Raw genomic sequence first — 135,546 nt, forward strand, 5'->3', positions numbered from 1 at the left:
AAACAAACAAACAAACAAACAAACACAACAACAAAACTAAACACATGAAAATCCCTGCCAAAATTGGAGTCTAGGGGTAGGGTAGGGGGGGAATCAGTTATTCTCACTATTATATAGCCCATTAATTACTCATACTAGGATGGATTTGGTCTCACATTAAGCTGAACAGGAAAATCCTAAAGAATTCATAACCCACTTGAATCTAATGTATGAAATATGATATGTCAAGAGCTTTGTAATGTTTTGAACAACCAATAAAAAAAAAGAAAATCCTAAAGAATGCTAAAATTATAGGCTTAAAAAAGTCCTAAAGGCAATAGAGAGAAGATTCTTCAGCAGGAAAATCTCACAATGAAGATATTTTAAAAATAATAAAATGGCAATGGTACATATGATGCCAACCATAAGGAGGATAGATTGGGTAGAAAGGAGACTACTTGTGGTTAATATAAAATAGTAAATCTAAAGAAATAAAATTCTAGATTATGGTGGAGGCCAACAAAACAAAAGAATACTTTTAGTGAATTATGAGGAGGGAAAGCTGGGTGTGGTGATTCACACCTATAAATCCCAGCGACTCAAGAGGCTGAGACAGGAGGATCACAAATTTGAGGCCAGCCTCAAGATGTGGCTCAATAGCAGAGTTCTAGCCTAGCATGTGTAATACCCTGGGTTCAATCCCTAGCACCACCAAAAAGAAAAATGAGAAAGAAAAAAAAAATTAGAAGAGCTAGATTTGAAAACTGATTGTGAATTTTATTAGCTGTGTGACACTTCCCTGGTCCACATCTTAAATTTCCCTGCATAAATAAAGATATTAGAATACCAGCACCCTTGAATGCACTTTTTTTTTTTTAGCAGCCCTCCTTCTTGAAGGAAATCTAATTTTTAAAACAAATAAAAGCAAGATTGTTCTGGTTAAAGCATAGGTAAAGGGCCCAGAGATTTTCACTTCACCATTCTCAACCACTTCTGAGACCATGAATATCCTGAAGGCTAAGGAACAAAGTTTGAGAACTCTCTAAAGACCTTTATACAACTCTAATGTTGAATGACTCAGGGGGTAAACTTGGCAGAAATGCCTAAAAAAATAGTAATAACTTGAACAGTTGCCACAGAATCATATAATAAAAAAAAAAAAGATGAATTGATTTTGGCTAAATTTGCCTGTTTCTCCTTACAGGTTAAACCTAATTTAATGACCAAAACCTTATCCAAACTTGTGCAAATGGTAATCTAACCTCTACATAAGGAATGTATGGAGGTCACAAATAATTCACTCCCTAATAATTTATCTCATTCCAATTTGGGGTCCTAAAATTATTCAAAAGTTCATCCTTATCAAGCCAAAATGTGTCCACTATTACTGTCATCTAAATAAAAGTTTTCACGGCTGGGGATGTTGCTCAAGCGGTAGCGCGCTCGCCTGGCATGCGTGCGGCCCGGGTTCGATCCTCAGCACCACATACCAACAAGGATGTTGTGTCCGCCGAGAACTAAAAAATAAATACTAAAAATTCTCTCTCTCTCTCTCTCTCTCTAAAAAAAATAAAAATAAAAGTTTTCATTCCACCTTCTGGAGTTAAACCAAGTAAATGTGATCCCTCCCCCACGTGACAGTCCTTCCACTGTTTGAAAAGAATTAGCAATTCTGCCTTACTTTAAGGGACCTTTTCGGTCCCTTACTTTAATCTGTCTTGAATGTTCCATGGAGGTGGTCAATTTAACATTTTCAAGCATCTAAGTAGCTTTTCATTTATTCATGACTTTAACAGGACTTAACCAAGCCAGATGATTTTCCTTAAACAAATGATTAGCTTTGATAATGAAGTGTAAATTAAATCTAAATTCATTATTTAGCAACTATTCTTTTCTGGCTAAACCTTACCTGTTCCCAGTGTATTAGAAGTGTATTGCTGAGCTGGGTGTGGTGGCACACACATAAAATCCCAGTGGCTTGAGAGACTGAAGAAGTTCAAATTGCAAGTTCAAAAGCAGCCTCAGCAACTTAGCAAGGCCCTAAGCAACTTAAGGACACTCTATCTTGAAATAAAAAATAAAAATGGCTGAGAATGTGGCTCAGTGGTTAAGTGTCCCTGGGTTCAATTCTTAATAACAAAAATTTAAAAAATTGTTTTAAAAAGAAGTACATTACTAAGTTGGGGTTGTGGCTCATTGGTAGAGTGCTTGCCTGGCATGCATGAGGGCCTAGGTTGGATCCCTAGCACCACAACCAAAAAAACAAAACAAAACAAAAAGAGTACCATTCTAAATCTTCTAGCCCAAAACAAATTATGAACATCTAGTGAGGAGGATGAAAAACATCCAATACTCAAGGTCCAATGAAATAGGTATTAATAATATAAATAAATGGAAACATCCTGACTTCAAAGCTTGTAATCTAACTAGCTCTTGGGGAAATGTAATTCTTACCATAAAAAATTCACCATTTAGTTATCACCAAGGTGACATGGAATATCAATGTTAGAACAAAAGCTTCCCTCACCATTCCTTTTGTGTCTTGTTTGTTTTCTTGGGATCAAACCCTGACTTCATGCCAAGCATGTGCTGAGCCACATCCCTAGCCCCTGCCTATTCCATATTCCATTACCAGGTCTGTGAAGTCAGGGTCTGTGGTATGGACCTGGGTATCTTCCAGTCTGGGTACTTTGAGGCTAGGAAGTAAGAAGGCTGACTGAGTCCCTAAGGAGAAAGCAAGCCAGGATAGCCATCATCCGTGATGCCTGTGGGAGCACTGAGTCTTTATGGTTTCCTGTGCTCCAGTTGTCCTGGTTACCTGAGGCCTCCCTATTTGTGTTGGCATCACAAGTCCAAGAACGGAAGCAAAGCTGAAGCACTAGGAAGACTTGTAGGAAAAAATGTGGGTAATGCAGCAGTTATGCCACAGGAGGGTCAAACCTAGGGCATAGAATTACCTGATTAAGGGCAGGGGGACTGTTACATAAAAATCCCATCTCTGGATTCTACCTCCAGTGTTTCTGATTCAGTAGATCTAGGATAAGCTCAGGAACCCAATTTGAGAGGCAATCTCCTATCAAGTAAGTTCAAAGACCACACTTTTACAGGCCAGGTTAAGCAAAATCGGCACCTGGGGAGAAAAAGTACAACTAATAAAATTCAGAAGGCAATTATTCTAGTACAATAGTTCTCAACACTGGAATGGGGGAATTATTGCCTACCTGGAACAAGCAACGTCTGGAAACATTTTTGGTTGTCATAAATGAGAGGATACCAATGGCATCTAGTGAATAGCTGCTAAATATCCTGCAATGTACAGGAGAGTACCCCTTTCCCAACAAAGGATAATCCAGCCCCAAATGGTAACAGTGCCAAGGTTGGGAAACTCTGCATGAGAGGATATTCTGCTCCCAAAACCCCATCAGTTCCAATCCACAGGGAAATCAATGCTACGTATACAAAATTAGGTCCCAGTACAAAGACTTATGTAAGATCCCTCAAAATACTTTTGAGACCCCCAAAATTATCTATCTTTAATAGTGAATTTTGCCCAGCAAAGTGGCACATGCCTGAAAACCCAGTGACTCAGGAGACTGAGGCAGGAAGATCACATGTTAGAGCCAGCCTCAGCAACTTAGCAAGACTTTGTCTCAAAACAGAAAAGTAAAAAGGGTTAGGGATATAGCTCAGTGATAAAGTGTCCCTGGATTCAATCTCCAGTACCCACACACCCCCAAAATAAAAAAGTGAATTTTATTCAGAAATGGATTGGAAGAGACGAGAACAACAGACAATAAAGGGAAGTAAGTATGGACAACAATGATGAGTCAAAAAGTTAATCAAAGGAGGATGAGATATTGAGTGACAAGCAGCAGAAAAATAAATGCTGCTCCCTCAGTGGATGTGGCATATTTATGTCTGGACCAGTAAAAATGATAAACCTATTAAAAATAACATAGAAGGAAAAGTTAAGAGCAAAAACGAAAGAAAAATAGACAAAGGAACTATCTGTAAAAGTAGCTTTAGGATATATTTAACTGTAGATATAGAATGACAAAATGACATTAGCTGGCATTATGGTACACACCTATAATTTCAGCAGCTCAGGAGGCTGAGGCAGGAGGATCACAAGTTCAAAGCCAGCCTCAGCAACTTGGCAAGGCCCTGAGTAATTTAGTAAAGAGAAAGCCCTGTCTCAAAAATTTAATATGTAATTTAAAAAAAATTAGCTGGGGAGGTGGCTCAGTGGTTAAATGCCCCTAGGTTTAATCCCTGATACCCACACACCCCACCACCAAAAAAAAAAAAAAAAAAAAAAAAAAAAAGACAATAAAGATTCTTCTGTAAAACAATGCTTAAGAATGTCCAGCAAAGATGAGAGGACTACTGGAAGGAATTCAGGAATTATGTATAAGAGGAAAAAATATATATGTACTTATTGCCTTCTTCCCCTAGTTACCCACCCCCCAAGAAAGTGGGTCCAGAAAATGCCTGTTGGTTTTCCAGCAGACAGGATAGAAAAGCAAAAGCACAGCCGAGGGCTGGGGTAGAGCTCTGTGGTAGAGTGTCTGCCTTACGTGCATGAGGCTTTGGGTTCAATCCCCAGTAACCACCCCCAAAATTTAAAAAGCACACCTAAAAACTCTCCTCAGAAGGGAAGAGGGCAAATGGTGGTGCTTAAAGAAAATGGACAGGCAAAGCTCAATGAGAAGAAGAATTTCTTTTGATAAAGAAGAGAAGGAGAGAAGAGAGAGGTGATTTGGTAGCCAGTATAGGAGCCACTAGGGAATGGGACTCTAGGAAAAGACAGATATTAAATGAAGACATTTTTAAGTTCTTCTTTTGGGGTATGGGATGTGAGCTACACCCTCACTTTCTTGCCCTTCTAAGAAAACTTTGGTAAATTTGACATTATTCATCAGGGCTTTGGGAGTTTAGTTTGAGCTATTTCTCAGTTGCATACTGTGAGATGGCCTCAGAAGACAGTGACTTCAAGAGCAAGTTACACATTTTTACCATGCTTTATAAGATTTATGAAGTGGCCAAGAAGAGAACTGTGTGACAAATACTAACTCCCAGAGAGTCAGAGCTATACTAACACAGAAGCCACTGGTCTCATCGGGCTAGCTAAATTAAAATTAAATAAAATTTTAAAATTCAGTTCCTCAGTCTCACTAGGCACATTACAAATGTTTAAGAGTCACATGTGGCTAATGGCTACAGAATAGAAAGTTCAGGGAGAGAGCATTTCCACCTTGGCAGAAAGTTCCATTGGACAATGTTGAAGTAAAGAGAAAGCTTAGACAAATAGCTAACAAAAAGAAACCCCAAACTTTTCAAATCTTTAAAAAGCTGCCATATTGAAAACTGATGTCTCCCATATTGTTCCAAAGAATAGAATTAAGAGGGGAAAAGGAGTAGATAAGCAAGATATGTTTCAGCTTCACTACTCTCTAGTTACTAAACTTGATAATGGTAGAACAGGCAGCTCTACCTCAGGAAGAAGCAATCCATTCAATAGAGACAGCTGGGCAAAGAGCTTATTAAAGATAAGTAGAACTGTAAATTCTGTTTTGGGTAAAAAAAAAAACACACAAACAAAAAAAATTAAAAAAATAAAAAACTAGAATCCTTCAAAGTATCAAGTTTTAAATCTATTATTTTAAGAAATCAGTAATTTACAAATGAGATAAAGGCAAGAGTCACAAGTGGAATTTTAAGCCACTACTACCATAAGTAGATTGTGGAGCAGGCAGGAAAAATCAAAGCATATAGGTAGATAGGTAATTTGGTGAAAATTAATAGTAGTTAACTAGGGGTTAATTGGTGGAGCGGGGGGCTATCATGAATATAGGAATTTGTAAGTAGAAAAAATAATAAAGAAAATTTTGGTTAAGAATGACTCCAGGGAGGGCTGGGATTGTGGCTCAGTGGTAGAGCGCTGGCCTAGCTGTGTGAGGCCCTGGGTTTGATCCTCAGCACCACTTAAAAATAAAGAAAGAAAGATGTTGTGTCCATCTACAACTAAAAAATAATAATAATAAATTAAAAAAAAATGACTCCAGGGGCTGGGATTGTGGCTCAGCGGTAGAGCACTCACCTAGCACATGTGAGGCCCTGGGTTCAATCCTCAGCACCACATAAATGAATAAAATAAAGATATTGTGTCCAACTACAACTGAAAAAATAAATAAATATATTTTTTTTAAAAAGAATGACTCCAATGGTATAGAGATAGGCAAATTTCAAAATAGATTATTAGTAGAAAGTTAACTATGGTTGCAATCAGTATCACAGTGAGAAAATCTTTTATATTCTCTGTCAGAATACTGGGCTGTCTGGGAATAGCAACCTTGTGTTCTTGGAACTCTGGCCCTCCACCCATCCTCCTTCCATTCACCACAGCCTTTAAGTCATCCTTCCCAATTGCTGAAACTCAGCTTCTTTTATGAAGATACCATCTTCACAGGGATAACTCTTTCCTCTCACCCTTCTCTAGTCTGAAAACAAAATATTAAAGGTTGGTTTTTTGTTTCTATCCTAACTGCTTACCTACCCTCATCTTCCACCCCAAAATGTAATTGGCTTGATTGTAATGTAAGTGTATGTGCCTGTGTGTGCATTGTTTATTTGTTGGCTTTTGGTTCTGTTGTGTGAGTGTGCAACATTCATGCACATGTGTGATAGCATTTTTTGTTTGTAAGCATTTAGGAATCTGGTACCAGGATTATGAAATTCACTACACAGTGCTTAGCACAACAACAATCTTAAATCTATTATTTTAAGAAATCTTAAATTTTCACTCAATGAACTTTACAATAATGGACCTGTCACATCTCTGGATGCAAAACGTTGGGAGAAGAGACTGAAGGAGATGTGAATTGAGAACTATTTTTATACAAAAAAATATAGTTTTTACTGAATTCAGAGGAATAATTTTAATCATAAAAGAAAAGTGTAAGGCTTTAGGTGAAAATAAGCATAATGGAGTTTCAAAACAGTCCAGAATAAGAAAAAAGGTGATAGAAGAGGAAGGAAGGCAGAAGTGGATCATGCAGAATAAATAACCAAAGCCTAGCCTTTAAAAACACCCCAGTTCTCATCAAAAAAAAAAAAAGGGGGGAGAGGGGGAGGATTTCAACAAGAGTGTTAAAGATGGAAAAGAGCCAGGAAGGGCTGTGGGCTTAAAAAAAAAAAAAAAGTAGGGAAGAAGTTGTGGTGTATGTTGGCAAAGACAAGTGTAGAGATGAAGGGAGGGAGCAAATTTATAGTAGAGGAAGTTGGTGTGAAGTTTTCCTCTAAAGATGCCCAGCAGAGCACAGAAGGAATGAAGGTAAAGGCCACTGGGAATAGGGCAGGCTAGGGCTGAAATAGCATGGGAGGAAAGCAACAGGATCCAAAGTAAGAAAAAAAAAATTTTTTTTTCACTAGCTGACCCAGATTTTCTTGTTTGGGACCAAAAGCAAATGAAGAATTAAGGATCTTTAAAATGACTTGAGGAGGGGAGCAGGGGCAAAAGGCACCTCAACTCTAGTCCAGGCAATTTAGCAAGATCCTGACTCAAAAAGCAAAAAAGGTCTGGGGATGTAGCTCAGTGGTATAGCACCGATGCATTCAATCCCCAGTACCAAAAGGAGGAAGCACCTTGAGAAATACTACCAGTGAATGAAACAGCTTTAGCTTTCTCTTTATCAGCCACAGGGTAAACATAGAAACTTTGTAGTTACATAACTGCCCACAGAAGATAGTAAGTAACCTAATGTCCATGACAGAATTGTTACTTGTCTTTGTAGACTGGAGTTCAATGACCCATGCCCCCGCCCTAAGAAATGATTTACTTGGTTCAGGATACATAAGGGCAGGTTAAAGAGTTAAGCAGGAAAAAAAGTCAAGTAAACATAGCTGGACAGGGGCTACAGATTTAGCTCAGTTGGTAGAGTGCTCGCCTCATATGGGCAAGCCCCTGGGTTCAAGCCCCAGCACAACCAAATAGGTGGACAAACTGGGCAGGCACAGTGATGCAGGCCTGTAAACCCAAAGATTCAGGAGGCTGCGGGAGGAGGATTGCAAATTCAGGAGGCTCAGCAACTTAGCCACACCCTGTCTCAAAAAAAAAAAAAAAAAAAAAAAAAGGTAGGGGAGGGCAGGGGATGCAGTTCAATGGTAAAGCACCTCTGGGTTCAATCCCCAGTACGAAGGAAAGAAAGAAAGAAAAGATAAAGTTGGCATAGCTTGGGAGTCTGAGGCAGGAAGATCACAAGTTTGAGGCCAGCCTGGGCAATTTATTCAGACCAATAAAAATTTTAAAAGAGCTGGGGATGTAGCTCAGTGGTAGAACTCTTGCTACCAAGTGCAAGGCCCTGCCCCTTCCCCCCAAAAAAAGGATAAGATGAAGGCGAGGGAAAGGAGCAGATGTGCTATGCTACAGATGAGGATGAAATGAGGCACTGACTGACAGAATTCAGTCCTCTCACTGAGATAAAATTGTCACAAAAAGCAACAAAGGAAAGGCCCAACACCATATAACTAATTGTAAGAACCTGCCTTTAGGTTTTAAATCAAATATTGAATCATTTTTCAACTTTTTGATTTTATTTAAAATTTTATAAATTCAAAAAATTTACTTAATCATGATAGATATACTCATGCACATTTCAAATGACTATAAAAATGAGATTAATGCTTAATTTCTTTGGCAAAAACTGAATGGCAGGCAATAATGCTGGACACATAATTTTGCATTTCAGCCACCTCTTTCTGACACAGACCAATGATGGTTTTTTCTATCTGGGAGGCCAAATCGGCTTTCTTCATCCTGGTACTAAAAGCCTTCAATGACCAAATCACAATTGTTGCCTATCCTCCCCTGTCCACACAGGGTCTCTGGAGGGGACTGGCCAGTTCCACCTTTCATCTGATGAGGATCTTTCCTTGCACTGAGTCTCTCAGTTTTCCAAGGCCCAACCTGGAGTTTCTTCTTGGTACTCCAGTCCTAGGGCTCCTCTTCCCTTTCTGAGTACCTCCTCAAGACTCTAGGTTTTCCCCAGAGCCCTTTTCTCTGTGTGAGTTTTCTAGGGCCTCTCCCAGTATAGGAAGTTCTCCCAGAGACTTGCATCCCAAGAAACTCCATTCAGTCACAAGCTACATACTCAGCGTGCTTTGCGGTTTGCCCTTGTACCAACAGGACACTGTCCGCACAGATACCCCTCCCCCATAGTTTCTGGGCTTTTCCATGATCCTTCTGGGGTCCAGGCCCCCAAATCTCCAGGTGCCACCATCCCCAAAGGCAGCTGTTCTCTCCCTCCTGGCCGGGGAGTTGGTGGCTCCTATCCGGCTGCAGGCCAGCGGGGGTCGGCAGTGACTCACTGAAAGGCGGGTGGCCGAGAAGGAGCCGGAATGTGCTCACTTCCTCATCCCGCGCACCTGCCGGCTCTGCTGGAGCGCTGCCCGGTTGGGCCTCCGGCGGATGTTTTCCTTGTTCCTGCGCTGGCAGTGCGTGCCAACTGCTGTGCCCCCCACCACTAGTGCCCCAAATGGCCATTTCCCTGGGACTCAGAGGGCTGGACCCCAAGCACTGACACTCCCTACACATGGACACACTAATAGGAACGCATACTTGGATCAACCAACACCTCCACACCCACCCCTCTAACTTCTGGGAGAGGAATCCTGGCTCACCAAACCTCTTTCCCAAAAGCCCCCTATTCCTGCCCCTATATACTGACTGCATGTCCATTGCAGGCGAAAACCCTCACTTTTCCTGTATCCATAACCTCACACACCAATGAATAGTAGGCCCCTTCACCTTCCAGCATCACCACCGCCACCTCCATGCGCTCTTGCTCTCCACTCATGCCTGCCCCCTATGGAGTCGGCCCCAGGTTGTAGTCTATGGCTCAGCTTCCTAGACATTGGCTGGACCCCACCAAAGATAGCCGCAGAGATACTGACAATTGACAAGACTCCTGGGCCTTTGTGCCAGATAGGGCTTCTAATTCCGGGGCTCCAACCAAATGAGCAGTCGAAGGCCATGGTATTCCACACACCAGCCTACCTCAGGGCACCCTGCTGCAATTGTGAGTTTTCCTTTCTTTTCTTGGCACTCCTCTGAAAGAATATTTTGGAAGAGGATTGCTAGGGAGTTTGAAGTGCACTGAAAGTCATTTTTGAATGGAGAGGATATTGACAGACAGGGTGGTCCTCTGAAAAAGTTTGCCAGAAGTAGTTGTACCTACAGGTGACAGAGTAAGTCTTGAAGTAAATGGAAGCAGACATTTAGGAGGAAAAATGGCAACAATGGCAGTGATCAGCCCCATGAGTAGGAGGGGAAGAGCTGGAGCATGGGCCTTCAAAGTGTGGAAAAGTCAAAGAAATCCAGTTTGACCAGGGCCTTTAGTGACAAAAAGAAAGCTAACATTAGAGTGATCAGAACATAGAACTTGAGCGGCCACATCAGTAGAGATGGAAAGAAATGGATCAGAATCCTAATGAAAAAAAGTAGAAGCTCTAAAGTTAGCCAGAAAGAAATGAGAAAGAACACCTCTTCCCAGGCAAGATATGAGGGCACTGATATGAGGAAAAAGCAGGTTGATCAACAACATTGTTTTTCAAACCAGACACTTGGAATTCAACATTAGGACCCAAATCAAAATATTCCTGGATGCATGTTTGAAGGAGGTGGTAGGGATAACACAGAGCATATACATGAAAGGGAAGAAGTTGGCTGTGAGAGAGCAGTCCTCAACAGATGACCTCAGCTGTGCAGAGCTACTCAGTGCCATTCAAAGTAAAGAATGTCACCCATTTTGTCTGTGAGCTTTAGCACCAATACAGTAGCTATGTGCCAGACGGTGCTAAGAATATTCCCTATGCTATTGCATAACAACTCTATGATGTGGCGGTACTATCCCTGACTTATAGATGAGGAAATAGGCTGAGAGAGATGAAGTAACTTGCCCAGAGTCACATGGCTAATAAGTCAGGATCTGAATCCCAGTAGCCTATCTCTTTGGCCTATGTTCTCAACTACCCATCTGAGTCCTTCAGAACCTGAAGGAAACTCAAAGGAGAATGCCAAAAGATAAATTCCTGAAGCCTCATTCCACCCTGAATAAAGAAGGGGCCCCTCTGTAAAACAGGTGATTCAAGCAGGTGGTTAGGGTGCCTAGAGAATATGCTCCTCTTTGAAAGGGGAACAGAAGTATCCCCAGACATGAGGCAGTCTTACAGCAGCTGCTTTATGTTTGCGGGTGATAAATTATGGATAGCTCATCTCTGGGATGCCTGAGGAAAACACCCCTCACTCCCAACATCTCTGAAGGTCAGTCCCGTTTCTTGAATGCATCAAAAAAAACCTGCTCCAGGATCTGAAAGAAACAGACTCTCCACTCCAGGTGCCTGTTCGCTCTCCTGGAGCCTCTGGCTGTTGCACCCTGCTGCAGCTCCTTGGTTTGGCGAGGGCACAGAATTAGCCATCCCCAGGAAATACCTCCCTCCGGTTCAGGCAGGGATCCCAGCACACACACTCCTGGTGGTGGTAGTGGAGGGTGGGGTGGGGGAAGGTGGAATGTTTCCTCTCTTCAGTTCAGGGAGATCTGGGACCACCTGGAGCTCTCCTCCCTCCCACCTCCTTGCTTGGGGAACTGCCCAGTCCAGTGCCCCTTCCACAGCCACCTCCCTCCTTCTAGCCGTGCTGGGGCATGAATCAGCTCTCACAGCTTGTTAAAGCTGGACCTCTTGTTTTCATGCCCTCACCTCAGGAAACAGAGTTACAGCGGTTCCAGCTCTACTCAGCAGGAGGCCATGGTCCTCACTTTATAAACATCCCAGCCTGTGAGAGCAGAGGGCAAGGAGATGGTGTGAGATAGGAGGCCAGGGAAAAAGAGCAAAACTAAAGACTCAAGGAGCAAAGCAAAGAAGAGCCAAAAGGACAAGATCCGAGTATCCTGAACAGAAGCTAAGAAGGGTCCAAGAGGGCAGTGCTGCAAGTATGTCCCTGAGGATGCTCTGGGCTGGACAGACCAAAGGGATCCTAGGAGGCTGGGGGATCATCTGCTTGGTGATGTCTTTACTCTTGCAGTACCCAGGAGTCCACAGCAAGTGTTACTTCCAAGCTCAAGGTAAACTGGGTTGAGACTTGAGTAAAGCAAAGAATAAGGAATGGGCTTGGGGGTGATGATGAGGGCTTTACAGATGATGCTAATCAAATTACTCAGATTCCTTTTAGCTGTGAAACAGGACAGAAAGATTAAATATAGGGATAGTATGAACAGACTCTCTCCAACCTCAGACCAGAAGAGACTGTCTGCTGTCACCCCTCCCATGCCTACTAACATTTTTCATTCTTCCCTAGCCCCCTGTCACTATGAGGGGAAATATTTCACTTTGGGTGAGTCTTGGCTCCGCAAGGACTGTTTCCATTGCACCTGTCTGCATCCTGTTGGTGTGGGCTGCTGTGACACGTGAGTAACCAAGAATGGCCAGAGGGAATGCCTCTGATGTGAGGGAAGGCTAGGGAGTGACTAGATTGCTATGAGGTAAGAATGAATAGAAGGGCAGTATGAGACTGGCCAGACCTGAAGGTACATACAAGAATCAGAAAGATAAAGCTTCAAGCCACAAAGTCAGGGAGGTGGAAGCAGATCTAGAAGGAAAATACTCCTGCTACATAGCCAAAAAGTTCTTGTATAGTAGGTGAAGAGGATATAGGAAGACAGCAGCAGTGAGAAAGAATGGGGTTACCATAAAGGTGGGCTTTCACTGTGAGCTCTTTCCCCATCCTTGGTTCCCTAGGTCTCAGCACCCCATCGACTTCCCTGCTGAGTGTGAGATACGTCAAGAGGCAGGAACCTGCCAGTTCTCCCTGGTGCAAAAATCAGACCCTCGGCTGCCCTGCAAAGGGGGAGGACTCGACCTAGAGTGGGGCTCAGCTAACACCCCTGTTCCTGGGGTTCCTGCTCCTCACTCCGGCTAAACTCAACTGATCATCTGTCTGCAGACTGCTCACTGCTGTTGCCACTTCCAGGGAAACCACTAGCAGCTGCCAATTTATTCTGAATAAATAAATTAATGCTATAGCTGAAGCCTGCCTCTCTCTCTCTCTCTCTTTATATATATATATATATATATATATATATATATACTCCCCCCCCCCCCGTGCTGGGATTGAACCCAAGGCCTTGCACATGCTAGACAAATGCTCTACCACTGAGCTATACTCCCAGCCCAGACTGCCTCTCAATTGTCTGTGCTATTAGGTCCTAGGTGGAAAAAGTGGATTCCAGCTAGAGTCCACATGCTCAGAATCTTGAAGAAGCTAGTGTCATGGTAGGTAGATGGGCCAGTTTCAGATGGTTATGGTGCTGGTGCTGGGGCCTGGAGCAGCATATGAGGCCAGGGTGGGGCTTGTAGGCAGCACCTTGATGGGAAGATCCCAGCTGAAGGTGTCTACAGGCACTTGCTCAGGACCTGTCCAGGTAGCAGGTTCAGGTTGTTCCACAGGGGGCAAGAGTACCAATCCTGGTTCTCGGGATGTTACAAATTCAAAATGCAGTCGCCACTTCAGGGACACTATGGGAAAAAAGAGAGAGAGAGGCATTAGAAGCCAGCAGGAGTAAAAGCCAACAGCAGGATGTGGTTAGTGAATGAGAAACAATACAAAACAAAATTTGTATTCAGGAAAAGGAAAGTCACAAGGAGTTCTGATCAAGGGCATTTTTTGAAGAAATCTGTTAAGGAGAGCAGTATCAACTACCTAATAACCCAAGAGTGGGACAGTCAGGACTACATAGATTGAAGTAAATGTTCTGAAGAATTAGAGATCAGTGCATCACAGAGGCCCAGTAGGTTGGAGTGGGGAAGGATTCTACAAAGCTGCTGAAGAGTTTAGGGTTCTATGCATCCAAAAACAGAGGTAGAGGTTAAAGCTCTGAGAAAACATTAAGGGTCACAGGATGAACTTAGGTATATGGGGAAATGTGTTAACAATCAAGACCCATTACACTCTACCTAACACAGAATTTTATTCTCCCTTCTCCAATATTGGTCAGTGTCTTACCAATGGCAGTGCAGAAGCCTGGGGTAGAGCTGAGAGGGATGGGGAGAGAGAAGCTGGTTCTGGTAGTATGTAAGCAGGACTCCTGGTGCCGGGCATGAGTCACATGGGACACAGAGGGAGCACCCCCTGTCCCCCGGCGCCGCTGGTATTCAGGCTGTACCCGTTCCTCGGTCTGTAAGCTTACTGAAAACTAGGAGCAAGAAGAGAGTTACATGCAAGCAGGCATTTATGAATGTAGACATAAGTGACAGAGTAGCCCAATCTCAAAATGTTTTACCAAAGGCACCCTGGGTGACCCCACTGTCCACTTCTACATACCACCCCTCTCTCTGTAGGGCCTCCTTCTACCACAGCCCTTCAAGCCCAGCACCCCAGTCTCCCTTCTTACCTGCAAACAAGCTACAGTTCCTTCCCCTAAGTTTAAGGTTCCCACCACGTCCTCGCCAAGTCTGTACACAGATTTGAAGATGCCAAATGTCCCAACTTTCCCTCGACCATCACTGATATTGTACAGATCTGGGGAGAATGAAACACTATAAGCCTGGAGTCTACACTGGGGGATGTCTAGCACTGTGTTCCAGAGGCCAACAGGTGGGACTTATCTTTATAATCCGGGTGAGATAATCAGATCATCCACAAAAACATGTGGTGGTTAGGAGACTGTCTTTGATATGGGAATAATTTGCAAGGAGGAATGGGGTGGAACAATTCTGAAAGGATTCTCACGGAGGCTACGGCAGGATGTGGCAGCCATGAGACGCTCCCCAGCCAACTCAGCAAGCCATGAGTCCTTCTTGCCACCCTCATCCTCCTCTAAGAATGGACTAGATGGGGCTACAGCCTCATCCTGGGGAAACCGGATATCTTGAAGGCCTAGAGAAAGAAAAAGTGAAGAGGTAATGCTAGGAGGGAACAGATAAAAATAGAGATTTGAGTTTAGACTCCAACATGAGAGAAGTGCAAGTAAGGAAAGCCTTGGATGAGGTCAACATCTTGACATAATCTCCAGAACGCTCCCTCCTTCCCCAATTCCCTAGCACCATCCCTAAGAAAGCTTCCCTGCAGCCCCGCTTGCAAGCCCTCTTAGATTATTTCTGCTTTGGCAATGCTCTACTCCAGCCCTTCCCTCCAGGCACCCTTACTTACCAGTCAGTACAAGAACCCTCAAAGGGACCCTAAGTAAAGTGATGGGTGAGTTGACACGCTGGCAGCCAATAGTCAGTTTGTAGACGTACTTGACCGACTGACCCCGAAAGGAGGGTGGTCCCTCAATGGGCAGCACTTCACTGTAGGAGTCTGGTTGGGAAGCAGTAGTCAGGGCAGCTAGAGGCAGCCAGAGGAGTCCTCCCTCCAGGAGACTTAGAAGGCAATCCAGGGCTAGGGACAGTCACTCACATGATTTGGACTCTCCAGGGTCTAGCCTCAGGTCACAAAATAGAATTTTTGGTGGAGTAGAAAGGATACACTGACCTCTCTCACCTATAAAAGTCAGGAAAGACTGCAATTTAATGACTCCACTGTCCAATGTCAGACAAGGCTAGTAGAGCAAGTGGAGGCAGTGAAAGACTGCCACCTCTTTTCCTGTTGTGATATGGGACAGAATTTTACACCACAAAGCACCAGCTACCTTCCTCTACATCCCCAGTGTGACACGGACTGTAACACACGAGAACAACTTAAAATCACACTGGGTGACAATGACTCCAATGCCCCCCTGAACCCCAGGCAAATGCCCCATCTCTAACCTCGGTGTGGCAGAAACACAGTCTGGCTGTCAGGCTGGACATCTGGCTGACTAGAATCAGGGGGAGGCAGTGCTACTCGACTCTCACTGGCATGGAACTGGCAGTGGATCTGGGCACTGGCCCAAGCCAGAGCCTCACTGTGGAAAGAGGAAAAGGAGACTTCAGAGGGTAATTCCTGACCTCACAATGCTTTCCCAAACTCCCTACCACATTGTCTGATGAGACCAACAAGGTTAGAAGGCTATTCTAGTGATCAGGAAATTTGGAACCCCCAAAGAGAAACCATTACATTAAAGTATACTGTGAGTACAAAGGGAAATGGGGAGGGCTAGGGAAGGGAGGAGGAGAGTGGAGGGCTATGTCATCCACCCCTTCTGTTAAATAGCCCTTTCCTACAATGAGAACACAATGAGCAAGAAGTTGGTGGTATAGCTACTGGACAACCTGATCTCTGGCATAGCACCAGAGACACCAAGCTTCCTCCCAGAAGGGCCACCATCTTCAGCAGGAGCATCCTCACCTAGATGCAGAAGTGGCTGTAGGGGGTAAGGGGTTGGTGACGGTTACCACACACTCCAGTGCCTCCCCCGCCAGAAATACAGGACCTCGGCTCAACTCAGCTACCACTTCAATCATGGCAGCTCTGGATTCAGATCTAGAAGGAAAAATGGGAGATCAGAGGTCAGTAACATGACAGGGAGGGAGCCTGAACCTAGGGGTATGTCTAGAACTGAGTCCCAGAGACCAATATATGGGGTTTTTCTTACAAGTGTCAGAGGACTGGTGGTCAACACCTCGGTACCAGAGGAAAATGCCAGGATTTGGGTAGCTGGCAGGACAGGAGGGTCATGGGGCTGCTGACCCTGTACTGCCTAGGGGGAAGGCGTCGTTCTGGTCCTCAGACCCCGGCTCCCCTTAGCACCGGCTTAGTCCCCCCATCACAGGCTGGCCTCCACACCCCACTTCCCTCAAGACTTCACGTCCCAGCCCAAGACCACCGCCGCCTGTCACCTCGCACGGTCCAAAACCAGGGTCTCAGGACACCAAGGTCCTCACCTGCCCGGGCCCCTCCGGGACCCGGCCAGGTACGCGGCGGCGTCCGCGGCGTAGGTGGCACGGCAGAGGCGGGACTTCCTTTCAGATCCCCCCCGCCCCGCTCAGGGAGCCCCTTCCGGCCGGAAGCACCCGGCTGTCCGGACCGGAAGAAGCTCGGGTCCTCCAGGCGCCCGGGGTCACCATCCCACGGGCTGGCACCTGGGTGCGGGCGCTGTCCCGGACCCCCGCGGGCCGGACCCGGCGGTCAACCCTGGGGGGCCTTGTGCCGTGGCCCCGGGGCGGGGCCGAGGCCGCCGTGAGCTCCCAGGCCGGCTCCGGGGGCGGGACTGTACGGGCTGGTCCCGGGGCGGTGCCTTGCGGGCCGGTCCCACGGCTCCGCCCCTCTCCGCGGGCCCAGTCGGCCTTTGGCCAGACGAGCTAATCACCACGGCCCAATGAAGGCGAGGCCCGACCCTTCCCGCCCAGGACCTAGAGACACTACCGAAAGGGAGTCCGAGGCAGCATTATTGCTGTCGTCGCCACCGCTGCAACAAGAACTCCCCGCTTCTACGAAGCCACCAGCTCACCCCAGTTTTCCCCAGCGTCCAGCCCTCCCGGAAGGCACCTAACTACTACCGGCGCCCGCGGCTGCACTTGGCTTGGCGATATACTTTGTGTCAGAGGTCTCGGGACCCGGGGCCATACATTGTGTCAGAGGTTGTGGGCACCCAGGATCCAGGGAACATGGAAACCGGCGTCCCAGCCTTGGTGCAGATTAGCAGCGCCAAAGGGGATTCCCAGCTCTATCGCCCAGAAGCTGTTGGGAGCTCGGAGTCTGTGCAGGTTACAGGTTTCCAGAACCCTGAGGACAGTCGACGTCAAAATGAACCAGGCTACTGCAATCCGGAGGACTCTGGGCAGCTGATGGCGTCCTATGAGGGAAAAGCTAGGGGGTACCAGGTGCCTCCTTTTGGCTGGCGCATCTGCCTGGCACACGAGTTTGCAGAGAAGAGGAAACCCTTTCAAGCTAACAACATCTCCCTAAGCAACCTGGTAAAGCATTTGGGCATGGGCTTGAGGTGAGTAGATCCTATTGTCTAGAATGCCTTACTTTGTTCCATTTCAAGACTTCCATCAGAAGTGGGAAAGGGTGGAAAAGCAAATGAGCTCCTGATCCCATTCAAGTGGCCCTTGTTCCAGAATATCTTAGGCTTGTGATTTTGGAGGGTGAGACCAAGTCATATCTCTTTGCAACCATCTTCCTCCCTTGTCTTTTTAGCAGGAAAAGATAGGAACTTTTGGTCCTGTTCCCTCTCATTTACTCCCTCTTTCCCAAAGACTTCCCTTTGGGATTAGCTAGACTTTGTGTCAAGGTAGGAGAGAATGGTAGGACTGCTGTTGCACTGACACAATGTTTTATTTGGAAGGGGGAAGTTTTCAACCCCAGATTACTCTGAGCAGCAGGAGCATTCTCTGTACCATCTTTAAGCAGACAGTATTACACTTTCAACACTTGTCTGGGTCTGGTTTCTTTTCCTCAAAGTTTAGCTCCAGTGAGTAGGTGAGAGCCTGCCTGTTGTCATCCCCAAGGAGAGGGTAATGAGAACTTCACTCTATTCTCTATTATATCAGACAGCTTACATAAAAAGCGAAGACAGGAAGCTGGGCACACTGGTATGCACTTGTAATCCCAGCTACTTGGGAGGTGGAAGCAGGAGGACTGCTTGAGCCCAGGAGTTCAGAGCCAGCCTGGGCAACATACTGAAACCTGTGTCAAAAGTGGGGGTGGGGGGAGTAGTAGGCTGGGGATACAACTCAGTGGTAGATTGCATGCAAGTGCTCTGCCACTGAACTTCGCCCCTAGCTCCGCAAAGATGCCTTTTGATCAGAGAGGTGCTGCTGTGGATGTCCCCAGAGGTCTTAGTAATAGTCTTCCAGAGGGTGCCCTGGCTTCTCCCCTACCTCAAGATTACAGACACCCACAGAGCTTATTTGGGCTGTAGAAACCCTCTGGGTTCCCACTGAGTTCAAAGACTATGATGAGAAACCATACTTGTTAACAGGAACAGGTGGATGTGAGGCCAGAAAGCATCACCCTGAGGTCATCCTGAGTCAGTCCCACACAGTAAACACAGAGCTGGGGAGGGAGGTATATATGTTGAGAAACTGAGTCCTGATAACTTCTAAAGCAGGGGATCCTTCACTTCCCCAGTGTTGAGGGTTGTGGTGGGGAGGTCACTTACTTAAGCCCAATCCTGGACTATGGGAAGGACCTGGTGCTGCCTAGACATCTGACTCCTCTGTTAGTGCCTGCAGTGTCCTGTACCACAGAAGAATCATCCCTCCAGGCTGCTTCTGAAACTGATCCAGTCCAAATTTGACCTTAAAAACCTTTGGGTCAAAATGGGATCTAGGGTACTGAGACAAGAACAGTGGGTTGCATGTGTTGGGGACCATGAGGTAAAAAACATCTGGGCATTCTAGCCCCCCCCCCCTTATCCCTAAATATGAGCTGAATCAGAGACCTGAAGTTTTGCTCAGTCCTCTGGACCCTGGCTCTCCATCCCAGGATAGGATAGGAGCCATTAACACAGAACTCCTAGAATGAGAGAATTGTCTTCATTGAAAAGAAAGCAGGAGTGAGACAAAGAAAAATTTGGGATGACAATTTTTGAGTTAGGGCAGAAATTATGGAGAAGGCCAGCCGCTAAATTAGGGGAATGCGAAAGCTAAGAGGGAGCCCAACTGGAGGAACTCTCATTAGGAGCTACAGCAAGATGGAGTTCTCTGGGCCTGGGCTTGGTGGGAGCTCAATTTTGATGACTCCCTTCAACCAGAATCCATTCATGCAATAAATATTTATCAAGTGATTGTTCTGTGCCAAATAGTCCTTTGTTCTGCTTATCTTCATATCTTTCATTTCTTTTCCATGGCTGTCCTAATCACAGCTGCACCCACCTTCCTTCCACCAATCCCTTCTGGCCTCTAGTGCCAAACTCTAGTTTCCTCTAAGCTAACAAAGAAGACCTCTGCCTCCCCACATCTCATCCTTCATCCTCAGAGCTGTTCTCCCTGCCTCCATAATGTACTGCCCCCTGTTCCTTAATCACATTTCTCCTCCCCTAGCTCAAGTCTATTGTGTCCCATTGTTTGTACATTCATTTGTAAGCAACCATTTATGGATTGCAGACCATGTGCCCTGCCCTGTACTTAGAGCTGAGAGTAAACACTGAATTAGTCTTTGTCACTATCCCTTTCCCCAAGAAACTTAAAAATTTGTCAGGCTCACATGGAGAACATTGAAATAACAATAAGCATACCTGTCACAGGTATTCCACTTTATGGCTTTCTTATCTGTCATGTCATTTGATATTTCATTTACTCTCTGAGATAGCTAGGGCAGGAGGTATTCCCATTTTATAGATGGAGGGAACAGGCTTTAGGGTATACTTACCTAATTACTTGGTTAGAAGTGGTGTCACTGGACATCAGGTATAAAATCATTGGGCCAGAGAAGAGAGTAGAAGTGGAAAAGAGTCTGGCAGGGCAGGGCATGCTTAGTGCAGATCCATCCTGAATAAGAATTTGTAGGAAATAAGATAAAAGGCAGGCTGGGGCTTTCTTCGCCTTGAAATGGAATGATTTACTTATTAGAGATAGCCTTAGTCATTTGTCTATTGGCTATAAAGTGGGAACAAGACCAGGAAATTGTTGGGATTTTTAGAAAACTTTACTGGAATATTATAAAAGAGCAAAATCTGAAAGCTTATAGTTTAAATGCTGAACTTAAAAAGGAAGACTTACAAGGAAATGGCTGGATACAAAAATATTGGTTCTCTTTGGGTGAGATATTTTTCTCTTTCTCTCTAGTGTATTTCCAGATTTTCATTTTTCATAATCAAAAATAAAAATAATCGTTTTTAAAAGAAGAAAGTTATCTTGGCAGCCTGTACCTGTTTGGGAGGTAGGGAGTGGGTGGTAGAGTGGGTGGACAGGGAAGTATAACTGACCCTTTCAACACCTCACACAAAAGCTCCTAAGGTTTGAACTAAAACAATAGTAGTAGAATTGGAGAGGAAAGGAAAGATCAGAAAGCCCCTTTTGCAGAGAATAAAGAGGAGAAACAAAGGCTATCCTACACTAATGGCTGGGGCAACTGGGAAAATGAAGGGGCCTTGAACTGTAGAATAATCAAGACAAGGAAAGGCTTGGAAGCCAAGGTGATGATGATGCCTTGGTACATTTAATGGGAGGTCACTGCTGGATGTTAAAGGCAAGTGATTGCAGCCTGTGAAGAACTGCCTATCCACCCCTGTACTCACTACCTCTTGCTCCTCAGGTACTTAAAGTGGTGGTACCGGAAGACCCAGGTAGAGAAGAAGACACCTTTTATCGACATGTTCAATTGTGTACCCCTGAGGCAGATCTATGGTGAGCCTCACCCCACTTCTGCCCTGCTCAGAAAGGTTGTAGCATTCAGGTCCACTATAGAGTTAGGCAAAGAGGCTTCCAGTTTATGCAAATTGCACTGCCCCATTCCCTAGCTTTTTAGAGGAAGTGGTTTTTAAAGTCCACAAAGTGAGAAAGGCACTGTTTTCTTCTCCCCTTACCCCACTAACCATCATGTTTCTCTCTCTAGGTTGTCCCTTGGGTGGCATCGGGGGAGGCACTATCACCCGTGGCTGGAGAGGCCAGTTCTGTCGTTGGCAGCTTAACCCTGGAATGTACCAGCACCAGACAGTCATTGCTGACCAAGTAAGAGCCAAGAGGCAGAGGAAAGTCTCAAAGAAGGGCCTCTTGGCTAGGGTGGGACAGTTAAATGTAGATAGGATTCAGTCCAAGAAAGACTTTTAGGATGCCTTTTGTGTGCCCACTCCTTTCTAGGATATACAATGGGAATAAGACACGCATGGCACACATTTCTTGAACAAGGAAACAGCCCTGGCATTTCTATATTAAATGCCTCCTATCTACCTTGCGGCCCCAATTCTACTAGCTGAGCCAGAACCCACTACAAGGAGTACAGAGAGTTCCCAGCTCACTGAACCTGGCTGAAAGAACATTTGGTAGGATTAGAAAGGAAAATTAAGGGGCTAGGAATATAGCTCAGTTGGGTGAGTGCTTGCGTAGCATGCACAGGGCCCTGGGTTCAATCCCCAGCACCACCAAAAAAAAAAAAAAAAAGAGGAAAATGAAAACTAAGTCTCCAAAGTCAAGGAGAAAAAAAGATCATAGTTCAGCCTTCAGCTGGAGGTCAACTTCTTTGTGTGAATCACAGGTCTCTGTGGCTAGGGCCCCCACAACTTTCTCTAGCCTTTTTTCCTTTTCTGAAACTTCTTGTCCCCTTCTGCTTCTACATTGCCTTTGGGTCTTAAGTTGCCAGAGATATATGGCCTGCCTTTCATCATATCTTTCTAATGGCCTACCTTTTTATTATTTATCTACCAAGTTCCTCTGTTCCTCTTCCCTGTTTGAGGAATGCCTCCCGCTTTCAGCTCATCTTCAAAGGAGAAATGACTGACAGATCTTAGTCCCATTGATGACAGTGCCCTTCTTAATTCAAGTTTATTAGCCCCACCCAATGCCCCAAGATCCCCCTCTGCCTCATCCCTTAGGTATCCTAAGTGAATGCCTTCTGGAATCATGACTCTACAGTTAAAGTAATTATTGCATGCTTAATATGTTTAGTCCCTGTGCTAGACTTCTTGTATATTTAATATTAAAAACAATCCTATGCTCATTTTATAGATGGGGATACTAAGAGCCAGAGAGGGCTGTATTACATCCAAGGTCACATGAGTGGTAAAAGGAAAGATTGGGATTTAGAACCAGTTCTTTCTATGATAAAGTACCTGTGGTTTTAACCATTATGTACTGTTCCAAGAACATGAAAAATTATTTTCTGTACAGTAAAAATACCAGGTATAGTTTGAACCAAGAGAAGAGCTATTAATCTCTCATAACTCCTACTCTCCAGGAGGTGTGTGTGTGTGTGTGTGTGTGAGAGAGAGAGAGAGAGAGAGAGAGAGAGAATGTATATGTTTGTGTGTGTGGTGGGCCTTACACATAGGCAAGCACTATATCACTGAGCTATATCCCCAGCCCTAGCAGCTTGAATTTTTGTTGGGGAAATAGAACTTAGAGAAAATGGGAGACTGTGAGTGGCAAGGTGAGGATAGATAGTATACTAAGAAAAGGGACTTTGTATGCTACAGACTTGCTCATTCGCTTTACACACATGCCAGCTATGCAGAGGGCCACATTAGTGAACTAGAAGAGTCTCAAAAGAACCAATAGAGCAATCAGGGAAATAGAATGGCAATTAAATACATTTTGACATAATACACAAATGCTACAACAGAGGGACACATGGAATGACTCACTACTGGAGGAAGAAGAGATAGCATCTGACCTGGCCCTTGAAGGTTCAGGAGGAGTTACTAGATGGAGAATGAACAGGAGCAGATCCATGGAGGAGGAAATGTAGTGTGCCCAAGGAACAGGAAGTATTTTATGTAACCAGAATATAAGTGTTTAAAGAGGTAGAGACCAGATTAAGAAGGGCTTTGGAAGCCAGGTAAGAGAATTTAGACTTCAGCCAGGTGCAGTGGTGCACAGCTGTAATCCCAGCTACATGGGAGGCTGAGGCAGGAAGATCACAAGTTCTAGGCCAGCCTGGGCAACTTAGTGAGGCACTATCATAAAATTAAAAAATAAAAGTCCCAGAGCATCCCTAGATCAATTCCAGTACTAACAAAGGGCAAAAAGAATTTAGACTTTAGCATTACACCATAGGAGTCAATGAAACATTAGAAGCAGAGACTAACATTATTGATGACTCTGCTACCCAGATAAGAAGTGGCAAAGACTGTAGACTTAGATTAGGGTGTGGAGACCATAGTAGTAGAAAGGAAAGAGGAAACCTGGGAGCTAGATAATGGGGGAGGCAGCAGGACTTGGTGGCTTACTGAGCTTAGGGGAAGGCCTGGGGGATGAACTGAGGCTGGTGGTACAGCTGTGAGGATCCAGGCTCTGGGAGGGGAGGAACTGCTCCAAGGGGAGGAAGACTAGTGTGTGGTACCTGTGGGTTGCCCTGTTCCAGCCTATCTGCCCTCTTGATCAAGTTCACAGTGTGCTTGCGTCGGGAGGGGCAGACTGTATACCAGCAAGTTCTGTCCCTGGAGCGCCCAAGTGTCCTGCGCAGCTGGAACTGGGGATTGTGTGGGTACTTTGCTTTCTACCACGCCCTCTATCCCCGAGCCTGGACTGTCTATCAGCTTCCTGGCCAGAATGTCACCCTCACCTGCCGTCAGATCACACCCATCTTGCCCCATGACTACCAGGTGAGGCTCTCTTTCTGTTTCCTCCATTGCCCTCCCTCCCCCAGATCCACCTCTGCTGAAAATTCCATGACCTGTGAAAGGGAGGGGTTGGAGCCATGAACATCACACACCTTGTCTTCTATGTACTCTGGTAGGCAGCCTGCCTGGGAATATGGGGAGATGCAAGTGGAAGAGTACATTGGGGATATATGAGACAGGTCCTTCTTGCCCAGGAATAATCCTGGGGACTGAGACCAGAAAGGGCTACAGTGAGACCGTGTGAGTCCAATTTTTTTGTCCCCAGGACAGCAGCCTACCTGTAGGAGTCTTTGTATGGGATGTGGAAAATGAAGGGGATGAAGCTATGGATGTGTCCATCATGTTCTCCATGCGGAATGGACTAGGGGGTGAAGACGATGCCCCAGGGGGTTTGTGGAATGAGCCCTTCTGTCTGGAGCAAGATGGGAAGACTGTACAGGGACTACTGCTGCATCACCCAACCCTTCCAAATCCTTACACCATGGCTGTGGCTGCACGACTCACGGTAATGGAAGAGCCTGCCCTTTACCTTAGCCCCTACCCTTAACCTAACTCTAGACCCACCCCGAGTACATCATGCTCTCTTTATTTCTTCAACCCCTAAGTCCCACCTTCATCAGAATCCTTCAGCCTCTGGAACTTGGAGGCGATAGTATGTAAGAGGAGCTGGACAGCTAGTCAGAATCCAGCATACTTGTGGAGCTTGTCCTCACAGAGTTTTTGGCCCCTTAACAGGCAGATACCACGGTAACCCATATCACAGCCTTCGACCCTGACAGTACTGGGCAGCAGGTGTGGCAGGACCTACTTCAGGATGGACAACTGGACTCCCCTGCTGGTGATGGGGTTCTGACTGGGAGGGTTGGGAAGAAAGACTGTACCTGTCTTAAGGACCAGGGGTGGGAGACCTTGTTCTCATGTTAGGGACCCCAGCCCTGGTGTTGGAGGGGGTGCCTTTGCTTATTTGTCTTGTGATTCTCAGGCCAAAGCACCCCCTCACAGAAAGGAGAAGGCGTTGCTGGGGCTGTATGTGTTTCGGGCAAGCTGCCACCTCGAGGCCAGTGCCGCCTGGAGTTTTCACTGGCTTGGGACATGCCCAGGATCATGTTTGGAGCTAAAGGCCAAGTCCACTACAGGTGTGGGGACCAAGAACCTTTAATGATCCAAGACTCTAGAACTCTGACCTGGAACAGGTGTTCTCATCCCTTCCGTTTCTTTCTATCACAGGCGGTATACAAGATTCTTTGGCCTAGATGGTGATGCAGCACCTGCTCTTAGCCACTATGCACTATGCCGATATGCAGACTGGGAAGACAGGATCTCAGCTTGGCAGAGCCCGGTATTAGATGACAGGTGCCAGAGGAGCCTTCTCTTACCTCTTTTCTGGGCATGCCCTTCCAAATGGGACTCTGATTCATTGGCTACCCACCAAATTTCCACTATGTTGAACACCAGAATCCTTTCTATCCTTGGTAGTCCACACTCATGAAACCATTGCCTCCTTCTGACTTCCCAGATCCTTGCCTGCCTGGTACAAATCTGCACTGTTCAATGAACTATACTTCCTTGCTGATGGAGGCACAGTATGGCTGGAAGTTCCTGAGGACTCCCTACCAGAAGAGCTGGGAGGAAGCATGTGTTGGCTCCGCCCCATTCTGCGGGACTATGGTCGATTTGGCTATCTTGAGGGTATGGACTACTTGTGGGATTTGGCAGGTCATACCCCTCAGGTCAGTTAGCGACCTATCACAAAGCCAGATGATGGTTTTTACCATCCAGGGTATTGATGGGATGAGGGGGTCAGTGGTGACCATGAACTGATCCCAGGCAATGCTCTGCCTCCAGCTTTGGAAGATGTGGGGAGGGAGCTATGAAGGAATAGCAGGAGTTCTGGCAACAATGTATCTTTCCTCATTCCTCTAGGCCAGGAGTATCGCATGTACAACACATATGATGTACATTTTTATGCCTCCTTTGCCCTCGTTATGCTCTGGCCCAAACTCGAGCTAAGCCTACAGTATGACATGGGTGAGGGTAACTTTTGTGTTGTTTTGTGTCTTTCCCCTTAGCTTCCTATATTCCTGAACGTTTATGGTCCCTCAGATTATCTCTTCTTCCACTTTTCTCCAAACATATCTGTATCCTGTTCATTTCCCCTCTGGGGTGGCATACATAGCTCTGTGCCCCATCCCAAGCCTGCCCATTCCATGCTTTTCCCCTCCCACTTGTATGTCTGCTTCTCCAGCTCTGGCAACTCTCAGGGAGGACCTGACACGGCGACGATATCTGATGAGTGGAGTAATGGCACCTGTGAAAAGGAAGAATGTCATCCCCCATGATATTGGGGACCCAGGTAAAGATCCCTCCACCCCAAGGTCAAATGCTCTCCTTCAACTTTTTATACCCTTCACTTTGTCCACCAATGCAAATGAATCAGGTCCTCTTCCTTCTCGCAGATGATGAGCCATGGCTCCGAGTCAATGCATATTTGATCCATGATACTGCTGACTGGAAGGACCTGAACCTGAAGTTTGTGCTGCAGGTTTATCGAGACTATTACCTGACGGGTGACCAAGGCTTCTTGAAGGACATGTGGCCTGTGTGTTTGGTAAGGGATGCATGTGCAGTAGCCAGTATGTCAGGCATGACTAGCTCTGGAGAGAGCCCAGCTATTATCTTTTCTTAGCACCTAGGTCTTCCATTTCTTCGTCTTTCTCTAGGCTGTGATGGAGTCTGAAATGAAGTTTGACAAGGACCATGATGGACTCATTGAAAATGGAGGCTATGCAGACCAGACTTACGATGGATGGGTCACCACAGGCCCCAGGTTAGAGGCAGGGAGCGGGCAGGAGTTTCCAGGAGGCTAGAGATGGGGAATTGGGCACCAAGAGATGGGGAAGGCTTAAGAAAGGACGACTGTTAGATTACATGAGGGTAGCTTGAATTGCCAGTCTGACCCCCCAAACTCCTGTCCCTGATCAGTGCTTACTGTGGAGGGCTATGGCTGGCAGCTGTGGCTGTGATGGTCCAGATGGCTCTTCTATGTGGGGCACAAGAGGTCCAGGATAAGTTTTCCTCCATCCTCAGCCGGGGCCAAGAAGCCTATGAGAGACTGCTATGGAATGGTGAGTTGGGACAACCTGAGGAGTCTTAAGGCAGCTGCAGGGGCCCAGGATGCTTATTTTACCTTTCCTCTACTCCAGGCCGCTATTACAACTATGATAGCAGCTCTCAGCCTCAGTCTCGTAGTATCATGTCTGATCAGTGTGCTGGACAGTGGTTCCTGAGGGCCTGTGGCCTAGGAGAAGGCGACACTGAGGTGAGAGACACTAAAAGGAAGAACCAGAGAAAAAGGTGGATTGTCCCCAATATACGGGAAGTAAATATAACAAACCATGTCCCTGCCTTTGCCCTTGACCCTCCAGGTATTTCCTACCCCGCATGTGGTTCGTGCTCTCCAAACCATCTTTGAGCTCAACGTCCAGGCTTTTGCAGGAGGGGCCATGGGGGCTGTGAATGGGATGCAGCCCCATGGTGTCCCCGATAGATCCAGTGTGCAGTCTGATGAAGTCTGGGTGGGTGTAGTCTATGGGCTGGCAGCCACCATGATCCAAGAGGTAATGTAATGTACTCCTTCTCCTCTCTACCATCTGTACTGTGGCCCAGAAAACTTGATAATCTACCAGACATCAAGGCATAACCCAGTGCCACATCATGGGTCCATAAAGCCTCCCCCTTTTCTTTGGCATGTGTTCCACCCGCTGCCTTTAGGTTTTTGCCTGTGGGTTAAGTTTTATCTCCCTGATAGCTGGGTGTTCCCTAAGGGCAGAGACCTTACTTCTCTATCTGTCCCCAAAAGTGGTAACACTGGGAGTGCTAAGTTATATGTGTAACTTCCATCTCTCCCCACAGGGCCTGACTTGGGAGGGCTTCCAGACAGCTGAAGGCTGCTACCGTACTGTGTGGGAACGCCTGGGCCTGGCTTTCCAGACCCCGGAAGCATATTGCCAGCAGCGGGTATTCCGCTCACTGGCCTACATGCGGCCACTAAGCATCTGGGCCATGCAGCTGGCCCTACAGCAGCAGCAGCATAAAAAGGCTTCCAGGCCAGTAGTTGAACAGGGCACAGGACCAAGAACAGGGCCTAAATGTGGACCAAAGGAAGCCTTGGCAAATCTAAACCCAGAGTGAGCCCTCTGAACTGTGGGAGCCAGCCTCCAGCCTGGTTGATGTTCCTTACCCCAAACCTCCTGCATCCCTGAGCCACCAGGACAATCATGCCTTCCCCTTTTCCCCACCCTGCTGTGCCAGTAAAGAGGGGCTGAGGGTGAACCATGCATCAGAATCACTTATTTATTTCCTTACCCTTTCCCTCACTGCATGAAATATTTGAGGTGGTCAGTTGATTTCCCCAGATCCATTCATGGGATAATAGACACACATGGGTACAAATAAAAGACCCACAAAGCCAGTAAGTGTTGTGTGTTTGAGCCTGTAGGCATCCTAGCAGGGCACAGGAGTGAAAGCCAACCCTCTCCTATTTTTTTATTTGGACAGACAGCAGGGTGGGGTGGGCTTTTGCTGAAACACCTATATTCTCACATTTAACCTGAGTATCTGTCCTGCAAGATGACAGGTGATGGGCTGTGGGTAGGGAGGCATCCCCCCTTTCCTGTGAGATTTGCCTGCAGGGGAAGAGTGGGACCCGGGCAGAGGGGCTCTGAGAAGAGATTGGGGAGTGGCCACTGCAGAGAAGACTCTTCCTGAGAAGCCTGAGGCATGTGATACTGCAGGCAGGAAAAGTTGCCAGGGGCCTGGAGTGTATGTTCTGAGCTGTCCAGTAACTGGTTCGTGTTGTCCTTTTGTACGTCTGACTGCTGCGCAGGTAGCTCCAGCTGGTGCAGGTCCCTACTGGGGAGGGCACGAAGCTGGCGGAACACTGAGAAGACAAGAACTATTAGGAAACAACACAGAAGGAGTCTAAGCCTCTAGTCAGTGCCTGAAAGATATCCTTAATCCTCTTACCAACATGCTCAGCCGGCAGGCTCCCCCTTGTGTCTGAGGAGTACATAGCAGGCACAAGGAGAAGGCAGAAGGAGAATAGTAGGACCTGGAGCATAGAAAAAAGGGGATAAAGGGATCTGAATTGTACTCCTGTCTCCACCCCTGAGGAATCCCTCCTCCCAACACCATCCTCACCAGGACACAGGTGCTGCTGCTGCTGGTTTTGTTTGATATCTCGATCACCATGGCCTGGAGTTTCCTCAACTGATCTAGAAGGGACCTAGAAGAGGGTACTGTATTGAATACTCCTTGCCAGCATCATAAGCCACAATGAAAACCTCTGTTATGCCCACCTCCTCCCTCTGCCCTGAATCCTCTTATTATTTTGTCCTATTTTTGCAAATGACTTCTCTGAACAAAATACTGAGTCCCTCATTAAAACAAAACACTTCCCTGACTGAAATTAATACCTTCAATAGTTCGTCAGTGCCTGGTCAGCAGTGCACATAATTCTCACCAGGTACTCTGTGTTCTCTACCTTCTAACCCAATGTGCCTTCTAGCCAAACCTGACTGTTGTGTTCTCTCTGCCTAGAATGCTTTCTCTACCCATCCCTCCCCACAGTCCTAACTGCATTCAGCTACTACTGCCCTATGAGGTCTTTAACTTACTTCCACTTTCCAGGTACTTAACTTATCCTTAGATACTTGTAAATTTATTCCCATCATTGGGAACTTCTTGTAATCATAGAGTAAAGGCCAATGACCAGACCCTGCATTTGAGGAGCTGCCCCTACAAATCAAGTGTAGGATAATAGGGAAGAGACGACATTAAGTGGCGGGTTTGGGAGAAATTATCTGGAAGGTTGCTCACAAATTCTGTTCCTCCAGAAGTTGTACTTTGTTCTGTAGCTCCAGATTCTGGGCTGTGTATTTCAAGACCCTGGAGGATAAAAGGAATATGGGAATATGGCTGTATCCTCCCTTTTTAAAACCTTAACACAACTATTCTATTCCTTCTCCCTTTCATACCTGTTCTCTAAACCCCCCACATACACCTTCTTCTTCCTACGGCTCTCTTGAGCAGACCTCTTGTTTCGAATCTTCCTCCTCACTCGCTTCAGAACTTGTTCTTCCATCTGAGAGAAGATGGGAGAGAGTATCAAAGGAGTATTGGATCAAAGAAGGCAACCAAGTTCAATATTCCCAGTGTAGGAATCCCTTCTACAGCTACCCTGACCAATAGTCATTCTACTTCTGTCTGGATGCTAAGGACCAGTGTTAACCCTCTGACAAGCCAGGACATTTTAAACAAGCTTATTTTTTAAAAACTTTATTCTGAACAAACATCAGTCTTCTTACAATTTTTCTTTCTTTTTTTTTTTTTTTTTTTTTTGGTGGGGGGCATGGTGGGCAGTATTGGGGATAGAACCCAGGAGCACTTTACCACTGAGCTACATACATCCCCAGTTTTTGAGATAGGATCTTACTGAATTGCCAAGGCTGGCCTCAAAATTGTGAACTTCCTGCCTCAGCCTCTCAAGTCACTTGGATTAGAGGAGTGCACCACCGTGCCCAGCTTCTCATTGTAATTTCTGTCCATCAGACTTACCTAGTCTCTGGGGCCAAATAGAACAAACCCTAATTAACTATTTTAGGACACTTTTAACATTGCCTAAATTTTAAAAGGAAAAAACCTCAACAAATTTTTAAATCATTGATGAACTCTAAAATGTGCTTTAACTAGTATAAAGGAGAGCAAATTAGTCACTGCCCTTGTAGCACCTCTATCAATAGCTTCCAAATCCCATGTACTTTTTGCTAGCTACACCATACTGCTGACCTTAACCTTTCTGCCAATGAACATTGATTTCCTCATAGTATCATAATACTATGCCTATGAAGTTGCCATTCACTGCTTGCAACCTAAAACAGGATTTTATCCTTATTCTTATTATATTGCTTAGTCCCAATTGTTGAACTCAAGACACTTTACAACTGAGTAAGAAGTAGATTACCATGAAGTCAATAGAATGCCCTTCACTTGGACAGATCTTTCCAAGGCTGTATACTAATGTTGCACTGATAATTTTGAATTTATTTTTTCTTAAAAAGAACACCAAAGTCAGGAACTGCCCCAGTTTCCTACTAGCAACAGATTTGCTAACTTTGTCACAGAATTTGCCTACTTGGGAATTTGCATCCAGCCTTTGCTTCACCAATGGAAGCCTTCCTTACCTTAGTGAGAGGAAGTGTCCTGGGCAGAGTAAGCCCCTCCTTCTCCAATAGCCTTTTCTCCTCTTCTGTCAGTATCAGCCTAGCAATCTCCTGGGGGGTATGGGAAATGGGCAGCAGAGTTGCAGGCCGATGTCAGAAAGGAATGGGGAACTCTGCCCCACCCGTGCAATGTGGGAATAATCCTCTTGAAAACCAAGTCAAGTACCTGCTCAATGGGCTCCTCCATATGCAGTGGAGTCATCTGGACCTCCTTTCCACAGCTCCCACTATCTACAAAAAGGGATAGTAGGAATAATCAGACCCATGAACCCTCTCCTCCCCCAAAACTGCTTATTTCAGACTCACCTAGATCGACGGTGACATACTCCTGTGGGAGGGAGTAGGTGTGATCGTGGTGGACAAGGCTAGAGTCCGAGGATCCAAGAACATCCAAGGACTGTGGGGGACTCAGCAGAAAGCTCAGTAAATCCTCTGCCTCCCAGTCGCTCAGTAATTGCACGGAGTCCTAACAAATTAGCAGGCTTTGATTGATCTCCACCCCCCACTCCCGAGCTGACAGATATCCCGAGCTTCCCCCCTCAGAACCTCTATTCACCTCGGAGGGCGACAGCTTCCCGTCCAGCTGAGCCTCCACGACTTCGTCCCGCACAGCCCCCAAATCTTCGCTCTCCTCTAGCAGAAAGCCCAGCAGGTCCTGGTCACCAGGGTCCAAGGCCAGCTCCATGTGGGACATCTACGGAAAAGATAGGCAGAAACTAAAGGTACACCCCTCCACGCGGCTCCACCCCGGATTCTAGGCCGGACCCCAGGCCATCTCCCCTACCTCGCTGTTCCGTCCGCTGGGTTGCCCCGCTGGGGGCTAGCCGTCGCTATCAAGCCTGAGCCGACTCCCAGCTCCAGGGCTCCTCAGCCTCCAACACAACATAAATGACGCATCCAACCCCATGGCATATTGGGACTTGGAGTTCTCTCCAACTCGGAAGTGGCCTCCGGGTCGCGCCACGTCCCGGGGGCTATGCAAATGATGGGGACGTCCCCGCGGCTACCACCCACCCTGGGGCGGGGATTCGGGGATCCGGCCACGCCTTCACCCCAAGCTAGAAAAAGGAAGAGTTAAGAGTCTAAAAGGGAACTCGGGCGTAGTTCGGGTGTTTTCTCCGGTAGCGCCGCACCCTTGCTTCCTGCCGGGGAGGGGCTGCCGGTCTTCGGCGGGCTCCCGAGCATCGAGAGCTGGGGCCAGAGCAGCTTCCTGCAGTCCCCGCAACCATAGAGCGCGGGCCCAGGGCGCCGCCCGCGGGTGGGGGACGTTCCCGGGACGGAAGTGGCGGAGAGTGTCGAAGGGAGGGCGAGGCCGAAGCCCGACAACGACCCGGACTACGAGCGGCTAGCGGGCCGGCGGGTGGGGCACAGAGCCCGGCAGCACAGGTAGGCTGGACCGGGCGAACTGGAACCTCGGGGTGGGGCCGCGGGGCCCGGCCCGGAAGGCGGGCGGACGGGCGGGGCCCCCGACTGTCCTGCGTGTGGTGTTTCGGGTTCAGTGGGAGAGGTCAACGTCCAGTGTGTCTCAGCTAGGTATCGGAGTTAAGTAGGCCGGCTTGCGGGAGGCAGGTCCTTCCTGGGAACCGTCCCCTGCCTGGTCTAGGTTTTGGGGAGGGTGAGGAATGGGTGGCAGTGAGGCGCAGGGCGGCGATGTGCTTTGGTGTTAGCTGATAGCGGGTATGTGGTAGGAAAGCTTTGGGTGAGTTTGGGACTAGTTGGGGTTGGCTTAGAAGTTATAAAACGGGGCTAAAATTTCAGTTATTCCTATGAGTCAGGTCCGTTTTGTGTAGGTGAGGTTTAGATTAAGGTCATTATTTTGTTTTATGAAATGGCCACTGTAAGTCAGAGTGCAAGGTCGGGTTAAGGGTCAACAACAGGAATTAGATTAGTAGTCCGTTTTAGGGATTAAAGACCGTGTCATGGTCAGTATTAAGGACAAACTGAAAATGAGATTTAGCAATCAAATTACAAATGAGTTTTAGGTTTAGGGCTCAACCTTTAAGGTTATAGCCAGGAGAGCTGGTGCTAAAGGTAAAAATTAGACCAGTATGGGTGTCTGCTAGGAAAGAGAAGAATGTCAAAGCTAGTACTGGGAATCAGGAAACAAATTAGGGTCAGGGTTAATGTTAGCATTTAGAGGCAACTTTGGGATTGTGGCTGAAGCCAGGGTCCTTGACCTTGAGCAGGTAAAATTTAAGAAGTTTGTAGTAAGTAGATGCCTTTGTTTTGTGCAGAGGTCCCTTATTCCTGTGTAGTCACAGAAGCTTCTTTCACCCAACCCAGAGAGATGATAAACTAATTTCAGACCAGGATTCTGGGATTCAGCTAAAATCAGAGGTATCCGGGATTCCAGCTTTTTTATTCCACTCTCTATGCCCAAGGCTCTTAGTGTGGTTACCACAGTTGGAGGACAGGGATTCCTGACTATCTGTTTATAAGAAGGGATGTAGAAAATAAACAGGGACCCAGGAGATGTTACAAAGCCTAGTGGTAAGTGGGGGACTGCTTAGGGAAGAGGAGACAGGTGACTAAGGGGGATGCAGACCAAGGAAACACTATTGCCAGGGGAGAAGGGGATGACTAAATCCCGATAGTTTAGCTACACTGCCTTCCCTTTAACTCTTTCCCTAGATATTAAGTGTCCCTCTCCAACTCTCATCCCTATCTCTGATTACATACCCTTTTGTTATACCTCCTTATAGAATACTTTCTTTGCCTTTGACTTTCCTATGTTGTTCCAGCCATTCCCATCCTCTCTGCTGCCTCAACCCCACCTCTTAATCCACATATGCTACTTTAATTTACCCTCACCCAAACCTGAGCTTTCCTGCATACCACCTGGTCATCTGCTGAATACCTGTCCACCCATCAGCCCCTGCCATGTACATCCACTAGTTCTGAGTCTTTTAATTTCTTGATCCAGTTATAGATCCCCTTCCCCCACTCCCCAACAGAAAAGAGGAAATGAGACCCAAAGAGGAAACTGGGTCTTGCTGATCTCACGCCTAGCCAGGCCACTGACCACACCCCCATTTCACTCCCAGCTTGACCCTGCCACTGACTACAGTACTATACCCTACCCATCCTGATTCAGCTACTGTCTATACCCTAGACTGCCCTGCCCCCCACCACAGCTCCAGTTTTAGACACTGCCAATATCTCTTTACTTCCCCACCCTACTCAGCCTAATTTAGCTACTTACTGTATCCCCCATCTGTTCTCAAACCCCTATAGCCTGACTTGGCCTCTGACCTCACTCCATCTTCCTCTGACTTAGCCATCATCCATGTAGTCACTCCTCCCTTTCCCCCAGCCTGATCCAGTGACTGATAGTATATGTATTTTTCCTACCTGATTATTAATCACATCCCATCTTCTTTTCCCTCATCCTTGCCCCAGTTGGGAAAGTCCCAATTCCTTACCTAAATTCAGCTGCTCTATCCACTGATGATCGGAAGCTAAGGGATCCCAGCCTGACTTTGGGCTGTGGTCCAAGAGATTGACAGAACAGACTGTCATCAGGTATTGTCAATTCTACCTCTTAAAAATCTCTCCTGAGCCAGGTGCGGTGGTGCACACCTGTAAGCCCAGTGGCTCAGGAGACTCAGGCAGGAGGATCACAAGTTCAAAGCCAAACTCAATAAAAGTGAGGTGCTAAGCAACTCAGTGAGAACCTGTCTCTAAATAAAATATGAAATAAGGCTGGGGATGTAGCTCAGTGGTCGTGTACCCCTGAGTTCAAATCCCCGGTACCCTCCGCCAAAAAGTCTCTCCTGAATGGCGGTTTCCTCTTTACCATTCTAACTCTGGTTTCCTTACTTCTTACTTGTACTAAACAGTGTCTTTGTAAACAATCTCTGAGTTATTTTCCTAAATTGCAGTTCTGGTTATGTTCCTTCTCTGCTTCAAAGCTTCCTTTTGTCTCCTGTCCCCCACCAGTAGGTAAAATTCTCATACTCTTCTGTAGGCCACCCCTGCCTTTCCATCCTAACCCTGACTTCCTCACCACTGCTCCCTTGCAGGTACCCTGTGCTTCAGCCAGTCTGCCTACTCACTTCCCTGACTGCTCCTCCACGATTTCCTGCTTCTCCACCTTTGCTTAAGCTATTCTCCCTGCCTGGAATGCTACTTTTGACTCATCTCCGGCTGGCGTAATGGAGAGAGCTTGGGCTTTGGAGTCAGAGAGACATGGGTTCGGATCCTGACTTCACCAACTTAGTATTTGGACAAGTACTTTGAACAAGTATTTAACTTTCTTGAGCCTCAGTTTCCAAATCTGTAAAAATGGAAATAATGACACCTACCTTGCAGGGTTGTTGTAAGGATAACTGAAATTATGTATACAGTGCAATGGATATATAGTCAATAAATGTTAGATCACTATTACTTCTTATTATATTTATTTATTTTTTTAAATCTTAACTTCAAATGATACCTTTCATGGACATTTTTTCATCCCACTCCCTAATCTTCCTACTTCTCCCGCCCCTTGGAAGTAGATCTGTCTTCTGAACACACACTTTTTGGCTTTTATCACATCACATTATTGTAATACTTTATTTAGCTTACCCACCTACCTGGAAGATTGGGAGCCCATTGAAGGCAAAGGCTAGGTCTTACTCATCTTGGTTCCTAGCCACTGAAAGTTTGGCCCATTCCTCAAGGAATTCTGGCTGGGTGAATGAAGGAGAATGTGTAATAGGAGGAGAGATGCTGGGGACCAGAGCACTGGAGCATGGCATGCTTGTGATTTGTGGGGAAGCTATGTGTGTGGGATGGGGACCCTATAAGAAGATCAGTGTAGAGGCTGTGTGGTTGAGATAAGATGTATATAGAGACAATGTAGGTGGCTTTGTGGGAAAGAGGTCTGTGCACATGCTGGGGTGCGTTAGGGGAGAATGAGTGTGCATGTGTAAATGTGGAGGGGCTGTGTTGGAGGAAGTTAGGTCCAAAGCCCAGCTCAGCTGCCCAGTCCAGCCCTAAATGAGCCTCCAGCAGCCCGAGGCCGGATATGTCAGTCTCACCCACAAACCCTCCCCCCCTCCCCGAGGTTGAGGACTCAGAGGCCAAATTTGGTAACAGACTGAGTGTTACTCCCCCAACCCTCTTACATTCTGACTCCATCTTCAGCTTTCTTGCTCTCTTTGTCCCTCTCTATAACTCCTTATCTTTCCGTAGTTCTGTTTGTGGGTATCTGCTCTATGTTCTCCACGTACCCTAAAATTCCTTAGCCCCAATACACTTACATTCCATTCCTTGCTGGGATTTGACCTCCTGTCCTCTGTCCTACCTCCCCCCTCCAATTGCCCAACTCCTCTGGAATGCATCTCAGGAATGTATTGAGGGAGGAGGAGTTCCCTGGGAGGGGGACACGGAGGGGGTGTTGTTGCTATTCCATAAAACATGATGGAAAAGGGAGCAAAGTTCTTAGGCCAGGGCAGGAATCAGTTAGCTTCTATTTAAACTTCCAGGGGCCTTGTTCTTTGCCACCACTACCCCCAGTGCACTAATTCCCTCCCCATCCTTGACCCTCCCCATCCTTCACCCAATTTTGTAGATGTCCACTCAGGACCAGCCTGGGAGTTAGGGTAGGCATGACTCAACTGCCTTATCGGGGTCTTACCAGAGGCCTCTGAGGAAGAAGTGGGTGTCCATATGTCCGGAGGAAATGGGGGGAGACATGCAATTTCAGTTTAGGGTGAAGGGTCCTTTCAGTCCTGCTTTAGCTCCTCGGACTTCTGGCTTCTCTGACCCTCCAGCCCTCACTTTTGTGGTAAGCAGTCCATGGCCAGGTCTGTCCCATTTTGGGAGAAGTGCCCCAGGAGAACAGGTGGAGAGAGGGGAGATTGGGAGGGTTCTTTCTTTTTTTGGAGAAAAGAGAGTGAATGAGCCATCATTTTTCTCTTTTGAGATTCTTGACTATTTATATGGTCAGAAATGGTCTAGTAGTCACTGATCCAGACCTTTCCCACATCTGCGTCCTGTTTCTACCTAGACTTTGAACTCTCTCCACTCATCTCTCCTGACCTCTTTACCGTCCACCCCTTCCCAACTTCCCTGGTTCTCAAATGCCTTCTGTATTCGGACACCCCACCTCTGCTTTCCAGTCCTGCTTTCCCCACTTGGAGCTAGCAGTTTGCCAGGAAGGGAATGGGGACCTCATTCTCTTAATTAAGAAGCACCCAATCCCTGTACCACACTGGGTCCCATCATCAGCTGCTGGGCAGACTTGTCCTCTTGCAGCCTGTGCGCCACCTGCTGCCCACAGTGGCTCCTTTAGCTCTCTGAGATGTGGTGCCTGGAGGGCAGAAAAGCCGGGTAAGACCCCTGTATGCTGAGCTGCACTGATACTGTAAGAGGAGGTAACAGGTGGAGGGCAGAGAAGGACTTGCTGAAGCAGAGAGTGCATAGGAGTTGCAGCAAGACCTGAGTATCAACTTGGTGACTTGGAAGGAGCAAGGACTGAGTTAGAAGGACTGGGCTCTTTCTCTCACATGCCTTGAAACTTTGTCCTCTCTTCCCAGGGTCTGCTTCCCCTTTTGCAAAATTCAAGAGTTAGCTAGATAATTTCTGAGATCCCTTTGGACTAGAGAATCATAATTTTAGATTGACTGGCAGGGAAACCAGATATGTGGCTCTGCTCCTTGAGGAGCCACCCACCCCCCAACCTCTCAGGTTGAAGAAAGGCTGGGGCAGGAGTGGGCCTGGATGGCCAGAAGAGCCTGCACTCGATCTCCCTGCCAAGCTAGCTAGAGTCTGTTTGCAGGCTTTAGAACCCTTGGGAATTATCTCATGTAACGTCTTCATTTTGCAGAAAAGGCTAAAGCTAAGAGAAGAGGTCACATGATGTGTTAGGGCAGAGCTCTGAAAAGCACAGACAGGGAAAAGCCAGAGGACACAGTGGAAGACAGAGAGAAAAATACAGGCCGGGTAGGACTTGAAAAGGAAGTGAGCAGGGACAAGTGGCAAGAGAGGCACTTAGAAGAAAGAAGGGAGACAAATTTCAGTGGTGGGTCAGGGCAGTGCCCACAGTAACATAGTATTTCAGATCCACTATTGTACCCTGCAGACTAGCCTCTCCCCTGGATGTCTTAAATGATCAGAACTGGCCCTTTTAATGTAACGAATCTTTAATTTTTTAAAATTACTAAATTAAAAAAAAAAAACTGCTTTAATCTGTTTTGGTGAGTCCCTTTCAAAAAAATCTTCTCTCTAGAACTTCACTGACTGGTAAGCCTCTTTTCCAATTGAGAGTGTATTCTAATGCCCCAATGTCGCAGGACAGGTATAGCCAGGCTGGAGAGCCGAAACTGCCATCATGGTTGCACTTTCGCTGAAGATCAGCATTGGGAATGTGGTGAAGACGATGCAGTTTGAGCCATCTACCATGGTGTACGATGCCTGCCGCATTATTCGTGAGCGTATCCCTGAGGCCCTAGCTGGCCCTCGTAAGTCTAACTACCCAGGTGGCTGGGGCAGGGGTCCTCTGTCTATTTTCCTTTCCATGCTCTTGAACTTAAGGGATGACTTCATTGTTCCCTAAGACTACTCACTCCTCATGGTTATGCTCCATTGTTCCCTTCTTCCTCTTTAGGCCCAAGGTCATGGGAGAAATGGTAAGGGGCAGTGATGCAGCCAGCCACAGTGGGGTCTTTATAAGTCTAAGGTGATCCATCTTCTCTTTTAGCCAGCGACTTCGGGCTGTTTCTGTCAGATGATGACCCCAAAAAAGGTATATGGCTGGAGGCTGGGAAAGCTTTGGATTACTATATGCTCCGAAATGGGGTGAGTATCATTCCATCAAGGATCACTAACATCCTCTTCTATCAGCAATCACTGTCCCACCTCCTATTTTCAGCACCCACATCTAGTGTCTCTGATCCCTCCCCCTCTTGCTTTATTTGTTATTTTTTTTTAATGGTTCTGAGGATTAAACCCAGGGCTTTATGTAAATGCTCAACCCATGTTGCTTTCTCTTATAAAATAAATAATACCCAGCCCCACTCCCATATTGCTTTCTGTTACAGTCAGTCATAATACCCTACTTTTGAATGAATCATGATAGTTTTCCTTTTGGTAAATTAGTTTCCTCCCCTCAGGCCATGTGAAATAGAACTAATGCCTTTAGCCTAAAGTAGGCCTGACCTCCTTCTCCTACCCCGATAGGACACTATGGAGTACAGGAAGAAACAGAGACCTCTGAAGATCCGGATGCTAGATGGAACTGTGAAGACAATCATGGTGGATGACTCCAAGACTGTTACTGACATGCTCATGACCATCTGTGCTCGCATTGGTAAGGGGTCTTGGTGGAGCTGAGGGCCCAGGCCCGGAAGCTCTAACTCTGCCATAAGATCTAGATGTGGTGCCTGGAAAGTTATCAAACTGTCCCCCTTCCCTAGGTATTACCAACCATGACGAATATTCACTGGTTCGAGAGCTGATGGAAGAGAAAAAGGATGAGGGAACAGGCACTTTGCGAAAGGACAAGACACTGCTACGAGATGAAAAGAAGATGGAGAAACTAAAGCAAAAATTGCACACAGATGATGAGTGTAAGCAACTGGAAAAAAGAGGACTTTTGTGGGGGCTGGGGTTGTGGCTCAGTGGTAATATGCCGCCTAGCATGCATGAGGCACTGGGTTCGACCTTAGCACCACGTAAAAATAAAATATGTCCACCTAAAGCTAAAAAACAAACAAACAAACAAACAAACAAAGAGGGTTTTGGGAGAGGGCCAGGAAGGGCAGTCAGTTATTCCTTATTTATTCTGCATCAGCTTGTAAAAGGCACTGTTTTACACACTGGGGATGCATCTATAATAAAAAAAAACAAGTCCTACACTCACGGAACTTACATTTTAGTGAGGGAAAGTAAGAAATGAAGAAATAAACAAAAACCCAGACAGCAGATAGCTCAAGAGCAATGGGGGTTTGACACTGAGGGAACTCTCTATGTCCCAGTGAACTGGTTGGACCATGGCCGGACACTGAGGGAACAGGGAGTAGAGGAGCATGAGACACTACTGCTGCGGAGGAAATTCTTCTACTCAGACCAGAATGTGGATTCCCGAGACCCTGTACAGCTGAACCTCCTTTACGTGCAGGTATGAAAAGGACTTGTCTGGTGCAGGACAGGTAGAGGGAGCGGAGCACATTGTGGGGTATCACTACACCCACACAACATTTGCTCCTCCTGTGCTCTCCAGGCACGAGATGATATCCTGAATGGCTCCCACCCTGTCTCCTTTGACAAAGCCTGTGAATTTGCTGGCTTTCAATGCCAGATCCAGTTTGGACCCCACAACGAACAGAAGCACAAGGCTGGCTTCCTCGAGTGAGTAACCCACATCCCATACTCTGTCATGGCCCAGGACTCCCTACCATTGTCACCCCAAAAAGCCTGTCTCCATCCCAGACCTTGTCCCCCTGTCTTTTCTTCCAAGGAACCAGGATTTGACCCACACAGTCATCATTCTTTTTTTCCTTATTGGTCCCATTGGAGTATGACTGTAGTGCTGTATCTCTGCCCCTGTTCCCTTTCCCAGAAGTATGTAACTCTTGTCTATTTAGATTCCCTGAAGAATTTTGCTGCAGTAGCCAGAGGAAAATAGGATAACATTTTCCTTGAAGGGGAATTAGATTAAAAAGTTTCTAAAATAGCCAGGTATAATGGCACTCACCTATAATCCCAGTGACTCAGGAGGCTAAGGCAGAAGGATTGCAAGTTTGAGGCCAGCCTCAGCAGCTTAGTGAGACCTTGTCAAAAAAGTAGTAGTAGTAGTAGTAGTAGTACTGGGAGTAGGGGAATGTGGCTTGATGGTAAAGCACCCCTTGGTTCAATCCCTAGCATACGGCTCTCCCCCCCAAAAAAATCTCCCAAGTTTCATCTACTAGTATTTCTAGGAATGCATAATTCATTATGACTTTCTAGCTTCCTAAGTGCATGGTCATCCTTCTAGGGAGTTCTTCCACTTCTTGGTTCCCTGAAATGGTGCTCTAGACCCTTTCTCTTTCAGAGACTGAACTTCCGATTTAATGAGCCCCTTTCCCCACAGAGGGAGACACAGGTTGCATTCAAGAATTCATGTTAAATTATCTCCATTTCAGAAGATAATCCAGACCCAGTTCCCTTAGAGTCCTCCTTCTCCCTAGAGGTAGCACTGTCCTAGACATTTCCTCATACCCCTAGGCCCAAAATTGATGGCTCACATGTCCCCCAATGCTGTCCACTACGTGCTGACCCTCCCTTTTCTGGTGTAGCCTGAAGGACTTCCTGCCCAAGGAGTATGTGAAGCAGAAGGGAGAGCGTAAGATCTTCCAGGTGAATGGGGTAGGGGAGAGTGTCTGGGATGATCTGGGAGCTTTGCTGCTTGATCCTACTGACTAAGTGGACCCCTGCTCACTGCCCATCTCTGCTTACCCTGCTTCTACCCTTCTACCCTTACCTTCTTCTACATCTCTTGTGTCAAACAAGCAGAAGACTTGGGCTTTGATCTCAGCCCCATCACCAATTTTGCCATGGAATTCAGTTCAATATTTTCTTTACCTCTAATGTGGGATAAAAGTGCCTACACCCCATGTATGATTGATGGGAGCATCAAATGGGCTACTATGCCTGAAATTATTGTGAAAGTATAATCCTTGTCCAAGGGTGAGGTATTATCTCCGTTATTTGAATACTCATCCCACAAGGCCTTCTCTTTGAACTTTTAATTCCTAACTATATATTTCACTATAGAATATCTGTAAGTTCTTTATCCTTATCTGTAAGTTCTTTATCCATATCTCATGAGTCATCGCTTCTGCATATCCCTAGCCAGACCCCATTCCATCATTTCACATCTCTTGCGCTCCTGAACCTTTCTGTGTCCCCATAATATTTTCTTGATACAGTTAACATATCACCTTGACTTCTTAGCTGTAGCTTTATTCCCATATTTTTGCTGAATCTTTCTCCATTTCATATTTGAAGGCACACAAGAATTGTGGGCAGATGAGTGAGATTGAGGCCAAGGTACGCTATGTGAAGCTAGCCCGTTCCCTCAAGACTTATGGTGTCTCCTTCTTCCTGGTCAAGGTGGGTTCTGGTCCCTCTCATTATCCTCCTATTTCTCACTCTTGTCCTTTCCTATCTCTCTGAAAGTCTCTGACTCTTCCCTCAATCACATTTCCCAATATTTCCCCAAAAGTCCCATTCTCTGCTTTTCTGATCTTGTGAAACTTGCCTGGAACACCTGCCTGTTGTCAGTCCTCCACCGCTACTTCCCTCTCTACCTAGCGTTTTCCCTTGTCCCAGGCCCATTCATGGACACCCTTGTGTAGCCCTCCTAACAACCTTAGCATCCCTTGTGATCTAAAGCTAAACTGACAGTTTGCCTCTCATTCAACCTCTGACCTGAAATACCAACACCAATCTGCTTTATAGGAAAAGATGAAAGGGAAGAACAAGCTAGTGCCCAGGCTTCTGGGCATCACTAAAGAGTGTGTGATGCGTGTGGATGAGAAGACCAAGGAAGTGATCCAGGAGTGGAGCCTCACCAACATCAAACGCTGGGCTGCCTCTCCCAAAAGCTTCACCCTGGTGGGTCTGGGGACTCCAATAAGGAAGGGCTTTGGGATTTTCTGAGAAGGGACAGCTATAGAGGTCTTTCCCCCTTCCTTGGGATAGGTGCACTGAATGTGACTCCAGAAAAGCTGTTACTTCGACTTTCCATTCTAGTTAGACTTTAACTTTTCTTCTGAGTCCCACCTTGTTACCCTAGGACTTTGGGGATTATCAGGATGGCTACTATTCAGTCCAGACAACTGAGGGGGAGCAGATTGCACAGCTTATTGCCGGCTACATCGACATCATCCTTAAGAAGGTGAGCACTGTCGACTCACCTTCACCTCCTCTCCCCAACACCTTTCCCAAGCCAGTCCTTTAGAAATGGGGTCCCAGGTTCTGTGAAACAGCTGACTATGGAAAGAAGAGACTCCCTTTCCCAGCTTCCTCTTCTTTAACTACCCCCAATTCTTCCTTTTTCCTTCCTACAGAAAAAAAGCAAGGACCACTTTGGGCTGGAGGGAGATGAGGAGTCTACTATGCTGGAGGACTCAGTGTCTCCCAAAAAGTAGGAAGAGATTTGGGCTGATCCCATCCATTGGGTAGGGAAAGCAAGGCTTGACTTCAATGACTGTTGGGGGACAGGGATCCCTAGGATGGTTTTTTCACTAGGCATAGGCTGTAATGATCCTTCATAAACCCCCAGATCCCAGGACTTGCTGTGGCGGTGTTCCTGGAGGGTGGCAGGGAGATGAGGAGTCCTCTGTCCTCCACCTTGTCTCCAGGTCAACAGTCCTTCAGCAGCAGTATAATCGGGTGGGGAAAGTGGAGCATGGTTCTGTGGCCCTTCCTGCCATCATGCGCTCTGGAGCCTCTGGGCCTGAGAACTTCCAGGTGGGCAGCATGCCACCTGCCCAGCAGCAGATTACCAGTGGTCAGATGCACCGAGGACACATGCCTCCATTGGTAAGTGTGGCCCATCTTCCACCCCAGTGCCTGGGCCCTTCTCCTACCCTCTGCCAGGCCTACCCAGGAGTCAGCAGTGCCCAGGCTTTTGTGTTCCTATTTGAATTCCCTTTAACTTCTCTTTCTTCTAAACTTTCCGTTCCAGCCTCTGTTATTCCTCCTTCCCTTGTTTTTTAGACTTCAGCACAGCAAGCCCTCACCGGAACCATTAACTCCAGCATGCAGGCTGTGCAGGCTGCCCAGGCCACTCTGGATGATTTTGACACTCTTCCCCCTCTTGGCCAGGATGCTGTGAGTATGGAATGGAGGAGAGACCAGTAGTCCTAAAGCTGGAGCTCCCAAGGGATAGAGAGGGACTAACCAAACCAGAAACAGATCCTGAGGGGGATTTTTTTTTTTTTTTTTTTGCTTCCTTCTTTCAGGCCTCCAAGGCCTGGCGTAAGAACAAGATGGATGAATCAAAGCATGAGATCCACTCCCAGGTAGATGCCATCACAGCTGGTACTGCCTCTGTGGTGAACCTGACAGCAGGTAGGCTGGATACCAACATGTGTGCGTGTGCCAGGGAGGGGAGGACAAGTGTGTACAAGTTTGCGTGTGACTGGCTCCATGTGTGACTATACCTTGACTCATTATGGAATGTTCTATGTGTGTACATCTCTTTTAGGACTTGTATGTGACTAACTGGGTGTGACAATGCTCCTTCCCTAGCCTGTTGTCTAGCCTGCCCTGTCTCATGCTTTTCCTCTGCCCTCAGGAGACCCTGCAGAGACAGACTATACTGCAGTAGGCTGTGCAGTCACTACAATCTCCTCCAACCTGACGGAGATGTCCCGTGGGGTGAAACTGCTGGCTGCCCTGCTGGAGGATGAAGGCGGCAGTGGCCGGCCCCTGCTACAGGCAGCAAAGGGTCTTGCAGGAGCAGTGTCAGAACTGCTGCGCAGTGCCCAACCAGCCAGTGCTGAGGTCAGGGGCCAGGGGGCTGCAGTGAGGGTGGACACAGGGTTCCAGTCCAAGGAGAAAGGGCAGTCCAAGTTGTAAGATGGAAGTGTGGCCCAGGGGACTAGGAGACCCTTTGGTACGTGGGCAGATATTGGGCAGCTTCTGACAGGTGTTCACTCTCCACAGCCCCGTCAGAACCTGCTGCAAGCAGCTGGGAACGTGGGCCAGGCCAGTGGGGAGCTGTTGCAGCAAATTGGGGAAAGTGACACTGACCCCCATTTCCAGGTTGGTGACTTACCTGGTCCCTAGAACCCCTGCTTCTAGGAGGTAACCTCTGATCCTGAATCCATATCCCAGTCCCTGCTTCTATGCACTGACCCCTCCAAACCAACCTGGGTCTGTTTCCAGGAATGACACTGGGAACTTACAGGGTTTTTGTTTTTTGTTTTTTTGGGGTTTTTTTTTTTGGAGTGGGGGGGGGCAGTAAGAATTGAGAATCCCTGAATCCAAACAACCTACTAATTTACTCTTGGCCCTCAACGATGATATTCTTAGCCCTGTCATCCCTATATAGCCCTTGCCCAAGCTTGAGGCTGTCTTGAATCTCTAATCACATTACCCTGAGAACATTGGTCCTCTGGCTATTCCCCTTCCCCACCTCATGCCAGTTGCCACAGCTGACTTTTTCTCCTGGATTTCCCATGCAGATATGTGCACCCAGAGGGGCCGGGGCTCCATCTCCCCCCAATTCCCCTACGGTAACGGCCTCTGGCCTGGGCCTTCCCAGCTTGGTCCTCTCTGAGCCGCATACACTCGCTTCTGTACCTCTCCCCCAGCCTCCTAGAGGAGCAGAACACAATGGGAGATGAGGAGGCTTGGCCCAGGCAAGGCTGGGGAACTGGGATCAGGTAGAGTAGTTCAGGGACTTGTTCCCAAGATGCCAGGACAACTGCTTACTTGCAAACCAAGATTGAGAAGAAAGGAAAAAGAGAAACTGGAGGTAGGAAGGACCCCAAAGGTCCCTCCTCTCCCCATCCTACTGTACTAGTGCCATCCCTCCCTCACCATTCGAGTGTATCCGCCTCATACATTTTTCTCTTTGGTGTAGGCTCTATTTCTTTGGTGTAGGTTTGTTCCTTGGTGGGGTTTCTGTCCTGCTGGGTTGCTCAAGGCAGGGACTAGGAATAGGTTCTGGTTGCTTCTGCATACACTGTCCTCTGATTGGAGTCATTGGGAATAATGAAGCAGCTTATGCTTTGGAGAAATGTCTATGGATCCCAAGCTCAATCTCAGGTCATACTAACTGCTATTTTCTCATAGGATGTACTAATGCAACTAGCTAAGGCAGTGGCAAGTGCTGCAGCTGCCCTGGTCCTCAAGGCCAAGAGTGTGGCCCAGCGAACAGAGGACTCAGGCCTTCAGACCCAAGTTATTGCTGCAGCCACACAGTGTGCCTTGTCTACCTCCCAATTGGTGGCCTGTACCAAGGTAAGCCCAAATAGTACTATCACCTGCATCTAGGACTGATATTGGCAGACACTCATTTTATTTCTTTGGTTTTTGAGGCCTCATTACCTATCCCAATGACTATGTGAAAACCACAAACACCTCATGACTTCTTTCCCTTGCCTACATCTTTGCCCATAGGTGGTGGCACCTACAATCAGCTCACCTGTGTGTCAAGAGCAGCTGGTGGAGGCTGGAAGATTGGTGGCCAAAGCTGTGGAAGGCTGTGTTTCTGCCTCCCAGGCAGCCACAGAAGATGGGCAGCTGTTGCGAGGGGTAGGAGCAGCAGCCACAGCTGTCACTCAGGCCCTGAATGAACTGCTGCAGCATGTAAAGGCCCACGCCACAGGGGCTGGGCCTGCTGGCCGTTATGACCAGGCCACTGACACCATCCTTACTGTCACTGAAAACATCTTCAGCTCCATGGGTGATGCTGGTAAGGACACCCACCCCAGGAAGACAAAAGCCTGGATGATATTCCCCAGGCCTTTGGACATTCCTTTGCCAACCCAACCACTCTACCCCTAAAGACTCAGCACCATGTGGCCATCTCAGCCATGCAACCACAGGCTCAATGTTTAATCTCTAAAACCTCCACTTTCCCATCTATAAAGCAAAAACATGAGCCCAGCTCTGCTTTCCTTGGAGTATTTTAAAGAATATACCAAAGGTGGGGGAATAGCCAGGTGTAGTGATATATGCCTGTAATACCAGCAGTTCAGGGGACTGAGGCAGGAGGATCACAAGTTCAAAGCCAGCCTCAGCAACTTGGCAAGGCCCTAAGCAACTTAATGAAACTTTATCTCAAAATAAAAAGGGCTGGTGATATGACTCAATGGTTAAGCATGCTGGTTCAATCCCCAGTGCCAAAACAAAACAAAACCAAAAAAAAGAAACAATAAGAATATAACAAAGTACACACCCAAATATGCCAAATATAAGAGCTACCCCTACCAGGTACTGTGGCACACACCTGTAAACTCAGCATTTGTAGAGACTGAGACAGGAGGATCACAAGATCAAGGCCAGCACCTGAAACTTAGCAAGACCCTGTGTCCAAAACAAAAATAAAAAAAACATTGGGGATGTAGCTCAGAGGTAAAACAACCCCTGCTGGGTTCAATCCCCAGTACCAAACAAAAGCCAAAAAAAAAAGAGAGAGAGCCTTCCCCACACTACCTGCTTAATTCCAAAAGCCTTCACAAAGAATGTCTTGTCTTCTCAAGACTGTTTCCTGAAAATAACCCATGGGAGATTGTCCTGTCTCCCATATGAACTCACAGGGAAATCTTCCCCAAGATCCTAAGCCCAGAGAAAAAGAACTTGCTAGAAATCACTCAAAAACTTTTTCCAGTTTCTTTCCTGTCCCTAAAATCCCCCACCTACCTTGTCTTCACTGTTTTCCTTCTCCATTGTCTCCACCCACTACCCTCTCAGTGTCTCTAGCTTCCTAACCTGATTATACCCTGTGCTCTCAGGAGAGATGGTGCGACAGGCCCGTATCCTGGCCCAGGCCACCTCAGACCTGGTCAATGCCATCAAGGCTGATGCTGAAGGAGAGAGTGATCTGGAAAACTCTCGCAAGCTCCTGAGTGCTGCCAAGATCCTGGCTGATGCCACAGCCAAGATGGTGGAGGCTGCCAAGGTAAAAAGCCTTCTTGGCAGACCCCAGACTGGGCCCTGAAGGAAGTAGAAAGGTCTAGATGTTCAGCTTCATCTGATGGGGAGACCCAGGAAAAATAGAAAATATAAAAGAACAAAGAATACTTAAGAAGCAAGTGTGTCCCCATTGCTGCAGGTGGCTGCAACCTAGACTCCCAGCCATGTGACTACCAGGCACCCATACCCTTTCCTCCTGTCCAGTCCAAGGTCTGCTGTTCCTACTTTTCCCTACATTGCTGCCACCACCTGCCTGGGATTCCTCTCCTCCCTGATCTCTCCTGTGGAGGTGCATGGGCCTTCAGTCCCAGGCATCTTGGCACTAGTATCACAAAGACAAGGCATTGGGATACTAAGACATAAGAGTACAGAGGACCAAAATTCCTTTGGTGTCCTTTTGGAAGCTCCAAAGATTCCCAGACCCATTGAGCTCTAGAGCTTTTCGGTTTTGCAGGGAGAGACAGTTCCCTGCTTAGGAATCATGAGGTCCCTACTCTAAACTGAGTCCTCACTTTTCCAAGGATCCTCGCTCACTGCACTCTCTGTAGTATTCTGGGTGCTTTAGGGAGTGGGGCAGGAAATGAGGGAAAGAAGGAACAATTCCACCTGAAGAAGGGATTTGCCATCCCAGAGGGAACGCATATGCCCCTGAGGCTTCCTGTTGACTTTCCCAAGGCAGTTCCTATCAATAGTGATTATCTTTCAGTGTGGACTAACAGAAGTGACCTCAAGAAAACAAATGTATTTCAAATCAAGTCTAGAGGGGTCATAGCAGAGCATATTGAGGGTCCACAGGGATGCAGAGTGATGACTGTCCACTTTTCTCAGGGGGCAGCTGCCCACCCTGACAGTGAAGAGCAGCAGCAACGGCTGCGAGAGGCGGCTGAGGGGCTCCGCATGGCCACCAATGCAGCTGCACAGAATGCCATCAAAAAAAAGCTGGTACAACGCCTGGAGGTGAGGCTGAGAAGTCAACAAGAACAAGAGAGTGTGGGTGCTGTGAGAGGCTTGAACCAGAGGGATGTACAGGAGAGTCAGTGTGTCCTTGTGGGCATAGCAGGGGCCAGGTGACCTGGGACTGGACTTGGAAATACCTGGGTTGTCCTGACTGCTCTGTCCTCACAGCACGCAGCCAAACAGGCTGCAGCCTCAGCCACACAGACCATTGCTGCAGCTCAACATGCAGCCTCCACCCCCAAGGCCTCTGCGGGTCCTCAGCCCCTGCTGGTGCAGAGCTGCAAGGTAAGTCTCCAAGAGGCACATGAGATGAGAAGAAGGGGACTTTCCCTAGTCTGTGGGGAGGTGGCACTAATGACATTTCTACCTACAGGCTGTGGCAGAACAGATTCCACTGCTGGTACAGGGCGTCCGAGGGAGCCAAGCACAACCTGACAGCCCCAGCGCTCAGCTAGCCCTCATTGCTGCCAGCCAGAGCTTCCTGCAGGCAAGGCGCCCTCTCCTTCCTCTTAGACCAGGCCCTCCCCACCTTGCCAGCACCAACATCTCCCACAATTTAAATGTTTGCTAGTTGCGTCTTTCCCAATACTGAGCTCCAGTGCTCACCATGTCCTGACCATTATTAGTCCTTATACCCAAGCCCAAAGGGAGGATGGCACACCCTATCTGCCTATCTGTTCCCTAACAGCCAGGTGGGAAGATGGTGGCAGCTGCGAAGGCCTCAGTGCCAACAATTCAGGACCAGGCTTCAGCCATGCAGCTAAGTCAGTGTGCTAAGAACCTGGGCACTGCACTGGCTGAACTCCGAACAGCTGCCCAGAAGGTATGAAAGCCACTTTTGGCTGTTGGGAAATGAGGGTAGAGTCCTGATATAACAGGTAATCTGTATAGTATAACCTTTAATAGGGACAGTGTGTAATCTGAGGTGTCGGTGAGACAGACCCATACCTCCTACATCCCAAACCCCTTCTTATCATTGCAGGCTCAGGAAGCATGTGGGCCTTTGGAGATGGATTCTGCACTGAGTGTGGTACAGAATCTAGAGAGAGATCTGCAGGAAGTGAAGGCAGCAGCTCGAGATGGCAAGCTTAAACCCTTACCTGGGGAGACGGTAAGGTTTTTTGTTTTGTTTTGTTTTTGTGTGTGTGTGTGTGTGGTGGGGATGGAACCCAGGCCTTTGTAGCCATGCTAAGCAAGCTCTCTACCACTGAGCCCTGGTAATGAGTATTCTTAACATCTTCTTACTCAAATCCCAAACGTCTTCCTTGCTAGCTGTGCTACAGAGCTGCCCGAAACTGTCATTTAAACTGTACCCAGGTACCTTCTCAAGTGCATTCTCCTCATTCCTCCTTCCCCTGAGCCTATTTCTCCCATCATGTGTAGATGGAGAAATGTGCCCAGGACCTTGGCAACAGCACCAAAGCAGTGAGCTCTGCCATTGCCCAGCTGCTGGGGGAGGTCGCACAGGGCAATGAGAATTATGCAGGTATGCAGGCAGAGGGCCAGGAACGGGGCATATGGTAGGGAGGTGGGGAAATGGGAGCTAGATGAGGGATGGGGCCAACAGAGGAAACCACTGGGATCAGAGCCCACCATTGAAGGCAGTTTTTCCCTTCCCTCCTCTTGTTTCCCCAGGTATTGCTGCTCGGGATGTGGCAGGTGGGCTGCGGTCACTGGCCCAGGCTGCTAGGGGTGTAGCTGCTCTGACATCAGATCCCACAGTGCAAGCCATTGTGCTTGACACAGCCAGTGATGTACTGGACAAGGCTAGCAGCCTCATCGAGGAAGCAAAAAAGGCAGCTGGCCACCCAGGGGATCCTGAGAGCCAGCAGCGTCTTGCCCAGGTCAGGTATTAGGAAGGGCCACTCACTCTCTACCCCCCTGAGCCCCTTAATAAGGTCAACCCCATCAGAACTTCATGCACACTGACGGAGGGATATCTTGGACCTGCTCATGAGAGCTTTTTCCTGGATTCTATCCTTCTTTCTTCCAATCTTGGAAAAAGTATCTCAGTAGGCTAAAGCATGGGCCTAGCTAAATACCAAGTTTAAGGAAGTTTGATCACTATTACTTGATACTCTGACCCCAGCCTATTCAGCTAGAGCACCCCCTTTCCTTTTCCACTTTCGGAATCAGGAGCACTTGTTATCTCCTGTGTCTCAGGAATGGGGAAGAAGAAAACTCCTAGATTTTTCCCACTTTGGCAACCTTATTTCCTTTCCACTTCAGGTAGCTAAAGCAGTGACCCAGGCACTAAACCGCTGTGTCAGCTGCCTGCCCGGCCAACGAGATGTGGATAATGCCCTGAGAACAGTTGGAGATGCCAGCAAGCGACTCCTGAGTGACTCGGTAAGGGGACCAAGGTGAAGGAGAACAGAAGAGTCAAGAATATTCCAAGCCTTCCCTTGTTACTGATAGACTTTTTTGATTCTGACTGCCCAGATCTCTCCCCCTTTTTTCCCCTCAGGTTTTGTGCCTACCCTGCCAACCCTCCTTTCCCACACCATTCCATTCTTCTCTAACCCTGCAGCTTCCTCCCAGCACTGGGACATTTCAAGAAGCTCAGAGCCGGTTGAATGAAGCTGCTGCTGGGCTGAATCAGGCAGCCACAGAACTGGTGCAGGCCTCCCGGGGAACCCCTCAGGACCTGGCTCGAGCTTCAGGTCGATTTGGACAGGACTTCAGTACCTTCCTAGAAGCTGGCGTGGAAATGGCAGGACAGGCCCCGGTATGAAAGCAGAGGGTCTAGTTACGTGGTCTCCTTTGGGGGCCAGATAGGAGAACTTGGGTGACCACAGAGTCTAGATGTGCTCCTGGCTCCCTCCTTACTCCACTCTCTAGCAGTGCCTGAATGTCTAGAAAATATTTTTTTTTAGAGACAAATAAGATGGGACAGGAGAACATATGACCTTCTCACCTTTAACAGAGCCAGGAGGACCGGGCCCAAGTTGTATCCAACTTGAAGGGCATCTCCATGTCTTCAAGTAAACTTCTTCTGGCTGCTAAGGCCCTGTCCACAGACCCTGCTGCCCCCAACCTCAAGAGTCAGCTGGCTACAGCTGCCAGGTAAGTCAGTGCTGGGAAGCCCAACCCTAGGGCATGTGAGAGAAACTGGGGAGGAGGCATTTAATGTGAGTTCCCCAGCTTACGAACAATAAGGCAGAAGGGAGAAATAGAGACTTCCCATGTGTACAAAGGACCCAGGAATGATCACCTATTCACCCATTCACCTATTTACTCAATTTTCTGTCCCCCAAGGGCAGTGACTGATAGCATCAACCAGCTCATCACCATGTGCACCCAGCAGGCACCAGGCCAGAAGGAGTGTGATAACGCCCTGAGGGAATTGGAGGTGAGCACTTGGCTAGGGTTAGAGGCTCAAGGAGGGTGTTCTGGGTTTGGGGCTGAGGGAGGTGTCTTGGATTTCCTATCTCCTTCCACTCACACAGACAGTCCGCGAACTCCTGGAGAATCCAGTCCAGCCCATCAATGATATGTCCTACTTTGGCTGCCTGGACAGTGTCATGGAGAACTCAAAGGTAAATGCAGCTAGGAGCCCAGGAGGAATGAGGCTAGGAAGATGGTACCAACTAGATGCTGCCCTAGTGCTCAGATGATACCATCTAACTCTCCTGATATTCTCTGTTCCTCAGGTGCTGGGTGAGGCCATGACTGGCATCTCCCAAAATGCCAAGAATGGAAACCTGCCAGAATTTGGGGAGGCCATTGCCACAGCTTCCAAGGCCCTCTGTGGCTTCACCGAAGCAGCTGCTCAGGTTATTTCCCTGAAACAGGTTCTGGGAATAATTCCTACTTTCCTTGCCCCATCTCCCCTCACATGTACATAAATCAAGAAGTTTGTGTCTACAAAGCCAACTCTTTAAAATCTGAGTTTCCCTCTGGGTTCATTTCTCAACACCACATATAAATAAATAAGATAAAGGTCTATCAACTAAAATATATATATATATATATATATATATATTTTTTTTTTTTTTAAAGAGAGAGAGAGAGAGAGAGAGAGAGAGAGAGAATTTTTAACATTCATTTTTAGTTCTCGGCGGACACAACATCTTTGTTGGTGTGTGGTGCTGAGGATCGAACCCGGGCCGCACGCATGCCAGGCGAGCGCGCCACCGCTTGAGCCAATCCCCAGCCCAACTAAAATATATTCTTAAAATACTAAAAAAGAAAGAAAAGAAAAAAGAAATCTGGGCTTCCCCCTCCTAAAGGGGAGATACTCGACAGCAATTGTTGAATAGCAACAATTCTGATTGCTGTAAACCTTGAACTGTAGTTATGATCACACTGTCCATCTGTGAGGTTGCTTTGTTGTTGTTTTGCTTATTATTAGTGGGGCTAAAGATTACAGCCAGGGCCTTGTGAATGCTAGCAAGTGCTATACCACTGAACCACACTCTCTGCCCAAGTGAAGTCTTTTTTTATTAAAATAGTATCAGAAACAACATCTCTCGTTACTTGAGTTACCACTTAACTATCATTTTCTACATTATCAAGTATAAAACTCCTTAGTGGCTTGGAGAGTGTTTTACTTTAATGCATTGACCCTTAAACTAGCTGGAGAGTCCTTCTTAGACTTGTGTCTCCCTGCAAGCCCACCATCTACTCCCCCAAACTCCACCTCCCATTGTCCTATTATTTTGGATACCCAGCTCTGTGTATCTTAGCTTTTGAAAATCTTTTTGTTTTTGTTTCTTCATTTCTTTCTGATAAACAAACAGGAAAAAGCAAAGCTTTCATGTACTGATGGAGGTATGAATCAAAAAAACTTTTTTATATCCAGTATATCCCCATCCCTTCCTGTTTTTCAAATATCTGAAGCTTAGAGATGTCATCAGTGTTAATTAACTTAATAACCTTCATAGTTTTATCTTTAAAGAAACTTTGCCTATATGTGTGGGGTCGGGGGATGAGAGAAACTTTTTTCACCATTACTCACAGTAAGCTATACTTTTCACTGTAGAACCCAACACACACATACATATACACACCTCTAAATAGATATTCATTAAAATCCTTTGTGTTTTTTGTTGTTGGCTTTTTTTTTTTTTTTTTTTTTTTTTGGCATTGGGGATTAAACTCAGGGGCCCTCCACCACTGAGCCACATCCCCAGCCCTATTTTGTATTTTATTTAGAGACAGGGTCTCACTGAGTTGTAAGCACCTCACTTTTGCTGAGGCTGGCTTTGAACCTGTGGTCCTCCTGCCTCAGCCTCCAGAGCCACTGGGATTACAGGCATGCACCACAGTGCCTGGCTGTTGTTTGTTAGCTTTTTTTTTTTTTAATTACTTTTTTAATCTTCTGAAATTTTTAAAAAATATTTAACAAAACAGGAGTTTGGTGGTGTTGTTTTATTACAGTGTAACCACTGTTCATTATTATATTTCCACTTATGTAGAACTCAGAAAAATAAACCCTATTCTCTAAACTTATTCCTCTTTCTTTCTGTCCCTACTTTCACTATTCATTTCTGACCTACAATCTTTATTCCTCACCCCCACCCCCTTTTTCTCTTTAGGCAGCATATCTGGTTGGCGTCTCTGACCCTAACAGCCAAGCTGGACAGCAAGGACTGGTGGAACCCACACAGTTTGCCAGGGCAAACCAAGCAATTCAGATGGCCTGTCAGAGTTTGGGGGAGCCTGGCTGTACCCAGGCCCAGGTAACACAAGGGAGCAGGTACCATGGGCAAGTCTGGGAAAGAGCAGACTGGACTTCAAGGGGAGAGAGGGAGAGGAAGCATATGTGGGGAGGAGAGGGAAGGGACCCATCTCTAACCTTCCGCACAGAGCTTCTCCTTAGGTAATGTCTTCTGTCATATTTCTCATCATTCTTATAGCTAAATTCACAACTTCCTTACAGATGATTGAGATTATTCTCCCAATTGCCCTATTTTGGTTTTTCTCCCTTAATGTATCTGTCTTTCATCTCCTCCCTACTGCCTCAATTCATCTTTAGGTATCTCTGTTTCTAATCTTGACTTATCTGGTGACTGTGTGTTTCCTATTTAGACATCCAAGAACATTGTTCACCATCCTCCAACCTTAAAATGGCTTCTCCTTGGGTATGTGCACTTCTCTCCTGCCCTTGTCATGAGTTTTCCATATTTCTGTCTTCTCAGGTGCTCTCTGCAGCCACCATTGTGGCCAAACACACCTCTGCACTATGTAACAGCTGCCGTCTGGCTTCTGCCCGAACAGCCAATCCTACCGCCAAACGCCAGTTTGTACAATCAGCCAAGGAGGTGGCCAATAGCACAGCCAATCTTGTCAAGACCATCAAGGTTTCCAGTGATTGAATTTCATCATCTTCCTGATCTGCCCTGTTTTCTCCCCCTCAGTCTCCCACTCATTCTCTGAGGCCTTCTGCCAGATCCTCTAACCAAGCCTAAGCCCTTTCCTATTCCAGTGGCTACTACCAGTCTCCTAATATTTTAAGCTCTGGGGGGAGGTATGAGCTTCACTTTCTATGTCTACAAGCTGAATCCTCAGGACCTTCCTGTCATTTCCAGGCATTAGATGGGGCCTTTACAGAAGAGAACCGTGCCCAGTGTAGGGCAGCAACAGCCCCTCTGCTGGAGGCTGTGGACAATCTGAGTGCCTTTGCATCAAACCCTGAGTTCTCCAGCATCCCTGCCCAGATCAGCCCTGAGGTGAGACAAAGTGAAGAGAGAACTGACAGACTAACATGTCACCTCATCTTCTGGGGTACTGTGAGACTAACCTCTCTGCTCCCCTCTCCCTAGGGCCGGGCTGCCATGGAGCCCATTGTGATCTCTGCCAAGACAATGTTGGAGAGTGCTGGGGGACTCATCCAGACAGCCCGGGCCCTTGCAGTCAATCCTCGGGACCCCCCACGCTGGTCAGTGCTGGCCGGCCACTCCCGAACTGTCTCAGACTCCATCAAGAAGCTTATTACAAGCATGAGGTACTGTGAGGTGCAGAACTGGTGCGGCTCGGGGACAAACATGGCAGAATGGAGGGGGTGGGCACTTAGATACAGTTAGATGGAGTAGGGTTGAATGACACCTTTTACTCCAAATTTGGGGAATTCATGGAGGAGATAGACTAGCCCTGTTTAAAGGAGATATTCTTGGTATGGAACCTGTGATGCATCTGCAGGGACAAGGCCCCAGGGCAGCTGGAATGTGAGACGGCCATTGCAGCTCTGAACAGCTGTCTACGGGACTTAGACCAGGCTTCCCTTGCTGCAGTCAGCCAGCAGCTTGCTCCCCGTGAAGGAATCTCTCAAGAGGTAAGGGGAAAGTTTTACCTCTCTCAAGAGGTAAGGGGAAGACATCAGACTCCAGGAAGAGGGAATCGGAGAGTGGGCTTCACAAAGACATCAAAGAGCTGAAACATGTCCAGCAGGATTAGGAAGTTCTGTATGGCAAGAAGAGTGGGGCCAGGGCGTAGCTCAGGGGTCGAGTGTGTGCTTATTGTGCATAATGCCCTGGGTTCAGCCTCCAGCACCACAAAAAAATGTTGGAAGCCAAGCATGGTGGTTCACACCTATAACCCCAGCAACTCAGAAGGCTGAGACAGGAGGATCACCAAGTTCAAGGCCAGCCTCAGTGGCTTATCTAAGCCCTAAGCAATTTAGCAAGATCCTATCTCAAAATAAAATTTTTTAAAAAGGGTTGGGGTTGTAGTTCTGTGGTTAAGTACCCTTGGGTTCAATCCCTGGTACAAAAAAAAAAGTTGGATGAGTAGGGTTCTGTGCACCACAGGATCCTACTACAGGTCACAATCAGAGCTGATATACACTTGCTTCCCCAGGCCTTGCACACCCAGATGCTCACTGCAGTGCAGGAGATATCCCATCTCATCGAGCCACTGGCCAGTGCAGCCAGAGCTGAAGCCTCCCAGCTGGGACACAAGGTACCTAGGAAGATCTGTGAGGAGTCCTGGTGGGGAAGGTGAGAGAGAGTACTTGACCCCATTCTAACCCCTTGCCTCAGGTGTCTCAGATGGCCCAATACTTTGAGCCACTCACCCTGGCTGCAGTGGGTGCTGCCTCCAAGACTCTGAGCCACCCGCAGCAGATGGCGCTTCTGGACCAGACTAAAACCTTGGCAGAGTCTGCCCTGCAGTTGCTGTACACTGCCAAGGAGGCTGGTGGTAACCCCAAGGTAGTGAGGGGGAGGGAGAGTGGGAGGAGCAGGAATAACAGGGTTCCCTTCCACTAACTCACTGTGCCCCACAGCAAGCAGCTCACACCCAGGAAGCCTTGGAGGAAGCTGTGCAGATGATGACAGAGGCTGTAGAGGACCTAACAACCACCCTGAATGAGGCAGCCAGCGCTGCAGGGGTTGTTGGCGGCATGGTGGACTCCATCACTCAGGCCATCAACCAGGTTAGACTCCCAGGTCCCTGTGGGTATGGAAGTTATCCTGGCCTAGGGCCTTAAGCAGTGCCAGAGACCCTGATGGTCTTCCCCCTTGCCCCATTCCCCCCACTCAGCTAGATGAAGGACCAATGGGTGAACCAGAAGGTTCCTTCGTGGATTACCAAACAACTATGGTGCGGACAGCCAAGGCCATTGCAGTCTCTGTTCAGGAGATGGTGAGTTTAGGAGATTGTAAGTGGACTGCCCTTGGAGAGTTGAGTTTGGATAAAACATGACTTTTTCTGTTATCATTAGGTAACCAAGTCAAACACCAGTCCTGAGGAGCTAGGCCCTCTCGCCAACCAGCTGACCAGTGACTATGGCCGCCTGGCCTTGCAGGCCAAGCCTGCAGCTGTGGCTGCTGAAAATGAAGAGGTAAACATGGAGGCAGCTCTGACCTTCCCTGACCCCCTCACAGGAAGTCTCTGGGACATGCCCTTTGTTCCCATCTGTCAGCCTCTATGGTTGTCCCACTGACTTTATCTAATCTGGCAGAAAACGGAACATGCCCTCAGGGCCCCTCTACTAAAGAGTGATCAGGACTCTACATAGGGACAGAGGAGATCAAAGCCTTCAGTCACAAGGATAAGGGAGATAGCTCAAGTTCTAAGGACTTCTCAGCCCTGCCTCTCTTGCCTCTGCCAACCTTCTGCTTCTCTTCTACAAGTCTATACTGGCACTATCCCTTCTTAGTTCTTCCTGTTGTAAACTCATGGCGCTCATCCTTCCCTAAGTTCCTGGCTTTCCAAGAAAGCAAGTAATTGGATCTTACCCGGACACACCTAATCCCCAGCCCCAAACCTACCGCAGTCCCATACAGGCCAAATTGTAATCCACAGCCCTCTGGTCCAATCCCTCAAGTACAAAGTGCTTCTCTCCTCCTCCTCACTGTGCTTAACACAACCTCACCAGTTTTGCTATTGTTTTCCATGTGTATGAGGTGACCTCCACTTAAAGGACATGAAACCAGAAGAGTGTGCTGGCAGCTTTTCTCCACAATTCCATTTGTCAGTGATCCTAATATCCTTGGTTACTCTTCTAAATACTGTGGAGGTGCCCTGAGTGCCCCTTGTAAAATCTGTCTTTCCCCCTGCTCACAGATAGGTGCCCACATCAAGCACCGAGTACAGGAGCTGGGCCATGGCTGTGCTGCTCTGGTCACCAAGGCAGGTGCCCTGCAGTGCAGCCCCAGTGATGCCTACACCAAGAAAGAACTCATCGAGTGTGCCCGGAGAGTGTCTGAGAAGGTGACCATGGGCTGCAGGGCTGGCTACCCAACCTGAGGTCTTTTCCACACTCCTCTGGCCTTCCCAGCCCTTTCCTTTTGTTTCTTCTTCCAAGCGTGGATGACCTTTCCCTTATACATGGCACCATGTAACTTTCCCTATCCCAGGTCTCCCACGTCCTGGCTGCACTCCAGGCTGGGAATCGTGGCACCCAGGCCTGCATCACAGCAGCCAGTGCTGTGTCTGGTATTATCGCCGACCTCGACACCACCATCATGTTTGCTACTGCTGGCACGCTCAACCGTGAGGGTGCTGAAACTTTTGCTGACCATCGGTGAGGAGGGAACTGGCCTGAGGGAAGCACCCAGGTTGGGACATAGGGCCAGAAAAAGGCAGGATATATCATTAGCTTGTTTGGGGGAAAACCTAGTCTGGGAACTCTGGGTCAGCTCAAGTGGGCAGTCAGATCTGAGAAGAGCTGACTAGGCTGGACCCTTCCTCAGGGAGGGCATTCTGAAGACTGCAAAGGTGCTGGTGGAGGATACCAAGGTCCTGGTGCAGAATGCAGCCGGGAGCCAGGAAAAGTTGGCACAGGCTGCCCAGTCTTCTGTTGCCACCATCACCCGCCTTGCTGATGTGGTCAAGCTTGGTGCAGCCAGCTTGGGAGCCGAGGACCCTGAGACCCAGGTATCTATACACCTGATATCCCTAATTTTGGCTAGAACTACTTCCTGCTCCTCTTCCTTCTCCCATAGACCAGAGCCACCTCTCTTTTACACAGGTGGTGCTGATCAATGCAGTGAAGGATGTAGCCAAGGCCCTGGGAGACCTCATCAGTGCAACAAAGGCTGCAGCTGGCAAAGTTGGGGATGACCCTGCAGTGTGGCAGCTGAAGAATTCTGCCAAGGTTGAAGGGAATGAGGAGCACTATCAGGATGGGGGTGATTAATGCACTTCTTCCTGTTATTTTAAAGTGATCCCCTCCCCCCACTCTTTGATGCTCTTAGGTGATGGTGACCAATGTGACATCACTGCTCAAGACAGTGAAAGCTGTGGAAGATGAAGCCACCAAAGGCACCCGGGCCCTGGAGGCAACAACAGAACACATACGGCAGGAACTGGCGGTGAGCACAAGAAGTCTGGGCATCACAAACTAGGGTCAGAGAGAGGCAACGTGATAGATTGTAAACATGTACCTCACATTCACAAATACAGTTAAACACATTCTTATTGCCAAACTTCTTGTGTGTCTTTCCCTTCTTTCCTTATTGATTCCTTAGCATTTGATAGCTATTTGCTTTCACCACCATCTTCCCATTTTCTCCATTTTCCACAGGCCTCTTAGTTGCTACATTCAGTGATCTCTTTTTGATCTTTATTCTCTTCAAACATTTCCATAGCATTTGACTCTTGTTAATAAACATCTCTTTGAAATTCTCTCTGCTTTTGGCTTTCTTGATACTGGCTTTTCTCTTGCTGCTTAAATGTCATTTTAGTAGCCATCATTGGATCACCTTCAACCTAGTAAATGCAGAATTGTAAAAATAGCCTTTTTTCTCTATTCCAATCTTGGGTGAGTTTAATCACTTTCATTTTCATTCTTTAAGCTGACTTCCTGTTCTTTGTTCATCTCAACTACCTGTTTGATATCACCACCTAGATGCAGTGGCTCCATGCAGTTCTTTTTTTTTTTTTTTTAATATTTTTTTTTTAGTTTTCGGCAGACACAACATCTTTATTTTATTTTTTTATGTGGTGCTGAGAATCAAACCCAGGCCGCACGCATGCCAGGCGAGCGTGCTACCGCTTGAGCCACATCCCCAGCCCATCTCCATGCAGTTCTGCCTCAAGGCCACCTCTATAAACAGTGGTCATAACCTGAAATCATGAAGAGTTCTCAAACATCCTTGATTTCCAACTTATTCACTATATCCAGGCCATTGCAAAACCCTTCCACTCCCCTTCTCTAGTCCCTTTTCCTTTCTAGCTTTCTTTACCACCATCCCCCTGCCGTACTGGGGATAGAATTCAGGGGTACTTTATTACTGAGCTAAATCCCTAGCTATATAAACAGATACATATATATTAGTTGTAGTTGGACACAATACCTTTATTTTATTTTATTTTTATGTGGTGCTGAGGATCAAACCCAGGGCCTCGCACATGCTAGGTGAGCACTGAGCCACAACCTCAGCCCAATCCCTAGCCCTTTTAATTTTTATTTTGAAATAAGGTCTTGATATTATCAAGTTGTTGAGGCTGGCCTTGAACTTGATCCTCCTGCCAGTGCCTCTCTAGTCACTGGGATTGTAGGTATGCACCAGCACTGCTTTCATGCCCTTTTCCTTTCATTCCCCCCCTCTAGCCCCATTGTCTGCCCTCTTGTTCAGACTTTCATTTTCTCTCCTTCACTTTGCCTGTTGTACCAGTCTTCTCCCTGCTTTCAGCCTCTACCATTTTCCTCTCTCCTCATCTTTCTGATGCTCTGTTTTCACCAGATATCCAAATTGAAACTCTCAACTTTCTGCCTTCCATACCTAGTCCTTTCCTAGTCTTCTCCATCCCAGTAAATGGAAATTTTGAATAACCATTTTCTAAAGCTAGAAACCCAGCTTTAACATCTAAAAATATTTCATTCTCCTTATCTAAGTTCATTAGCAATTCTTGTTAGTTCTCCCTCCAGATAGATCTCACTTTGTCTCTTCCCCATCTCTTCCACCACCACTGCCTTGTCCAGATCATCAACAGTCCTTAGCCGAATTCATGCAATAGTATCTATCTGATCTCCACATTTCAGCACCCCTCCAATCTATTCTTTCTATAGTAGCCCAAATTATCTTTTAAATTTTTAAATTAGGGCTGGTGATAGAGCTTAATGGTAGAGTGCTTGCCTAGCATGCTTGAGATCCTGGGTTCAATCCTGAGCATAAATAAGATTATGTTACTTCACTGCTTAAAACCCACTACTGTTGGGCCTCTGCCAACATCCCACTCTTCTGCTTTCTGTGCCCCTATTCCTCTGGACTCTTATCAGTTCTAAGAGCATGCCAGGCTCTTGCCAGCTATAGGCTTTTCTACTTGCTTTGCTCTGACTTTTTTTTTTTCTTTGTTTCTTTGTTTTTTCAGTGCTAGGAGTTGTACCCAGAGCCTTGTAGATGCTAAGCACGTGCTTTTCCACTGAGTTACATCCCCAGCCAGAAGCCTCTATTTTCATTTCAAACAAACTCTCCCCCAGTCACTTCAGTAGAAACATCAATCAGCTACCTTCAATTCCATTAGCTATGTACAAATATCCACAAGGACTTGACCTCCAATAAATACTCAAGGAATGTTTGCTGAACAAACACAGATGATTGAGCAAATCACATGAGCATAGAGTATGACATTGTCTTACAGTCTCAGTCACTGTAAAATCTTTCTTCTTATTCTGCTCCAACAGGTTTTCTGTTCCCCAGAGCCACCTTCCAAGACCTCTACCCCAGAAGATTTCATCAGAATGACCAAGGGTATTACCATGGCAACAGCCAAAGCTGTTGCTGCTGGCAATTCTTGTCGCCAGGAAGATGTCATTGCCACAGCCAATCTGAGCCGTCGTGCTATTGCAGATATGCTTCGGGCTTGCAAGGTAGGAATGCTAATAGTGAGGTAGCCTTGGGGAAGAATATGAGGGCCATGAAACTGCAGGGACTTGGGAGGCCTGGAGGTCTATGGAATCCTAAAGCTAATATATTACTCTGGGGACAGGAAGCAGCTTATCACCCAGAAGTAGCCCCTGATGTACGGCTTCGGGCCCTGCACTATGGCCGAGAATGTGCCAATGGCTACCTGGAATTGCTGGACCATGTGCTGCTGGTAAGGAGGGCATTATTTGCTCATCATCCCAGCCTCCCTGAATACATAGTCTTCTTCCCACAAGGCTCAAACCCAACTCTTATTTTTTTCTTTAAATTCCCTCCATACCTTGCCATCTATTTCCAAATCCATTCTTGTTTCCAAAACTCCCTTCCTCTGGGGCCCTATCATTCTTATTGTCTTTGTTTCTCCCTCTTACTTCCTCTTCTTCCTCTTTTCTTGTCTCTTCCCACCTTCATCATCTGTCTTTTTATTTCATCATTCTCCTTGCTGCTCCTTGTCAGCCGGTGAGTGACAAAGCCCTGTTCCTCACCATGTGTGCAGCATGATGCACGGAGTATACTTGGATAGGCAGCATGATGTTTGAGGGCTGTGCTGTGGAGTGCTTAGGGATGGGGTGGTGGCATGGTCTGCCCTGCTTCATAGATCAGAGTGGAATCTAAGATGTTATACTTTTTGTTTCCTGCCCCCTCAGACCTTGCAGAAGCCAAACCCAGAACTGAAGCAGCAATTGACAGGACACTCAAAACGGGTGGCTGGTTCAGTCACTGAGCTCATACAGGCTGCTGAGGCCATGAAGGGTGAGAAGTGACCAGGGACTGGGAGGGAAGGGAAAGCCTTACAATGGTATGATCTCTGCTTCCTGGTTAGATATCTCTGAGCTAACATATAGTCCCCACAGGTGCCAGGACCTAGTAGTACTAACCAAGTTTTCCAGTGCTTCTGACCCCCCTGCTCTACCTTAGCCTCCTCCTTTCCCCTTCATCCCATTAGGAACAGAATGGGTGGACCCTGAGGACCCCACAGTCATTGCTGAAAATGAGCTCCTGGGAGCGGCAGCTGCCATTGAGGCTGCAGCCAAAAAGCTAGAGCAGCTGAAGCCCCGGGCCAAACCCAAGGTCAGTGCACCCCACATCCCTCCAATGGCAGAAGGTCCCCACCTTTGGTCTCCTGAATTTTTATCTCTCCCTGCAACCTGTATGTCTTTGTTGCAGGAGGCAGATGAGTCCTTGAACTTTGAGGAACAGATATTAGAAGCTGCCAAGTCCATTGCAGCAGCCACCAGTGCACTGGTAAAGGCCGCATCAGCTGCCCAGAGAGAACTGGTCGCCCAAGGAAAGGTAAATACTTAAAATATTAATACCCAGAATCCAGGTGCAGTGGTGCACACCTAGAATCCAGGCTGTTTGGGAGACTGAGGTGGGAGGATTGTAATTTCAAGGCCTGAGCAACTTAGGGAGACCCTGTCTGAAAATAAAAAATAAAAAGTCCAGCAGATCTGAAGGGTGAAGCAGGAGGATAGCAAAATCAAAGCCAGCCTCAGCAACAGCAAGGTGCTAAACTTCTTGGTGAGACCCTATCTCTAAATAAAATACAAAATGGGCCTGGGGAATATGGCTCAGTGGTTGAGTGCCCCTGAGTTCAATCCCTGGTACCAAAAAAAAAAATCCCCCCAAAAAACAAAATAGGGCTGGGAGGGACTGGGGCTGTAGCTCAGTGATAGAGTGCTTGTCTAGCACATGTGAGGGCACTGGGTTCAATCCTCAGCACCACCACATAAAAATAAATAAATAATAAAGGTATTGTGTCCCTCTACAACTAAATAAAAATAGGGCTGGGGATGTGGCTCAGTTGAGTGCCCCTGCATTTGATTCCTAGTATCCAATAAATAAATAGCTGGCTCAGTAGTAGAAGGCCCTTTGGTTAAATCCTTGGTACCCTTGGTACCACAAATAATAATAATGAGAGCAGGGAGACAGCTTTGTTATTCACACCATATTCTTAGGACCTGAGAGGCTTGACATAAGGAGAGCACAGGTCTAACGGGCTCTCCTTCTTCCTCCACAGGTGGGCGCCATTCCAGCCAATGCACTGGACGATGGGCAGTGGTCCCAGGGTCTTATTTCTGCTGTGAGTATACTACACATTCTGGGTCTCAAGTTGGGGAGGCATAAAAGGCTGGAGGAGGGATGGACCAGGGCAAGAGGCATATTTTCATCCAACTCTCCCTGCTGTAGGCCCGGATGGTGGCAGCAGCCACCAACAATCTGTGCGAGGCAGCCAACGCAGCTGTCCAAGGCCATGCCAGCCAGGAGAAGCTCATCTCCTCTGCCAAACAGGTAGCAGCCTCCACAGCCCAACTCCTCGTGGCCTGCAAGGTCAAGGCTGACCAGGACTCTGAGGCAATGAAGCGGCTTCAGGTGAGGAATTCTGACCATCCCATTGTCCCCTGAGTTATACTTCATTCAACTGTCACTCCTGGGATGCTGAGACATAACCCAGGGCCTTGTGCATGCAAGGCAAGCACTCTACCAACTGAGCTATATCCCCAGCCCTTAACTGATTTTAATAACATGACATAAAGCCCCTAAGCTTAATATACCAGTTATGCAAAATACATTTTCAAGTATATAAAATAAATAAGCACGACATGTGAAAATAGGCAAGTTTCCATTAAATAAATGAAAAGTTTAAAAAGAGAAAGTTTTCCTTTTTTTCATTTTAAAAAATATTTAAGTTTAATTAAACAAATAAAAAAAGTATTATAAAATGTTAACTTTCTCAGCTTCAAGATTTATGTTGCTGCCAAATTTTGCATATAACTGAACTTTCAAATCTGCTAACACCCACTGAATTGATTCCACTCTGGATTCTAAGGCGTCAAGTTCTTCTTGCAAATTTTTCTTTGCTTCCTCTAACATTTCCTGTGTTTCCTCTTGATGATGGCTAATGAAAACATCCCCAGTTTGATAAGGTAACATTAAGCAGTCATCATCTGCAAATATCTTGGCCCTGTGTCCCTCAGATGTCATCACAGGCATCTTCTAAATTTTGGAGTTGTTTCTTTTTTACTTCTATTTCTTCCTTTAGCTTTGTGATTCTATTTGTATTCCGGGCAAATTTGTTTATCTTTTGCTGATCTTCAAAAGTAACATTGATATATCTTCTGCAGCTGCCTTCTTCATGGTGGCTGCCATCTTGGGGCTGCTGAGATGTACATTTCTATGAGGAAATTAGGGACTCTCAGCTGGGCTCCTAACTGAGTTCTAACTCATGCTGCTTTCTCCATGCTCAGGCTGCAGGCAATGCAGTGAAGCGAGCCTCAGATAATCTGGTGAAGGCAGCCCAAAAGGCTGCAGCCTTTGAAGACCAGGAGAATGAGACGGTGGTGGTGAAGGAGAAGATGGTTGGGGGCATTGCCCAGGTGAGCCACTCTCAGGCAGGAGGGTAGTTCTGTTGCTCACACTGCCCCACCCATGCTCTGCCCCTAATGAAAATACTGACTAAATCGATCTTGGCCTTGTGTCCCTCAGATCATTGCAGCGCAAGAAGAGATGCTCCGGAAGGAAAGAGAGCTGGAGGAGGCTCGGAAGAAGCTGGCCCAGATCAGGCAGCAGCAGTACAAGTTCCTACCTTCAGAGCTTCGAGATGAGCACTAGGGATGCCACTTCTATTTATGCAGACCCAGCCCAGAGACTGTGCCTGCCACTACCAAAGCCTTCTGGGCTGTCAGGGCCCAACCTGCCCAACCCCAGCACTCCCCAAAGTGCCTGCCAAACCCCGGGCCTGGCCCTGCCCAGTCCCACTGCACATCCCCTGCCCCTACCCTGATTCCAAGTGCCTTCATGCCCTGGGGCCCCTAAGTGCCTACCCCTTCCCAGAGTATTAACGCTCCAAGAGTATTATTAACGCTGCTGTACCTCAGTCTGAACCTGCCAGGGCTCCAGCCCGTTCCACCCTGCCAGCAGCTTCCAGCCAGTCCCCATGGCCTCATCAGCTCGGCTCATCTTTTTTGATACTATCTATCCCCAACCCCAGCCACCTATGGGGCTGCAGGGTTGTTAGCCCCCAACAGGTCATGCTCCAATAAAGATATTCTACCTACAAGTCCTGCTTGGCTTCGTGAAGAGATACAACATTTATTCCTGGACAGCAGGGAAGAGCAAGGGACAGTTCTGTCACCCAGCTTGATCTGGATCAAAGTAGGAGTTGGGAGAGACAGGAGCATCTGCCCCCTCAGACCTCTTCCTCCTTTTTGCACTCAAATCCCTAAAGTCATCCTAGTTAGGAAGCTGTGCCTGAGAAGTCACATTCCTGTTGTCTCCATTTCATTGGCCAGTGCCTGAGCTTCACTAAGTGTTGTCTTCTGTCACTGGGATAACAGCTGCCATTGCTCTTTCAGCTGCCATTGCTCTTTGTGGCTACCAGGATACTTTGTTCTTCGTAACTATTTAAAGAGTATATGACAGGTCTAATCCCTCACCAAATTTGAATTTTCAAAGCATCTTTGCTAAAAATAAGCAGCCTATAAAATAAGTGTCTGAGCCTAAAAGAACTGTGGTTTCAGAATTGGTTAAAACCTGAGGCTGTCTGGGGTGCTACTACTATTAAGTGGGATGGGGAGACTCCAGTATAGAATCATGCTAAAAGGAAAGAGGGTGGAACTTGGCCCAGGTGTGAGACTTTTCTAGTTGGAGGGGAACAGCACCCCTAGTGGCCAGCTAATTGTGGTCGCCCTGCTCCAGCTGCTTGCCTCATCTGAAGGTTCCATGAGGAGACATGTCAAGGAGGTAAGTGATGTGTGCTTCCATGATTCCACTTCCTTGTACATTCACACCCCTGGGCCCACACTGCATGAGCCCTCTGGCAATCCTCTTGGTTAGCCACTATTTTCATGCATGATTTTTAGCCAATCCCACTGCCAGGCATATTATTTCCACAATACTTCTCCCTCAAAATAGAACACAAACATAGCCTAATACCATCTACTCCCCTGCATTATAGTACGTTTAAATTGGATGCAAATACTTTGCCCTCCCCAGGGCAGTCCAACTTCCTACCGACACCCATGTCACCTGTGATTCATTCATTCAATATTTACTAAGCCATGCCCATGCTAAGCGCTGGAAAACTGAGATGCATTATCGCTTCTCTGACGCACAGACTGGCAATTCCAGTACATACTGCTGTGGTCCCTGAACCCCAGATTCAGTGTCATAGCATCATGAGTTAAGGACCTTGGAGATCAAATCCCTTCTACAACCTCCCTGACAAGTGACAATCCAAGAATCTGAACTGCAGCTATGAACCAGAACAACTGCTTACTCCTGGTGCTACTTCCCTGTCATGTCCTCAGGAAGTATATCCACTCACATTCCTATCACTGGTGATAGCCTAGGAGACTTCTGGAGAGAGACTCTAATATCCATTAGACCAGCAGGTCTTCAAATATGGCCCTCAGACCACTGGGGATCCCTAAGACCCTTTTGGGTCCAGAAGTCAAAATTATTTTCATAATAATAATATATTAATTTTCTTTGTCACATTGTCAACATTTGCACTGACAAGGTAAAAAATATCTTAGCACAAATCAAGGCAGTGCCCAAAACTGTACTAATAGTTGTATTTTTCAGCACCATGCATTAGCAATTTAAAAAATAGGCCAGGCACGGTGATCCTTGTAATTCCAGCGTCCTGGGAGGCTGAGGCAGGAGGATCTCAAGTTCAGAGCCAGCCTCAGCAACTTGGCGAGACCCTGAGCAACTCAGCAAGACCCTGTCTCTAAATAAAATATAAAAAGAGCTGGGGATGTGGCTAAGTGGTTAAGCACCCCTGGGTGGCTCAGTGTTTAAGTACCCCTTAGTTTGATCCCTGGTACCAAAACAAGGAAAGAAGGAAGGAGGGAAGGAGAGAGGGAAGAAGGGAAGGAGGGAGGGAGGGAAGGAAGGAAGGGAGGGAAGAAGGGAGGGAGAAAAGCCAGCTTCACTTAAGAATATTGTTGATTTCTCGATGAAGCCAGGAGAGGCCAGGCTTGACAATTTAGACCCTGTCTCAAAATAAAAATAAAGGACTGGAGATATATATAGTTCAGTGGTAAAGTAGTCCTGGATTTAATATCAATATAAAAATAATACAATATATATGTACATACACAATATATACCAGATGAAATAGTAGAAAATTACTGATTTTAGCCTGGTGCAGTGGTGATGCTCACCTGTGATTCCAGCTACCCAGGAAGCTGAGGCAGGAGATCTCACTTTTGTCAAAGTGGGTTCTATCCTCAATTAAGTTAAAATCCCAAGTTTGAAGCTAGCCTTGGCAACTTAATGAGAACTTATCTCGAAATAAAAATAAATAAAAAGGGCTGGGGACATAGCTCAAAGTTCGTGTGTTCCTAGGTTCAACCCCCAGTACTACAAAAATAAATAAATAATACAATTTTTTGAAGGGCTGGGGATGGAGATTATTGGTACAGTAATAGCACATGCAAGACTCTGGGTTCAACCTCCAGTTCTGAAAACGGGGCAGGCATTGATATGGTTTCAGGGTCTACACTGCAACTAACCCTTAAAAAATTACCATTTGTCCAAGCTTCAGTGTTGTATCATCAAAGAATACCCATAGTTATCTGGAAAAGCTCCAAAAGCATGTATTTTTTTCTAACCGCATATTTGTGTGAGGCTGGGTTTGTTCCTATCCAGTACTTCAAACAAACCAGCATATCACAACAGATTGCATGCTGAAGCAGATTTTTGAGACTCCAGTTAACCTCTACTAAACAGATACTAAAGAAATTTGCAAAAATTGTATAATTGCCGCACTCTAATTTGGATAGTATAATTATTTTCCATTTAAAACATTTATGTGAACATGGTTAATGTGTAATGGATTCATTTTTATTATATGTATTCATTAATTTTTGGTATTGAGGGATTGAACCCAGGGGCACTTTTACCACTGAGCTATACTCCCAGTCCCTTTCTTTATTTTTCTTTTCTTTTCTTTCTTTTTTTTCAGACAGGGTCTTTTAAATTGCTTAGGACCTCACTAAGTTACCAAGGCTGGCCTTGAATTTGAAATTCTTCTGGCTTCAGCCTCCTGATTCATTGGGATTACAGGTGTGCCCCATCATGCCTGGCCATTTTTACTATTTTTAATGAATTAATAAATATTTTTAAATATTCTCAGTTTCTATTTTAATATGCAAAGTATTGATAGATGGAACCCACTTCGACAAAAGTTACTTGGGGTTTTTGATCATTTTTAAGAGTGTGAGGGAGGGGCTGAGGCTGTGGCTCAGTGGTAGAGCACTCGCCTAGCATGAGCAAGGCGCTAGGATCGATCCTCAGCACCACATAAAAATAAATAAAGGTATAAAAAAATCAAATCAATCTTAAAAAAAAAAAGACTGTAAGGGGGTGCAGTGGCTGTGCTGTCCTAGAACTTACGAGTTGCTGAGTTTGATCCTCAGCACCACATTAAAGAAAAATAAATAAAGATACTGTGTCCAACTACAACTTAACAAATAAATAAATAAATAGAGTGTAAGGGATACTAAGACCAAAAGTTTGAGGGAACTGTGGCACTAGACTGTGAGTTCCTCTACACCCACACCATATTAGTATACACAGACACATACCATATTAGTGTATCTAGAACCTGGTATGTAAAAACTTCTGCCTGGTATGTAAAAACTCAGCCTGGTGCTGTGCTAGGCCCTCAGGATTCAGAATTGAAAAACAACAGTCCACGTCTGGAGGACACACAAATGAAGGGGACAAGCATATATAAGAAATTATAACATGGGACTAGGATGAGAATCACAGGAGTGGAGTCTGCAACCAAGAACAAGCACCTATTAGGTGGAGAGGGTGAGAAGGGAAGGCTTCCCAGAAAAGCTGACACTTGATCTGAGTCTTAGAGGACACCAGGAATCAACAGAGGGGAAGGGCATTTTAGAGAGAGGAAAACAGAATGCACAAAATGTGGAAGCTTTAAGAAAGTTCCTATTTCCAGCTCCTGTACACTGCTCAATCCGAATGCAACCTGGAGTAAAAGTCTGAGTATTGGTGGCAAGGTTGAGAATGAAAGGAGATGAGGCTAGGGAGATAGGCAGGGGCCTAAACAAAGGACCTTCTATACAATATTAAGAAATGTGGATTTTTTTACATCTTGCGGGCGGGAGTTAGGGAGGAGTTTTGGAGAATTTGGGATCCTATTTGCATTAACTTTTTAAAGGTCTTTGATAGCTCTGGGCCCTGTTAGCTCAAGCCTGTAATGCCAGCTACTTCAGAGGGTGAGGCAGGAGGATACCAAATTCCAGGTCAGCTTCAGCAATTAAGCGAGGCCCTAAGCAACTTTGTGAGATCCTGTCTCAAAATTAAAAAAGGGCTGGGGATGTAGTTCAGGGATAAAGCGTCCCTGGATTCAATACCCAATAGCCCCAAATAAATAAACAAATAAACAGATCTTTGGAGCAATGTCAAGGGGTTAAATGAGTTGGGGAACCAGGAGCAAGACCAAAACAGATTCACTCAAGCCGCAGGTTACATGAACTGTGCAAAACAAGTCCCAAAGCGACTTCAAGGAGGAACAAATTTCTAGAATCCCAGGATTAAGTGGATGTGGGAAGTGAAGAATGGGAGAGCGCCCCTGGTAACACCCAGGGTCCAGCAGAACCTACTAGATGGATGTCTTTCGCAGAGTTTGGAAAACACACGGCAATGGGTTCGAGTGAACATTGAGTAGTCAGGTCAGGTATGTTCTTGTCTACTAAGCAAGCGGCCAAGCAGATCTGAATGCTTTTCCGCGCCCCAACCCCAAGGTCCGGCCCTCAGCCCAGGGTTCCCCACCGCCCCCAACTTGCCACCAAAACCTAAGCCTTCAGCTCCATAAGCCCTGGGGAGTGCGGCAGCCCGCTCCCTCCCGGCTCTCTCCAGGCTTCCTCCGCCAGGTCTCTCCTCCGCATCCCCCTCCTCCGGGGTGCATTTCCACTTCCCCTCCCACCCCACCCCACCCCACCCCACCCAGAGGAAAACCTAAAACAAATGCCTTGCGCCAGGCGCCCCAGACTTCCCGACCCGAAACCCGGCTCCGGGAGCGGTTTCTAGAGGCCTGGATTAGACACCCACCCTGGTTCCCGAAGCCCGGCAGCTCCGCAGTTCTTCCCCTCGCCCCCAGCCTTCCCAGCCTCGGCCCGGCCCCGCCTCCCCATAGGGAAGCATCCCAAAAAAGGGCAGAAAAGAAATTTTGGCATAAAGTTGGCCACTGGGGAAGAGCAGAGTCCGCTGGGGGAAGGGGAGAAGGGAGGGCTCGAGGGAAAGAGGGAGAGGCAAAAGCAGGGGTGGGGACAGACGGATCCTGAGGGGGTGGGGAGGGACTTTTAGCGGATGGGAGTCCGGGAGGGGAACGCGCCCAGTCCAGCCCGGCCGCAGCCGCGTGGAAAATATGCGGGGCACGTGGGGGGCGGGGCGGGCAGGCGAGGAGCTGGGTCCCCCGCCGCCCGGCGCTTTCAGGAGAAGGGCCCTGGCTCCTGAGCTGGGTTGGAAGGGGACTCTAGGGAAAGAGAGGTCAGGCCCGCCCTGGGGGACAGCAAGCCGGGCCGCGTTCCACAGTCTGACGGGGGCTCCTCCGGCCAGTTTCACCCAGCCCATGGGGAGACTGAGCTACCACCCCCACGCCCTTAACGCAAACTTGCGGTCTGGAACTCGGGGTAAACTGAGGCACTCGAGGCTCGGAGGAGCTCCGCCTCCCAAGAGACATTTAATCTGGGGGGATTTACAGGAAACTTCTAAATTAAGGGCAGCGGCTGCTGCAGCTGAGAGGAGGGGGGGGGGCACGCAGGTCCTTGTGCCCGGGCAGCTGCTGTGAGCTCACGCCCCGAAATAGCCCCAGGGGCCCCAGCCGCAGCTGCCACTGGGTCCGGCTGTCACTCAGAGGAAACGCGGAGCCCCCAGCCCAAGGTCCCCTCCCTCTTCGCAGCGCCAGGAGTTTCACAGCCCACCGCGGGCTACTTTCTCACCCGACGGCTGGCTGGGGGTGGAGGGGATGGGAGGCAGAGGCGGGACCCCAAGGGGCGGGCCCAACGGAGTGTGCGCAGGGGGCGGCTGCGCCCCCGGGCCGGGCCGAGCTTCTGCCCCTACAAGGTTTGGGCCGTGGTGGGGGAGGGTCTTGGTCCCCGGCTCCGCCTGGTCCCTCCCCGCCTTTTAGGCGCCCGCGCAGTTGGGACATCCCAGTCCTGCTCAGTCCTTCTTACCCGGCCCTGGTCCGCCGAGCCCTAGCAGCCAGCCCAGTCCACCAGGTTCTCACCACCCGCCCGCCGGCCCACCCCGCACCGCAGCCATGGACGCCATCAAGAAGAAGATGCAGATGCTGAAGCTGGACAAGGAGAATGCCATCGACCGCGCCGAACAGGCAGAAGCCGACAAAAAGCAAGCTGAAGACCGCTGCAAGCAGGTGGGGGGACCCTGCGTTCAGTGCAACCTCTTCTCCCTTCCCCTCCACTAAGGGTCAGATGGGCCCTTGCCAAACTTGGGCCTGCTCCCAAGGCTTTTTCCCACCCAGTAGCCTCCGGGGCCCTCACAGGACCCTCAGGGGCCCAGCAGAAACCACACTCCATTTCACCCATGGCTGCCCAGGGAGCCCGTCCCTCAGTTTCCACTCCTGCCCTTGAATAACAGCGATGGGTCCTACCCCTTGGGACTCGAGATTTATTCTCTATCCTCACCAGCTTCCCCCAACATTCTCAACTGGACTGTCTCTCCTCTGTTATCCCTCTTCCTCCCCAACAGCCTCCAAATATCTTTTAGTAGCCCCCACATACACCCCTCCTCCTTCCTAGGCCCTCACCAGGGCCTAGCTGACTTCCTCTCTCCCCTAGCTGGAAGAGGAGCAGCAGGCCCTCCAGAAGAAGCTGAAAGGGACAGAGGATGAGGTGGAAAAGTATTCTGAATCAGTGAAGGATGCCCAGGAGAAACTGGAGCAGGCTGAGAAGAAGGCCACCGACGTGAGTCTGGACTTGGGGGATTATGGGGGGCATTAATAAACTGGGGAGGGGTCCCAGGCATGGAGATAAGTAGTGAAGCAGACCTAGATCTTCCCAGCATTAGCAGAGAAATAGTTTCCTCTCTGTAACCCAAGCTAGGGCAGGCTTACACAAATAATACAAGACAGTGGGTAAATCAAAACCACCTACCACTTCCCTCCAGGACTTAAGTCTTGTAATTCCATTTGGTTCCAGCTTTTGGAAAGTACAGTGATCCATCCAGTAGTGAGTCATCGTGGGGGTGGGGGTGTGAGAATTTACTGTCTACCTCAATTAAAGTTGCTGCTGAAAATGGTAAGGAGACTGCAGCTATATTTGGGGGGTGGAGTGTAAGTGTGAGGTACTAGTGGGTAGGAAGAGGTAGAGGGATCCAAAGATGGGGCCCTAGCTTGGGTTACATCCCTATGGGACCATTAGAAATTCCCTGGCCTTGACCTCTGGCTCTAGCAGCTCTGCTGTACCCTGGGGCTCCAGCTCAGGTTCTAACGGGCTCCTCATTTACCCTCATTAAGCTGTCAGCCTTCAGACCATGCCAGGCTAATGGGCAGAAGGACAGGGCCACAATGCCAAAGCAGCCACCTTGGCAGGTCCTGCTTACCCTGAGATTTCTCTGCCTGCACCTCCAGCCCCAACCAGACTTGTCTACTTCTTAGGATTCCCAACCCCACCAAATGGTAGAAGAATGGCATTTGACTTTAGATGTGGTTCTCACGAATCCCTGTCTCAATAGCCTCATCTGCCTTCCCCCAGGAATTGTTTTAAATTAAAGATGGGCCTGTGGTTAGGGTGTGCCAGTAGTTAGCATAAAGTATGGTCTGAACATCAGGGATGACATTCCTGTTTCTGTTGACCATACTTCATGCTTCCCAACCCCCAGGGTTGGGCTTCTTTGACCTCCAGCCTCCAGTTCTGGTTCTTCACCAGCCCTGGCACATGGGAGGGAACTGACCTGCAGCTGCTAGCAAAGATGACCCTGGGCATTTGATACTCTATAAATAACCAAGGCCCAGTGCAGCTAGAGGCCAGACTGGAAACCCAAGGAGCTAGGTGGGGGCTGGAGGGGGGATGGTGGATGGAGTGGAAAGCCCTGGGAATAGGGACAGGGCAGCAGTGCCAGAAGTAGGGAGGAAACACTGATCAAATTTATAGTGTGACCTTGAATACAGTAGTTATATAGTGCCTCAGTCTCTCCCTTCTCTCTTCCCATTTGTTCAATGGGGAGAGTAGTGCCTGTTCTTTGATTAAAGAACAGCCATAGCTTTGAGGAACTTGAGCAGCAGGCAATGGCAAATGTCAGACCTGTGATGAGGGCCCTAGTACTTCCCAAACTTGGCCATCATTTGTCATCCCACCACCATGAAGAGAGTTTTCCTTATAGGGAGTCTCATCTCTCTAGAGTAGCCCCCAATATCCTCCAGAGTCATTCTTCCCAACACCAGTGATGTCTCCAGAATCTTTCCACACTGAGTCATCAGGCCCTGAGCCTATGATGGGCTCTTATCACTCTAGGTGGCCAAGCTCCAGGTGCCTTCAGCACCTGGAGGACAAGCTATAATCCACTTTCTATATATGGTACTGTGTTTCTCTTGCTCTGCAGTGCCACCAGGGCCTGCCTTCTACACCCTCTGCTCCCAGTGCTGCCACTCAGCTCCTCCCCTCCACTCACTCTTTCCCTTACACTGGCTCTTTATCCTTTCCAGTCCTAAAATTCTGAGGGGTCGCTGGGCGCAATGGCACAGGCTTGTAATCCCAGCAGCTCTGGAGGCTGAGACAGGAAGATGGTGAGTTCAAAGCCAGCCTCAGCCAAAAGCAAGGCACTAAGCAATTCAGTGAGATCCTCTCTCTAAATAAAATACAAAATAAAGCTAAGGATGTGGCTCAGTGGTCAATTGCCCCATAGTTCAATCCTTGGTATCCCCCCCACACACACACACTCACAAAAAAAAAAAAAAAAACAACAACAACAACAAAAAAAACTCTATGGGGTCTCTTTGGCTTTGAGGGAGAGAAACTTTTGGAGTGTGCTCATGCAGGCAATGTGCTCAAGTTTTTTCTGCACATTGTTTCATAATTTCCCAAACTTGGCTTATCATCAGAACCACTTGGAAGCTTAAAGAAAAAAAAAAATGATTCCCAGTCTTTACTCTGGAGGTCTCAGTTCAGTGGATCTAGCATGGAGCTAGTTTTTTAAGTCTCCCAGATGGTCCTATTGATGAAGCACTAGAAGCACTACATTATCTCAGAACAGTTTCCAAAAGGAGGAACTGATCATTAACACCAATTTATGAAAGAGGAAACTGAGGCTTAGAGAGACTAAATAAGGTGCCCAAGGTCACACAAGTATTGAGTGGCCTCCATGGCTCCAAGACAGCAGTCTGACTCAGAGCTGTGCTCGTAATACCAAACCGCACTGCTGCTCTTTTTCCTTTATGGGGGCCTGTCTTGCTCTGCCCTCTTTTTCTCAGGATGTCCCCAGTTTTTGTTTTTTATGGGCCTTCTCCAAAATCTCAAAGGTTTTGTTTCCATATTGTAAGACCAGGGGCCTTGGTAGGAAGCCCCTCACTGTAACCATGGATGTTGACCTAGTGTGCCCTCTTGGATCCCTTGTTGGTAGTCTGCCTGGCAGCTGGTGACATCACTGAGTTCAATTCTGTGATTGGCCGTTTTTAGCAATGGTGAAGTCTGTTTGGCCTAATTCTTCCTCCTTACCTGTCCTGCACCCACCCACCTACCCTGTGCTCTACTGAGGAGGAATCAGGGCTACCTCAGACCAGTCTCAGCACTTCAAATGCTCTCAAAAAGAACAGAGTGACCAGCCATCAAGAGACTCACCACGCACTGTGGCAGAAGAGGCCCCATGGCCGGGGAGTGAAGCTTGTCAAGCAATGTTTTTGGCTAGAGCAGGGTTTTTAACAGAAGATAGTTAGTAGAAAAACAGGTTAAAATCTAGAAGTCAGGAAGCCTAGGTTCTTTCTGAGAGGAGTCTTACCATCCTCTGGAGCCCCTCTGACTCACCCAAGGCAGACAAAGCTTTTTGACCTCTGACCTCTGGCCCACAGGCTGAGGCAGATGTGGCCTCCCTGAACCGCCGCATCCAGCTGGTAGAAGAGGAGCTGGACCGGGCACAGGAGCGCCTGGCTACAGCCCTGCAAAAGCTGGAGGAGGCTGAGAAGGCCGCTGATGAGAGCGAGAGGTGGAGAAGGGCGCACGGGGAGGTTCAGGGACAGGGGAGGGAGCCTGTCTCTGCTGGTGCTGACCTCACACTCACCTCTCTCCCTGACTCTCAGAGGAATGAAGGTCATCGAAAACCGGGCCATGAAGGATGAGGAAAAGATGGAGCTGCAGGAGATGCAGCTGAAGGAGGCCAAGCATATTGCTGAGGACTCCGACCGCAAATATGAGGAGGTGAGAGCCCTACCCCACTTCCTTCCCATTCCCAAGCCTCACACCCCAAATCAGTAACCACTGATCTGCTCTCTCCCAATGCTCTCAGGTGGCCAGGAAGCTGGTGATCCTGGAAGGAGAGCTGGAACGCTCAGAAGAGAGAGCCGAGGTGGCCGAGAGGTAAGGATACCCTGGGGTGACCGATGGAACTGGACCTGAGCCAGTGGCTGTGGGATACCCTGCACAGTGGGTAGTCGATTTCCCAGGCCTGGGGCGCCCTAGGGACAGGGCCTGTCCTCTGACCCCTGCCTGCTGCCCCCAGCCGAGCCAGGCAGCTGGAGGAGGAACTTCGAACTATGGACCAAGCCCTCAAGTCCCTGATGGCCTCAGAGGAGGAGGTAGTGACCTCTGTGGAACTTTCTGGGCAATGCCACTTTCTTGCAGCTCATCTTCCCTTTCCTACCTCAGCATCTCAGGCTGCTCTCTCTCACCTGCCACGGGTTGGGAAGGGCCTGGGCTTCCAAACTCTGCCTGCTGTCACTCTCACCACTTGGCTCTTCTCTTCTCTCCTCCACCCTTCCCCCACTGTGCATCCTTGCTGTCTCGCCTCACTGTGCCCTCACACCCCACCCTGCCGCACACCCCTGCAGTAAATGTGGGGACCTAGAGGAAGAGCTGAAAATTGTTACCAACAACTTGAAATCCCTGGAGGCCCAAGCGGACAAGGTAGAGGCGGTAGAGGGGTAGTGAAGATTGGGTCCTGCAGGGGAGGGAGGTGAGGGCCCAGGCAGGGAGGGCTGGGCACTCAATGGAGGCAAAGTTAGAGGAACCTGAGGGCCTCTGTGGAGAAATGAAAGACTTGAGAAGGCGAATTACTAATGGCATGTGTATGTCCCTAAAAGTATTCCACCAAAGAGGACAAGTATGAAGAGGAGATCAAACTGCTGGAGGAAAAACTAAAGGAGGTAAGAGCTCTCTTCTAGCTCCCAGTCTCCCCTCAAGCCATCCTTGTCCCTGCCAGAGGCTGCCTGTGACAGGGGATCTGGAACTAGGGATGGGAGAGAAGATTGACTTAGGTGCTGAGTCTCTCTGAGATGCTTAATTCTTTACCATGTTTCTACCACGCGGCCTGCGCAGTGGTTTCATTAATGAGGTTCTGGCATTAAGTTAGTTAGAAGAGATCAAAATAAAACACACAGACAGTACCTTATTTTATATTGCTAGGTCCGAGACGGCTCGTCTCCCTGATTCCCGCCTCCAACCGCCCAGCAGGGCAGCGAGGATTACTCTGGGCTAGCAGGAGAGAGAGAGAGAGCGAACACGCCGGGGAGTAGCCTTTTATTTGGGGGGACAAGAGATTCAGGGGAGAATTCCATCCAATGAAGGTTGGGGGGGGGCTGTACTCCAAGGTCAGGGTCAGTGATTGGGTCTCCAGGGTCAGTGGTTACGCACACCCCCACACGGATGGGCTCTCTCATCAGGAAAGGGTCAGGATAACTCCGACACAGCCAGAGTGCCTCAGGCCCTTAACGGGAGTCACCCAATCACGTGTCAGAATGGCTCCCCACACCATGTCACTCATCCCACCCTTATTAACAGGCTGAGACCCGAGCAGAATTTGCTGAAAGGTCTGTGGCAAAGTTGGAGAAAACCATTGATGACCTGGAAGGTAAAGGATACTCCCCCCACACACCTGTCACTGTAGGCCTGTCCCTTATCTCCTCATCGGGTTATATTTACCACTCATAAACTAGGGTTGGACTTACCTAGGACTCCACAAATTCTGGTGGGCTATGCCCACAATTCAAGAAGCTGTAACAAGCCAGAGTGTATCAGCTCCTGTACTTCTCAGACTTGAGCATGCAGAAGAATCAGAGTGCATCAGCTCTTGTACTTCTTAGACTTGAGCATGCAGAAGGCTCAGGGTATAGTTCCTTGTACAGCACATTTAAAAACCCCCATAGAGGACTGGAGATGTAGCTCAGTTGGTAGAGTGCTTGCCTCACATGTACAAGGCCCTGGGTTCAATTCAATCCTCAGCACCACACACACACATACACACACACACACACACACACAAAAAAAAAACATAGAGCTGGACATGGTGGCTGTAATCCCAGCATCTTGGGAGGCTGAGGCAGGATTGCAAGTTCAAATCTAGCCTCAGCAACCTAGCAAGGCCCTAAGCAATTCATTGAGACCCTGTCTCAAAATAAAAAATAAAAAGGGCTGGGAATGTGGCTTAGTGGTTAAGCGCCTCATGAATTTAGTAAAAAAAAATACCCATAGATACCTGCACTCTAATCCAAAGTGATTGATTGCTGACCTAGGGCTGGTGAATTTGTATTTCTCACAAGATCTCTGGAAATAACTATGCTGCTGGTCTGCAGAATGTACTTTGCATAATACTGATCTAACAAAGAAAAGCCATCTCCAAGCACAACACAATAGAAACCGATCACAGAGCCTTCTTGATTGAAGAGACAGCTATTTGATGTAGTGTTTGAGTTTGCCTGACAACATTAATGGAAGACACTACATTTGGTGAAAACAAACATCCAGATATTTGCTAGTCTCTGGTTATTTCTATTATCAACAATGCTGCTGTACTCAAGGTCACCTTTCCTTTTTATCTGATAACTCTTTAACTTTCACAATTCCCAGTGCCTTGCTTCTTCTCAGGCAGGTGCTAATTTTATCTCCAACTTTAGGACTTTGGCCCTCTTTGAGTCAAGCACCCTCCCTCTCCTACTTCAGCAAGCATGCCTGCCTGTTCAGAGCACTGTGCCCATAGGTTCCTGGGAGGGCAGATGCTCAGGGGAAGAACCAAGCTGGGGCAAGAGAAGGGCAAAAGAGAGATGGGGTAGAGAAAGGGGAGAAGGGAGCCCCAAAAACCGTCCAGCCTGTTCTCTGGTCGCTTTCTCTTACTCTCTCTGCCTCTCTCTGATTCATTTTCTCCCCATCATCCTTTCTCCTTCCTTTCTTCTTCCCCTCCATTCCCTCCTCTTCCCACACTCCCACCTGGCCCCTCTCCCCTGGTCATCCCAGATGAAGTCTATGCACAGAAGATGAAGTACAAGGCCATCAGCGAGGAGCTGGACAACGCACTCAATGACATCACCTCCCTCTGAGCCCACATCAGTGTGACCATCTCAGCCCCCTTCTCTCCCCTCTTTTCATTTTCTCTATGGGGAGGGGCAGATAGGAGGAGCAAAAATTGGCATCGCTGCATAGCCAGATTGGGAACAGCCTAGGGAGAGTCTCCATCACCCCCACTGCCCACTCTGGCACTGGCTTCATCCTTCAATCTCTGCACAATGCCCTCCACCTGCTGCCCTCCAGCCCTCTCTGCTGCCTAATAAACTCTAAACTTGGTCTCCATGCTGTTTTCCTGCCCTCCAGAGAGCACTTCTTCACTGCCACAGACCACTCCTTCACTCCTGAGACCCTGGCTTTTACCGACACACCCAATCTTGTGACCCTCACCTCCTGCCTTGAATCCCCCTACAAAATGCTGTGACCCACACCAAGACCCCTCTCTGCACTGCAGTCTCTGACTCTCATTATTGCATGTGGGCATGTGTGACCCCATCAAGTACCATGGCCCACTCTGGTGCCTGTCAGACTTTAGAGCACTTAACTGGGATTCCAGGATCTAACAGAATGATTAAAAAGGAAATAGGGTGGGGTGAGCTACAGGGGAGGGACAAGAAGATCGTGGAATGAAGTTTGAAAAAGTACTGGATATCAGCAACAGGGCTTTCCACTGCAGCTGCAGGTCTGTCTTCCATCTCATTTCTGTCTGTCTGTCTGGTCTTCTCTTTCCTGGCTCAGCCTTTGTCTTTCCTTTGGTTTTCAATTTTTGCTATACCTTCTAAAGAAGGAGGGTAAACTAGTTTATGACTCAAACCTCCCCATTCCCACCTGCATGACCACATAGGCCTTAAGTGAGGCATCTGTCTGTCCTGCTTAATTCATCCAATTGCCCCTGCCAGGGAGCCCATAGGTCCCTAAAGTTTATGTCTTCCTGTGTCTCCTAACCCACCCCATGTCTGTGTCACCTTCCCCTGTCCATGGCATCCCCCTGTCTCCCCCATGCTCCCCGTCTCCCTTCCCTCTCCTCACCAGCTTCCTCCCCTCACAGAGACCTTGGCCAGTGCCAAGGAGGAGAACGTGGAGATTCACCAGACCCTGGACCAGACCCTGCTGGAACTCAACAACCTGTGAGGGCTGGCCCTGCTCCCAGCCAGGGTATAGTTGCCACCCCAACCCAATAAAACTGATTTACCAGCATCCCAGGGCCGTTTAAGCCTTTCTTTTGGTTGCCAATGGAATCAGAATGATTATGGCCTGGGTCCTTGCTCTATGATGGGAACTCCTTTTCATTCAGAGCCCTGGGGAAGGGGTCCTGGGCTCACTGAGGAGAGGTTTGAACAGGCTATGTGAAAGCAGAAGATCCTAAGGGGTGGGGGAATATCCTGACCTTTACTCTGCAGGACAAAGGAGCTGTCATCTGCAGCACTGCCCTATTCTAATGGGCAGCTGGGTCAAATGATATGTTCTTAAGACAAAACTGCAAGAAAAGACAGATTTTCCTCCAACAGGGTAAAAGCCTAAAAGCCTCAATGTAATTTTAAGCCTAGTAACTTGTAGCCTACCCCTCCTCCCAACACCCATGCTGACACACACACCCATCTCAGAAATATCTGTGGTGGACAGAATAATCCCCCTTCCCCCAAAGATGTCCACATTCTTATCCTATGAAATGTTAACTTACATAGGAAAAGGGACTCTGAGCAAAAGGTCTGAGATGAAGGGATTCTTCTATGTTACCTGGGCAAGCCCAGTGTAATCACAGGGTCCTTCCAAGATGGAGAAAGATCAAAGGCAGTAGGACACGTGACAATGAAAGCAGAGGTTGGAGTGATGCGAGGAAGGGGCCATAAGCCAAGGAATGCAGGGAACTTCCAGAATCTGAAAAAGGCCAGGAAACCTTCTACCCTCAGAATGTTCAGAAGGAACTAGCCCCTTGGGCTGGGGATGTGGCTCACTCGCCTGGCATGCGTGCCCCGGGTTTGATCCTCAGCACCACATACAAACAAAGATGTTGTGTCTGCCGAAAACTAAAAAATAAATATTTTTTTAAAAAAAATCTCTCTCTCTTTCTCTCTCTCTCTCTCTCTCTCAAAAACAAACAAACAGAAAAAAAAGGAACCAGCCCCACTGACCCCTGGACTTGGACACCTAAAATTCATTTTGGACTAACTATAAGAATAAATCTGCATTACCACCAAGATTGTGAAAATTTGTTAAAGCAGCAATGGGAAACTAATATACCAACCTTCTGGTTTGAGGGAAAAAGGTGACTTACACATTTTGTTAGGAATATTTATTTTTTTAAAAAATCTGGAAGTTGAGTGCAATCTTGCTTTGCTACTATAAGATCCCATTTCGGTGGCTTTAGGGGGGAAAAGACGAAGAAGAAACATTCTTTGGAAATTAAAAAGGAATCATCTAGTGGGCAAAATAGGAAAAAGTTTCCAGCTCCCCCCAGAATCCTGTAGCTGGCTTATCTGCATATTTTCCAAGTTCCGGGCTTCTAGGCTCCAGTTTCCGCCATCTCTGGTGGGCTGTAGCTAACACCCTCTTTGGTCCTACTTCTGTGTCTATACAACAAGGAACTTGAATCAGAAAACTGGCCCTGGATAAGTTAATTTGCATGCACTCCACAAAGGGTGGGTGGGAGAGCTGTACTGAAGGAGAGGGTCAGTGAATACCTGTGCTGCCTCCCCATCTGCACAAGGAAGGCGATACTGGTGACAGCAAACAGGAAGCCAAACACCAGGGCCAGGATGTCACCTGAGAGGAAGAGGAGAAGGACCACCTTAAGAGGGGTGCCTGGGGTCCACTGGGTCCCTTTAGGCCTTCTTCAATGGTTGCCACACCATCAGCCCCAGACTTCTGTCTCTGGAAGAGGACAGCCCAGAAAACCATGGATGCACTGGAAGGTTTTCTTCCTAATAGCTAGGTAAAAATTGTTTGGGAGAGAGGATGCTAGAACATTTGGGGAGCTTCATCCTCATCAACTAAGTCATGGGGTCAGTGGGGGAATCCCCTTCACCAGTCTGACTCTGTCATATTAGGGACAGGGGTCTGTTCAAGGAAGAGGAGAGGAAGCATAGGTGGCCCGATTACCCCCTGGGGCTGAATGATGCTAAGAGTAAAAGGGACACAGACTCACCGGCAGCAAGGCAGGAGGAATTCATGTGGACTGAAGAGAAAAAGGAGACATTAGAGCCAGAGACTGTAGCCACCAGTGATAGACTCTGATATAAATGAAGACATGTGAGGAGGAGGGACCTATGGCTGGGGTGATGTAGCAATATGGGACACCAGACAAAGCTGCACCTGGCTCAGGGTGGCTGTCCACTTCAACAGGGAAGGAGGCCTCAATCATTCGCCCATTCAAAGGCTGCGTGGCTCGGAAGTTCAGCTGTAGCCGAGAGTCATGAGATTCCCACAGGGAACTGGAGAGGATGTGGAGCTGGGAAGGTCAACGGATAGTACAGATAGACTCCAGAAAATAAAAGAGGGCTGGGATGTAGCTCACTAATGGAGAGCTTGCAAAGCATATGCAAGGCCCTGGATTCAATCCCCCAACACCACAAAAAATAAAAATAAAAAAGGAAACAAAAGGGTCCCACACCATGCCCAAGTCTTACCTGCTTAGCACTCAGCCTCACTGTCTGATTGAACACAGTCCAGATGACCCCCTGGGCACAGGGGGGTGTGGTCAGAGATCCCTCATATCGGAAATAGCGGCTGAGGTCAGAGGGCAGCAGGGCAGATACATCCAGTCCTGGGACCCAGATCTCTGAGTCTGTGGAGAAGACTTGTTGGTGTCTCACTTAAGACTATGTCCCCTTAAAGTTCTGAGGTAGAGAGATACAGTTTCACCTCCCAAAACCAACTTAACTCCCTGAGCATACTTCTTCACTATGTGTGGTCCCTTCCCATAACTCCACATAGGAAAACTCAAAAGGAAGTAAAGGGGTTTGAGCAATTTGATGAGGCCTCACAGAGTGAGAAAAGAAGACTGAGCCTTCACTCTTACTTTGCATACCATCATAACTTGCTGGATCACCAATTTAAGCCCAGAGTGAATTAAACAGAAAAAATGAAGCTAGAGAAATAACTCAGAGGTAGAATGCTTGCCTAGCATGGACCTTGCCTTGCAAAGACCTGGTTTTGAACCCTGGTATAACTAACTAACTAAATTTGAATAACTTGTAAATAAACTAATATTCATAGTTATCAAAAACAGACACAAAACTTCAAAGGCAGCTGGGTGTGATGGCACACGCCTATAATCCCAATCACTGGGGAGGCTGAGACAGACAGGAGGATCACAAGTTCAAAACCAGCCTCAGCAACTTACTGAAGCTCTGTCTCAAAATTTAAAAAAAAAAAAAAAAAAAAAGCTGAGGATGTATCTCAATCGTGAAGTACCCCTGGGTTCAATCCCCAATGTCACAAAAACAAAACAAAAAACCCTCCAAAGGCACACTTCTTTTCATTTAGCAAAAACCTAAAGGTCCAGTGGAGTAAGTGAAGTTTAAAATGACCCACTGCAACTGAGAAAGATTTCCAACAACTGTTTCTATAAACTTCAAATATTTGATGATTATGAATGAGAAAGAGTTTTCAGAAAAAGTGTATCTTTCCACACTCAACCCAGGAATTCCCAAACACTTTTATTTTGTCCTTTTTTTCTTTTCTTTTCCTTTTTTTTTCTAACTTTGTTTTCAGTTTGGTTTTTGGTTTGGAATCATCAAGCCTATGGGCAACAGCTTGCCTGTGGTCAACTTCACAGTTATTATCCAGATCAAAGCTAGTTCACACCCAACTCCATCCAATCTCCGTTCTCAGATCTGAAGCTCTCAAAACCTTTTTTTTTTTTTTTAATAATGGTACTGGGGATTGAAGCCAGGGGCACTCTACCACTGAGCTACATCCACAGCCCTTTTTATTTTGAGACAGTGTCTTGCTAAGTTGCTGAGGAGGACCTTGAACTTGCCATCCTCCTGCTTCAGGCTCCCAAGTCACTGACATTACAAATGCAGGTACGCACATTGCACAGCTATGTCTTTTTTTCTTTTTCTTTCTTTTTTTAATTAATTATTTATTTATTTAGAGATGGGGTGTCACTAAATTGTCCTGGCCTCAATCTTGGAACTCTCTTGCCTCAGCCTTCTAAGTAGCTGGGATTACAAACATGTGCCACCATACCCAGCTCCCCAGGGCAAGTGTTTAAGCATTAGGGTATAGAAAGTAGTGGCCAGACCTACAAACTGACCTTCCTCAGCAATTTCTTCCAAATGTGACAGCAACTGCTCATAGGCATTGTTTTCTTCTGGGCCCTCCTGGGGGTGAAAATGCAAAACAGACTTATACCTATAATCTAGGGCCTTGCCTGGAGGCCTAAACATGGGGTGGGTTTCCAATAATCCTCCCCCATTCCTCACCTCTGAGAGGAAATCTTATTACTCTTACTGAGTAAGTTTATTATTCTTGTTTTGCAAACTAATGAGCTTGGTGAATTGGGTTTCAATGGCAAACTGGAGGAGGAAGGGGAGGAGGAGGAGAAGCTGCCACTTCACTAGGATACTAGGCCCTCAAGGACCTTGGCCCTGCTAACTTTTATACATATACATACACTGCATGGTTCTCCCACAGAAAACCTTAATACACCTTGTATTTGTGCTACTTCTGCATTCACTTTAATAACTCATGTTTGGCTTTTGGAACCTGGTCCTGACGTGCTATTTCTGAGGCATTTCTCTGAACATTGTGCTGTTTCGCATTTGTGAGTGAGCCTAGCAGGTCTCTCATCCTTTCCCTTCACTGGCCTCCTCTAATCATGGCATATATATCCTTGATCATTAAGGTCCAAATAGGTCAATAAATGCTGCATTTTAGGAAGGGAAATGACAGGTTACAAGAGTTAATAGAGAAATTATTTCTTCCAATGTCTAATTGTTTCATCTGCCATTCCCCAAACGGGCCACATTGTATTTGCACTACTGTTCTCTCTGGTTGGAATGTTTCCCTTTTTTTTCCTGTCAAAAGCTTCAGAATTAACCTCCTCCCTGACCACCATTTTACTGTGTCCTTCCCATTACCTATCATGTCAGCTCCCACGGGTTGTGAGTTCCTTAGAGGCAAGGACCCACAGCTTCTGAATCTTTTTTTATGGTCCAGTGCCTGGTTCAACATGGGTGTTGAATGAGGATGAAGGCTAGAGGCCAGAGTGACAGTTTGGGGATGGGATCTCTGAGGGCAAGATACATTGGACCCCAGGGAAGAAGGGAACAGGAGTGGGAGGGGTGTGCAGATCTGGTACCTGTAGGAAGGCAGCCAAAACCGCCAGGCCTCCCGGGCGCCCCAAGGCTTCATCAACTCCCGAAAATGCAGTGCTGAGGTGAACTACATGGATCTGGAGAAAACACCGGGGTCAAAGTGGGGTATATCTCGGGCCACGCCCCTTTGCCCCTACTCGGATGCTCACCTCGGCAGGGAAATGGTGGCCATCAACAGAGTGCTCTGAGCCCGGGCGATCCGAGGTACCCCAGTGCAGATGCAACTGCAGGGCTCTGTACTCCCGCCCGGGACCCAGGGCCATCTCCAGCCCGGGAGGCAGAGTCAGCTGCACTGCGGGGGGAGCGCCAGGTGAGCCCGACCCTGTCTCGCCTGCCCGCGGGTGAAACCAGCCTAACCCCGAAGCACCTCCCCAACCGCCCTCAACTTCGTCCCATCCCCAGACAGTCCCTTCGGTTTCCCTGAGGCTCCACCCAAGACCCCCTCACCGGTATGCCCATTGTTGCGCAGGCGCAGTTCCGGACGTGGCGGTAGCGCAAAACCCTGAAGTTGTGGGGGTCGCAGCGCGCGGCTGAACGCAGTGAGTTCCGGGCGGATATCTATAGGGGACTGAAAGCGGCCTGCGCAGGCTGGGGACACCTGGGGCCAGGGCGGGTTGCCTGGGAATAGAGAGTATGGTGGAGAAGTCTGATGACTAGGTAAGGAACTTTTAAGCAACCTGGGCGAAACAGTGAAGCGGGTGGAGTCTGGAGGCCTCGGAGCGGGAAATAGAAATCAGGGATGTGGGCGGGGACCGGAGCCGGCGGGGACCGGAGCCTGCCGTGAATGGGACGCCCAGAAACCAGTCTTGGAATGGTTGTGGGGCAGATCAACAGAGCCGGGTTCCCTGGTTGGATCTCTGCAGGGAGTGGGAGTCTCACCTCCGTAGCGCCAATGAATGTGGCCATCCCCTGCGTAAATGAGAAGGATGTACAAGCCAGCCTTAGAGCCCATCCCTTCCCAGGGGTCGGGAGAAATAGGTCCCCCACCTCGCGGCAGGGCCCCATAAATTAAGATGTCTTACAGGGCATAGCAGGTAACAAATGTCTGAAGCGGACCACGTGCAAAAACGCAGTGGACTGCAACCAAACATAACACTGGAGCCGGGAGGGCAAACAATGGCCCCATTGGCCCCGGAGATACCTGTTTGCAACCACTAGTTTAGGATCTGTAGAGTAGGTGAGTACCTCAGTCCCCAAGCCCAACTCAGTAAACCATCTTTTTCCTCTCTCCCTTATTCATCCCTTTCCCATACTCATTTCACTGCCCTTCCTAGACTCCAACTCTTTTCCCTGAGTTCCTGACTTGGAAATCAAGATACCAGGTCCCTCTCCTGTTGTTGATTCCTTCTTCCTAGTCCCAGCTTCTTCCTTGCAGACTGAAGCTGAGAAAGTCTACAGGTTCTGCCTTTCCTTTGGTACCCACCCTCTCCCCCTAGTCTTTCCTCTTCACATTCTCTCTTCCTCTTCACCTATCCCCCCCTTTCTGGACAGTCCTGTTATCCTTCTCCTCTCCAATCTCCCCATTCTTTCCCATCTCTTCCAGCAGTTCTCCATATTTTTCCTTTCCCCATCTTTCCTCTTCTAGCGCTGAAAGACAGAGGGGTCTAATGGTGGGGGAGCCCCCTGGAGGGGTTTCTCTTAGAGAACAGGCTCCTTCCCTGAATGATCTCTGCCAGGAGTAGGGAGAGGTGGCATGATTCTACTGAGCCTAAATTTGGAGGCTGATGACCACTTACCTTTTTTGTTCCCGGGAGCTTTACTTGGGTGACCTTGACTGTCCCCAGGAGCTTCAACAGTTGGTAGATCCTCTAACTTCAGGGAGTTGTCCTCTTCTGGTTTAGAAGTAATTTCAGGTGAATCCTCCTCCCCAGGTGGATCCTCTTCACTGTACAAATCCTCCTGGCCCAGTGGACTGTCTTCCCCAGATGAACCTCCTCCCATAGAGTGATCCCCCTGCATCCAGGACAGTTTCTGGGGATGGGCAGGCACCAGGAGCAGTAGCAACAGCAGCAGTTGCACAGTAGGGGCTGGGATCAACAGAGGGAGCCAGGGGCTGGGGCACAGGGAAGCCATGTGGCTGACTGGGGTGTCCCGGGACACGGTGTGGTGTGTACGGGCTGTACGTGCATAGGAAACAGGAGCTGGGTGGGGGAGGAGCGAGCCTTGAGGGGAGCAGGCTGACTCACAGAGTGCCCTTTTGTAGAGATGGAGCCAAAGTCCCTCGGGTCTGTCTGGCCCTGTGCCCCCTCCCCGATACCAAAGCTTGGATGGGGTGGAGTGAGGGGCAGGTGTGTTCACAAGCACAAGGTTATCGGGGTCATGGGCCCAGCTTGGAACCCAAGGCACCGCCTGGCACTGTACAGGCTCTCCCTGGCACCAGCCAGCTGCTTGCCAGCAGCAGCCTCAGCTAGCCCTGGCCTGCTTCCCAGCCCCAAGAAAGGAAGGGAAAAGACAGGGAAGCTGGGGCCCCTGTGTGGCCTGGCTAAGAAGGAAAGCAGCCCACCTCTGGCCCAGCCGGGGAGCAGAATGGGGCAGGGCAAGCTGTAAGGGTAAATAGGTAAATGTGTAGGAGGGTAGGTAGGAGGCAAATTTGAACATGAATGAAAAACTGAATGTATGAATGAAAAACTGGGTGTCTGAAAGAAATTCTGGTGGGTTTAAACTAAATTTATCTAGTTTTCATCTTTCCACCTGCTCAAAAACCTTCATTGGTTTCTCACTGCTTACCAAAGTATGCCCATTTTCTCCTTCTCACTTGCATGTCCCTTCAAAACCTTTCCTAAGAGATCTTTCCATCTTATCTCCTCCCACTCTTCCTCATACTTCAAATTAAACCATTCATTTTCATAAACTCCTTTCCCCCCTTTTATTGTTTTTTTCGTGTGTGTGTGTGTGTGTGTGGTGCTGGGGATAGTGTGTGTGTGTGTGGTGCTGGGGATAGTGTGTGTGTGTATCTGTGTATGTGTGTGTGTGGTGCTGGGGATAGTGTGTGTGTGTGTGTGTGGTGCTGGGGATAGTATGTGTGTGTATGGTGCTGGGGATAGTGTGTGTGTGTTTGTGTGTGTGGTGCTGGGGATAGTATGTGTGTGTGTGTGTGTGTGTGTGTGGTGCTGGGGATAGTGTGTGTATCTGTGTATGTGTGTGTGTGGTGCTGGGGATAGTGTGTGTGTGTGTGTGTGTGGTGCTGGGGATAGTATGTGTGTATATGGTGCTGGGGATAGTGTGTGTGTGTTTGTGTGTGTGGTGCTGGGGATAGTATGTGTGTATATGGTGCTGGGGATAGTGTGTGTGTGTTTGTGTGTGTGGTGCTGGGGATAGTGTGTGTGTGTGTGTGTATGTGTGTGTGTGTGTTTGTGTGTGTGGTGCTAGGGATAGAACCCAAGGCCTCATGGGCAGACAAATGCTCTACCACTGAGCTAAACTCCTAACCCCCTATTTTTTTTTTTATTTTTGTATGCGGGATTGAAATCAGGAGTGCTTTACCAATGAGAACTACATTCCCAGTACTTTGTATTTTTTATTTTGAGATAGAGTATTGCTAAATTGCCCAGGCTTGGCCTCAAATTTGTGATCCTCCTATCTTTTGACTTGCTGGGATTTTAGACATGCACCACCACACCTAACTCAAACTATTCATTTTTTCTTCTCCTTTTCTCTTTTTTTTGGATCCAGCTATTGAACCCAACAGGTATTTAACACTGAGCCACATCCCCAGCCCTTTTATTTTTTAATTTTGAGACAGGGTCTCACTGAGTTGCTTAGGGCCTTGCTTAGTTGCTGAGGCTGGCTTTGAACTTAATCCTCTTGCCTCAGACTTCTGAGTTGCTGGGATTATAGACATGTGCCACCATGCCTAGTTTATTTTTTTTTGCTCCAAACTGTTTACACCTTTTTAAATCTAGTTCTCATTGCCTTTAATGCCATTCACTGAAGACTTTGTTTGTTGGTTTTGCTGTGCTGGAGATAAAACCCAGAACATCCTCTGTAATAGGCAAGCACTCCTCCACTGAGCTACATCCCCAACCAATGCCATTCACTGTTGCATTTGCTATTTATTCAACACCTACTATATGTCAAGCACTGGGCTTTGGACTGGGTGTCTGGAAATGAATAAGAGAATCCCCTCTTTAAGAAGCTCACTGTCCAGTGAGCAAGGGCAAGTACTCTCATATTTTGGGGGAGAGAGAGTCCTTCTGCCTCAGAAAGTAATAAGTAGGTAAAATTTGATCAGGACTTTGAAGAGGAAGAAGTAGCAGTCCAATTGATTTTTTTTTAAATGGGGATAATGGTAGAAAAAAAGGGTAGGCATAAAATATTTTGAGCAAGAGAGTGGCCAATTATGTCATGTTGAAAGTAAGTCCCAACCGTAAATTGGAGGGGGAAATTGGATGTAAGAGGATGAGGTAGAAGAGTGAAAGGACATCAAGAATGGTCTCCTAGGGCTGGGAATATAGCTCAGTTGGTAGAGTGCTTACCTCGTATGCACAAGGCCCTGGGTTCAATCCCCAGCACCACAAAAAAAAAAAAAAAAAAAGGAAAGAAAGAAAGAATGGTCTCCTAATTTGCCCATTTAATGAGTATTTACTGAGCCTCCTCCAATCCTCCTGGTATTGCTCACAGCCCTAGGGATGCAGCATGGAACAGAAAACAGCCTTCATTGTTCTGTAGCTCACATTTTAGAAAGGCCCCTAAGGCTTTGACAAGTCATTTCATGTCCATATCTAGGGCCATTCAACAGGCATGAACCAGCATAGTTGTATAGGTATATTGAAATATTTCTAATCATGTTGGCATACAGCTTCAGCCCCTTAATCCAGGGTACCCTACTATCCCATCTCCTCCCTGGGAACACTATTATCCTCATGATTCCTTATCTAAAGGGGTCATGCCTAGCATAGAGGAGCCTCAGAACCCCATTTGAGTGCTTCAGTTCTGACACATTGGTGCTTGTGCTAAACTATAGAGTTAAACTGTCTCCCTGTGTCCTTTGTCTAAATCTCTTCTCAAGACTCAGTTCACAGGCCAACTCCTCCAGGAAGCCTTCACCAGCCCTCTACCACCAGTCCAGAAGAGATCTCTAGTGCCTCTGAGCTACCACAGTTCTTTGCCCCCCTTTGATAATAACCTTGCCCACCATCTAACTCATATTAGGGTGATTTATGACATTTTATCTGCTCTAATAACCTTAAGTACCATTAGGGCAGGGTCCAGTATTTGATTGAGTCAATCTTTTATTCAGTAACTATTAGGTAGATCACCTTGCCAGGTGCTTGAAAAATACCAAAATGACTGAGATGTCTTCCTTCCCCTCAGCTCATCATCAATAACCTTTGTATTTCAAATCACAGCTGTCCCAGGAGGATGACATCACATTTTTTATGGCACCCCAAATTATCTGCCTTGACTGAGTGACTCTCATTGTTCCCAAAATTTGTATGGCTAAATAAAAGCTCTTCTCCAAGTGGTCATCTTATGAGATAGTCAGCCCAAAATTCTAGGTTGTCTTTCTAAAGCCAAATTCCAAGCCATATTCCAATTCTGTAGCATTCTGATCCAGCATGCAATCTGGATAGTGGGCTATGTTGTCAGCACCTTGTTTGGCAACCAAAACCTGGAAGGCAAATGGTAAGATCTGAATTGGATGGGCCTGTGCAAGACAGAATGTGGTAACTAATTTAGTTGAGGTGTGAGAGGTTATGGGAGCAGAGACGGTAAAAGTACCATGCTAACTGGAGACTGTACAACTAGACATCTTTCTCCAACATGAGTCAGCTTTTGTTCATTTTTCTTTCCAAATATTCTGAAATTTGAGTCTTTTTTTTTTTTAGGCAGTATCTCTCCGTATACTTCTCTGAAGCATTAGCTATGACCCCATATTTCTATGTACATCCCTCCCCACTATTTGTGGGGCTTTCTCTGAATATTTCAGATCACATATCTGCCTGTAGGTGCTGAACTCTCTCTCTGTTAAAGCTCACTAACTTTCCAAACACTCTTCCCTATGGTTCCGACTCTCCCTTGCCTTTCTAGAGTTACTGTTCCTCTGGCCTGGGTGGAGATGTGGACTCTGATCCTGGATCACACCTTCACAGCTGGGAGTCTGCCAAACACTAAAACAGGTTTGAGCTCCTGGAATTCTTGTGTCCTGAATCTGCCCAGGTGGGGACACAGCATACTCAGGACTAATCAACTGGGGTAGTCCCCACCTGGTGCAGAAGTCGCTGCAGTTGTTTAAGACCAAGTTTTCTGTCAACGGGATCTGTGTTGTCAAACACTCAGGAACACATTACTTAAACGTGTTTCTGATTAGCTCAGGGTTGCAGAGGAGGGAGATATTTGCTGACAGGGTAGAATAAGAAAAGATCCCTTTTCTCCAACCACGGATTGGGAACAAAGACAGGTCAAAGCCTTTCTGGAGCTTTGAGGCTGACCTGTAGTTCTGGCCCATTGCACCATCTGTATTAATAGTTTCTTAGGGGCTGGGGATGTGGCTCAAGCGGTAGTGCGCTCGCCTGGCATGCGTGCGGCCCGGGTTCGATCCTCAGCACCACATACCAACAAAGATGTTGTGTCCGCCGAGAACTAAAAAATAAATATTAAAAATTAAAAAAAAAAAAATAGTTTCTTAGGGCGGCTGTAAATAAAGGCTTCTGTAACAAATTACCACAAACTCGCTGGGTATAGTCTTGCGCACCTTAATCTCAGCTACTTGGGAAGCTGAGGCTGAAGGATCACAAATTCAAGGACAGCCTCAGCAATGTAACAACAACCTGGTTCAAATTAAAACAAAAACTGGGGTGTAACTCAATGTTAGAGCGACCCTGGGTTCAATCTCCCAAATCTGAGAAAAACAAAACAAACAAAAAAAATTATCAAAAACTAGGTATAAACAACAGAAATTTATTCTTTCACAGTTCTGAAGGCCAGAAGTCTAAAATTAAGGTATTAGTGGGGCCAGGCTCCTTAAGAAGCCTCCAGGGAGGAATCTTTCCTTGCCTCTTCTAGATTCTTATGACTCCTGGGCTTGAGGCTGACAATAACACCATATGGGAGTCTGCCAAACATAAAACAGGTTTGAGCTCCTAGAATTCTTTTTTTTTTTTTTTTAATTAGTAACTTCTGGAATTCTTGTGTCCTGAATCTTCCCAGGTCAGGACACAGCATACTCCAATATCTGCCTGCTTCATGTGGCAGCTGCCTCTGATGCTGTGTCTTCTACAGGGTGACTTTATTTATTTTTTTGATACTGGGAATTGAACCTAAAGGCACTTTATCACTGAGCCACATCCCCAGCTCTTTTTGAGACAGAGTCTCACTAACTGCTTAGGGCCTCAGTTAGTTGCTGAGGCTGCCCTTTAACTTGGCAATCTTCCTGCCTCAGCCTCCTGAGCTGCTGGGATTACAGGTGTGCCCCACAGGGTATCAATACAAACACACTTTTTGGATTTAGGGCCCACTGAGATAATTGAAGATGATCTCATCTCAAGATCTTTAATCATATCTATAAAGACCCTTTTTCCAAAGAATGTCACATTTGCAGGCTAAAGGCATGGACCTGGACATGTCTTTATGAGGGCCACTATTTAGTCCACCGTCAGTGTAGTGGAACTAGAGTGGATGCACAGAATGTCCTCAGTATGTCTTCTCAGCTTTTCCCTCTCCTTCCTCCAGAGTTGAATGATTCCCTCACCTGAGCTCACAGTAGGCTCTGTTCTCTCCCTTAAGCACAGTCACAATGGCAGCATCTTCAAACATACCGGTCACCAACTGCCTCCACCAGGCATTATGATGTTCTATTCTCATCACCTGGGGTCTCACAGTGATACTGATGACTATGGGATTCTCTTTTAGTATGAACTGTACCTCATTCACTTGAGACAGTGTAACCATATGTTGTCACCAGTTTCCACGGGACCTGAGCATAAGATACAGTCTGATCCAAACTCTTAATTTTTCTCCATCCAAGATCTTCAAGTTGTTCCTGCCTGGTCTAAGCCCAGCATTTTCCCATTCTTAGAATTCTTAGAATATCAGAGCTGGAGGGGAGCTTAGAACCCTGACAATCCCCTGGTGCTTGGCTTGGGGCCCAGATTCCTGAGAATCCAAAATGGTAGTTTCTCTCTTAACATTTTGTTTCCTACTACGAAATGTATTTTCTAATTATAAATAAGGCATGCTCAAAGCTGAATACTTGGAAGGTGAAGAGGGAATTTTTAAAATAACTCTATTAGTCCCATTTGTACCTTGAATCTTAGTGATTCACTGTCTGGAACAGGTTAGGTACATAATACATCTTTGTCCAAATTATCTTCACTCTGATCACACAGAGATTAAAAACACAATTAGCAAAATGCAAGTTCATAACCCACTTGAATCAAATGTATGAAATATGATATGTCAAGAGCTATGTAATGTTTTGAACAACTAATAATAAAAAAATAAAAATAAAAAAAAGAAATTAAAAAAAACACAATTAGCTTTTGATTATTTAGTCTTCCTTTTATATGTTACACAGTTTTATAGCCTGCTTTTTCCCCTCAACAATATACTTATAATGAGTGTTTTCTTTTTTATTATTTTTATGTGGTGCTGAGGATCGAACCCAGTGCCTCACATGTGCAAGGCAAGTGCTCTACCACTGAGCTACGACCCCAGCCTCTTAAACATCATTTTTAATGTTTTCATATTATTCCTTCAAATAGCTGGGGGATTTTTTGTTTGTTTGTTTTGTTGTTGTTGTTTTGGTAGCACTGGGGATTGAACCCAGGGGCTCCTTACCATTGAGCTACATCCCTACACTTTTTTATTTTGAGGTTCTCACTAAGTTGTTGAGCCTAGCCTCAAACTTGTAATCTTCCTGCCTCAGCCTCCTAAATAGCTGGGATTATAGGAATAAGCTACTGCACCTGGCTGTACCATAATTTTTCTAACCAGTTCTTTACCATTGGACATTTTAGGTGGTTTCCAGTTTTCTGTTGTTACAAACACTGTGCCAGACATTCAGGCACATATATTTGTCTACATGGTCATTAGGATGCATTTAGGAACCACTAGTCTGATACACTCTGGAGGCTGAGGCAAGAGGATCACAAGTTCAAGGCTCTGGGCAACTTAGCGAGGCCCTGTCTCAAAATCAAAAATAAAGAGGTTGGAAATAGCTCAGTGGTAAAGCACCCTATGGTTCAATACCTAGTACCCCCACAAAAAAAGAGCTGATACATACATACTAACAAAATGGCATTGCCAATTTACCACATGGCTATTTCCAGTTTTTCAAAAGACTAAATTAGGAAAATTGGGTACATTTATTAGTTTTTAAGTTTTTTTTTAACTTTGTTGTTTTGTGTTTTACCTTCCTCTATTTTCATAGATTTAAATTGTTCCACTTATTTTTTAGGAATTATTGCTCTTTTAAATTAGGAAACACTCTATTTTCTTTTTTAGTTGTAGTTGGACACAATACCTTTATTTTATTTATTTTTATGTGGTGCTGAGGGTCAAACCCAGGGCCTCGAATGTGCTAGGCAAGCGCTCTACCACTGAGCCACAACCCCAGCCCCTACATTTATTATTATCATTACTATTTTTTTTATTCCAGCACCAACCATTTTAATCATTTTTCGGCATTTGAGGCCCCAAACATAATTAACATAAACAAGCCATCCTCGTTACACCCTGATAAACACCTGGCCCACAAAACACAAATGTATAATACAATAATTATAACACTAAATCTTGTATCATTACTCTTTTTGTACCGAATTGAACCCAGGGCCTTGTACTTGGCAGGCAAGTACTCTACAGCTAAGCTACATCCCAGCTGTTTTTTAAATAAGTTTTATTTTGAGACAGTGTCTTAGGAAATTGCCTAGGCTGGCAGGAATTCACAGAGATCCTCCTGCCTCACCCTCAGGCCTCAAGCCCTGCTGGTACACCTTATTATTTTTTAAAAGTATTTGTTTTTTAGTTGTAGGTGGACACACATATCTTTATTTCATTTTTATGAGGTGCTGAGGATCGAACCCAGTGCTTCACGAGTGCTAGGCAAGCACTCTACCAGTGAGCCACAACCCCAGCCCAGTACACCTTATTTTATCTATTTATTTTTTGTGTGCTGAGGATCAAACCCAGGGCCTCATGCATGCTAGCCAAGCACTTTTAACACTGAGCCGCATCCCAGCCCAGGAACATTTTATGTTTATTTTTTATTTTATAGGTACTGGGGATTGAACCCAGGAGCATTTTATCACTGAGATACATCCCTCGCCCTCTTTTTATTTATTTATTTATTTTATTTTTTTATTTTGAAACAGGGTCTCTCTTAGTTGCTGACGCTGGCCTTAAATTTGCCACACTCCTGCCTCAGATTCCACAGCTGCTGGCATTACAGGCATGGGCCACCACACCCGACCAAGTACATTTCATTTTTGGTAAGGCAGCAAAGACCCATCAACTCAAAGTTTTTGCCCTGGGTCAAAATTACAGCAAATCAGAACTACCACTTAATTGACATCCTCATCAGAAGCTAGTGAGCTGTCAGGCTTTGGACCAGTAGGAAATGAATAAAACAATAACTTAAAATCTGTAAACTTGTTTGTTCAGAGGCCAGAAAGGTGTTGAAAACATTGGGAATGACTGAACCCCTTCTGTAGACTGGCATGGGCCCAGGACAGAATACATACCGTAATGATTGTCCCATTCCCAATTCTACAAATAAGACACTGAGGATAGCCTGGCAGGGTGGCGCCCACCTGTGATCCCAGGGACTCAGGCTGAGACAGGAGGATCCTGAGTTCAAAGCCAGCCTTAGCAAAAGCAAGGTGCTAAGCAACTCAGACTATGTCTCTAAATAAAAACTAGGGCTGGGGATGTCGCTCAGTGGTCGAGTGTCCCTGAGATTAGTCCCAGGTACCCAAAGGGGGTTAAAATAAGACATGAGGCTCTGCCAGTGGTTGCACCTATTGAGTGTCCTGACTCCAAATCCAGCTGCTGCCCCAACTTAGTGCGGACACCTCCGCCACAGTCCACGCCCACCTACGGGGTTGCCCTTGTGTTGGGGTGACCACAGGAAAAGGAGAGCCGAGGCGAGCCGATAGCCATCGCGCATGCTCCGTCCTGCGAGCTCCTCCCCTATCCCACCCGGGCCCCGCCCTGGGAGCGGTTGGAATTTGAATCTCCGGCGGGCTGCCCCCGGAAGCATCAAACCCTCGGACAGTAATGGAGATCCCAGATCCCAGCTCGCGGTGCCCGGTGCGGGAGCAGCGTGCTCGATGGGAGCGGAAACGCGCCTGCACCGCCCGGGAGCTGCTCGAGACCGAGCGGCGTTACCAGGAACAACTAGGGCTGGTGGCCACGGTGCGGGCCCGGAGCAGCCTCCTCGTGTGGGGTTGGGAGCCCAGGGTGTGGGAAGGTCTTTGCTAGGTGATGACCCCGAGTATGGTGGGTCTTGGATTCTGCATATAGGGGGACAGGCAAGCGTCTGTCTGGCTGAAGCTTGCATTGGCCTATTCCTCCCGACACCTGTATTCGCTCCTTCCACAGTACTTCTTGGGGATCCTGAAAGCCAAGGGGACTCTACGACCACCCGAGCGCCAGGCCCTATTTGGGTCCTGGGAGCTCATCCACGGCGCCAGCCAGTGAGTGGAAGGGGCGCGAGAAGAGGGAGGGCCATAACTTCTGGCAAGGAGCTCTGTCTTGAGTCAGAGCGAATCAAGTCTGCCAATTTTCTCACCTGTGGCCTTGGCCCAATTCCTTAACCTGCCAGGCTCTCCATCTGTAAAATGGGTTAATAGCACTACCTCGGGGTAGAATTATGAGAATTAAGTGAGGGAGTCCTTGAGTAGTTCTTGGGCTTCCCTTTTACTGCCTTTGCCCACACAGAATGCTGCTTCCCTACCTGGAAGAAGGACACTGGGGACAGGGGCTGGAAGGCTTCTGCCACCACCTGGAGCTCTACACCCAATTTGCAGCTAATGCGGAGAGGTCCCAGACCACCCTACAGGTAACTGGAGATGACCTCAAATCCATCCCTTTTCCCTAGTGTCTAGCTTGCCCCTCACATTTTTCTCTTCATCTAGAAACCAAACTTCATTCACATAATCCCTACATTTATAGAGCTCTGGGTGCTTAGCCTGTGCTGAGTTTCCCCTAGGGAGACCAAGTTTCTCTCAGGAGCACAGAGCACACAGTTACTGAAGGCTGGAGTTTGTACATAGATGAATGCAATATAAGGAGTGGCTTCTCTTGTTGCCAATTATTTTCCCCTCACTCTAGGAACAACTAAAGAAAAACAAGCGTTTTCGGAGGTTTGTGCACCTTCAGGAAGGTCGCCCTGAGTTTGGGGGACTTAAGCTTCAAGACCTGCTTCCTCTGCCTCTGCAGCGGCTGCAGCAGTGAGTGAACTCCCCTCAACTCCAACCAAGTCTCTTTGAGACTATATAACTGCTGTCCTCAGTTTTGGGGGATGTCATGGGGTCTATCCCAACCTACTGGCTCTCTCCTGAGCCAGATTTCTTCTATTTTACAAGAGTACATGTGAACACACAAGTACCCATAGTCTGAGACTGTGTAACCCTGTAAAGTGAGTGGGGCTGCAATAGGGTCTGAGGCAAGTTATCTGGAGAAGTTTGTTGAAATGAGTGGCCAACCTACACTAGAATCTCTGTCCCTGGGAATGGGTTAAGGGTTCATAGGTTGTCTGCAGCATCCTTCTAGGTTTGATTAACTTTCATATCCTGACCTGGCCTTCCAGACTGTGGCCTGCCTTTGACTCTTCAGTGTGGAATTGAAGCGGGCCAAATGGTGTGAGCCCAGGTTCCAAGTCCCAGATGAAAGAAGGGGATACAGTAGCCAGAAGCAGATCTTTCCTGGACCTGCAACTGAAGAATATATGGGGGCTGATTGTGTGTCAAGCAGAGGCAAAGGGAATTTTGCCTGGCTCTACTTCCCCTTGTAGACTTACACTGTTAATTCCAGGTATGAGAATCTGGTTGTTGCTTTGGCTGAAAATACAGGTCCCAATAGTCCTGACCATCAACAGCTCACACGTAAGTTCTTGCTCCTTTTCAGCTCAGGCAGGAGGCTGGCTCTTGTATCCTTTTCTGGTTCTGATTTCCAACAATGTATGTCCCTAGCTTCCACTAATATATCCTTATTGCCCTGCCTTTTCTTCAAGAAGTTAAACCCTGACCCAGGTCCCCTCCAGCATAGCCTGTCTTTCACCTGTACCAATCAGTCACCCAAAGTAAAAAGTGTGTGAGCATTGAGGTTGAAGGTGTTATATTCTAGGGGCTGCCCGGCTGATAAGTGAGACTGCCCAGAGAGTCCACAGCATTGGTCAGAAACAGAAGAATGAGCAGCACCTCCGGCGAATCCAGGCTCTGCTCAGTGGACGCCAGGCAAAGGGACTTACTTCAGGTAGATTTACTTTTTCATCTCAATCCTCAAATCCTTCTTGCCTATCATCTCTTCCTCTATAGAACCCATGCATGCCCCTCAAACTCTACCTCTTTCCTCCTATTCCCATGGATCCTGGAGCTGCACCAAAATAACAGCTCTCCCATCCCCCAGGACGCTGGTTCCTACGCCAGGGGTGGCTGTTGGTGGTGCCTTCCAGTGGGGAACCTCGGCCTCGCATGTTCTTCCTCTTCTCCGATGTGCTCCTCATGGCCAAGCCTCGATCCCCGTTGCACCTGCTGCAGAGTGGCACCTTTGCCTGTAAAGCCCTCTATCCTATGGCCCAGTGTCAACTCTGCAGGGTCTTTGGCCACTCAGGAGGCCCTTGTGGTGGACTGCTCAGCGTAAGTAATAGCAGGAACCCTAGATCCAAAATATATCTCAAACACTATTGGGCCTGTTTTTCTCCTTCACCTGGGTCCCTTTTCATAATAATGAGAGGATATGAGAAATACCTGGGGCTTAAGCCTCATAGTTCTCAGTCCTAAATCACCTCAATGGAATAGCAAGGGCTTCAGCCTGGACCTGAGCCATGCACTAAGAGGTGGTCTCTCCCTAGTTGTCCTTCCCCCGTGAGAAGCTACTGCTTATGTCCACAGACCAGGAGGAGCTATCACACTGGTACCACAGTCTGACTTTGGCTATCAGGTAAGTTGTGTTGTGTCTTTATCAAGAAGAGTGCTGTGACAAGACCCAGGACTGAAATGAGCAGGATCACAGGTCTAATCCTACCTCATTCCTATATCTCCTGGGACCTCCTCCAACCCTGCAGGTGGCTGTGTCTAAATGGAGTGCTCATGTTAGTACCTGAACTGTTTTTTCTCCACAGCAGCCAGAAGAACTAGAGGAATCTTACAAACTCAAAACTCAGAATAATTCAGAGATAGGTCAGAGCCAGAAGTATAAAGGAATCTTCTTCAGCACTAAAAGTACAGAACCCTTCTTGGTTTGACAGGGATCATTTCAAGAATCAGGAACCCAGGCTGGGGACATGGTGGCTGGTGCTTATAATCCTAGCAACTCGAGAGGATCACAAGTTCAAGTCCAGCATGGGCAATTTAGCAAGAGACCCTGTCTCAAAAAATTAAAAGGACTGGGGATGTAGCTCTGTGGTACACTGTCCCTGGGTCCAGTCCCCAGTACTGCAGACAAAAATCAGGAAATCAGCTAACAACCTCAGCTGAACTAGACCCTCCAACACAGATGAGGGGATTTGGGGCTGGTAAGCTCATGCCCTCTATGGGTATGCAGCTTTGTTAAGGGTGGCTGTTTTTATGTTGTATATAGTTTTCTATAATTTATTTTCCCACTGGATTTTAATAAATGTTTTTGGAAAGATTCTTCTGTCTCACCTATGAAAAAAGGGATTTGGGGGGGCGGGGGCCTGGAGGTTGGCATGCTGGTAGCCTCAGGAATACAAGGAAAAGAACTGGAGCTCCCTCTGTCTTCTCTGCTCTCACTCTGGAAGGCAGTGTCTTTTGTCCTAATAAGGGAAGCTTTTCAAGGAGGCCTGAGGCACCTAGTATGGGTGTATGACCAACGGGGAGAGAAAAAAGTGCACAGAAGCAGACTTATTTTACTAAAGGATAGACTTTATTTTACTAAACCTTCAGCTGTTGTCCTTTCTTCCTGGCTGGAGCTATATCTGGATTCCTTTGTCACAGTCTTACTGTATCTTCTCCTTAGCCCCTGCTCTACTTCCCAGGAAGTCTCTGTGCTCCAATTTATGGGTTCTTCCCAGTCCTGACTGTCACCAGCCTCTTCATCCTCCTCTGTTCTTAAATCCTCAGTAGAAGGTATGCCAGCCTCTGTGAAAGGAAAGATCAGCATGTTCCAATTTCAGAGACTATCTCCCCATCACCAGACTCAGTTCTCAACCCTTTACCTGGTTCTGGGACCTCCACACCTTTATCTGGTTTGCAGTCTTGTAGAAGCTGGTGGATGGTCTGTAGCTTCATGTTCAGAAGCTCCCGCTGGGCTCCAACCAAAGTAGTCACACTGCAGAAATACTCACTCAGGGGCTGCCCAAACTGTCTCCATTACTCCCACCTGCCACAAATTCTTACCGCTCAAAAAGGGGGTCCAGCTGGGACATTAGATTGTTCAGGTGCTGCTCTGTCTGGGTCAGCTGTTGTGTCAACTGGGCCAGATGCCTCTCTGAGGGTTAGGGAGAAAAGGGGAGCAAAGTTAAGTAACCATTCTGCTGTCCCAGTCTCCTCATCATCACCACCAAGGACAGACTTATGCTTAACCCACCTGACTGCAATGATTCCTCCTTGTCTTTCTCCTCTTGGAAAACTGCAGCATCATCTTTGCCCTGTAGGGGGAGAAGAAAAGGGCAATATAGTAGCAACAAAGTTCTGCTCTAGCACCTAAGTCTCCCATAACTAGTAAGGACAGGAGAATTTGCAGTTGAAAGCTATTGTTAATGTTTGTTTTCCTCGGTTGTAAATGAACGCTTTATTTTATTGTGGTGCTGAGGATCAAACCCAGTGCCTCACATGTGCTAGGCAAGCACTTTACCACTGAGCCACAAGCCCAGTCCCAGCTATTGGGTTTTTAACCTTAGAGAATCTCATTTCTAGTCCAGGTTCTTACCCGAGACATGAAGCAACCTATCAGTATGCCCCCTATATACTCTATCTGTGGAACTATCTCCAGGAATAAGCAAACCTCTCCAGTTTGATAAAGCTTTGGTTATCAGTTCATACACAAAGTCAAAAATTTTTCCTTTGTGTATCCATAATGCTGACAAAAGCCTTCCAAATAATGTCTGTATTTTCAACATGATAGGAATCTGAAGACAATGGTTGCACTCCTGCCTCCTTCCCATCTTTTCTGGTATAAAATCTTAAATCTTTTGTGTCAGTGCTCCATTCACATGTTTTTCTCCAGTTGTTTTACTAAGCATGTAGTGCAGATGGAGCACAATAACTTGTTCAGTGTACTGATTTGGGAAGTGGGTTGCCACATAACACAATGAACTTAATAGTCAACTGTAATGCCTCTTTTATAGGTGCTGGTTCTAAGTTGTTTCCTCCTCACTGTACTTGGGCCCAAGAATAAAACTCATTAATCTATCCTTGTTAATTTTTTTTTTAGTTGTAGACGGACACAATACCTTTATTTTATTTATTGTTATGTGGTGCTGAGGACCAAACCCAGTACCTCACACATGCAAGGCAAACGCTCCACCCACTGCACTACAATCCCAGCCTCAAAACTTATTAAATTTTATCATTAAATTCATATCCTCATCCTTGCCTGTCAAGTATACTTGGGATGATTACTAGCTAACTCTTCTAGTTTCATATAATCTCCAAACTGGTTCAGCCCTGTTTCCTTTATTATCATTATTATTATTATTATTTGTTCAAAACATTACGAAGCTCTCGACATATAGCCCTGTTTCCTAATGGCAAGTGAGTGATAGGATCAGGACTAAAGATACAGCCCTGGGTGGTACTACTGTCCATTTCAACAGTTTAAATCCACCAAAATGTACTGTCAGCTCATATTTCAGGGCCTCATTCCCAAGGAGAACCTGAGACTGCTTGATGTCTTGAACTCTGAACACACTGGGGCTGCAGCAATCAACTGCTGCCAAAGCTGGATCCTCACCAGGAACTGCACTTTCGTAGTACACACAGCAGCTGGGTTCAAATCCCAGCTCCACTATTTACTTAGTGATCGCTCTTCATTGGATTGTGGAAGAAGTAAATGTGACGGTCTTCATTTACAATTTACCAGGAGCCCTTCTTATCCATTACCTGTCTGATCCTTCGAACCCTATAACGTGGGAGAAAGCCAAGAAACTACTAACTTCAATTTATAGACAGAAGGGAAGCGGAGTCCTGTTTTTGATACTATAGCGCCCCCACAGGAAATTCAGGCCCTGGAAAGCCCCACCCACTGCCGTCCCGCACCTGCAAACACTTGTACAGCACAAAAGCCACGACAGCTGCAGTGTACAGAGCCCCCAAAGGCAGCGCGCCAGCCCGGGCCCGCTCGCGCTGGTCTTTGGGCGGCGATCGCCGCCGGGGTTCGGAGGCCCCAAGGTTGACCTGGGCGCGGTGTCCTGCGGAGGGAGAGAAGAGACTCGTCGGCAGAGCGAGGGCTCCTCCCTTGCAGTCCCAGCCTCCCTCCAGCAGCCCTCCCCGGTACCTGGGTGTGTTCCGAAGTCGGAGCTGGGGGGCTCTCCGAAAACCCCAAGCAGCGCAGATATAAGCATCAGCCCCAGGACACCTGAGGACGAAACCGCGCCGGCCATTGCTGGCCCACAGGCGGGCAAGCTGGGTGCCCAGACTGCGCGTTGCCCTCCCTCCCTAGTGCGCAGGCGCGCACGCGACCCGAGCGGATCCCGCGCGCCGGATCCCCCAGTGAGGCCACTCCCAATCGTGTGGGGCGTGACCATAGGATATTTGCATAAGACCAACTCCTGGCTTTCTTAAGTTAGTTCATTTTCCACTGATTTAGGTATCCTATTAGTCAAAATGCTCCCAGAAACCTAAACTCTTAAAAAAAAGTTATGCTTGAAAATCCTTTCTTTTATATCCCGCATTTCCAATTTCCTCACCCTAATCAAAAGATTAAGTTTCTCCTAGAGCTATAAAGCGCCACAGAGCACAGCAGAAGTCGCAGTTCGTGCTGAAGGCCTGTTTCCTAGGCTACAAACGAGGGACTACGTTCCTTACCTTTCCGCCTAGGGGAAAGTCCCCGGACCTCCGGCAGAGAGTGCCACGTGCGCTCGCACGTAGACCTTCCCGCCAGTTACTGACTTATCCGCCAAGAAGTGATCCCGCCGCGTGCGACGGGGGAGCTGAGCGGCGTGTGGCGTGGGCGTCATCCGTCATCTCTCCTAGTAACGCAGGCAGTGCGTGCTTTCGCGCACCAACCGCACGGGGCTCATTCTCAGCTCGGCTGCTTTTTGTGCATTGGTCTTACCCAAAATATGGACTACTAAAAAGTTTCCACTGACTACTAAAAGGTTTTGGTAGCACTTCTCTGTGCCACTTTTTGCAGTTCCCTCTTTCTGACAGCCTCCCACTCTGCCCTCTGCCAGATGTAGAGGCCTTTCGTTAACAGGCACCATTTATTGTCTACCCTGCTACAAACGCTATGAAGTCTGCCTGGAGTAGAATCCCGACTCATTAACTCGAGAGCAGGTGACTTGAGCCAAGTTACTTAGTATCTCTCCGTGCCTCAGTTTCCACTCTGAGGAATGGAGATAGTAATATGCATGCACCTCAAGGGTTTGTATGATGATTAAATGGGAAAATCTAAGTAAAGAGTTTAGGACTGTGCCTAGCTATTAGTGATTTTAAACCTTGGCCGCTACTACTATAAATCAGGCAGTTGAAATGATACTAACTCCCGGGTATTCCATGGTCCTTTCCTTGCCACAAAGTTGACTTCTACACATCCTTCAGTTCTCAGCTCAAGTGTGTTCCTTCCCTGCGTTCAGAACCCTTAACAGTTTCTAATTTATTCCTCGGTGCAACAATTTTACTTTCTTCAGTACCACTAGAATGTTAATCCCACAAGAGCAGGAACCTCGTCTCTATTTATTTCCCTTTTTTATCCCAATGCCTAGCCCAGCACCTGGCACTAACAGGCATTCAATGAATCATTCAATGAAATCAATGAATGTTCACAACCATGCCTCAAAAATATAATTAGGCTATTTTAAAGAATAAAGAAGCTGGGAGCATGGGTGCACGCCTGCAGTCTTCCAGCGGACTCAGGAGACTGAGGCAGGAAGATCACATGTTGGAGGCTTCAGCAATTTGGTGAGACTCTGTCTCAAAATTTAAAAATAAATAAAAATTGAGAAGGGGTGGGGACGTTAAGTCAGTGATAGAGCACCCCAAGGTTCAATCTCTATTACAAAGGGGTGGGAGATGAAGAAACTATGGATTCAGAAATTTAAGTCAACTATGAATCAGGTAAGAAGAGGCAAAGTAGAGATTCCAACCCTTTCTGCCTATCTCCATACCACTTGCCTCACCACTGCTCACCCTTCTGCCTTCCACTTTTTCAGACAGAACGGTGTTCCACTCTGTATTCCACATTGCCTTTTAACTTTCTGGGATACACAAGGCCATCTTCCCAACTAGACCAAAAGTTCTTTGAAGAAAGAGACATGTTCCTTTCACGTTTCTATCTCCAGAGCTTGGCATATGGCAGACAATAGGTATATATGTGTCAAATAAATAAATGAAATATGGGTGTATCTTCTTGTTTTTCCAAAAGGGACAGGGCAGGGCAGGGAGAGACCTACACCCTGGGAAATAGAGTCTAATTGATTACCTGGAGGCAGCCTCGGTAGGAGAGTAAGGAAGTCCAAACCTTTAATATAAGTGGGTTGGCTCAGTTGATCTAAATAGCCAGTTGAGACCAGTTATGATGAGATATAAATGAGTGCCGGATGACTGTGAACTACATCTGTAGCCCTAAAGGAAACATTTTTAAAATGATTCATTTGAACCTTTAGGAACTCAGGTCCACTGTTGCTGGATCTTTTGATTCTTTCAAAAGAATTAACCAATCAGGATTTTAAAATTGGAATTTTAAATTTAAAAAAAAATTGAAAATTATCAATTTTGATAAGGAGTCAATGGTATAGTATATTTTACACTCAAATGAATTTGTTTTTTGTACTGGGGACTAAACCAGGGGTGCTTTATGACAGAGCTACAGCCCTAGTGCTTTTTATTTTTTATTTCTGAGACAGAGTCTCATTAAGCTGCCCAGAATGCCTCAGCCTCCCAGGTCCCTAGAATTACAGAAATGTGCCATCATGCCTAGCTTCAAGTGGATCTCTGTTTTTGTTTTTGTTTTGTACTGGGGATTTAACCCAGGGGCACTTAAACACTAAGCCACATCCCCAGCCCTTTTAATTTTTTATTTGAGACAGGGTCTTGCTAAATTCCTTAGGACCTCACTAAATTGCTGAGGCTGGCTTTGAACTTGCAATTCTTCTGCCTCAGCCTCCTGAGCTGCTGGGATTATAGGTGTGTACCCACACCCAGCTCAAATGAATCATTTAAAAAATGTTTCCTCTAGGGCTACAGATGTAGTTCACTGATAGAGCACTTGCCAAGTATGTGCAAGGCCTCGAATTCAATACCCAGTACCAAAAAAAAAAAAAAAAAAAAAAAAATTCTCTGTGACAAAATTACTTTCAATGTGATTCTGCAATCTTTGTAATGTTTTGAACAACCAATAAAAAAAAAGGTATCATATTACAAATTTAAAAAAATTACTTTCAGTAATTTTCATAAAATGAAACAAATAATAAGGGCCAGAAAAGAAATGCAGATAGGGCTGGGGTGGTGGCTCAACGGTAGAGCACTCCCCTAGCACATGGGAGGCCCTGGGTTTGATCCTCAACACCACATATAAATAAAAAGAAAGGTATTTTGTGAAACACAACTAAAAAATAAATATTTTTAAAAAAGTGAACATTTTTTATTATTGAACTCCACATATAATCAGATCAGTATAAAATAGATATAGTTAACAATTTTAAATCAAATAAATATTACAGGACAAGAAATGACAATGAGTTCATAATTCTTTTTCTTTCTTTTTTTTTTTTTTTTTTGGTGTGTGTGGTACTAGGGATTGAACCATCCAGGGGCACTTAACCTCTGAGCCACATTCCCCAACCCTTTTTTAATTTTTATTTTAAGACAGGTTCTCATTAAATTGCTGAGTCTGGCTTGAACTTGCAATCAACCTCCCCAATTGCTGGGATTGCAGGCATGTACCACCACTCCTAGTTTATATCCACATATTGATCTGTTAGAATGCTGAATAGTGTCATGATTTCTTTTTTTGATTCTTTGGCAAATTTGTCAAAAGTGATCTTATTTGTGTTCAATAGAAGTATAACCAGATTTGTTGACTTTCACTGAAGTTGATTAAAATAACTTTAATTAAATATTATTTCCAAAAGTTCTTTTCATGTGAGGCAACAGATATACAAATAGGAAAATCTTAAACATAGGAATAAATTTGGCAAAGACTCACGAAAGTCTCATTTCACAGTGAATTCCAGAAAATTTAAATACCACATAAATAAAACCTCAACAAGTCACCTAGAATGAGAGAATTACAAGAACTCAAGTTTCTTCGATTTTACAATCAGGGTGCTATAGTTGTTTATTTTGTTTATTTATTTATTTATTTGTTCTGAGGATTGAATCCAGGTCTTCAAGCATAAGAAGCACATGCTTTACCACTGAGTTACCTGTCAGCCTCTCATTATTTATTTTATTTATTTTTAAATCAATATATTTATTTTCAGATGGTGTGTTCGCCATGTTTTCCAGATTGCCTCAAACTCCTAGCTGAAGTGATCTGCCTGTCTAAGACTTCTGAGGAGCTGGAACTACAGGCATGTGCCACTAAGCTCAGCTCATTGTTTATTTTAAACACAGAAATATGTAGCTATCTTTGGGGCTGGAGACAGACATTGCACTCAAAGCAAATTTGAACAATTCCAAACTGTTAAGAACTTATTCTAGATTTAAACACACATAGACAAGTCAGCTTGTGTCAAGGGCTATTGCATAAGTGAAAATTCTCTGGATTTTTGGGCGAGGTGGCCAATGCCTGTAATCCCAGTGACTCAGGAGCCTGAGGCAGGAGGATTGCAATTTCAAGGCCAGCCTCAGCAAATTAGTGAGGCCCTAGGCAATTTAATGAGACTGTCTCAAAAAACTAAAAATGTGGACTGGGGTAGTGGCTCAGTGGTAGAGCGCTTGCCTTCATGCATGGGGCACTGGGTTTGATCCTCAGCACCACACAAATAAATAAAATAAAGGTATTGTGGGCTGGGGATGTGGCTCAAGCGGTAGCGAGCTCGTCTGGCATGCGTGCGGCCCGGGTTCGATCCTCAGCACCACATACCAACAAAGATGTTGTGTCTGCTGAGAACTAAAAAAATAAATATTAAAAATTCTCTTCTCTCTCTCTCACTCTCTCTTTAAAAAAAAAAAAAAGGTATTGTGTCCTAAAACTAAAAAAAAATGCTGGGGACTTAGCTCAGTGGTTATGTGACCTGGGGTTCGATGGCGGGGATGGGGAGTGGGGGTGGGGTACCTGGGGGTATAAACTTCCAGGTATATTACAATGTTTTTTAAAAATGTGCCTATTTGGAGCAAAACAATATGCTTATTTGAAGCTTATATAGCATTAAAACTTATCAGTGACTACAACAATTTAGAATAAGATTTTCAAAATATTTTTTGTGAAGAGTATTTTGTCATTGACATTTTTTAAAATTGTTGAAATATGGTGATAACAAATAAAAAGACAGCTGAATTTTATTTTATTTTATTTTTTAAGGCCTATACAGACAATACACTCCCTGTCTGCAACAAAAGGACAGGACGGACTTCTCTATTTATTCCTAGCCTTGGCAGGCCACTGTAGTTTAAATATAAATTTAAATTTATATTCAGGGTTGGCACTCCCTCAAAATGAACAAGTGCACTCAGCGGCTGTGGAGCACGCCTGTAATCCCAGCAGCTCCAGAGGCTGAGACAGGAGGTACAGGAGTTCAAAGCCAGCCTCAGCAAAAAGTGAGGCACTAAGCAACTCAGTGAGACCCTGTCTCTAAATAAAATACAAACTAGAGCTGGGGATGTGGCTCAGTGGATGAGTGTCCCTGAGTTCAATTCCTGGTACCAAAAAGAAAAAAGAACAAGTGCAAAGACTGAGATCAATTTGCTAGAACAGTCCTGGTTCAGAAATTCCTTTAATACAATTAAATGAAATGAGAGTTCTTAGGAACAGTTTGGATGAAATGGGTCAAATGGATCCAGAGTGGATCACACCTATAATCCCAGCAATTTGGGAAGTTGAGGCAAGAGGATCACCAAGGTTGAGAACAGCCTGAGCATCTTGTCTCAAAATAAAAATAAATAAGTCTGGGGATACAGCTCAGTGGTAAAGTACCCTAGGTTCAATCACTAATACCAAAAAAAAAAAAAAGTTTGGGGTTGGAACCTAACTTCCTTATTCTCCCCCCACTATAATAGTAATAATAACAATGACAATAATTATATATTTTTTTCAGGTTGCTAGGAATGGAACCCAGGGCCTCATGCAAATATTTTCTCTCAGTCAACCTTAGACTGTGATGAGACTGCAGGCACCCCCAGGCCACTGCGCTTGACAGCATGCTCATTAAGGAATACATTCTCATCCATTCATGACTCAGAGTTAGATAGAACAAGTGGACATAATGTGGCAGGTGGGGTGGGGGCTCCTGTCCTTTTTGGTCATGTCTCATGCCACTTCTGCCCCTTGGTCCTTATGGGCTCACCTACACATGGCACAGAACACTTGGGCCTGCAGGTGTTCTTGGGTGAAGAGGACTCAGCCTGAGTGTGGAGGGAGCTCAGGAACTGCAGAGTGGTGCAGGTGCAGGCACAGGGCGGGGTCTTTGTTCTTTCGAGATCATCCTTCCCCTCCCCCTTCCTTCCCGGAAACCAGCAACTTTGCCACCCTCAGTACTGGGGATGTTGAGCTGTGGGGGCCAGACCCAGGGAGGGATGGGAGTAAGGGGGGCTGTGGCAGCTGTCCAGCCATGAGCTGGGCTGGCCAGCTCAGGGCAGTGTGTTTATGGACCCAACTCTCACATCAGCAGTCATGAGCAGAAGTGACAACTGCACGGATCTACTAGCATTGGGTGAGCTGGGCGGGGCAGGGGTTTCTGGGGGAGGGGTCATGTGGCTCCATGTCCCACTTGCTTGCAAAGGTAGAGATAGGTGGCTGGGCAGTAACAACCCCCACAACCCCAACCCTGTCATATCCACAGGAATCCCTTCCATAACCCAGGCCTGGGGACTGTGGACCCTCTTAGGAGCTGTGACACTGATGCTTCTCATCTCACTGGCTGCACTGTTGTCCCAGTGGACCAGTGGCCGGAGCAAGAGCCAGCCTGGGCAGGGACGGTGAGTGGGGGACAAAAGGGATGGGTTAACTTAGAGTTCCTCCTTACCAAGGAGTCCCGCTTATCCCCCCAATTCTGTGTTGCAGTTCTGGAGGGTCTGTGGAAGAGGTCCCCCTGTATGGGAACTTGCACTATCTACAGACAGGTAGGGTGCTTCGGAGGAGGGACAGGCACAGGGGCCAGGTCCCGGTGGGTGGGTCGGGGGTATGTAGAAGGAGGAACAAGAAGCTGACCAGAGTTCTGTTCCCTGCCCAAGGACGGCTGTCTCAAGAGCCAGGACCAGACCAGCAGGATCCATCCCCGGGAGGTCCTGCCAGGGTGAGTCAGATGGTGCTGAAGAAGAAGGGAGGGAAGGACATGGGGGTCTTTTCCAAGGGTTCAGTGAACTCTGACAGCCTTCATTTCCAGGCTGCAGAGGAGGTGATGTGCTACACCAGCCTGCAGCTGCGGCCTCCTCAGGGCCGGATCACCAGTCCTGTGACCCCCATCAAGTACTCAGAGGTGGTGCTGGACTCCGAGTCAAAGCCCCAGGCTGCCAGCCCTGAGCCAGAGCTCTATGCCTCAGTGTGTGCCCAGACACGCAGAGCCCGGGCTTCCTTCCCAGATCAGGCCTATGCCAACAGCCAGCCTGCACCCAGCTGAGGAGGAGGGCCTGGAGCAGCGGCCCATGCACTGCCACCTCCTTGTCGCAAGGACTCTTGCTGCCCTGCCAGGGGCATGCCTGTTTTCCAACCACACCCAAGGACTGCCAGCTATTACCCAGTCACAGGTGGTGACCTACCCAGAATTTCCTATCTGAGCGGTGAGAGAGACATCTCAGGGTGTGGTAGGCCCAAGGCTTCCTGAGAATAGAGGAAACAAAGACAGTGGCCCCCTCCCCACTTCTTTTTTCTATTTGTTCTTCTCAGCCCTCACACTCCCAGGTTGTCACCTCTTTCTCCTTCCAGAGTTCAACCAGATTCCCCTCAATCCCCTCCCTCACAGCCTACCCTGCACCTCAGTGTCTCCTCAGGCACAGGAAGTGGGTACCGTGGCAGGTCTAAGCACCTGAGAGGATGTGGGTAAGAATCATTTTTGGGAGTTCATAGGCTGGAAGGGTCCTAGGACCTATGACCTGAGGGATCCAAACCTGGCTTCTAACCTGAGAATCCTGACAGGACAATATTGTCTCTATGCTGCTGTCTCTGTTGTATTTTGAAATAAAACTTTTCAAAAAGTGTTTCGATTTTTACCTAGAAGGCTACAAACAACAGGCCCCACAAGGGTGGAGGTGTGTGCTGCCATCCACACAGATCATTTCTGGGGATTCCTAGCTGCAGAAGAAGGACCAAGAGGGACTCCAGAAGTAGGTGCTAGGGATAGAGGGCTGGAGCTCAGCTCCTCAGCTGCTCTTGCTGCTGCTAGAACATTCCCAGGATTTGCACTCAGGGCCAGCCCATTGTCCCTGGGTCAGCAAGCTCACCGGCCCCATGACCTCTGTAACTGCTACCGCCTGCTTACAATCTGCTGGCATAGCTCCTCCATCAGTTCCCCTATCAATCCCCTCATGCCTCATGAGTTACCTATACCCCTATTGTACACTTCTTCTGGCCTTTTCTTCATCACTATGGCAACAGTTCACTCCATCCTATTCTACTTCAATTTCTCAGTTGTCACTTATGGTCCTGGCAACAGCTTTGCCTGTTTCATTTTAATCCCTATCTAATATGCCCTACCTCTCCACCCATCATCTGCTTTATTCTTAACTCTAGCTTCCTGTACTATATAGCATGCCACAATAGGCAGGTTAGCATTGACATTAGAACCGTGGGCTTCAGAGCCTGACCATCTGAGGTCAACGTCTAATTCTACCCCTGCCACCACCAACTGTGTGTTCTTGAGCAACTGAGCCTCAGTCTCATTCATTCCCGCCCCCCCCCCACTCTTTCTCTTTGCAGTACTGAGGATCAAACCTAGGGCTTCACGCATGGTAGGCCCGAGCCCTTTTATTTTTTTATTTTGAGGCACAGTCTTTCTGATTCTCTTATATGCCTTACCAAGTTTCTGAGGTTGGCCTAGAACTTTTGATCCTCCTGGCTCAGCCTCCTGAGTGGTTGATATTACAAGTGTGTGTCACCATGCCTTACCCAGCCCCTTTCTTTTTGAAAATTTTATATTGAGACAGGGTCTTGCTAAATTGCTCACGTTAGCCTTGAACTTGTGATCCTCCTGCCTCAACCTCCTGAGTAGCAGGAACTACAGGTGTGTACCACTGTGCCCAGACTGAGTTCAGGTTTTCAAGATGAAGAGGATATTGATGTCTATTTTTATTTGGGGGGGGGGGTGTACTAGGGATTGAACTCAGGGGCACTCAACCACTGAGCCACATCCCCAGCCCTATTTTGTTTTTTATTTAGAGACAGGGTCTCACTGAGTTGCTTAGCACCTCTCAGTTGCTGAGGCTGGCTTTGAACCAGTGATTCTCTTGTTTCAGCCTCAGGAGCTGCTGGGATTACAGGCGGGTGCTACCACGCCCAGGCTTAATGTTTATTTTTAAAAGGATGTTGTGTGACTTAAATGAATTACCAAATGTAAAGCACGGAGAAACGAGTGCTCAATAATTATTAAAATAAGAGAAAAATAGAATACTCTGGAGGAGCTTATAGTTGAAACTATAAGCAGAAACATAATGCGTAGTATGAATCACAACAGAAGAGCAGAGGGAACCATATGGCAAAGGGCTTCTTTGGAGGAGCTGATGGAAATTCATCCACCAGGGCTGGAGGGATATGAAAGGGGAAATGGTAATATAAGGCTGGTGGGAGACAGAAGCCAGATCACATGGGGCCTATAAGCCACACCAAGAAGTTTGGACTTTATCCTGGAGATGAGGTAGAGGAGAGTCACTGAGGGTTTAAAGCAAGGGATGAACACAAATATGGTAGAGAGGCACTAATTCCCCTGGCTTCTGTGTAGATCTGGAGGTCTGCAGCACTGAAGCCAGGAGGCTTTTAGGAAGATGTTACAAACTTTGAGAGAAATTGGTGGCAGTAGCAGTGGGGATGGAGAGAAGGTGATAGATTTTATATGCTTAGGGTGGGAGTGATGACACATGTGTATGATCCCAGCTATTGGGGAAGCTGAGGCAGGAAGATCTCAAGTTTGAGGTCAGCCTGGGCAACTTAGCAAGGTCCTGGCTCACAATTAAAAAAAAAAAAATTAAAAAGGGCTGCTGGTGTCGGGCGGGGTGACGCACACCTATAATCCCACCGGCTCAGGAGGCTGAGACAAGAGGATTATGAGTTCAAAGCCTGCCTCATCACGGCGAAGTGCTAAGCAACTCAGTGAGACCCTGCCTCGAAATAAAATACAAAATAAGGCTGGGAATGCGAATATCGCTCAGTGGTTGAGTACCCCTGAGTTCAACCCCAATACCAAAAAAAAAAAAAAAAAAAAAAAAGCTGCTGGGTATGTAGCTCAGGGATAGAACACTGGCCTAGCATGTGCAAGGTCCTCCTTCAATCCCCAGTAGGGAGGAGATGGAGAGCCATCATCTATCACATCCTCTATCTTTCCGGTTAGCACTCGAAACAACCCCCACTCTCAATCTCTACCACAATAATACAACCTAGCTCCAAATGGGTCCAGGTAGTCAGCTTCGTTGCCCTGGTAACAACACAGTCTCTCACACACTGCTTAGTTCTTGCACTCCAGTAGCGGGGCACCTTCCACCTTTCCTGTAGCCCATCTATGATCCATCCCTCACTCTGGCAAAAGCTCCAACCACCTCAGGCTCAGGGGTAAAAATCACGTTGAGTCTGAGCTGTAGGCCATCTCCTTCTAGGGCCTCTGTAGACGTTAAGTCCAGCTTGACAGACCTGGGGTTTGAGGGGCAGAAGAAAGGGGAAGCTGAGGTTTTCACTTCCAAGCTTCACTCCTTCCCACTTCAGTATGAGTCCCAAAGAAAACCACAGAGCAGGGAACCCTGAGCTTGATTCTCGACTGGCCGGATGGTCACAATGAGAAGGGGACACCCTCTCTAGAAACAAACAAATGCCCTTGGGTCCCTAGACTTCAGAGGATCACAACCTGGGCCTCCCCAGGAGACGCCCAGGTCGCAGTAAGAACAGGCAGCTGGGCTGCGTAGGAGGGAAGGTGGTTAGGGGGCGGACAACGGATGCGGGTAGCCACCGGCAGCAGGATGTGGAGTTCTGAGAGCTGCTGCGTTTCTGAAGATGGCTCAGAGTGTGCGAGCTAGGAAATCGTCAGAGCTAACCTTGAAGAGGCGGGGATCTGGTACGAGCCAGGAATCAGGGCTGAGGGCTCCAACGCTCCAAACGCAGGAGGCAGACCTCAGCCCCTAGACCCGTTTTCCCAGCCAGTACCCTCAGCACCCAGAATTAGACGCAAGCGCCCCCAAGGGGCAAGGCATGGTATTACCGCCACCTCTGCGCAGTCGTAATGCTGCTCGCCTCCGCGGCATCCTGGGAGTTGTAGTTCTACTGTTTAGGCCGCCCCAGAGTCCAGCTCAGGACTACACCCAGCTCGCTGCAACCTTCTCACTCGTTCGCTAACTTAGCGGACTCGATCTTATGAGAAGCCGGGTGATATGACTGTCCTCTTGCAGTCGCTCTCAAATTGAGTTTCTTAAAAACGATTTTATTTTTCATGGATGGATGCAACATGTGTGGTTTGAACTTCCTTTGCGTTCTTTCTCCTCTATGACCCTTCATTTTTTTCTTACTTTCTTACCTTGTCTCCATCACCAAAGTTCGTACTCTGGCCTAACTCCTGAAGGATGAACACCAGGACCATGACAGCTTCCCAACTGGTCTCTGAAACTAAGAATATACTCACATCTTTAGTTGGTCAGCTTGTCATTGCTGACATTCCTTTCCCTTTCCATAGCTCCAGGTGCTTTTCTTGGTGGGATCCATTGCCTTACTGGTGTATGATTCCAGCCAGGGGTCCCCTGTCTCAAGCAACTTCCCAGGGGCAGATACTTAAGGAAGCCACTAGGACTTCTGGGGACCCAACTTTCCCTCTCTTCCTGAGATCTCAGCTTAGAGAATAGAAATAAACTTAAGACCCAAACAATAATGGTTTTTGAGACAAAGATTCAATGACAAAACTTAAGGAATTACTTATAGTTGCAAAGGGGACTTGGAATCATCTAGCTAAGGCCCCTCCATCTTTGACTTTGCTTTGCAGTCTGTCAAGATGGTTTTAAATTCCAAGCTGGTTTTGGTTACAGGAGGGAAACAGAGTTAGGTAGCCAGAGAGATGAAGCCTTAATGACTTAATCTGAAATCATGCAGAGCTAGATCCACCTTCTGAGCTTTTCAGTTATGAAAGCTAATAAATTCCCTTTTTGCTTAAGTCAAAGTTAGGTTTCCTTATCTCTTGCAGCCCAGAGTTCTGAGTAATTCTGTAGGGAAATGTCAGCAGACCAGTGGCAAAGGAAGATGCTGAACCACTTGATATCTTGACTTATTGCTCAATTCTTCCATGAGCCACACTTCTCTAAACTCACATGCACTATCATGTCACTTGACCCTGAGATATTTATGCTTATTATGAGGGTTAATTTGGTGTATTGCCTTGTTTATCAGTTTCTAGAATTATATAGCTAGAAGGAGGATAAAAGATCTGGTCCAAATTTATGCCTACTGCAGGAACCACCCTATGAACACTTGCAGAGATGGGGACCTCACTACTGGTCAAGCACTCATTTTCAATCTTTCTTATTGAAAAAAAACATTTTATTTGGAACCAAATACGTATCGTAACTTTTGTCCTGATCTACAATCATACAACAGTCTTCTTCTCCTGCATATGGCAATTTTGAGGAATTAGTAGCCAGTTCTTATGGATGTATGTTTTTTTCTTTCCAAGAAGAGTTTTCTAACGTCCTTTCTATAGTTTTAATAAGCTGTATTTTTAGCCTACTCGTTACTCTTATTGTTTTGCTTGATCAGAGTCCATCGTAAAATGTGGGGCTAAGAAGTGTGAACGAGGTACTGGCCTGTAGAGTGGCAGCCTGCCTTTGGGTGAGCACTAAATCTCCTAGGACTTTGTAATAACAGACTAGGAAAAGGAGTGTTTATTATGAGGACACATGAGGCAGTTGGGAGGCCTAATGGCTATGATAACGGGACCCCTGCAGTATGTTACTGGATCTTGGAACTCTATAGTACTGGGGCCTCAGTGACAGAAGAATGTGGGTCTTCATGTTCCTGTTTCTGATCCTTGTTCACTCACTCTGTCTCTACTTTTTTTACATATATCCAAATTTCTTCCTACTTTGCTAATTTAGTTCCCTATCCTTTACTGTACATTTTCTATTTCCTCACCACAGCTTCACATTTCCTTCTCTGTGACCTCTGTGAAGTGTTTAATTATAGAAATGGTGTATGCACGTGATTAAAAAATCAAATAGAATCTACAATTATAGAAAGGGTATACAGCGGGGCTAGGGATGTGGCTCAAGTGGTAGCGTGTTCACCTAACATCCGTGGGGCACTGGGTTCGATTCTCAGCACCATATAAAAATAAAATAAAGATATTGTGTCCACCTAAAACTAAAAAAATAAATATTAAAAAAATAAAGGGTATTCAGCAGTGGTTCTCAACCAGAGGGGAACTCTGCCCCTTAGGGGACATTCTGGAGCTTGTGTGGAAACTTCTTCTTTTTTCTTTTTTTATTACTGTCATCAAGTCCTGAGCCTTGTTCATACTAATTTCATGCTCTCTACTCAGCTGTACTCCCTGCCTTGGAAACAGTTTTGGTGGTCAAAAGTAAGGAGGAGATGCTAGTGGGAAGAGACCAAAGATGCTACTAAACATCCTACAACATAGTCAATAGCTGGGCATGGGGGCACATGCCTACTATCCCAATAATTTGGGAGGCTGAGGCAGGAGGATTGTAAGTTTGAGGTCAGCCTCAGCATCTTAGTGAGATGCCGTCTCAAAATTCTCAAAATAAAAAATTTTTTTAAAAAAGGGCTGAGAATGTGGCTCAGTAGGTTCAATCCCCAGAAGTGCAAAAATAGATAAATAAATAAATAAAAATCCTGATATAAACCTCTTCCTCACCACATTCTAGTGGTAGTTCCCAGAGACAACTACTGTTAATGGTTTCTGAGTCTTTTGATGATTATCAAATAAGTATTTGTCAATAACACATAGACTACCAGAGTGGTGAGGAGAAGTTGCGGGAAGATTCGGGTAGTTGGCAATCCTAATGAGGCTCATCCTTCCACTTCCCCTCTCACTGGGCTCTACTGGACTCCCAGCAAAGAATTCCCTGCAGACAAGTTCTGGAGGACAGTCTCAGAGCCAAGGACAAGGATCTTCAGGAAGAAAACAAGTCCCAGAAACAACCTGCTTCTCAAGGACAATCAATAACTTTGCAGTCTCCCTGACCACCCCCCAACACTGCCACCAAAAACAAACAAAAAAGAGTCCCAAACAAAAAAAAACCTACTAGTGGATTGCATTTCTCAGCTTTTGAAGCTGGGAAAATACAGACAAAGCAGAGAGCAAATAGACATGTTTGCAGAAACTGATGAATGCCTAACAGAAAATATGAGAACCTGAAGGAGGTGAGTATGAAGCTCAAACTAGAACTAGAGGTGAGTATGAAGCTCAAACTTGAACTTTAGAAAATGTGATAACAGTACCAAAGGTGCCAAAGGAGAGGACAGCTACTGCTGAAACCCCCCAAAAAACGGGTCCAGAAAATGAAATAGAATATCTCAAAATGTACAATAAAAATATAGATATGCATGTCTGGTAGTGAAAGATGAGAGACTGAAACAGACCCAGGAGGTCTGCAACACACTGGGTTCCAGAAGAAAGGGAACAAGAAAGAAGAGGTCATGATTAAATAATAGATGACATTTCTATGTGCTGGGAAAAGACTTAAATTCCAGACCAGGTTGATAGAAAAAGACACACAGCCATAACAGGTAAGGAAACTTGAAAGACCTAAGAGTCCTACACACTTTTTCTGTCAGAAATCAAGGCCTTTTTTTCTTTTCTTTCTTTCTTTCTTTTCTTTTCTTTTTTTTCTTTTTCTTTTTCTTTTTTTCTTTTTTTTTTTTTTTTTTTTTTGTATCAGGGATTGAACTCAGGGGCACTCAATCACTTAGCCACATCTGCAGCCCTAGTTTGTATTTTATATAGAGACAGGGTCTCACTGAGTTGCTTAGCACCTCTCTGTTGCTGAGGCTGGCTTTGAACTCAGGAGCCTCAGGAGCCACTTGGATTACAGGTGTGCACCACCTGACAGGCTTCAAGGTCTTTATTCTCATCTGCAACCCTAGAAGTTAAAAGGCAGCAAAAGTGAATGTAGGTTAATGAGTAAAAGGCCTGCAACTTGAACCCAGTGAAGGAAGAATAAAAGATATTTGACAGTTTGCTGAAGTCACTATACTTCATCTGAGAAAGACTTTTGAGAGAAGAGAAGACCCTAATTAAGGAACAAATGAATCAGAACTTTAAGACAGGGGAAGATGAAGAAAAGAGGAAAGAAAGCAGCGGGGAGTGATGAACCATGATCTATGTATTTATATCCAAACTTATTTATAATGTGTAACCCACATGTTAAATAAGAACTCTTGAAACTGAACACACTGCAAGGGAAATTCTAAGAAAAGTAAATTATCTTACTCTGGAATCAGATGGCAGGGATAAAGGGAAGGTAAAGTGTTCCGGAAGTCTAATGGACGAGAGGCAGGGAAGAAAAGGGGGAGGAAAGAAGGGTAGTGAAAGTGATCTCAAGATCACATTTCACTGGGGTGGGGAGGAAGTAGAAGATCATTATAATATTTTGGAAATAGTCATTCTGTTTTATATACTAGAAGAGTCGTGTGTATCTGAGAGCAGCGACGAGGATGATAACTAATAATAGGATAAAAAACTCCAAAGTAATAAGGGAATAAAGTAATGAATAGCAATCCATTCAATTAAGGTAAAGAAGAGTTAACAACAATGTAAACATTTTAGGCAACTTTTTTTTTTTTTTTTTGGTGGTGCTGGGGATTAAACCCAGGATTTTGTGCATTGAGAGGCAAGCATTCTATCAACTGAGCTATATCCCCAGCATCAATGTAAACATTTTAAAACAAATAATACCCTGTGAAAAATGTAGCCTGAAAATCTTTTGAGACAGGGTCTCTCTAAATTGATGAGGCTAACCTGGAAGTTGTGTTCCTTCCTTAGCCTCCCAAGTGGGATTACAGGTGAGCCTCACTGCCTGGGCTCCACAGACCTTAATGAGAAGTCTCATCTTCCATTGTTTCATCCATGTTTCCACTCTTTCTACTTAAAGCTAGCTAAAAAGAAAAATTACCTTAAATTTCTAATTGGCTTTTTCTAGAATGATTTCAAGTTCTTTCCACAAACCTAATACAAGACACTTCTATGCTGGCTCTGGTAAATGGGACACCTTCTATAATGGGTGCTGTGAATCTCTTATTTTTTTTTAAAAAAATATTTATTTATTTAGGATAATGGTACATTTCCAGGTTTGCCATGGCGCCTGGCTCCAGGAACCCAATTCTGCTCCAGTCAGCCCAACATGGCTTCCCCTAGAGTGGTTTCCAGGCCCTCTTATTTCCTTAGGGCATAAAAAGCTCCTGTGTCTAAACTGTTTTCTGGAAATTCCATAACATGGAAATATAAATAAAAGTTATGTGCCCATCCCCCTAAAACATTAGAATGAAACAAAAACAAGTACGATGGAAAAAATAAAATCAAAAGCATCACTCTTTACCAATAAACACAAGTGAAGTGAATCCTCACATTAAAAAGACTGTCAGGCTGGGTACAGTTGTCTCCACTTGTAACCCCAGCCACTTCAGAGGCTGAAACAGAAGGATCACAAGTTCAAGGCCAGTCTCATCAATTTCCTGAGGCCCTAAAGCAACTTATTGATACTGTGTTTCAAAACAAAAGGGCTGAAGATGTAGCTCAGTCTGTAAAGTACCTCCCGTACCAAAAGCAAAAACAAAAAGACTGTCACACTTTGCTATTAATCAAATAATTCAGGTACATATAACTTAAGAGAAATACAATTAAAGCAAAGCGATAGAGTTTTAAAATAAAGATAAAGAGAGTTATCAGACAAATAAACAAAGGCAGAGCTATGTAACAGTGTCAAAACAGGGGTATTTGAGTTTCAGGATTGGGGAAGTGCCTGAAAAGGTGAAGGGGTGAATTTCTGGGTGATAGGAATACTTCATGTCTTGACTGGGTGGGTACAGAGTTGAATACATCTGTCAAAACTCAGGATGCTATAATTCAAAACTGATCAACTTTGTTGTATGTAAACTACATGCAGTAGCCAGGTAAGACGGTACATGCCTGTAGTCCCAGTGACTCAGGAGGCTGAAGTAAGAGGATCTCAAGTTCAAGGCCAGCCTGGGCAACTTTGCAAAAGACTGTTTCAAATTAAAAATAATTTTAAAAAAGTAGAGCGCTTGTTTAGCATGCATGAGGCCCTGGATTCAATCCCCAATATCATCAAAAAATAAAAAATACAAAAATTACAATGCAATAAAGCTGGTTTTATTTTTAAAATATTTTTAGTTGTAGATGAACACAATACCTTTTTCTATTTATTTATTTTTACCTGGTGCTAAGGATTGAACCTAGCGCCTCACAAGTGCCACTCTACCACTGAGCCACAACCCCAGCCCATAAAGCTGGTTTTAAAAAAGAAAAAACAACTTACCACATTTCCAAAATAAATGTTGAATGAACAAAAATAGTGCAACACTGGATACTTTCTTAATTACCTTGTATCATATATTATTCCCTGAACTACCATAAAGGTAACAAGCTTAAAAGAAAAAAAAAAAACCCACAGGAAAAATAAAGGGAGTACTCATTTTTAAAAGTTATTAAAACACCAAGAAAAGACACCAAAAGAAAACAGAAAATAATTATGACAGAAGCTAACATTTAGAAATGAAAAACAAAATTTTAAAAAAGATAAATAACTTTGTTATTTTAAAGGGATCATAAAATAGGTAGCTGGGCATGGTGGTCCATGCCTATAAATTCAGGAGACTGAAGCAGGAGGATTGCAAGTTTGAGGCCAGCCTCAGCAACTTAGCAAGACCCTCAGCAGAGAGATCCTGTCTACTATTAAAAAAATAAAAATAAAAAGGGCTGGGGATGTAGCTCCCCTGGGTTCAATCTCTAGTATCAAAAAAAAAAAAAAAAAAAAAAAAAAAAAAAAGTAAACCTTAGGCAAGCACAATTAAGGGGCCTAAAAGAGAATAAAAATAGTCAAGACTAGTTGTTATTAATTTCATTTATTTCCTACAGATAAAAGGGAAAATTAAAGAATGATAAGAAATTACAGTTTTAAATTCCTCAACAACCAACTTAAAATTTAGAGGAAATAGATATATTTCAGGAAGAATTTAGACAGAGATGTCTGCCATTCTTCTTATTTAACATATTTTGGAAATTTTACTGAATGCAGTAAGACAAGACAGTGAATTACTATAACTATCTGAAAAGAAAGCATAAAGTTCTTTGAATTGCTGAAGTGATTGTATTACCAGAAAATCCAAAAGACTCTAGTAATAAAGACTTAATGCAATTGGGAGAGTAACTAGAACCATGATAAATATAATGAAAACAAATCATATTTTACTCTAGTAATAAACATCTCAAATGGTAAATCTCAATTTCAAATTTTCCTCTTTTCCTTTCTTTTTTTACAATACTGGGGATTGAATTCAGGAAACTCTACCACCAAGTTATATCCCCAGGTCTTTTTCTTTTTAATTTTGAGATAGGATCTTGTTAAGATGCCCTGGCTGGCATCTGGACCACCAGAGTAGCTAATATAACAGGAGGGTGCCACCATGCCCAGCACAATTTCAATCTCCAATTACAAAATTATAAAATTCTTAGAATAATATTGGTAACATACACCATTCTAAGCACTTTGCATTAATCCTACAACATCCTTTTGAGATGATAATGATAATGATGATCTTACCAGAGAATACTGAGGAGCGGAGAAATTCAATGATTTACCTCAGAGCAGTAGCCAGTAACATTTCCAAGTAGAAATTTGAGTCCTGGTAGTTTAGCATTGATGCTACTCTTGTAAGCACTAGGCTATGGTGTGTAAATTTAACTACAAAATGCACAGTACTTATTGAGTACAGTGGTGCACACCGATAACCCCATCAGCTCTGGAGGCTGAGCCAGGAGGATTGTGAGTTCAAAGCTAGCTCCAGAAACTTAGCAAGGCCCTAAGCAACTCAGTGAGACCCTGTCTCTAAAAAAAAAAAAAAAAATGGGCTGAGGATGTGGCTCAGTGGGTAAGCTTCCCTGACTTCAGTTCCTGGTACCAAAAAAAGAAAAAAAAAAAAAAAACCAAACCAAACCAAACCAAACAAAAAACCCACAATACTCAAGAAGAAAGAAGAAAGTTATACAATATTATTAAAAAATGTGAATCTATATTTTTTTAAAATTTATTTTAGTTGTAGGTGGACACATATCTTTATTTATTTTCATATGGTACTAAGGAATGAACCGAGGGCCTCACATATGCTAGGCAATCACTCTACCACTGAACTTTAATCCCAGCCCCTCACTTCATTTTTTTTTAAAGAGAGAGAGAAAGAGAAAAAAAATTTTTAAAGAGAGAGTGAGAGAGGAGAGTGAGAGAGAGAGAGAGAGAATTTTTTAATATTCATTTTTTAGTTTTCCGCGGACACAACATCTTTGTATGTGGTGCTGAGGATCGAACCCCGGGCCGCACACATGCCAGGCGAGTGTGCTACCGCTTGAGCCACATCCCCAGCCCCTCTCTCTCTCTTTAAAAAAAATTTTTTTTTTTAGTTGTAGATGGACAGCATGCCTTTATTTTATTTATTATTATTTTTTTTTATGGATGGGACCCAGTGCCTTACATGTGCTAGGCAAGCACTCTATCACTGAGCTACAGCTCCATCCCTATCCCCAGCTCTTTTATTTATTTATTTATTTATTTATTTATTTATTTATTTATTTATCTCTCTCTTTTTTTAAATTTGTTTTAATTAGTTACAAATGACAGTACAATGATCTTGCCATATCATACATTTGAATCAGATGGGATATAGTTTCTCATTTTTCTAAGTGTACAGGTTGCAGAATTACATTGGTCATGCAGTCACGTATATACCCACAGCAATAATAATGTCTACTTTATTCTGCTGTCCTTCATTCCTCCCTTCCCCTCCCCTTTATTTTTTTTTATAACTATTTTATTTACTTGTTTTTCATGAGTATCAAACCCAGTACCTCACACATGCTAGGCAAGCACTCTACCACTGAGCCACAACCGCATTCCCCCAGCTCTTTTAATTTTTTTATTTTGAGTCAGGGTCTTGCTAAGTTGCTAAAGCTGGCCTAGAACTTGAAATCCTGCTGCCTCAGACTCCTTAGACTCCAGGGGTGAGATTGTTGGTGTATTCGTAACCCCTGGGATTACAGATGTGTGCCACCATGCCCAGTATGATGAAAAAAGGTATATCTCTATATATATTTAGTACCGGGATCAAACCCAGAAAAAAAATTTTCTTAAGTGTGAGAGAACTGGGGATGTAGCTTAGTCCAGAGTACTTGCCTAGCATTTGTGAGACCCTGGGTTTGATCCCCACCACCACCACCACCCACCCCCAGAGAGAGAGAGAGAGAGAGAGAGAGAGAGAGATTTACTTTAGCAAATATCAGAACACACTGTAAGGCCACTTACTGGATAAAGGGGAAAAATTGATCAGTGGAATAAAACAGAATCCAAAACTAGGTCGTTGTATATTTTAAAAAATAACAAATCAACTCATTGGGAAAAGTAAAGAACATTAAACAGTCCTGGTACATCCAGTGATTGCTAGTGAGTGCCAATTATGTGCTAGGCCTAAGTAGCAGGGACTACATTCCAGTGTGGCAGCAGGGTATGCTAGAAGCACAGCTTCTCCTGCAGGACATATATAGCATCATGATAGAGGCAGTAATAGAGTCTTTCCCCATGGATCCTGGCTTATCTCTGCTCTCCCTATTTTCCACCCATATTTCCATACTCCAGTATCAGAAGCAAAGATGCCTTTCGGAGTCTCTTTTCAGCTCCTACAACTGTATAATTGTGTAAAAGCAATTCCCCATCCCACTCTTAGTTGAAAAAAGTGCTTATGTATGTACTACAATCATGCCACTTAATTATGGGCCACATTCTAAGATGCATCATTAGGTGATTTAATCCTTAAGCAAACAACATAGAGTATGCTTAAACCTAGATGGGATAGTTGACTACATTATCTGGACTCTTTGATAGAGCCTATTGCTCCTAAGCTACAAACCCATCCAGCATGTCACTATACCGAATACTGTAGGTAACATTAACATAATGTAAGTACTGATGTTCCTGCTGAGGATGTAGTTCAGTGGTTGAGCACTTGCCTAGCATGTGCAAGACCCTCAGTTTAATCCCCAGTACCACAAAAATGAAAGTATTGATGTATCTAAACATAAAAAAAGGCACAGTAAAAATACTAGGTGATAAGAATTTTTCAGCTTCATTATAATCTTATGGGAGCACTGTCATGTATATATCATCTATCATTGATGAAAGCATTGTTATACAGCACATGACTGCCTGTATATGTAAGTAATATGCATATCCTTATGGTTCTGCTTCTCTGATTGAGCCTTAACAAGGACATACAGGTGTTCATTGTATTATTCTTTCAACTTTCCTTTAGATTTAAAATGTTTCAAAATAATGTTGAGGGCAGGGGAGAAAAAATAAATGCAAAGAATTCTAACCTCAATACAAAAGCAAATCCAACTGGCTAAGAAACATGTAAATATGTGCAAATCTACTAGGATTAAAAGATGTACAATTGGGGCTGGGGATGTGGCTCAAGCGGTAGCGGAGCTCGCCTGGCGTGCGTGTGGCCCGGGTTCGATCCTCAGCACCACATACCAACAAAGATGTTGTGTGTCTGCCGATAACTAAATAAATAAATATTAAAAAAAAAAAAGATGTACAATTTAAAGTAAAAATGGGATACTGTTTTACATCCATAATGCAAAACTGGGACCAAAAACCATTGGGGAACTCAGAGAGCCTGCGCCAAACATAACACTCTCTACTATTTCCCTACCCCCAGGGGTGTGATTGTTGGTGTATTCGTAACCCCAGTTACCACACCCTCACAGAATTTGCCATACTTTCCACTTAGCTCAAATCTACTCATGTCCTGCATTAAGTTCATGTTGTAACTGTTTCTTCAGGTCAGTTTCTTGAGAAAGAAAGGGGAAGAGGAAGAAAAATAAAAATTTACAGTTGGCCACAATGGCACCAGTAGAGGTAGAGGCAGGGAGATCACAAATTCAAGGCCAATCTGGGCAACACAACAAGACCCTGTCTCAAAGTAAAAAATGCCGGTGATGTAGCTCAGTTTTTGTCTAGCATGTGCAAATCCTTGGTTCAATACCCATACTGCAACAAAACAAGACAAACTTAAAATAGGAGAGTCAGGGGCACAAGCCACTGACTTGCTGTGGTTGTTTCTAAGGTTGCAACTGGATCATCTTCATTTTCCTCTACCATTCATTCTAGACTCTCCTCTCTCTCAAGCAGCAATTCTTGCTGGACTAGACTGCTTGCCTGGTGGGTAAGTCAGATTTTAGTTTTCAAGAGCTCTGAGCCTTGGTTAACCGCATCTTTTCAGGCTGTCAAGGTTACCCATCAGTGGCTCTATCACTGGACACAGAGCAACATGAGGCACCAGTGCGGATCCCTTCCTCTTGCTCCCATTTTGTAGCAGCAACTCTGTCCCCTCGTGATACTCAGTGTCAGTTACTCTGCCAGGATATGCATTCCTCACTAAGTGTGTGAGCCAGAAGTAGCCCAGTCCTCCTTGCTAAGTGTGGAGGACTCCACTCTGGGTTGACAGACTCTAAGCATCCTTCAACCTTCACCTCCTACTGCTAATGAGAAGTCATCTCTACATTTTCCACTTACATTTCTGAGAATGGACACATGATAAGCTCTTGTCATCCCTGATTTCCTGGCTTATCTGTGGCCCGCAGCCTCAAGGCAGTTATCCTCTTGCCTCTGTCAACCAGCTGAGGTCAGAAAGGTTGAAGTGGATCACAAATCACAATTCTGGGGGTCTAGGGCTAACTCATCAGCAGAGGTTTGCCCCCTTAGGAGGAGCTCTAGGTGTGGCTGACATAGTGCTGACATACTCGGTAAATGACATAGTGCTGACATACTTGGTAAATGTCTTTTGGGACAGCCTTTTGTCCAAACCCTCCTAGTCACTAGGTAATTCATAATGAGCTTACGGCCCACAGAGCCCATTTTCCTAATTTGTAAGATAAATAGGTTGGGCTCTCTAAGGTCCATTCAAGTCTAAAAAGCCTCATAGCTGCCTTTCACTTTGAATTTTTGTACATAATCTGTTAGGCCAAAGCTCTCCCTACAGCTTATGCTCATGTAACTTATTTTTTGAACCCCCAATTTTGTTTAAATAAATAAATGCTAGTTCTTATCCTTTATTTTTGCTTTTTAATTTTTTGCAGTACTGGGATTGAAACTCAAACATTCTACCACTGAGCTACATGCCCAGTCTTTTTTTAAACAGGGTCTCACTAAGTTGTTGAGGTTGGTCTTAAACCTGCCACCTTCCTGCCTCAGCCTTCCCAGTTGCTGGGATCACAGGAGTGCACCACTGTGCACCCCACTGTCCTTTCCTTTATGACACTTCATTCTGCAGATAGGAGCCATCGTTTTGCCTGTGGCAATGCTTGAATCTTGAGTTTGCCTTTTGAAGCAAGGTATTTGCTTTTCTTCTCAGTTCTGTGCCATCAGTATATAAGATTATTTTCTGTGTCACTATTCAAGACAGGACTAAGGAGAGGCCTGGGGCAAGTCACCAGAGCCCTCCCAGTGCTCTTAAGTTTCAGGGATCAAAGAATCACAGGTCCCCTTGATGGTACTATCAGATGGCCTGTAGTTCTCCTTCCTGACTCTGAAGCTATTGTGGCTGATGTTTTAAGAGAGGCCTTTGCTCAAGGTTACATCTCCTGTCTCTAGCAATCATACCCCCCCCCTTTTTGAGGCTGGGGGTGGGGGACCAAGGATTGAACTCAGGGGAACTCAACCTCTGAGCTGCATCTCCAGCCCTATCTTGTATTTTATTTAGAGACAGGGTCTCACTGAGTTGTTGAACACCTTGCCTTTGCTGAAGCTGGCTTTGAACTCTTGATCCTCCTGAGTTGCTGAGACTACAGGCATGCACCACCGCACCCAGCTGCAGTCATACTCATGATTGAGGTCTGGACATCTTGCATTTTAGAGATGGGAAATTGCCACACCTGTGGTAGGACTGGCCATTTCAACCATAGAATCATGTTTGTTCAATTTTGTCACTACAAACTTCATGGCTTAAACCATTAAAAATGTATTATCTTACAGGTTAGAAGTCTGATGCAGGTCTACAACTAAAATTAAGGTGACAGCAGGGCTGGGTTCCTTTCTGTTTATTTGCTTTTCCATCTTCTAGAGGTTGCCTGGACTCCTTGGCTAATGATCCCTTTTCTCCACTTTCAAAGCCAGCAACTGTGGCTTGAGTCTTCATGTTGTACCTCTGTGATCCTTGAATCTTCCCTCCTTGAATCTCTCTTCCCATGGCTGGGAAAGGTTCTCCCTTTTTTAAAAAATTTATTTATTTTTTAATAGCTACACACGACATTACAATGATCTTGGCGATTCATACTTTTGAATCATTGGGGTATAATTTCTCATTTAAAGAACCTATGTGAGGGTGGGGGTTGTGGTAGACTGCTTGCCTAGCATGTGTGAGGCACTGGGTTCAATTCTCAGCACCACATATAAATAAATGAATAAAATAAAGATCCATCAACATCTAAAAATAAAATTTTTTAAAAAAAGAACCTATGTGATTAGACTGGGCCTGCTAGAATTAAACAGGATGACCTCCCATTTAACAGACCTTCACATAAGTCACATCTACATTTTATCAGGTAAAGTAATGTATTTGCCAGTTCCAAGGTTTAGAGTGTGAATGTTTTAGGGAGGTCATTATTCTGTCTACCCTATCACCTGACTCGGGTTTTCTAGAAGCCAGTGAGTTACAGTAAAGATGAAGTATAACCTGACTTTCAGAGTCTTAGGAGAATTTCCTGACTTCCTGATGTTGACTAGACTTTATCAAAGTTGACAGAGAGGAGCCCTTCCCCATGCCATCCCACCCCATGCCCTCACAGTTGGGCCCCCTCCCCTTATAGACCTTCACAACCTGTTTCCCACAATAAGCAGTGGAACAACCAAGAGACAGCAAGAAGTAGACTTTGGTGTTGGTCCTCCCAGATCTCAGATGATGACATTATGGTACTGGAAAGGTTGAAACACACAACACTGACCCCTCAGCTCTTAAAAAAAAACCCCACTGTTGGGGCTGGGGTTTTGGCTCAGTGGTAGAACACTTGCCTAGCATGTGTGAGGCACTAGGTTTGATTCTCAGCACCATGTAAAAATAATTCAACAAAATAAACGTATTGTGTTCATCTACAACTGAAAACAGAATTAAAAAAAAAAAACTGTTACTAAAAATCTTGGACAGTAGGGGTGCACCTCCAAGTCACAGGCATCATGTCTGATGTCCAGCCTAGAAAGGTAATGTGAATATGAGTATTGTAAAGGCCTATGTGACATATCTAGAGAAGGGCAAGAATTCCCTTCTTTTACCCTATTCACTCAAAAGGACCACAAAGAACTATAAGAAGGAATGGAATGCAGAATGTCTTGAAATTTGTAACTGTCACCAAAACAGCTACGGAGGAGAGATGTACAGACCAAGTCTGATGAAGATGTGGAGATGTGGATGGACAGCTTAGCCCAGCCCAGCTCCACTTGGGTAACCCCTTTTTAAGCCTCTTCAAGGGTTATGTTAGACTGCACGCCCATTCTCTTTTTTGAGTGCATACTGGAAGCTTGACTTTGTCATTTTACCTGGCATCCAGGTCATGTTCTCCTGTGCAGTGGTTCTGAAAACTAGGACATTTTCTACAGTTTTTGGAATTCCTATAAATAGAATTTACTCACATGCTGCCTACTGTCACCCCTGTACCCCATAGAGGCAGTACCCTGACTGTCCCCACCCACCCTGGCACCAGCTGCTCTGTAGCTTCCCACTATCACAGGCCCCTGGAGGCCCCCAGGGAGTCACCAGCACACGCCACTGTCTGTGTCTGGGGGAGGCCATGCCAGGGTGCCCAGGGGAGGGGACTGGGCTGTTGGAAACTTTAATCAAGCAAGGACCGTTAACAGCTGCAGGGACGCCTTAGGAAACAGTGAACCTCAAAAAAGGAAATACTTGTAGAATCTGTTGCCATGACCCATGATGATTTTTCTGAAAATGGCCCATCATTCCCTGTGGTGGCAAAAGGTAACAGCTTTCACAGGCACCCCTTGGGCCACAGGATCAATTTATCCTCCGAGTGGGCTGCGACATAGACACTCACCTCCCATGACACCCCTAACAGAACACAAAGTGCTGGGGATGTGTGCGCATACACAAGTACACACACGCACACACATATATCCACCTCTCCTCAGACACATCCTCAGGTGCCAGGTGTGCCATTCTGCCTCAGTGGCCACCCTCTCTGGGGCAGGCTGGACAGTGCTGTTGTGCACCGTGTGCTCTGCGGCCCATCACAGAGCCTGACACACACCACCAGTCATATGAGCTATTAGCATGTGGTGAGGACCTTCCTTTTCCTCCCCACAGCTGCAGGAGGGGTTTCTGAGGGGGCGGATGTGCTCTGAAAGGGACTGGGTTTTTCCCTACTCCATTCCTGTCTGGTCTCAGCTGTTTCCCACCCCCTGAGGCAGGCCCTTTTGGCATTCCTGGGAGAGTCAAATCCTGGTAAAAGAACATTAGGGAGCACCCTTGAGCACTGCTGCTCAGCAACTCCCTCTCTGCTCCATCAGCCAGGTCCTCACCACCTTGGAGGGCATCCTAATTTCTGGGGGTCTCTCCTATACACAAATGCCTCTTTTCCTTGGGGATGGGTATAAAGGGACAAAGTTGGGAGGTTATTTTTTTTTAATGTTGGGGTTTCGATGCAGAGTGTCACATTCTGCCCTATCACTGAGCTACAACCCCAGCCGTCAATACCTTTCATTTTAATTAATTAATTAATTAATTAATTGCAATACTGGGGATTGAACCTGGGCATGCTACCACTGAGTTATATCTCTTTTGAATTTTTTTTTTTAATATTATGGATTTAAACCAGGGTGTTTTACCACTGAGTCATATCACCAGCCCTTTTATCTTTTGAGTCAAGGACTCCATAAGTTGCCCAGGCTGGCCTTGAACTTGTGATCCTCCTGCTTATAGGCATGTGCCATCACTTCCCTTTTTTTTTCTGTTTTTTTTTTTTTTTAATTTTTATTATTGGTTGTTCAAAACATTACATAGTTCTTGACATATCATATTTCATACATTTGATTCAAGTGGGTTATGAACTCCCATTTTTACCCCGTATACAGATTGCAGAATCACATCGGTTACATATCCACTGTTTTACATATTGCCATACTAGTGTCTGATGTGTTCTGCTGCCTTTTCTATCCTCTACTATCCCCCCTCCCCTCCCCTACTTCCCTGAGACCTTTTAAAAGAAGACTTTTACTGGGCATGGTGGCACATGCCTGTAATCCCAGCAACTCAGGAGGATGAGACATGAGGATCACAAATTCAAGGATAGCCTGGGCAACTTATCAAGGTCCTGAGTAACTTAGTGAGACCCCTTTTCAAAATAAAAAATAAAAAAGGCTGGGGATGTAGCACAGTTGTAAAGTACCCTTGGGTTCAAATCCCCAGTACCAAAAATAAATAAATAATAAAAACTTTACAAAAAAAGTTAGAAGAAATTTCTTTGCCTTATTTGTGGGTCTAGGAAGCTGTAGCTTGATTTTTGTGAAACTCCAGGCTCATTAGTTTCCTGGCCCTCACAGGGTGAATGAAGATCAGTGCTACCACAGATTTCTCCAGAGGTGCCCTAGCTATGGCTCTGTGTGGCAGTTCTGAGGGTTACACAAGAGAGAAGATGGGTACAGCCTGAAAGCCCCCAAGTTGATGGGGATATGACACCCATTTGAGTCACCAAATCAGGGACTCACTCATAGACCTACTGGAAACCCCAGAATGACAAAGAGCTAAGGCTCCATGCTAGGAGACACAATCTGATGGGAAAGATGAAACCTCCTTCTGGAACAATGATTGGAAAGATCGCCTGGTGTCAGTTGGGCACAAAAGAGCTCCAACCACACATCAACAAGCCCCAGTAGAGGGCAGTCAGGAGGAGAGGGCAAATCAGAGAAGATAACTGGAACCCAGCAGTGTGGAGCCCCAGTAGGATACATGAAGAGAGGGGGGACACAGGGCTGACACAGGGCCAGGCCTAGCCCCTGGCCTGTGCGCTGGACCTGAGTGTTTCCCTCCTGCCCTTTTGGCTCTGACCCAAGATGACTTCTGCTTCATTGAGCCCATCTGTCAGAAGCTCATTCACATCTTCCTCTTTTGTTAAGTGGGAGGGCAAAGAGCTAAGAAGTGCAATCACAGAGATCACAGAATCTAAGAGTGTAGAGAGAGGAGAGTGGCCAGGGAGGCTTGGGTCCTGTGAATGAGAGGGGAGACTCCAGCCTGCAGAGGTGCTCAGGACCATGGCTGATGGTATCACCTATGCAGACCTGCGGTTCGTGAAGGCACCTCTGAAAAAGATTGTCTCCAGCCAGTTAGGAGAGGGTAAGGGGGGAACATGGGACTCCTCCATCCTGTCTATCCTCTTTCACAACCCACCCTCATCCCACAGACCACACCTGACTTCCACTTTGGTTCTTTTTCTCTTCAGACCCAGAGGCCTATGAGGATGGGGAACTCACCTATGAAAATGTCCAAGTGCCCTCAGTCCCAGGGGGGCCCTCCGGCTTGGCCTCCTCTGGACTAGGGGACAAATCAGGTATGGAGAGCCCTGGGGATGGGTTTATGGGGTTCTCTTGAGCTGGGGAGTCCACAGAAATCTTAGGAGGACAAGGCCTTGGAGAAATGAGGAGGGTGGTTCTTAGAAGAGCATAGGATAAATGGGAACTAGGGGAAGAAAAGTCTCTGGGGCAAGGTGGAGATCCCAGGGGGTCAAGTGTGTGGGGGGAGGAGGGGGAGAGGGTGGCTGATAAGTGCTGGAGGAAGACTCAGGGCAGCCCTGTGGGAGATGGGTTCTGGGGGGAAATGGGAGCCGGAGGAGGGAGAGGGAAGAGAGCAATGCGGGGTGGCGGTTGCGGGCAGGCGGATAAGGGCCCCTGAGGTAACGATAAAGGGATAAAGGGAGACTGGGAGGGAGTGGAGGGGAGGGTGGGGATGAACCGAGACCGGGAGGTGGCTGAGAGAGTCGCGGCGGGGGGCGGGGGTGGGTGGGGGGGGAGGGCGAGCAGAGGGACTCCGGGAGTGATGCGGGTGTCCCGGAGCAGTGGCAGAGGGTGTCTCAGGGCAGCCCGGAGTCCCGGTGTGGGGCGAGCTGCGGAGAAGGGGCGTGATCTGAGGCTTTCACACTGGACGTTGCTCTTCCGCAGGTTTTAAGTCAGAGCAGCTAACTGCGACCTGGAGCTCCGCGACGTCGTCGCCTGTTGGAAGGCTTCTCCCCTGTGGGTATAGTCCCCTTCCAGCCCCGCGCGTGCTTCGGAGTGTGGCGACCCTTTCGTGCCGCAGGGGTGGGGCTGAGGCCCGGGAGCAGGGGGTTGAGCGCCGATCCCCATCCTGTGCGGTTCTTTGTGGAGATGAGCCCAGGGCGCAGCCCTGGGACAGCTCGCACAGCACTGCGACCCCGGTGCCTGCTCTCTAAGCCGCATCCGGGTAGGGATTATTCCAAGACGGGTCCATCCAGTTCACTACCCACCATTCATTTGGTCCCAGTATACAAACCCCGTCATCCCCTTTCCCTCTTTCTTCTGAGATTTAGTTCCCCTTTACCAGGCAATGCGCCTTAACTCACTTTACCAATTACAAATCCCCAGTCCACGTTCTAGAACACCCTCTTTCCTCTACCTGCAAAACCTCCCACTATCCGAAAAACCCCACCACACTGCTCCTTTGCCCTCCTCTTAAGAATGTCCTCTCAGGAATCGCCCTGCTGCCCATGCCCTCAGTCTGTAAATTGTTTCCTGGGACTGACTGCCTTTCATCCCTGTCCTTTAAGGTAGTCCAGCTTGCTCGCAATACCTCCTGTTCAGCTTGCTCTTCACCTGCCTGCTGTTAGGGGTGGCTGCCATCTGCCTGGGAGCCCGCTGTGAGTATGGCTGCCCCATTTCCCACTCACCTCAAACTACTTCTCTCCTCTCCCCCATAGTGCCCTTCACAGAAGAGTTCATAGTCACTACCACCACATCCTCAGCTTTTGGTCTGGTTTCCTGCTGGGTCTATTTTACAGTGTCCTGACTTCCCAGTCAGTCCTTACCTAATCCAGTACCTCTTTAAGCTTTAGGCAGTCAGGTCTTATATTTTAGCCTGTTATGCAAAAAGTTTTATTAAAATGATGCTGTAGTCTCAAAACATCAGGGTCCGGCTGGAGTAGATGCCCTCCAAATCTCTCTTTATGGCCAATCAGATCTGCAGGTATCTCAGAAACTCCAGCAGGTGAGCAGTGTTCTGGAAGACACTAATAGCAGCCTTCAGGAGCAGCTTCACCTAAGGATAACTCAGCTGGGGCAGAAGGAAGAGAATCTGCAAGAGTCCAAGAGAAAGCTGGCCCAGAGTCAGGAAGTGCTACAGGTGGCGCAGAATAATCACCAGGCTGCTGAGGGGAAGCTAAAGGACTGCCAGTTGGACAAGGAGAAGACCCAGGAGGCTTTGCAAAGGGAGGAGGATCAGAGGAGGGCCTTGGAGCAGAGGCTAAACAACATGCAGAACACACTGAAACCCTTCTTTAAATGCTCCCCACAAGGTATCTGCTCTGGGAGAAGGGAGGTGGGAGAGGTGGTCTGTGAAGAATGGATTCAAGCAAGGAAACACTGTGCCAGGGCTCTATCTAGCTCCCAGGGATTGTTCAGAAAAGGGGCAATGAAGCAGGAGAGTGGCTGCCTGAGCTATGTAACCTTGGCCAATGGGGAGAAGGATCAAGCAGCATACTGGATTTAGGGCTCTAAGGCTAACTCTAAGGCAGATCCTGGTGAGGGGTGGGTGGCAGCCAGCAGCAAGGATCTAGGAACCCCTTGAATTTGTATGTGGAATTGGTTGTTTGCACATTTTTCTAAAGACTTGGTGGCAGCTTTAATTAAATTTCAATACATCTGAAATCCCCCTAAAAGTTAAGAATTACTTATACTAGGTACAGTCGAGAGGTGGGACAAGACAGCTTAAGTTCTCAGGCACATGTGGCACCCATCATGAGGTAAATGGGTAGAGTTAAGGTTTAGGAGACCAGGATGGGGTATCCATCCATTTTCAAAACAAGAGTCCAGCCAGTAGGTAGAGGTGGGTAAAGGGACACCTAAAAAAGGAAAGACTATGTGGAAGCAGGCTGAGGTTCTAGGCAGGGTGCCAGGCCTGAGGGGACTGGAGTTTTCATGGACTATGGTGGAGGTTGGGTTCTATCTTGCACAGAGGACATGTAGATGCTTTCTTCAGGTTTAAAACAGCAAGATTACATGTAATCACCCATCCCAGCCCTTATTTTCTTAACTTTTTTTTTTTAAATCTACTATGGACCCTTAGTCCCTTGAAAGTACTGCCATTCATTCCTATAGCTGCAACCCATATTGCTCCTCTACTGAAAGGTCGGTTGCAGACTTCCATTCTGATCACAACTGCCCAGGCTTCTTCTTTCACCTCACTGAAGCCTCCTCCACCTTGGGGACTCTTGTTTCCTTTCTTCCCATCAGCTA

General features: G+C 46.6%; 10 protein-coding genes and 1 pseudogene across 24 annotated transcripts in view; 6 read left to right on the forward strand and 5 right to left on the reverse strand.

Annotated features, from left to right (window-relative positions):
- The first annotated feature begins 8,534 nt into the window (after positions 1-8,534).
- MSMP (microseminoprotein, prostate associated) lies at positions 8,535-12,970 on the forward strand. Its single transcript, XM_081279870.1, has 3 exons — positions 8,535-12,098; positions 12,332-12,440; positions 12,772-12,970. The coding sequence occupies exons 1-3, from the start codon at positions 11,969-11,971 to the stop codon at positions 12,950-12,952; spliced, it is 420 nt and encodes a 139-aa protein (XP_081135996.1). The 5' UTR covers positions 8,535-11,968; the 3' UTR covers positions 12,953-12,970.
- A 196-nt stretch (positions 12,971-13,166) lies between these two features.
- On the reverse strand, positions 13,167-17,390 carry RGP1 (RGP1 homolog, RAB6A GEF complex partner 1). Of its 3 annotated transcripts, none has more exons than XM_081279865.1 (9): positions 17,035-17,390; positions 16,301-16,435; positions 15,781-15,917; positions 15,431-15,514; positions 15,182-15,331; positions 14,762-14,908; positions 14,424-14,551; positions 14,036-14,225; positions 13,167-13,548 (listed from the first exon to the last, which is right to left on the reverse strand). In XM_081279865.1, exons 2-9 carry the CDS (start codon positions 16,414-16,416, stop codon positions 13,325-13,327), a joined length of 1,176 nt encoding a protein of 391 aa, XP_081135991.1. In that variant the 5' UTR covers positions 16,417-16,435; positions 17,035-17,390; the 3' UTR covers positions 13,167-13,324. The 3 variants fall into 3 exon arrangements, with proteins under 3 accessions (XP_081135991.1, XP_081135990.1, XP_081135989.1); XM_081279864.1 differs by lacking the exon at positions 17,035-17,390 and adding an exon at positions 16,837-16,999; XM_081279863.1 differs by lacking the exon at positions 17,035-17,390 and adding an exon at positions 16,792-16,999.
- A 1-nt stretch (position 17,391) lies between these two features.
- GBA2 (glucosylceramidase beta 2) lies at positions 17,392-28,373 on the forward strand. Of its 3 annotated transcripts, none has more exons than XM_081279847.1 (17): positions 17,392-17,894; positions 21,155-21,246; positions 21,455-21,570; positions 23,940-24,158; positions 24,442-24,681; positions 24,912-25,014; positions 25,159-25,312; positions 25,404-25,529; positions 25,693-25,865; positions 26,100-26,204; positions 26,422-26,529; positions 26,633-26,784; positions 26,897-27,003; positions 27,159-27,301; positions 27,380-27,495; positions 27,602-27,793; positions 28,089-28,373. In XM_081279847.1, exons 1-17 carry the CDS (start codon positions 17,560-17,562, stop codon positions 28,365-28,367), a joined length of 2,760 nt encoding a protein of 919 aa, XP_081135973.1. In that variant the 5' UTR covers positions 17,392-17,559; the 3' UTR covers positions 28,368-28,373. The 3 variants fall into 3 exon arrangements, with proteins under 3 accessions (XP_081135973.1, XP_081135974.1, XP_081135975.1); XM_081279848.1 differs by having other exon boundaries at positions 17,850-17,894; positions 23,918-24,158; XM_081279849.1 differs by having other exon boundaries at positions 17,850-17,894; positions 24,447-24,681.
- A 142-nt stretch (positions 28,374-28,515) lies between these two features.
- On the reverse strand, positions 28,516-76,402 carry CREB3 (cAMP responsive element binding protein 3). Of its 2 annotated transcripts, none has more exons than XM_081279861.1 (10): positions 73,500-76,402; positions 32,013-32,150; positions 31,763-31,922; positions 31,623-31,687; positions 31,418-31,507; positions 30,212-30,318; positions 30,054-30,122; positions 29,376-29,460; positions 29,202-29,286; positions 28,516-29,115 (listed from the first exon to the last, which is right to left on the reverse strand). In XM_081279861.1, the coding sequence occupies exons 1-10, from the start codon at positions 73,581-73,583 to the stop codon at positions 28,781-28,783; spliced, it is 1,218 nt and encodes a 405-aa protein (XP_081135987.1). In that variant the 5' UTR covers positions 73,584-76,402; the 3' UTR covers positions 28,516-28,780. The 2 variants fall into 2 exon arrangements, with proteins under 2 accessions (XP_081135987.1, XP_081135988.1); XM_081279862.1 differs by lacking the exon at positions 73,500-76,402 and adding an exon at positions 32,241-32,390.
- Positions 32,574-66,409, forward strand: TLN1 (talin 1). Of its 2 annotated transcripts, none has more exons than XM_081279835.1 (57): positions 32,574-32,842; positions 38,737-38,904; positions 39,144-39,241; positions 39,623-39,752; positions 39,859-40,011; positions 40,420-40,562; positions 40,665-40,792; positions 41,719-41,779; positions 42,431-42,535; positions 42,884-43,039; positions 43,221-43,322; positions 43,495-43,571; positions 43,789-43,969; positions 44,147-44,260; positions 44,392-44,500; positions 44,727-44,935; positions 45,098-45,196; positions 46,232-46,399; positions 46,559-46,853; positions 47,896-48,062; positions 48,905-49,033; positions 49,202-49,318; positions 49,407-49,520; positions 49,722-49,856; positions 50,016-50,144; positions 50,417-50,519; positions 50,669-50,877; positions 51,263-51,382; positions 51,564-51,761; positions 51,960-52,099; positions 52,292-52,385; positions 52,483-52,572; positions 52,687-52,809; positions 54,574-54,717; positions 55,177-55,338; positions 55,567-55,707; positions 55,801-55,982; positions 56,177-56,309; positions 56,834-56,935; positions 57,016-57,186; positions 57,261-57,410; positions 57,518-57,619; positions 57,699-57,818; positions 58,544-58,690; positions 58,837-59,003; positions 59,173-59,356; positions 59,451-59,576; positions 59,677-59,793; positions 62,109-62,294; positions 62,414-62,521; positions 62,997-63,102; positions 63,296-63,420; positions 63,517-63,642; positions 64,370-64,432; positions 64,540-64,722; positions 65,598-65,726; positions 65,836-66,409. In XM_081279835.1, exons 2-57 carry the CDS (start codon positions 38,775-38,777, stop codon positions 65,959-65,961), a joined length of 7,626 nt encoding a protein of 2,541 aa, XP_081135961.1. In that variant the 5' UTR covers positions 32,574-32,842; positions 38,737-38,774; the 3' UTR covers positions 65,962-66,409. The 2 variants fall into 2 exon arrangements, with proteins under 2 accessions (XP_081135961.1, XP_081135962.1); XM_081279836.1 differs by having other exon boundaries at positions 38,742-38,904.
- LOC308641360 (prefoldin subunit 4-like) lies at positions 64,739-65,499 on the reverse strand (annotated as a pseudogene). The gene has a single exon. The product of its transcript is annotated as a prefoldin subunit 4-like (transcript).
- On the forward strand, positions 72,471-81,903 carry TPM2 (tropomyosin 2). Of its 4 annotated transcripts, none has more exons than XM_081279868.1 (9): positions 72,471-72,760; positions 73,185-73,310; positions 76,409-76,542; positions 76,637-76,754; positions 76,843-76,913; positions 77,056-77,131; positions 77,636-77,698; positions 78,333-78,402; positions 80,878-81,903. In XM_081279868.1, the coding sequence occupies exons 1-9, from the start codon at positions 72,647-72,649 to the stop codon at positions 80,958-80,960; spliced, it is 855 nt and encodes a 284-aa protein (XP_081135994.1). In that variant the 5' UTR covers positions 72,471-72,646; the 3' UTR covers positions 80,961-81,903. The 4 variants fall into 4 exon arrangements, with proteins under 4 accessions (XP_081135994.1, XP_081135995.1, XP_081135993.1 ...); XM_081279869.1 differs by lacking the exon at positions 77,056-77,131 and adding an exon at positions 77,384-77,459; XM_081279867.1 differs by lacking the exon at positions 80,878-81,903 and adding an exon at positions 79,782-80,108.
- Positions 81,904-81,940: 37 nt separating this feature from the next.
- On the reverse strand, positions 81,941-88,240 carry CA9 (carbonic anhydrase 9). Of its 2 annotated transcripts, XM_081279859.1 has the most exons (11): positions 87,889-88,240; positions 87,032-87,061; positions 86,600-86,770; positions 86,302-86,444; positions 86,137-86,229; positions 85,090-85,156; positions 83,456-83,613; positions 83,142-83,277; positions 82,975-83,004; positions 82,511-82,592; positions 82,059-82,399 (listed from the first exon to the last, which is right to left on the reverse strand). In XM_081279859.1, exons 1-11 carry the CDS (start codon positions 88,223-88,225, stop codon positions 82,333-82,335), a joined length of 1,314 nt encoding a protein of 437 aa, XP_081135985.1. In that variant the 5' UTR covers positions 88,226-88,240; the 3' UTR covers positions 82,059-82,332. The 2 variants fall into 2 exon arrangements, with proteins under 2 accessions (XP_081135986.1, XP_081135985.1); XM_081279860.1 differs by lacking the exon at positions 86,600-86,770 and having other exon boundaries at positions 81,941-82,399.
- Positions 88,241-97,296: 9,056 nt separating this feature from the next.
- Positions 97,297-111,715, forward strand: ARHGEF39 (Rho guanine nucleotide exchange factor 39). Of its 3 annotated transcripts, XM_081279856.1 has the most exons (12): positions 97,297-97,507; positions 97,694-97,788; positions 98,033-98,153; positions 98,426-98,544; positions 99,128-99,198; positions 99,440-99,568; positions 99,722-99,951; positions 100,167-100,255; positions 110,439-110,574; positions 110,660-110,718; positions 110,830-110,891; positions 110,982-111,715. In XM_081279856.1, the coding sequence occupies exons 1-12, from the start codon at positions 97,370-97,372 to the stop codon at positions 111,116-111,118; spliced, it is 1,386 nt and encodes a 461-aa protein (XP_081135982.1). In that variant the 5' UTR covers positions 97,297-97,369; the 3' UTR covers positions 111,119-111,715. The 3 variants fall into 3 exon arrangements, with proteins under 3 accessions (XP_081135982.1, XP_081135983.1, XP_081135984.1); XM_081279857.1 differs by lacking the exons at positions 110,439-110,574; positions 110,660-110,718; positions 110,830-110,891; positions 110,982-111,715 and adding an exon at positions 100,437-100,895; XM_081279858.1 differs by lacking the exons at positions 110,439-110,574; positions 110,660-110,718; positions 110,830-110,891; positions 110,982-111,715 and adding an exon at positions 100,440-100,895.
- Positions 101,179-103,954, reverse strand: CCDC107 (coiled-coil domain containing 107). Of its 2 annotated transcripts, none has more exons than XM_081281730.1 (6): positions 103,772-103,954; positions 103,534-103,685; positions 101,864-101,924; positions 101,674-101,764; positions 101,514-101,605; positions 101,179-101,415 (listed from the first exon to the last, which is right to left on the reverse strand). In XM_081281730.1, the coding sequence occupies exons 1-6, from the start codon at positions 103,875-103,877 to the stop codon at positions 101,201-101,203; spliced, it is 717 nt and encodes a 238-aa protein (XP_081137856.1). In that variant the 5' UTR covers positions 103,878-103,954; the 3' UTR covers positions 101,179-101,200. The 2 variants fall into 2 exon arrangements, with proteins under 2 accessions (XP_081137856.1, XP_081137855.1); XM_081281729.1 differs by having other exon boundaries at positions 101,493-101,605; positions 103,772-103,953.
- A 20,567-nt stretch (positions 111,716-132,282) lies between the features above and the next one.
- The window catches only part of CD72 (CD72 molecule), a 7,348-nt gene continuing 4,084 nt past the window's right edge, over positions 132,283-135,546 (forward strand). The window contains exons 1-5 of the mRNA XM_081276077.1: positions 132,283-132,418; positions 132,525-132,632; positions 133,240-133,311; positions 133,863-133,952; positions 134,271-134,606. Coding sequence (XP_081132203.1) covers positions 132,337-132,418; positions 132,525-132,632; positions 133,240-133,311; positions 133,863-133,952; positions 134,271-134,606 — 688 coding nt within the window. The 5' untranslated portion in view covers positions 132,283-132,336. The remainder of the gene's footprint in view (positions 132,419-132,524; positions 132,633-133,239; positions 133,312-133,862; positions 133,953-134,270; positions 134,607-135,546) is intronic.

The sequence above is a fragment of the Spermophilus citellus genome (genome assembly GCF_964194105.1).
Source record: "Spermophilus citellus genome assembly, chromosome: 2".
In the NCBI taxonomy this organism is placed as follows: domain Eukaryota; kingdom Metazoa; phylum Chordata; class Mammalia; order Rodentia; family Sciuridae; genus Spermophilus; species Spermophilus citellus.

What these genes read in the sequence shown, in the direction of transcription:
- TPM2 (XM_081279868.1), top strand. Translation starts at nt 72,647, where the DNA reads ATGGACGCCATCAAGAAGAAGATGCAGATGCTGAAGCTGGACAAGGAG. An exon ending in TGATGGCCTCAGAGGAGGAG is followed by an intron (nt 77,132 to 77,635) that starts GTAGTGACCTCT and finishes TGTCCCTAAAAG; the next exon opens with TATTCCACCAAAGAGGACAA. An exon ending in TGGAGGAAAAACTAAAGGAG is followed by an intron (nt 77,699 to 78,332) that starts GTAAGAGCTCTC and finishes CCTTATTAACAG; the next exon opens with GCTGAGACCCGAGCAGAATT.
- CCDC107 (XM_081281729.1), bottom strand. Translation starts at nt 103,877, where the DNA reads ATGGCCGGCGCGGTTTCGTCCTCAGGTGTCCTGGGGCTGATGCTTATA. An exon ending in CGACTTCGGAACACACCCAG is followed by an intron (nt 103,686 to 103,771) that starts GTACCGGGGAGG and finishes CTCCCTCCGCAG; the next exon opens with GACACCGCGCCCAGGTCAAC. An exon ending in TGTGGAGGTCCCAGAACCAG is followed by an intron (nt 101,416 to 101,492) that starts GTAAAGGGTTGA and finishes TTCCTTTCACAG; the next exon opens with AGGCTGGCATACCTTCTACT.
- GBA2 (XM_081279847.1), top strand. Translation starts at nt 17,560, where the DNA reads ATGGAAACCGGCGTCCCAGCCTTGGTGCAGATTAGCAGCGCCAAAGGG. An exon ending in AGCCCGGTATTAGATGACAG is followed by an intron (nt 25,530 to 25,692) that starts GTGCCAGAGGAG and finishes CTGACTTCCCAG; the next exon opens with ATCCTTGCCTGCCTGGTACA. An exon ending in AAGCCTACAGTATGACATGG is followed by an intron (nt 26,205 to 26,421) that starts GTGAGGGTAACT and finishes CTGCTTCTCCAG; the next exon opens with CTCTGGCAACTCTCAGGGAG.
- TLN1 (XM_081279835.1), top strand. Translation starts at nt 38,775, where the DNA reads ATGGTTGCACTTTCGCTGAAGATCAGCATTGGGAATGTGGTGAAGACG. An exon ending in GTGTCATGGAGAACTCAAAG is followed by an intron (nt 52,573 to 52,686) that starts GTAAATGCAGCT and finishes TCTGTTCCTCAG; the next exon opens with GTGCTGGGTGAGGCCATGAC. An exon ending in AAGCTTATTACAAGCATGAG is followed by an intron (nt 55,983 to 56,176) that starts GTACTGTGAGGT and finishes ATGCATCTGCAG; the next exon opens with GGACAAGGCCCCAGGGCAGC.
- CREB3 (XM_081279861.1), bottom strand. Translation starts at nt 73,583, where the DNA reads ATGACTCACTACTGGATGGATCACTGTACTTTCCAAAAGCTGGAACCA. An exon ending in GTATGTCACCGTCGATCTAG is followed by an intron (nt 31,688 to 31,762) that starts GTGAGTCTGAAA and finishes CCCTTTTTGTAG; the next exon opens with ATAGTGGGAGCTGTGGAAAG. An exon ending in GTGGGGGGTTTAGAGAACAG is followed by an intron (nt 30,123 to 30,211) that starts GTATGAAAGGGA and finishes TTTATCCTCCAG; the next exon opens with GGTCTTGAAATACACAGCCC.
- MSMP (XM_081279870.1), top strand. Translation starts at nt 11,969, where the DNA reads ATGTCCCTGAGGATGCTCTGGGCTGGACAGACCAAAGGGATCCTAGGA. An exon ending in GTGTTACTTCCAAGCTCAAG is followed by an intron (nt 12,099 to 12,331) that starts GTAAACTGGGTT and finishes ATTCTTCCCTAG; the next exon opens with CCCCCTGTCACTATGAGGGG. An exon ending in GGTGTGGGCTGCTGTGACAC is followed by an intron (nt 12,441 to 12,771) that starts GTGAGTAACCAA and finishes TTGGTTCCCTAG; the next exon opens with GTCTCAGCACCCCATCGACT.
- CA9 (XM_081279859.1), bottom strand. Translation starts at nt 88,225, where the DNA reads ATGGCTTCCCTGTGCCCCAGCCCCTGGCTCCCTCTGTTGATCCCAGCC. An exon ending in CATTCATTGGCGCTACGGAG is followed by an intron (nt 86,771 to 87,031) that starts GTGAGACTCCCA and finishes CTCTATTCCCAG; the next exon opens with GCAACCCGCCCTGGCCCCAG. An exon ending in GGAAGAAATTGCTGAGGAAG is followed by an intron (nt 83,614 to 85,089) that starts GTCAGTTTGTAG and finishes TCTTCTCCACAG; the next exon opens with ACTCAGAGATCTGGGTCCCA.
- ARHGEF39 (XM_081279856.1), top strand. Translation starts at nt 97,370, where the DNA reads ATGGAGATCCCAGATCCCAGCTCGCGGTGCCCGGTGCGGGAGCAGCGT. An exon ending in CTTGTGGTGGACTGCTCAGC is followed by an intron (nt 99,952 to 100,166) that starts GTAAGTAATAGC and finishes GTCTCTCCCTAG; the next exon opens with TTGTCCTTCCCCCGTGAGAA. An exon ending in AGCCAGCCTGGGCAGGGACG is followed by an intron (nt 110,575 to 110,659) that starts GTGAGTGGGGGA and finishes TCTGTGTTGCAG; the next exon opens with TTCTGGAGGGTCTGTGGAAG.
- RGP1 (XM_081279865.1), bottom strand. Translation starts at nt 16,416, where the DNA reads ATGATTGAAGTGGTAGCTGAGTTGAGCCGAGGTCCTGTATTTCTGGCG. An exon ending in GAGGGTTCTTGTACTGACTG is followed by an intron (nt 14,909 to 15,181) that starts GTAAGTAAGGGT and finishes TTCTTTCTCTAG; the next exon opens with GCCTTCAAGATATCCGGTTT. An exon ending in AGGCTTCTGCACTGCCATTG is followed by an intron (nt 13,549 to 14,035) that starts GTAAGACACTGA and finishes TTTTTCCCATAG; the next exon opens with TGTCCCTGAAGTGGCGACTG.